This window comes from Myotis nattereri (assembly GCF_964212035.1).
Source record: "Myotis nattereri genome assembly, chromosome: 10".
Classification (NCBI taxonomy): domain Eukaryota; kingdom Metazoa; phylum Chordata; class Mammalia; order Chiroptera; family Vespertilionidae; genus Myotis; species Myotis nattereri.
The window spans coordinates 42635739-42744855 of record NC_138085.1 but is presented as its reverse complement, the minus strand read 5'-3'; the positions used below and the strand labels follow the sequence as shown (position 1 = coordinate 42744855).

At 40.9% G+C, this 109117-nt stretch overlaps 2 protein-coding genes across 4 annotated transcripts; both read left to right on the top strand.

The window, feature by feature from the left end:
* The first annotated feature begins 476 nt into the window (after positions 1-476).
* Positions 477-57375, top strand: ANXA4 (annexin A4). 3 transcript variants are annotated; one of them, XM_081100584.1, is made up of 13 exons: positions 477-911; positions 21150-21195; positions 26665-26752; positions 31237-31331; positions 34574-34687; positions 35790-35880; positions 37413-37492; positions 39988-40044; positions 45787-45880; positions 48233-48328; positions 48899-48957; positions 50048-50170; positions 56070-57375. In XM_081100584.1, the coding sequence occupies exons 2-13, from the start codon at positions 21193-21195 to the stop codon at positions 56127-56129; spliced, it is 960 nt and encodes a 319-aa protein (XP_080956710.1). In that variant the 5' UTR covers positions 477-911; positions 21150-21192; the 3' UTR covers positions 56130-57375. The 3 variants fall into 3 exon arrangements, 2 of the variants coding, with proteins under 2 accessions (XP_080956710.1, XP_080956711.1); XM_081100585.1 differs by having other exon boundaries at positions 761-911; positions 21153-21195; positions 56070-57086; XR_013996475.1 differs by lacking the exon at positions 48899-48957 and having other exon boundaries at positions 524-911; positions 56070-57081.
* Positions 57376-62104: 4729 nt separating this feature from the next.
* GMCL1 (germ cell-less 1, spermatogenesis associated) lies at positions 62105-108661 on the top strand (the record flags this gene model as incomplete). The annotated part of the gene is made up of 14 exons (XM_081101040.1): positions 62105-62364; positions 70233-70356; positions 72180-72276; positions 73875-73972; positions 76455-76567; positions 77205-77270; positions 78599-78683; positions 81385-81475; positions 89882-90019; positions 91786-91855; positions 94688-94763; positions 98207-98352; positions 100323-100410; positions 106822-108661. 14 exons carry the CDS (start codon positions 62105-62107, stop codon positions 106948-106950), a joined length of 1581 nt encoding a protein of 526 aa, XP_080957166.1. The 3' UTR covers positions 106951-108661.
* Positions 108662-109117: the final 456 nt, after the last annotated feature.

Genomic DNA, 109117 nt, shown 5'->3' with positions numbered 1-109117 from the left:
TGTTGAATAGTTAACACACTCCCCCAAAGCTACCTACTCTTGGTTAAAATCGGAATTTGCCTGTAGACTCAACGCATTCATTCTGCAAGCATTCATTCACTCAGCGCTTGCAGAGAAACGGTACTGGGCGCAGGTGCAAAGAGGACCTCGAGTCAGTGCCTCCCAAAGGCTTGTTGTGTCCAGGCGGGGCGGCGGACACGAACACACTAAACTTGTAAACAAGGAGCGAATGCTGCGCCCAGGCGCACCCGGGAGCTGCAGGCCAGTACCAAACCCGGTCATTGATCAGGCGAAGGGGGAAAGATCTGGGGCTGCTGCTAACTCCTGTCTCCAAAGGCTCCCCCCAAGGAAAGGAACTCAGTTTTCCACCAGAGAAGTGGAACTACTAGGAACTCTTGGACTGTATATTTTAACGCGCAAGAGGGCAATGATGTGACTTTCCACTTTTCCAGGCACAGGCTCAGCGTGAGCCCCGCACTGAGAAAGTGCAGTTGACTCGCGGCGTGACTCCCGGCTGCAGCGCAGAGGCCCGCGGGCACCGGAGCCGCGGAGGGTACGGGAGCTCCCACTCTTCAGGGCAGGAGCGGGGCGGGACGGTACCGGGCGGGCTAGGCGATCCGGTGCCGGGAGAGTGGGACCTGCCGATGCCTGGGGAGCAGGCACGTGTCCGGTGCAAACCCCCCCCCCCCCCCGCCTGGTGACGCCCCCCGCGGTCCCAGTCTGGGGTTCCGGTGCGCTTCGCCCCGGCCGGTTTTCCGGTCTCGTGGGCCGAGGAACAACCAGGAACTCGGGCTCAGTCTCCACCCTGAAGTGGGGCGGGTCCGCAGGAATAAGACCGGCTGCCCAGCCCCGGCGAGGGTGTGACCTCCGTAGCCACTGAGGACAGGCGAAGCCCCGTCTCGGCGCGATCGGTAAGGGGACCCCGGGCCGGGGTCCTGCGCGCGGGGAAGGGGCGCGGCGGCCCCTGAGCGCCTCGGGGGGACGCCGGGCCTGGGCCGCACCCGGGAGGGGGTTCCCGTCGCCGGCAAGTGGCGGCCGGCCCGGGCGGGCGGCGCTGGGTGGAGCGGGAGGCCCGGCCCCGACTCGCTCCCAGGGGACAAACGCGGCCTTTACCCAGAAGGACCCCAGAGCAGGTTACACAGCTCTGGACTCCAATCGTTCACGCGCCAGGCACTGTGCGGGTTTGGGCATTAAAAACGAAGGACTGAGCTCATATTCCCTGGAGCTGACTCAGTCTGACACCCAAGTTTTACTTTTCAATTCTTTCCTTGATCCTTTTAAGAAACTTTCTCCTACTTTCTTACCTTTTCTCTCCTTGTGTATCTGATACCCTCAGCACAATGCCTGGCACATAGGACTCTGTAACTAATATTATTATTATTGAATCTGTTATTATTATTAGATAATAATTGGTTAGTCTGCCAGCGGTTCAGTTTCACTCCTTCGTCGTGGCTTTGACCAGTTGGAGACTTGAGGACCAAAGATATTATTGCTTTTCAACTATCTTCCCAACATTTGTGGGAAGAATGGATAGGACCCCCTCCTCTGAATGATCCATCCCATTGTCCATCAATTCTAGAAACCCACCTCCTCCTTCCATTGCAAGTAACTCTATTGATAGCCAAGCCAGGGACTTGTCAGATGGCAGACAGGTGGAAGAGCAAGCAGGAGAGGAAGGGGACAGGATTTAGAAAATGGGTAACCATAGCCACCCAAGGCCGGCTTACTTGCCAGATCCCCTACATTCATCTTAGGCCAGATTTCTATTGCTTTGGGCACATACATACATACACACATAGATGCAGCATGCACAAACACACAACTACTGACTCAACGGTGTCAATGAATTTCCCTCCTAGGTGTTCTTGCCTTTGTTAGGGATAATTTTTCTCTGAAAGCGATTTCAAGTCAAGTGGGACCACACCAGCTCTCAGAATCTGAAGACTGAGCCTCCTGGTCACCCCCAGACTCATGTCTTGTGGCTTGTTTCTTTGCTTATGTCTGGTCACTCATTTGTTTTCCTCATCTTGCTCATCTGCTTGTAAACTAAGCCTGCTCCTCTCCAAGGGAGATGGAGGTGAATGGCAGGCCTTGGGGATGGTAGACGGTGTGCCAGGGATCACCTGAAGTTTCAGAATAAGTAAGGGGAGTGGGGGGGAATTTTCCTTGGGTGTCAATTTTACCCAAATATTTAAGGCTAAAAAACTTTTTTTAAACACCACAGATAAATTTTGGAGTAGAATTCAAAGTGTAGATACCTTTTTAATGTAAAACAAGAAACTTCAAACATTTTTGCATAGGCTTTAGGCTGTGATTTGGCCCAAATCTAGCCCTTGAGGGTTTGCTTTCACTGCAATTAGGGCTACTTATGAAGGCAGTTTGATTGGTGCTCCATTGTCTTTCCTGGAGGGACTTGGAATAACAGTTACCCAGGTTGCTCATTTGAATCTTTATTATACAGCCTGAGGTGGGTTATTAACCTGGTTTTATAGATGAGGATCCCAAGGCTCCATGTTGTGGTCCTTGGTCAGGGTCAGGCTACTGGAAACAGACTTAGTCTCTGCCCGACTATGGCTCCATCAGCGCTTGGTTCATAGTGACTTGAGGTTTGGATTTGTGGCTTCCTGGCTTAGTAACTAAATCTTGACCAAATATCTTTCTCTTCCTCTTTAACGTTCCTTTTGTCAACCATATCTTTTAATATGGTTAAAAGAACTAGAGCTGTTTCCACTAGAGTGGGTAGACTGAGGTGGGTGTGGGGACACATGTTAATAGCCCTACATGCTTGAGGGGCTTGGCATGTGGATGAGGAAATCAACTCACTCTGTGTGGCGCTGGGCAGAGCTGGGTAGGTGTTTTTTGGGTGGTAGCTTCTGGTTAAATTTAAGGAAGTGACTTTTGAAACCCGTAGGCTGGGTGGGCTTGGAGTTGGTGAGAACTCCCTCACCAGAGGTGTCTAGGCAGAGGTATTCACAGGCCCTTTCTAATGGAGCTGTGAAGGGTAGAAGGCTAACCTAAGACGACTTCTAAAGCCATGGTTTCCAAGCTGCAGGTACATCCCCCAGGACGCTTGCACAACATGCAGATTTTTGCCGCTCTCCTAAACATTCATATCTAGTATGACAGGGTAGGACCCAGAGATCTGCCTATTTAGGAGGCTCCCTAGATGATTGTAATTCAGGTGTTCCTTGGACCTTGCTTTGATAAACTAAGTTTTAGAAGCATGCTTCTAACCATTTTATGAATATGTGCATGTTTGATAAATACAGCATTAATGAAACCATAGGCCTGATATTATGCTATGAACTCTAGGTAATGTGGTAAATGCTGAAATTGGCCCCATTCTCAAGAGCAATAATCACACCTCAAATAAACCTCATTGGCTATGATATTGCCATTGCTCAAGGCTGAAATTGTCCCCATTCTCCCTTTTTATTATACCTCTTTATCATACCTATCACATCAAATTCACCCCACAGTTTTACAGTGCTTAACACCTCTAGACCAATATAGATTTCCAACAAGTTTTTTTGCTTATTTTAAAATAAACAAAGTTGCCGAAACCAGTTTGGCTCAGTGGATAGAGCGTCGGCCTGCAGACTGAAAGGTCCCAGGTTCGATTCCGGTCAAGGGCATGTACCTGGGTTGCGGGCACATCCCCAGTAGGAGATGTGCAGGAGGCAGCTGATCGATGTTTCTCTCTCATCGATGTTTCTGACTCTCTGTCTCCCTTCCTCTCTGTGGAAAATCAATAAAATATATTTTAAAAAATAAATAAATAAATAAATAAACAAAGTTGAAACTGAGATAGGTTACTATATTAACACTAATTTCCCTCAGATAAATAGGGCTAGGGATGTAATGTACAATATGATAAAGATTGTTAACACTGCTCTATGATATATAAGAAAGATGTTAAGAGAGTAAATCCTGAGTTCTCTTCCTGTGGAGAAAAGTATTTCTTCTCTTCTTTTTATTATATCTGAGATGATGGGTATTGGCAGAACCTATTGTGGTAATCATTTCACAGTATATGCAAATCAAACAAATAAAAATAAAGTTTAATTTCTCTAGGAATTTAGGATTTCTATTAAGGCCTCTTGTTGGTTTTATGAGAGTAAGTTGTTGGTGTCCAGTTGTGTTTGAACTAGACTGAAAGTGTTTGCTATGGAAACCTGAACCACCACTCTGAAGAATTCTTTTGAAAGGTTCAAGATGTCTGAGGTCAGGAAATTGCCATATCACTTCTTGGTCTGGACTGCTAGACATGAATACCACAGTGAATCTTTTATCTATGATCACCAGCAGACATAAATTGCAGCTAAATGCCAGAATGTAAATTACTCTGGAAAAGACCTTTAACTTTCTTCCTCAACACCATTAACCCTTTAAGGCCTAGACATAAGGGAGCATGAGTAGCCTTACTTGTCACAGAGCAGGGATCCCCATGAATGGCCAAAGAATCACTATGGATTCGAAACTCTGGTTTAGGCACTCACCTTTCCACTTCCAAGAGGTAATAGTAAGTTACTAGCAGAAAGTAATGTAGAGGGGCCCTGTGGTGAGTGGGAGCAAGGTTCCTTACTTACGTGTAATTGAGCCATTTTCCTTGGAGGAGGTCCATTATAGGTATAAGCCCAGTGGTAATAATCAGCCTCAAGCATCCCCCCCTCACTCCTCCAGGGAGCTCAGGAAAGCATTCCCTGGGCCCTGCTTAACTTCAGCTTCTGCTACAGTTGCTTTTTGATGCTGTACAAGGACTTGTTGACTCACTGGTTCTTATCCTTGTTAGAGTCACAGACCCGTTTGAGAATCCGATTAAAGCTATGAATACTGTCTCGAAAAAAAAACACATTTGACATTTTTCATAGTTTCAAGGGGTTTACAGACACCCTTCTAAACCCAGTCACAGACACCTAGCAGGTATATAGACATTAAGTTAAGAATTGCCCTGGGTTGCCCAGTCTGTGGGCTGCAATATTGATGGCTGCCACCCTCATGACATCATAGATGACATCAACAAATCAGCAGTAGTGCAGTGGAATGCCCAGCTAGTTAAGAACTATAAAGGAGCCCTGGCTAGTGTTTCTCAGTGGTTAGAACACCAGCCCACGCATCAAAGGGTTGTGGGTTCAATTCTCAATCAAGGGCACATACCTGGGTTGCAGGTTCAATCCCCTGCCCCGGTCAGGGCACATGCAGGAGGCAACCAAGCAATGTGTCTTACATTGATGTTTCTCTCTCTCTCTCCCCACACCTCCCTCCCTCCCTTCAATTCTCTCAAAAATCAATGGAAAAAAATATCCTTGGGTGAGGATTAACAACAACAACACAGCAACAACATCAAAACATCAACAAAAGGAACTACAAAGGAGAATATTTCAATTAAAGATCATTTGATATGGGTGTTTTGGCTAAGATCATTTGATAACCAAAAAAAAAAAAAAAAAAGCCCTGAAATTGGGCAATGTTTGTAAAAAAAAAAAAAAAAAATGCATTTACCTTTGTTCCAGCAATTTGAATTCTAGGAATTTATTCCAAAGATGTACTTGGGCATGTGTGTAAAGGCATGTGTACAAGGGTATATGCATTGCAGCCTCTTTTGTAGCAATAAAAGGTTATCAATGGCCTAAATGTCTATCAGTAAGAGGCTGATTAAATTATGGACTATCCATGCAAAGCAATATTATGCAGCTTTTAAAAAGTAATACAGATTGCCCTGGCTGGGTGGCTCAGATGGTTGGAGTGTTGTCCCGTATACCAAAGGGTTGTGGGTTTGATTCCTGGTCAGGGCACATAAGGAGATTGTGGGTTCAATTCTCGGTCAGGGCACATACAGGCGATAAATAATTGATGTTTTTCTTTCACATGGATATTTCTTTCTCTCTCCCTCTCTCTCTCTTAAAAAACATATCCTTGGGTGAGGCTTAAAAAAAAAAAAGTAACACAGACTGGTAGAAATAGATATAAGATGATATCAAAGATACTTTTTTTCTTAAAAAAGCAAAATATAGGTTTTCCTGGTAAGCTACCATTTCTGTAGATAAGAATGACAGAGGCCATCTATATTCTTATATACGTGTTAATACATGAACTACTTCTGAAAGAATACACAGGAAAAGAGTTACCAATATCACCTGCCCATTTTAACATTGTAAAGAAGAAGAATGAAACAGAGATGAAGGATGAATAATTATCAGATTTTCCACCTTCAAACCTAATGTATGATCATATACGTTCTCATTTGAATACAAAGAGCCAACATGCAATTATGCTTCAGCATCCACTCAACTACTACACTACACACTCCGTCTGCCTTAAGTTAATTTCAGTTCCTCTATCTTCTAACTTATCTCATGGCAGTCCTAGTGTTCTGGTTTTGTCCTGAGTGTCTTCCTTTGTCTTCCCATACCTTCATGAGGTTTTAAAATATATATTTTTTTATTTATTTTAAAAAGAGAGTAAGAGAGAGGGAGAGAGAGATAGAAACATTGATCTGCAGCCTTCTGCACGCTCCCACCAGAAACAGAGCCTGCAACCTGGGCTGTTGCCCTCTTGGTACAAGGAAGGATGCTCAGTCCAATGAGTCACACTGGCCAGGCCAGGCCTTCATGAGGTTTTTAATGAGAATTCGGGAGAGGCTGCATCAGAAATAGCAAGTTCCTTATGTGAATCAGAAATCCCCTGTGGAAGGTTTTTAACAGTTGTGTTTTTGTATTCTTCTGCCAGGGTCAACTTGGATTCTGGAAAGATTTGGAACTAGAACCCTGCCCTGGCCCACTGAAGGAGTGGCAGAACCAGGGCAGGGGGAGTTGCCCACAAAGCTAGAAGATTTGTAGGGCATAAGAGGCATCAGAATAAAATGGAACATTTGAGAGCAGTGTTTATTCTTAGCTCACTCCCAGATCTCTAAGGCTGCCCTGGCCCACTGAAGGAAAATCTATTCAGCTGCTTTTCCTATCCACCTGGACAGTGTTTGCATCCCTCGGGGGCAAACAGAAATGGTGTTGTAGGGAAATGACTAGACTGCATAATACCTGTTTTCTTACCTACAGGCAAATAAGACCTAGCAGGACAACAGGAAGCCTGGCTGCATGGCTGCCTTTCTCACTGACTCACTGCAAATCCCTTCCCTCCTGCACAGTATCTCCCCATATACACGCGGGATACGTTCCAAGAACCCCAGTGATGCTTAAAACTGCAGATGGTACTGAATCTGATGTACACTGGGTTTTCCTATACAGGCATACCTATAATAAGGTTTCATTTGTAAATTAGACACTGTAAGAGATTAATAGCAATGACTAATAATAAAATAGATCAATTATAACAACATACTGTAATAAAATCAATTGTAACATACTGAATGTGCTCTCTCTGTCTCTGATAACCAAGATAACAACTAAGTGACTAGCAGGCAGGTAGTGTATACAGCATGGATATTGCTGGACATAGGGGCGAGTCCCATCATGGGTGGAACAGAATGGGACAGTGCGAGATTTCACCCTGCTACTCAGAACAGCACGAAATTTAAAACTTATTAATTGTTTATTTCTGGAATTTTCCATTCAGTGTTTTTGGACTGTGGTGGACCATGGGTAATTGAAACCACAGAAAGTGAAACCGTGGATAAGGGAAGACGACTATACTTTAGTTTTATATTCGGGTCTAGTCTGTCTCTTCCCTTTCTGCATCACAAGGATTTTGTAAAGAAAGATGCAGTGGATTTTAGTTTCTTTGGGAAAGATGATAAGAGAAAAGACCAGATGTTAAATTCAAGGTTCTTTTTTTTCCTGATGAAATTATTTGAATACAAAGAGCCAACATGTAATGATGCTTCAGTATCCATTCTACCACCCTGGTATCTACCTCAACACCTCTTGGCTGGTTTGGGGGTGACTAGGGTCACTAATAGGTCCACCTCATAGTTCCTTAACTCAGGTGCTCCATCGAAGGCGCTCCTCTTGTTTTATCCCTAAGGCTTCCGGTTGCTGAGACAAGAGAAGCTATCAACCCTGGGATCTGAGCCTCGGGATAAGGTAGCCTGTAGTGTGTGACTCATAGGGACAGGCCAGAGGTGACACAAGTGCAGTTGGACCTATGAGAGTTCCTGGTAATAGCACAGACGAGAACTGGAGATCAATGCCAGTAGCTTATGATCAACTGGGTTCCCGCCATTAGATTGTGACTTGCCTAGAGTAATTTACTTATGGTATATCTGAAGAAGGAACATGGGATTTAAGTGACCCTTGATTCTAAAATAACTCTGGAAATGAATCAGGAAACAAGATGAAAGCCTAACTATGCTGGATAATTTTTTTTCTTTGAATAATTGTTATACCTGAGGACATATGATTTTACCCAGGATGCTGTGCAAAAGATATATGGGTTTTTAGATTCTCCACTGAGCTGGATTTTTACCTTAGAGTGGATATCGCTAAATGAAGGATAACAGCAGCATGCTTCCCCTGAGAGGCCTCTGTCACCCTACAAAGCTGAGACCTTGGCCTCTTTTTATTGAGGCATAGTTCACATACAATAAAATGCACATATTGTTAGTAGTTAGTTTGATGAGCATTTTTTTATTTTATTTTTTTACAAATCCTATTATTTTTTAAAAACCTATTGTTTTGTTGATGAGCATTTTTAAAAAGGAGTTCACATTTTTAAAATTACTTTTACAAATTGCAGTAAAATGCATATAAGATTTACCACATTAACTATTTTTAAGTGTACAGTTAAGTGTTAGGTGTACAGTTAATTATTTTTAAGTACATTTACATTGTTGTGCAATCATCACCAACATCCATCTTACGAAACTGAAACTCTACCTTTTTTTAAAATACATTTTTTATTGGTTTCAGAGAGGGAGGGAGGGAAGGAGGGAGAGAGAGAGAGAGAGAGAGAGAGTCATATATACTAGTAACTCCATATTAGCCCCTTCTTCCATCCCCTGCTACTGCCATTCTACTTTCTGTTTTATGAGTTTGCCTACTCTAAGCATCTCACTTAGCATCATGTCCTCAAGGTTCATCCATGTTGTAGCATGTGTCAAATTTCCTTCCTTGCCCAGCTGGTGTGGCTCGGTGGTTGAGCGTTGACCCATGAACCAGGAGGTCAGAGTTTGATTCCCTGTCAGGGCACATGCCAGGGTTTGCAGGCTTGATACCCAGTAGGGGGCATGCAGGAGGCAGCCGATCAATGATTCTCTCTCATCACTGATGTTTCTCTCTTTTCCTCTTGGTTCCTTTCTCTGAAATCAATAAAAATATTTCTTAAAAATTCCTTCCTTTTTAAGGCTGACTAGTATATCATTGTACGTATGTTCCACATTTTGTTTATCCATTAATTCGTCAATTGACACATGTGTTGCTTCCATCCTTTGGCTACTGCAAATAAGGCTGCTGTGAACATGGCTGTATAGATATTTCTGAGTCCAAGAAGTGGAATTGCTGGATCATATAGTAATTATTCTGTTTTTACATTTTTTAAAAGAATTTTTCCCCAAAAGAATTTTTATTGACTTTGAGAGAGAGAGAGAGAGAGAGAGAGAGAGGGAGAGAGAAACATCAATATGAAAGTGAAATATTGATCGGCTGCCTCCTGCATGCCCTCTACCAGGGATCAAGCCGAAACCAAGCATGTGCCCTGACTTGGAAAAGAACTGGCAACCTTTCAGTGCATGGGACGATGCCCAACCAACTGAGCCGCATTGGCCAGGCCTATTTTTAACTTTTTGGGGAGCCACCATGCTGTTTTCCACAGTGGCTGTACCATTTTACACATGGGTTCCAGTTTCTCCACATCTTTACTAACACTTATTTCTGTCTTGTTTTGTTTTATAGAAGCCATCCCAATAGGTGTGAGGTGAGTTCAGTGAGTTTTGACAAATGTATACATCTGAATACTACTACCCCAATCAAGATAAAGAACATTTCTATTACTCCTTATAGTTCCTTCTCTTACGCTCCTCTGTAGTTAGTACCCCCTCTGCCTCACCACCACCCCCAATCCCTGGCCCCAGGCAACCATTTTTGTGCTTTTTAGCAGCATAGATAAACTTTTTTAAAAATACATTTTTTATTGATTTCAGAGAGAGATGGAGATGGAGAGAGAGAGAGAGAGAGAGAGAGAGAGAGAGAGAGAGAGAGAAACATCAATGATGAGAGAGAACCATTGATCGGCTACCTCCTACATGCCCCACACTGGGGATTGAGCCCACAACCCAGGCATGTGCCCCTGACTGGGAATCAAACCTCGATCTCCTGGTTCATAGGTCGATGTTCAACCACTGAACCATGCCAGCCGGGCAGTATATATAAGCTTTGCTTGTTCTAGAATTTCATATAAAACTTTGTTTGGCTTCATTTATTCAGAATAATGTTTATTTATCAATATTGTCTTTTATGGCTAGTACTTTTTTGTGTCTTCAGAAATCCTTGCCTACCCCAAGGTAGAGAATACAATAAACCCCAGTGTGACTGGCATAATCGAAACTATGCTAATGCTTCTTTAGTGAACACCCTGGGGCTCAGACACAAGGCATGAGGAGGAGACTGTGGATATAGCTGAAAAGGCTGTGGGGAACCTTCCTGGAGACCAGATCTTCAGGAAGCCCAGACAGCCAAGGTGATTAGAACTGGTCCTGCAGCTGCAGGAGCAGCTAGTTCAGTTAGTCAGCAAGCATTTCTTGCAGGTGCACTGTGTGTAAGGTCCTGTTAAGAATTCGAAGCGGGGCCCTTGCTGGTTTGGCTCATTGGTTAGTACATCGGCCCTTGGGCTATAGCAGCCGTGGGCAAACTACGGCCTGCAGGCTGGATCCGGCCCTTTGAAATGAATAAAACTATTGAAAAAAAAGACCGTACCCTTTTATGTAATGATGTTTACTTTGAATTTATATTAGTTCACACAAACACTCCATCCATGCTTTTGTTCCGGCCCTCCGGTCCAGTTTAAGAACCCATTGTGGCCCTCGAGTCAAAAAGTTTGCCCACCCCTGGGCTATAGGGTCACAGGTTTGGGTTCAGTTGCGATCAAGAGTGCATACTTCAGTTGCAGGCTGTGTCCCCAGCCCTGGTCGGGGCATGTGTGGGAGGCAGCCAATCGGTGTGTTTGTTTCACATCAATGTTTCTCTGTCTCTCCCCCTCCCTTCTACTCTCTCTGGGAATTAATGGGGGAAAAATGTCCTTGGGTGAGGATTAACAAACAAACAAAAGAATTAGAAGCAGAAAAGTTGGGGGCCTAGGATGGGCATCTGGTGAGCAGAGTCCAGGGAAGTGTTGTCTTAGAATTCAGACAACTGTGAGGGCAATGATTTTATCAGAGGACAAACACATACTCACACAGAGTGCCTCATTGATTTGGTGGCCAAAAGGGAAATCTGGTTTGACTTGCTGGTAGATGTGAAAGCCTGAACTCTGTACACCACAGATGTTATTAATATGGGTCGAGTTGATAACCCCCACCTTAGCTCACTGAACTGCTCACTAGAATATAAAGATAATGGGAGATACCTGGAGAGCAGAGTAATAAAAAGAATAGCTAACGTTTGTTGAGTACATAATGTGTGCACCTTTCTGATATAATAATTTGATTAACCTTTGCAACAACCCTATAAAATATTGCTATTAATTCCGTGTGACCAATGAGGAAATTGAAGTACAGAGAAATAACTTGCCCCAAATCATACAGCTAGGAAGTGGGTATGGAGGTTTACAGACCCAAGTGATTGGGCTCTGGACGCCAGCCACTCTGTTAGGATGGTGTGGTCTTTGAAGGAGGAGCTCCTGCCTGAATGGCCATCATGGGAAATTAGCAGCTAGGCTGTGAAGTTGGCTCCACCCACTCAGATCAGGACCTTCGCATGGCTGTTTCTCATCCAGAGGATGGCACGGACGCTCCCATCTTAGTGAGCACTTGTGCTGTTCACGATGCCAGCACCTGCCAGACCTCGGGTCCAGTGAGTGAACCCTACACGTTGTTACCGTGCACATTACCCAGAAAGTGGTCTTGGGTCTGTTTTCTGTCTACAAAATGAAGGGGTGGGCTAGACACTCTCTCAAGTCTTCCCTACCTGATAATCCAGCACTGGCGGAAATGATCTCTTTAAGGGGGCAAGCATTCCTCCTCCCCCCCCACCCCCCATCCCAATTTCTACTCCCGCTTTCTTTGTGTACTTACATCTCAGCCTCATTGTTATTGGAAAGGGGACCTGGCCCTCAACAGGCCTGCCTAGGGCCAGCCGGTAGTGTTATACAGGACCAATTTCACAATGTGAGTCCAGGTGAATTTTATTTTATTTTTTAAAAATATATTTTTTATTGACTTCAGAGAGGAAGGGAGAGGGAGAGAGAGAAACATCAATGATGAGAGAGATTCATTGATCGACTGCCTCCTGCACAACCCCTACTGGGGATCAAGCCCGCAATCTGAGCACGTGCCCTTCACCGAAATCGAACCTGGGACCCTTCAGTCCACAGGCCAACACTCTCCCCTGAGCCAAACCAGCTAGGGCGAGGCCAGGTGAATTTTAGAGGATGTTTATTAAAGCTGGGGACAGTGAAACAAGAAAGGACCAGGGAAATGAGCCCAGGCTGGTCTACTTGGGCTCACTAGGAAGTCAGAGAAAAGGGGGGCTTGGGGACAGGTTCAGGGTTTGTCTGGGACGAACTGCTGCTGCCCATTGCTGACCTGGTTGCAAGCCTCAGAGTTTAGGAGATGCAAGTCTGTGGGGGAAGAAGGCAGGGGAGGCACGGGCAGGCGTGCTCCTGGGAAGGAGAAGGCTCGCTGAGTCCTTTGTCTGGAGGCTTTTATCTCTCTCTTGCAGGCAGGAATCTTAGGGGAGTCCTCAGGGGAGGGTTTCAACAGAATATCTATCAGTTTTCTAGGTGTGCTCCTTCGGGGTTGTGGTCTTCACTGATTGGTCAGTGTCAGGACAGGGGGTCATTAGTCATTGCTGCTGGTACTGGTGTCGCCCACTTGGTTTGCTGCTTTTCTGGATCTGGACGTGAGGTACTACTGAGGCCTCCTCTTTCTAGGCAGGTGACCTGTGTCTGCTGTAAATTGCTCTGCCAGTTTGTTCAGTTATCCGTCTCAGTTTCCCTATTCCACTTGTCTTGGCTTACTGGCCTGCCTCATTGTAAACTCTGTGATCAAAAGAACAGTTATGTTTTAAATCTAAAGGGGCACTGCCTCTAGCAGAACAAGCAACTGCCACCAAGGGCTTGAGAAAACATGTCATAGCTGTGCCAAACCCATAGCTTTGAATGAAAGTCTGTTATGTTTTTGGTTCAGAGCAAAAGCTAGAAGAGCTATTTCTGGCATTTCTTCTCTCACTTGCTACTGATGCATACTGGATAATATTATTATTGTATTAATGTGGCTAGCACTAGGATAAATATAATCAAAAGGGTAATTATTTCTAAACTCCTTTGATACTAGCTGCAGAGCACAGAATAAATAATACAAGACTGGCTTTCCTGATGCTGAGCCACTAAGCAGTGGCCGGCCTGTCCTGTGGAGGAGTGAGCCCCATGACCAGAGGGAGAATGACTAAAGGCTGGGAGGTGACCATTGAGAAAGGCTGTAGAGAGCCTTGCAGTGGGAAGGAAGTTCGACTGAGTCATCCCAACAGCCTCCAGAAAATTATTCCATATGCCTTTTTGGTTCAAGAATAGCTTCTTTAAAAAAAAAAATTATTGATTTTTTACAGAGAAGAAGAGAGCGGGATAGAGAGTTAGAAACATCGATGAGAGAGAAACATTGATCAGCTGCCTCCTGCACACCCCCCACTGGGGATATGCCCGCAACCAAGGCACATGCCCTTGACCAGGATTGAACCTGGGACCCTTCAGTCTGCAGGCTGACGCTCTGTCCACCGAGCCAAACCAGTCAGGGCAAGAATAGCTTCTTTTTAAACAATAGTCTACTCTTGAACTGAGAAGGCATATGGGATAATTTTCTATATGAAGGGAATACAGGTGGAAATTGAAGTGTGCCTTTTAGTGCTCAGAATGGTACCAGGCATGGACAGGCATTCAGATAAGAATGCTGAATGAGTGAACATGAAACATCAGTGAAACTATCATATCAGTCTCGTGACTGTGAGCAAAAATCAGCATCACCAGCACATCAGCTTCTTGTTTCAGTGGTCACTGACGTGGGAGGAGGGGAATCCAGTTTGTCTGCAGTTAAAAGGCAGAATAGTTCAAAAACACAGACACCAACTGAAAACCACCCATTAGAATTCCCGAGGTCTCCAGTTCATAGATTGTACTAGGAGTCACTCAGATAACAAAAGAAAACCAGCCCTAGCTCGTTTGGTTCAGTGGATAGAGCATCCGCCAGCAGACTGAGTTCGATTTTAGTCAAGGGCACATACCTCCGTTGCAGGCTCCATCCCTGGGCCTGGTCGGGACCAGTGCAGGAGGCAACCAATCGATGTCTCTCTAACATCGATGTTTCTCTATCTCCCCCCTTCCCTTCCACTCTTTCTAAAAATAATGAATGGAAAAATATCCTCGGGCCCTGGCTGGTTTGGCTTAGTAGATAGAACGTTGGCCTGTGGACTGAAGGATCTCAGGTTCGATTTTGGTCAAGCGCACATGCCCGGGTTGTGGGCTCGATCCCCAATGTGGAGTGTGCAGGAGGCAGCCGATCAATGACACTTATCATTGATGTTTCTATCTCTCCCTTCCTCTTTGAAATCAATAAAAATATATTTAAAAAAATAAATAGAGCCCTGATCAGTTTGGCTCAGTGGATAGAGCGTCGGCCTGCGGACTGAAGGGTCCCGGGTTCGATTCCAGTCAAGGGCATGTACCTTGGTTGTGGGCACATCCCCAGTGGGGGGTGTGCAGGAGGCAGCTGGTTGATGTTTCTCTCTCATCGATGTTTCTAACTCTGTATTCCTCTCCCTTCCTCTCTGTAAAAAATCAATAAAATATTTTTTTTTAAAATAAAATAAATAGAAAAATATTCTTGGGTGAGGATCACCTCCGTCCCCCCCACCCCCCACCCCCCCAAAAAAGAAGGAAAGAAAACCACTTGTGAAAAATTTCAAGCACTAAACTATGTAAGCTGAAATCAGTACCCAGAGAAACAAGGTAGGGTAGCTGTCTATTTATAAAGCTTATTAGAATAGGATTTGATTTATGCCCTACTAGAAGTTTCTGTCTGGGGAAACTGAGGAATTACGTGAAGTAGAAATAGAAAGACCTTTAGCAAGGCGGGCATTGAGCAAAGAATTGTACCCAGCCAACTCTCCCAACAATCGTTTAGGCCACCTCAGTGCTCTTTTTATTTTTCTAATCTTTGTGTCTCCAAAGGTTATTGAGTAGCTTAGTAAGATAATGCAGAGGAGTGTTTAATAGATGTTTCTTCCCTCTTTTCCCCTGCCTTTTAGACAAAGGAATCATTGGAGTAGAGTAGAAACTTTAACAGACTGCTGTGAATCAGTGGCTAAAACTTGGACAGAAGTCTGTCAGTAAGTTACTTGCCAGGTGCTGGGTTGGATTAGATTCTTTCCTAAGAATACTTAGGCAGGTTTCCAAATTTGTCTGCTTTGATTTAGCTCACACCCTTTGTCTTTGATTAAATGTTTGACTTTTATTTCTCCAGACTCAAACCCCAGCTCTTCAAGTTCCTTTACTTTTAGAAGGATCTTAAGGAAAAAGAGTTGTTTTCATTTTCCTATTACATAGACAGTTTTGAAAGCCTTCGTGTTTGGGTGGGGCCCAGTCACACCCTCTACAAATCCACAGACTAGAAGTATAAATTTGTCAGCCTGTGGGTTGTAAAATGAAACCATGTACCAAAGGAAAATGGTGAATGACTCACTCACATGTGATCTTCCGGGAGGGAGAGGGATTCAGCAAGAATGTGACACAAGGACAGCAAATCCCTTCAGAATGACTGTTCTGGTTCCCTGTTCTGGGATGTGGGTCAATGTTATGAATCTGAATGGAGGCCACCAAGTTCAGTTGGGATCTCAAAGATAGTATCCGCTACTGGGGTGAATTCATCCTGTTGCCACAACCAGCAGGACCAGGGAAATTGTATTCATCAGCACATCAAGAAGGGGTTCAACTCTTAGGGACAGGTTTATATTTACAGGCTTATCATACACACACACACACACACACACACACACACACACACATGCACTCATACACAAACAGACACACTGCTAATTTATTTATTTACATTGAGAAATGCAGTTGTTACTTAGATAAAAAGCCTTATGCTCCAGTACTTTGTAGACAGGTACACCTGGGAAGCCAAACTCTAGTCCAGAGGTTGCTTGGCAACCATGGAAGTAGAGCAAAGGGTTTTTGGTGGATAAAATTCATCTTCACAGTGGGGAAATATCTGACTCTGGACCATTGGATCCTGGGACTAAGCCATCTTTTCCTTTGGATTGGGCTTTGAATAATATTCCAGAGTAAGCCTCTCAGGATTTTGTGTGGAGCTTGCATAGCAATGGAAACAGTTTTTCTTTAAATATGCTGATACCTTTCAGCAAGTTAACTTCAGTTCAGGAGCCACTTTTTCTCATTGAAATCAGTTTGTATATCTTTGTTTTGGTGCTTATTTGATGATTTTACTCATCGATAGCTCAGGGAACAATATGATTTGCCTGCTTTCCAAATTTTAGGTATGTGGGGAGGAATGCACCCCACAGCCTCTCCTTGTAAAGGCCCACTGAAGTATTACTTGAAATCTGAGGTTCTTGTTCCACAGACCTGCCATCTGCCATAAGGACATAAGAAACTTTCTACTTGAGTCAGCACTCAGCTTTCAATTTCTGGCAGTGATCCCAGTGGGCAATTTGTTGGATGGTGTAATAATTATCCTTCTAGACATTCAACCTGAAAACAATATGGATGTGCTCTCCACATATTTAATTTTTTCTTTATGAATCCATCATAAATTATCTCTGCAAATTTTTGTAATCTTACCTGAAGTAGGTTGAACTTACTTACAACACGTTATTTCCTTATGTAACTGCTTTTGGAATAGGTTTCTTATGTTTAGTTCCTAGCTTTCTTTCAGTTTGCTCTAAAACAATGTCTTAAAATCTTCAGGAGCCCTGCCATGAACCCTCATGGCAGAATTCCATATTGTAAAGAAGTTACAGTTTCCCACCCGCATACTGCCTACCGCTTAGGTATTTTTAGTGGTCACAAACATATGGTCCCTTCCGTCTTCATCGATCCTTCTTGAAGAATCCCGATGTTTTTAGGGTCATTTGAACCACACTCCGTCCTGAGTGTGTCTGTGTTTTATAGGTATCAAGGCTGAGCCACAGTTGTTCAATATTTTGCTCCACCTGTGAGCAGCAAAGGAGATTTTAAAACCCCGACACAAAGTTTGAGTCATTGTGAACTTGGTCACATGGTTCAGTTTATGGAATGGCAAGCTGGCCCTCAGAGAGAGAGAGAGAGAGAGAGAGAGAGAGAGAGAGAGAGAGAGAGAGAGAGAGAACGAATGAATCAAGGAAGCGGAGGCAGAAAAGGATTCCCATAAAGAATCCTTGGCTCTGCAGGGCGATGGGAAATTTGGGAGGACTTATAAGTGAGCTTCCCAGGGAGAAGGGCCTTTCATCCTTTGGGGGCTGGTCATTGCGTCCGGTTAAGAAGAGGCCTACTGCATTCTGAATTGGGAGAGGGGTGTGTGGGGTTCCTTCCCCTCTTTCCACTCCTCCTCTATCCTTGCCAAGCATTACTGAGACCTTACTGGGTGCCAGATATTATGCTGGTAAGCACGAGTATGGATTAATCTTACACGGATTATCTGACATCTAATGAAGGAACCAAGGAGTACCTTCTCTACACTCGTCTCTCTAATCTGTTTAGAGACCGCTTTGGTACCAGTAAGCGATAAACGCACAGCAGCTGTCTTTCCATAAATGGGATTGTGCTGTGTGCTGTCCAAGTTTCAAAATAAATTGCCTGGCTAACAGTACCCTGTGTTCAAGTACGGTACGTTTTTTCCTTTAGTGAAATATTTCTAGCTCATTGGATAATACCTCTCAGTTATTTGCAGAAGGCTTTTCTCAGACAGTCTTTCCACTTCTTGATGTGGACAAAAGAACTGAAAGTATTTGTATGAAAGTCTGGCTTCTGTGGGAGGTGTCCCCCTTCCCTGCTCTTTCACTCATTGTCCTTTAGTCCAAAACCACGCGGAAGCAAAGGGAGGGCCCTTGCTCCTAAAAGCGTCTGCCAGGCTGTCAACCAATCAGCAGCAATTCAATCCAACTCACATGTTGATTATATTAATGACGAATGTGGGAGCATTTGATAATTTATATGAGATAAAACAGGGCCTCTAGATCAGGGGTGGGGAACGTCCAGCTCATGGGCCATATTAGGCCCACAAAATCATTTGGTCTGGCCCTGCCAAGGCATTAGGGGTGAGTTAATTAAATGTTTGACCAAATATAGCAGGCTAATTTTTTTAAAAATATATTTTATTGATTTTTTACAGAGAGGAAGGGAGAGGGATAGAGAGTTAGAAACATTGATCAGCCTCCTCCTGCACACCCCCTACTGGGGATGTGCCCACAACCCAGGTACATGCCCTTGACCGGAATTGAACCCGGGACCCTTCAGTCCGCAGGCCAACGCTCTATTCACTGAGCCAAACCAGTTTCGGCAGCAGGCTAATTTTTAAGGTGATAATTTTGTATGGCCCGCTAATGATGTTATAAATATCAAGGTGGCCGTTGGCAGGCACAAAATTCCCTACCCCTGCTCTAGATGAAGGAGTGGCTGAGGCCCAGGAAAGTCTCAAAAAGCCCTGCTCTTGGCTTACCCTGGCACATTCTGGGCAAATGTGAAAGAGGCACCTCTTCCTGCCTCCACAGATGGTCTTGGCCCTACTCCATCCCCCTTTCATGCCCCTCTGCCCCTTGTTCTTTTATTTTTAATACTTTATCTTATTGATTTTAGAGAGGAAGGGAGAGGGATAGGGAGATAGAAACATTGATCGGCCACCTCCTGCACGCCCCCCACCAGGGATCTAGCCAGCAACCTGGGCATGTGCCCTTACCGGGAACTGAGCAGGTGACCTCTTGTGTCAGGGGTTGATGCTCAACCACTGAGCCACACAGCAGGGCTGCCCCCTGTTCTTGAAGCTTTTTTCCATCCCTCAAACACAGTAAGTTTATTCTTGCCTCAGGGCCTTTGTGCTATAGATGTGACAGTGCTCCAATAAGTCTTCACTGATGAACATTGAACATTGAGTTTCATATAATTTTCACACCTCACGAAATATTCTTTTGATATTTTTTTATCAACTATTGAAAATGTAAAAACCCTTCTTAGCTTTTAGGCTGTACAAAAAAACAGGATTTGGCCCATGAGCTGATCCTCCATACCACGAACCTGTTGTATTTCCATCTTACTGGTATCTGAAATTATCTTATTTACTCATTCGTTTATTTGTTGTTCATCTCTCCAGGTAGACTGTGAGCTCCTGGAAGGCAGGTTCTTTGTCTTAGTCACTGTGTTATCTCTGTCAACTAGAACAGTGCCTGGACTGTGGAGGTGCTTTATGAACATTTGGTGATAGGATGAATAAGTCTATGTTTCACGAGCCACCAAATCCAACAAGGTCCTCCTTCCACATCTCTCTTATGTATATGCTCTTCCAGGTGCCACACCTACCCAGGTCTTTGCCTCTGTCTGTCTGTCCCTGTAGTAGTATCTCAAGCCTTCCTGACCCCTTGTCTCTCTCCAGGCTACCTTATAGTATAGTCCCTTGCTAAATAAAGTATGTCTTTTACTATGTCATTTCTCTGTGAAAACAAAAACCTTTTCCTAATTTTCCCATCACCTACAGTTAAAGTCCAATTCCTCAGATAGGCTCTTACTGAGAGCTAATCAGTTCCCTGCCTGCTTTTCCAGCCTTATTTCTGAGCCTTCCCTGGAATGAGCGCTCTGCTTGAGCAGCCTCATCTCCTCATTCACCCTAAAGCCACTGCTCAGGCTGTCCCCCAGAACCCATTAGCATTCCCCTCAGGTAGGCATCCCCTGTGTAATAGGAGGTAAGTGCGGTGAGTGATGGGCAACAGGAAGGATGGAGCAGAGCCTAAGGAGAGCCGGGAGATGAAAAGGGAATGTGACCAAAGGTGACCCTGTCGGTAATAAAGTGGGTTAAGGAGGATTTAGTTATTCGGGGAATCATTGAAAAGTGCTGCTTGGTAGGGTAATCTGGGCTAGTGCTTTTCAAACTACTATGCAGACAGATAATCGAGGAATCTTGTTGAAATGCAGATTCTGGCCTTAGGTCTGGGGTAGGGCCTTAGATTTTGCATTTTTAACAAGCTCCCCGGTGATACCCATGCTTCTGGCTCTGGGATGATTCTTTGAGGATCAAGAATCTAACTAAATGCTTAGGAAAGGAGCCTTTTCCATAGGACTTAGATATGGAAACAGGAATTGGCCTTCCCTCAGAGACCGGCCTGTATATCATGAGAACCCCCAAAGGTCCTAGCCGACACTGAAGACATTTCTTGCGGTCTGAATGACTGGATGAATGAGAGAGGATTTGTCTTCTTGGTGAAGCAGGGGTTGCTGAAGAGAACTAATGAGTGTGTTAGGCTGCAGCTTAAAGGAAGAAGCACCTTTAAGTCCCGAGTTGGTGGCAGTGAAAGTGGCTTTTGGGAAATGGAGAGAGGCTAATGTTGGTTGGGCTGCTGGCCTGTCATCTCTCTCTCTCTCTCTCTCTCTCTCTCTCTCTCTCTCTCTCTCTCTCACACACACACACACACACACACACACACACACACACAAGGAGACACCTCTTCTGATCCACTAGAACATACAGTTCAGAATCTAGGTTTTGCTGGAGTACAAGCAATGTACTTCACTGTAACAAAAAGGAATCATTTCTGTAATGTGTATCTCCAAACAGAAGAGCAGGCAGGAAAGTATTTTGCTGGTATAATAAACTTGCGTGTTCAAACAGTTTCTCTTTAATTATTAGCCTGGCCCTTGTATCTTTGGCTAATCGACAGCTGGCCTTTTGATGAAATCGGGTGTCATTTCCCTGTGGTTTAACTTTGTGCAAACTGTAAATTGTCCAGATTAATGATTTTAAAGGCACTACCTTAACATCAGTAATTTTCCCTCTGCTTTTATCACAGAAGAACTTCTGCCCGGGTGACTGAACTCTGATCTTGACACAGCATGGTAAGTTGTGGAGTGCCTCACCCTACCTGGTGCCAGCCGCAGACAGGTACAGGATGCTTACTCAGAGGCTATTGACTTATTCAGAGGGTTGTTTGCTCAACAGAGGGCAGGGAGGAGGAAATGAAAAGGCAGTTTCTTTCTTTGTTTTTAATATTTTTATTGATTTCAGAGAGGAAGGGAGAGGGAGAGAGAGATAGGAACATCCATGATAAGAGAGAATCATTGATTGGCTGCCTCCTGCACGCCCGCTCTTGGAGATGGAGCCCACAACCCAGGCATGTGCCCTTGACAGGAATCGAACCTGAGACCCTTCAGTCCACAGGCCAACGCTCTATCCACTGAGCCAAACCAGCTAGGGCAAGGCAGTTGTTATTTTTTGTGTGTGTGTTTTTAAAAATACATTTTATGGCTTTTTTACAGAGAGGAAGGGAAAGGGAAAAGGATAGAGAGTTAGAAAAATCGATGAGAGAGAAACATCGATTCAGCTGCCTCCTGTACACTCCTTACTGGGGATGTGCCTGCAACCAAGGTGCATGCCCTTGACCAGAATCTGGGACCTTTCAGTCCACAGGCCGATGCTCTGTCCACTGAGCCAAACCGGTTAGGGCCAGTTTTTTTTTAAAGCACCATTTTAATTTCTTTTGGGGGTGGTGAATAACTTGACCCTGAAAATTAATTCAAAGAGAATCCTTTGAATCCTTCTAACGTCCTGAAATACAGAAACAAGTTGTAGGCCATAATAGAAAATTTGGGCAAAGAAAAAAGAAAAACTGAAAACCCTGTAGATTATACCATCAGGAGATGAGTGCCGTCCGCATTTTGGTGTAACCACATGGTTGCAGACTCATCAAGAAGGCAGTATCCAGCCATATGGGCTTTTCATCTGTCTCCTGCTTTTGACTGTGACTGGACTCCTCAGAGCTTGGTTATCTGATCTTTGAGACAGGCGGGCAATTGAATCCCTTTGAGGATTCCATAAAGTTCAAGATGAGATGGAAACTGAGACTCTTAGTTGCAAACATGGCTCTACCTGAGGCTGGCCATCTGCTCTCCTTCTCCCACCCAAATACGGTTTCTGAATAGGCAGGTGATTCTGACCCCTGGTGTTTGGGAAGAGAATAATAGAAGTAGAATCTTATACCTGGGGAGAACTAGAGATCCCATCAGATCTGGACGCCTTCCTTTAGTTTGTAAACTATCCCGAACAAATAGTAATATTTAAAAAAATGTTTACGTTAGACATTTTAGAATTTTCTTCATCATCTCTGTCAGTCAAAAGCTTACTCATGTCTGTTCCAAATCATTTATGCTTCCATTTAAAATTCATTCCTTCTTGATAGATTCTCCTTGGACATGTCAAACATTTATTCAGAAGTGTTTACAGTGCCCTTACTTTGTGCCAGATATGGTATTTGGCTCTGGGGACTCAAAATTAATGGGACACTCCTCCCGTCCGTAACAAGTTCACAGCCTTCCCACAGGGGATGACTGTAATCAAGAGACCCTTCAATGTGCTTTCTACTCGAGGAAAATTACCTCAGTTGCTCTCAGCTTTTCTCCTAGCGCCTGTTTTCCCAACATGACTGTTACTTATTGAACAGATGAAGGAAATTTTTAAAAATATATTTTTATTGATCTCAGGGAATAAGGGAGAGAGAGATAGAAACATCAATGATGAGAATCATTGCTTGGCTGCCTCCTGCACGCCCCCTGCTGGGGATCAAGCCAGCAAGCTGGGCATGTGCCCTTGACCAAAGTCGAACCCAGGACCCTTCAGTCTGCAGGCCTAGGCTCTATCCACTGAGCCAAACCAGCGAGGGCCAGATGAAGGGAATTTTTAAAGGAAAGGAAAAACACACAATAGTCACAATATTGTAATTTCTAATTATTTTCATCATTTTATTTTTATACTCTACTCAGATATATCATGGTTTTTAAACAAGTAGTAGTAAGAGCATAAATAACAGTTAAGTATGTATTTACTCTAATTTTTGCAATGCTAACATGTTTTTATTACATTTTGTACCTTATTAAAATTATTTACTCTAGATGATGAAAGTATGGATGTTTTCATTTTCTTCATAAATTTTAAAAAATATTTTCCAAATCTAGACAGTGATTATATGATACATTTCTAAAGGGAAAACGTGTTTTAAAAGCTATTGTACTCAGGCATTTAAAAAAATTTATAGAAGTTTAATTTACATGCAGTGAAATGCAGAGCCCTTACAGTTACTGGTAAATGAGTTTTGACAAATATTTGTACCATGTCATGTATTTCTCTAACACGATAGGACATTTATCACTCCAGGAAGTTCACCGATGCCCCTTTCAGGTCCCCACTCTGTTTCTCACCCCACACCGGAAATGCAGCCATTTTTCTGATTGTTACCACCATAGATAGTGACTGTTTTGCCTGTTCTAGAACAGCCCATAAGTGTAAACATAGAGCATGTACTCTTTTGTGTCTGGCTTCTATTGCTGAGCGTTATACTTTTTGTAATCCATCTGTGTTGCTGTACCAGCAGTTTGTTACTCCATTGCTTTTTCTTGTTGATTAGTATTCCCTTATGTTGCATCCAGTCCTTTTTACTTTTATCACCTTTATTATCATTTCAATAACTGGATACTATCTCATTGATCGTGATATGTCACCTATTTCTAGCTATTCATTTTTGTCATTCTCCCCCACATCCTTCCTGTTTCCTTTGCCTGCTATCACGAGAAATTTTTCTGGGGTGGAATCCCCTGCCTTCCCAGAATGAATAATGGTACATTATGCCCTGGAATGTAATCAATATAAATATTTTAGAGGTGACAGGAACAAATTTCCCAAGCTTATCTTTTTCCTGGAAAAAAAAGAGTCACTAAGAATGCTAATTGATAAGCTGAACCATGTTTGCAAATCCCTCTATCGATTCATCTTGTTAGATAGTAATTTTCATCTCTTAGTCCCTTAGTAATGCATTTTGAATGTAGTGTTTGAGTACCATCCAATTTTTTTTTCAACACTGGAGTTCCAAAAGAACCTTGTGAAACATTCAACTCAGGAAGCTGTCTCATGGTAGGGTCAAGGGCTGAATTAGGCCATGTTGGAATTTTGATAGCAAATTATAAATATGCTTATTACAGACGATATATAGTAGAAGAAAAGAAGTGCCTGTGTTAATTTCCTGTAACAAATACTACGACCTGGATGACTTAAAATAATAGAAATTTGTTTCCTCACAATTCTGGAGCCCAGAAGTCCGTAATCAAGGATTGGCCCAGCCATGATCTCTCTAAAACCTATGGGGTGGTTTGCTGTCAATCTTTAGGTGTTCCCTGGCTTGCAGCTGCCTAACTCCCATCTCTGCCTTAATCGGCATGTGGTGTCCTCCCTGTGTGGATCTGTCTTCACGTGCTGGTTTCTTGTAAGGACACAGTCATATCAAATTAAAGAATCAACCTATTCCAGTATGGCCCCATCTTAATTTATTAATTGCATCTACAATGACCCTATTTCCAAATAAGATCACAGTCTGAAGTACTGGGGCTTAGGACTTAAACATATCTTTTTTGCGGGGAGGGGGATGCAATTCCAGCCATAGCAGTATCCAAGAAAGTTAAGGTCATAGATTTCTACTTCCCTCTGTCAGGTGGATGAGGATGATGACCACGTGCTGGATGCTGACCATATCTAGGAGGTGAATGCCTGATCTTTCAGCAGATGAGGCCCACACTCTGTGGTACCTGAGGCCTTTGGATGGGCTTGATGTGGTCCATGGTGGGCCTGAGAGGGCCAGGCCAAGGTGGACCAGCTCTAAGAGCTCAAGTCTGACTTGCCAGAGAACTTTCCTAGTGTATAAAACTCCTCCACGCCTTTAAATGACCCATATTGCATCATTGGGGCAAATCAAATCATTAGAAAGCTTTACATCTATTCTACGTGGTTTTTGACACCTTGTACAAATATTCTATTCCAGGTTTTGCTTTGGCATTATCCCATAGGCTTGCATTAGGGATTTTAACAGAAATATATATATATACAGTATAAGAATCTCATAATTATGTTCATTGTGGAGATGTTGCTGAAGTCATATTTAATTATGGTAATGATAGCCACTGAGGTTGGGTTTTTGTTTTAGAGTTTACTGTTTGCTGGGTTCTATGCTAAGTGCTTTCCTATATTATCCTGCTTCATTATTACAACAACCCTGTGAGTTGATGTTATTATTCTTAATATACAGGTGGGAAAAATGAAATTTCCCCTACCAGTGGTCGGCAAACTGCGGCTCGCGAGCCACATGCAGCTCTTTGGCCCCTTGAGTGTGGCTCTTCCACAAAATACCGACTTCTGCGCCTGGGTCACGAAGTTTCAATCGCACTGTACGTGCGCGCCCGCACGTGGTATTTTGTGGAAGAGCCACACTCAAGGGGCCAAAGAACCACATGTGGCTCACGAGCCGCAGTTTGCCGACCACTGCCCTAGACCATACAACTAGAAAGAATTGAAGCCAAGATTCAAACTTGGGTCTATCCCACTCCAATTTCTGTGTTCCTCCCCACTAAGCTTTACTACCTCTCACTATAGCCTATAAAAAAATAAAATAGAACCACAGTATCATCATCATACCTAAAAAAATGTTTACACTGATTACTTATTGTCATCAATATTTTCAGTATTCAAATGTCCAATTGTCTTATAAATATGTTTTTTTACTGTTTGATTCAGGGTGCAAATAAGGTTCACCCCTTTGCTTTTCAAATCTCTTTTTAGCTGTAGTTCCTTTTTCTCTCTCTTTCTTTTCTAATTTCCCTTGTAATTTATTTATCTATAACCCTGCGGTGTGGGTTAATATTTTCTTCTCTCATATTTACTGTAAGTTGGTATTTGACTCTAGAGGCTTGATCAGATTCAGATTTGATTTTCTTTTTCCCTTTGTGTATGTGTGTGTTGGGGGTGGGGGGTTGGGTGAGCAAAATTACTGCATAGGTTGCTGTATCACTTATTTGACCACTCTGCTCTTTGCCTACCCCCTTCAGCCACCCTGGCCTCTGTCCAGCTGCTCCCATAAAAGCTAATTCCAGCCCCAGGGCCTTTGTCTTAGCTGTTCCCTCTGCCTGTAACACTTTCCCCTGATCTTTGCATGGTCAGCTGCTTCATGTCATTGGGATCTCGGCCTATACGTCCCTCCACAGAGCAGCCCCTCCAGGACCTCTCTATCTGATCCATAACTTCTCATCACTGGACACTTGGTGGAATATTTGTTTGTTGGCTTGTTTACTATCTGCCCTTCCCTCCCCTCCCCCCTGAACTAGAACATCAGCTCCATGAAAGCAGGAACCTCATCCCTCATGGTCCCTATTGTATTCCTCGCACCTAGAATAGTGTCTGGTCCATGGCAGGTGCTCAGCAAATTTTGCTGAATGAGATGCCTCCATGTCGGTCAGATGCTGCCTCTCAGGCACCTCTTTCTCTGTGTTCAGGCAACCAAAGGAGGCACCATCAAAGCTGCTTCAGGATTCAATGCCACTGAAGATGCCCAGACCCTGAGGAAGGCCATGAAAGGGTTGGGTAAGTGTTGTGCGTCACAGAGTTGCACAGAGTGCTGTGTCCACTGGCCACTGTGAAGAGGTCTCACTCTAAAAAAAACACAGAGGGAACCATTTGGCTCTTCAGGACAAATTAGATGAAAGGGTCTTAATTATTAATTTGACTATAAAAATTCTAATTTAATGTTCTCATTCTATCTTTTTCCGATTATTTAAACCTGTTTTGCATCACAGCATTTTGAATCTACATATAAATATTTAGAAATGTATTTGTTCTCCAATTAATGCTAGGTGTGTGTAGTGCCATAAGGTTTATAAAGCACTCTCACAAATACTATCTCAGTGGGTATGTACAGTGACCCTGTGATTTCGTGAAAGCAGCTATTGCTACTGTTACTTTTGCCCCATTTTACAAATGTGAAACTGAGCCCCAGAGAAGTTAAGTAACATAGTAAGACACATAGTAAATAGAACTGAGCCATGACTCACACTCAGCAGACCCAGTGCCAAGCTCGGCTTGCCCACTCTAAGGTCACATTCTTTCCCCTGAGTCCTCTGCCTATTGCTGTGATAGGCACAGCTGCCCAGGACCTACGTGCAGTGTATGGGACTTTATGTGACAAGACTGTGTGTACACGACTCGGAGGGCTTGCTGTCCCGTGCACTACCCTCCACTTAGCTCCCTGAGGCCAAGGCTTCATGCCAGGTGCACTGCAGGCTACCCTGGCCCAGGTCCTTGCCTGGGTGGACATTGGGCCAGAGAAGTGCTCCCTGGTTGTAGCTGCTATTTAGAATTTCCCTGAGATTTAGGTAAAAATCTTGGCCATGAGGCCTCAGTCCTCAGTTTTTCTATCTAAGAAGAAATCATTTTACTTAGCCCCAATGCTCCTAATAGCAGCAGCAACAATAACAATTATAATGAACATTTGGTAAGCCCTACTATGTGCCAGGCACGATGGATTACATGGATTACCTGTTTTAATCCTGATAGCAGTTTTACTGATGTGAAAGTTGAGATTTAGCCTGGCCGGCATGGCTCAGTGGTTGAGCATGGACATACGAACCAGGATTCCCAGTCAGGGCACATGCCTGGGTTGTGCGCTCGATCCCCAGTGCAGGAGGCAGCCAATCGATAATTCTCTTCATTGATATTTCCATCTCTCTCTCTCCCTCTCCCTTCCTCTCTGAAATCAATTAAAAATATTTAAAAAAAGAAAAAAAGAAAAGAAAGTTGATATTTAGGGAGGTTTGCTAACTTGCCCAAGGTCTCAGAAGTAGTCAGTGTTAGAGTCAGGATTTTAAGCAATTGCGGATAGTCTGACTGCAGAGCTGGAGTTTGAGCCACTCACTATTATGCTGCCCAGCTCTGAACAGATCATTGTTCTAAGTCCATGTATTTATCTCCTCATTTTCTATTTTTCATTTTTAAAAATAGGAAAATGTACCTGGCCCACTCTTTTTCTCAGGTTTGCCCTGGTTCTTTGGTATATGTCAAGAACACCAAAATTTCAGAACTTGGACCACATGGCATTCAGAATTGTCACATCAGTGTCAGGAGACATTTGACAGAGCCACTGCTTTCAGTGCTGCTGTGTGTGGGCCGTTGGAAGTTGGGCGGTTGGAGGAGGCGAGGGTTATAAAACCTAGTCCTTGTGGTCAGCTAGTCCATGGAGACACAGTGGCTAAGGCAAATGCAGAAATAACTGTGCCCAGTTCATAATAGGGCAGCAATAGGAGGGGCACAAATAAGATCCTGTTAGGGTTCAGAGAGGAGATGGGAACCCCCACACTGCATTTGGGGACATCAGGCAAAACTTCATGGAGAATGTAGACTTTGAGGTGGGCCTTGGGAAACAGATTGAGTTTTAATAAGTAGCGCTAACAGAGAGTGCGTTTCAGGTGAATGGAATAGTGTGAACAAAGACATGGGATGAGTGTGAGGATCGTCCCATTCTCCAGTTTAGCTGAGGCCTAGGGAAGTCACAGTAAATACATGGAAAGTTCGCTCGTAGCAGGAGGCACTTGCAAAGCAGGAGTTGGCTGGCTGGGAATTGTCTGAGAAGGCAGGTAGCAAAGGGAAGTCTTTGAGTGCTACTGAAAAGGCCACCTGTGGGGTCACAGACATGGAGGGTGGATGGCCCAAAGGCATTGGCCAGGAAACAACCAATGCCAGAATCATGATGCCAAGTGGAGAGGCTTAGGGAGACAAACCAATAGCCTGGCAGTAGAGGAGGCCAGGAGCATGGAGCACAGCACAGTGGGGTCAAGTACAATCAGTCAAGAGCTTAGTCTGTGGGTTTGGCTGCCTGGTATCCTTCTATATGGATCTCTCTTCACACTAGTGAATGGGATGCTGTACAGAGTCTCAAATGCCTGTAGTAAAGCCAGCGAACAGTGGGGAGCCATTGTGTACTCCTGGTTAAGGGAGGGGACACTGTGAGAGCTTTTCTTTCTAGGAAAATGAATCTGGCGAAACTTTAGAAAGACCGATTGGTAGGTAAGCATACAGGTTAGCAGACTTTTGCAGTCGTTTAAGAAAAAAACAACCTAAAATCCTGAATGGGAGTGGTAGTGGTAGGAATTTAAAAGAGGGACCAGATGCAAAAAAGATGCCAGAGCTATATTTTGCATGACTTGACAGGAAATTTGAATGTGGGGGAAGAACTAGGGTAAAAAAAAAAAAAAGTCAAAGCTATTTTGAGGGTTCAGACTTGACTGGAAGAAGGATGGTGCCTTTCACAGAAAATGTGGTAAACAAAAGGCGATGAGCCTTTTCTCCCTACCTGAGATTTCTAAAGGAGTAAATAATGGTTGTATCTATTAGAGAGAGAGAGAGAGAGAGAGAGAGAGAGAGAGAGAGAGGAGAGAAGAGTGGTTGATGCCTAAGGCATGTAAGTTTAAAGTCTTGTAGTTTCTTCCCTACACCTCACATTTTTCTGGGTCTCTGATCTTGCAAAGAATAACCCTGGTGAATTTATAGTTTTTCATTTCTCTCTGAAATGTTTCAATAGCATCTTCTGTAGCCCGTAACAACTCCCACACAGTACAAACAATGAGGAAACAGAAAACTCACAAAACATATGTGAACATGCAGCTATTGCTAAGACGAGGGACCAATTTGAAAAATCAGAATAAATGACCCTGTCAAAAAGGTGCTGCAAAAAAGCAGGCAAACACAACTTAGGGCATTTCTAACTTGTAATTCATATTGGGAAGTTTTGGTAGGGTAGTGCGTCATGGAAATTTATGGACAATTATAAAAAAGGAACCATCAAAAAAAAAAAAAAGGGAACCATCTGAGATCAGGAAAGATGGCTTGGAAATGAAAAACACAATTACTTATATTAAAATGCAGTAGATGCAGTGAGCAGCCAAAGTGCCAAATAGTGAATTAAAAGACAAATTTAAATTGTTTTAAAACTCAGAGAAAATTATAAAGAGATTAAAAATGAGGAGAGAAAAGGTAAGAACATAGAAATAGATACAGGAGACCCAAAAGGCAGTATAACAATTCCAGAGGAAGGGAAAAAGCATGCACTCAATCAACATTTATTGACTAAGTGCTAAGTCAGTGATTTTCAACCTTTTTCATCTCATTGCACACATAAACTAATAGCTAAGATTCTGACAAAAATTTAGGTATAATTTTGATTGACTTGCAAAAAAATAATAGTAATTACGTAACCTTTTGCTCCAAAGTGACTTTTTAAAAAATCAGGTGCCTATACTTGTATATAAGGATTTCTGGTACCAAGAATTAACCAATCAGATGCAACCTTAATATGTGACATGAATAATAAGATGCAGTTGTGTTATATGACCTATATATTTATGGTTCAGATGGGGCATTCACACCCAGCAAACATTGTTGTGTTGTCTGTTGTCATTTTCTTACTTGGCAGTCTAAGGGAAAAGAGGTCAGTGCCTTTTATTTATTTTTTTTTAAAATATATTTTATTGATTTTTTACAGAGAGGAAGGGAGAGAGATAGAGAGTCAGAAACATCGATGAGAGAGAAACATCGATCAGCTGCCTCCTGCACATCTCCCACTGGGGATGTGCCCGCAACCCAGGCACATGCCCTTGAACGGAATCGAACTCGGGACCTTTCAGTCTGCAGGCCGACGCTCTATCCACTGAGCCAAACTGGTTACGGCAGTGCCTTTTAAATAGTCAAGTATTGCATGTTTTAAAAATTCTTGCATCACACGGGCAAATGGCTGTGCTAAGTAATTCACTTAATTGCTCTAGGTAACACTTGTAGTGACCTTGAGTTCACTCACATTTGTAGATAAGGAAACTAATGCTCAGAGAAGTGAACTATTTTGTTGGCTGGTATATCGTTAATTAGAGAGGCTAAGACTAGTGTCTGTGTTCCCCCAAAACAACAAACCTCTTTTCTTAGAAAGCTCTCTGCATGAGTTTGGGCGACCTCAGTTTCCACAGAGGAACTCATTTTCTCATTCCTCTCTCAAATCACACTCACTGTCTCCGCTGCACCGCCAGGCACCGACGAGGATGCCATCATCAGTGTGCTCGCCTACCGCAACACGGCCCAGCGCCAGGAAATCAGGACGGCCTACAAAACCACCATCGGCAGGGTAGGTCACAGTCGCTCTGATCTAGATGCCCGAAGTGGCCCCGTGTTTTTGAAAGGTGGATGCTTTGTCTTGTTTAAAGATGTTCTTGAAAAACACACACAAAGCGGTTTCAACATACTTCCTTACCTCTCCTTGGCAAGAAGAGATTTGAGGGAGCTCTTGATTCACAGAGCTCAGGGCCAAGCTTGGTCTCTTCCCACCCAAGTCCTTGCAGGGACCTGGTTGTTGAATGGACTCAACCATTGAGCCCCAGGCAGAGCTGAGCTTGCAGCATTGCTCCCTGACCCTGACTGGCTTCTTTTAGGCCACTGTGGATGAAGACCCTCCACACTGACTAAAATATTTCAATCCAGTTTGTTTTAAACAGGCTCTCCTAGGGTTTAGGGTCTATTCCGACGCTCCCACATAAACCCGTCTGTAGCATATGTGCATTCCTCTGATGATCCTCAATTGAGGAACCCCTCAGATTCTAGAATGGAGCTTATGTGTTTGTGTATATGTGTGCAATTCATTAACGTATGCATTCAGAGGTTCTTTATTCACCATGTTTTCCCCTTCTGGTTTGAATCCTCATACCCCTCAGGAACCCTCTCTCTGTCATTTTCAACGACTCACTTACCAGGGTCATCACATCCTGTTTTTCCACATCACTGAAAACCTACCTGTGTGATGAGTGAGAATCTTTTTATTGAGGAAACATCAATGAGTTTTCCAGGTCTCAGAGTTCAGAAACTCTGATAAGTGTTTCTATTCTTTTTTTTAAATATATTTTTATTGACTTTTTTTTTTTTTTTTACAGAGAGGAAGGGAGAGGGATAGAGAGTTAGAAACATCGATGAGAGAGAAACATCCATCAGCTGCCTCCTGCATGCCCCCTACTGGGGATCAAGCCTACAACCAAGGTACATGCCCTTGACTGGAATCGAACACAGGACCTTTCAGTCCACAGCCCGAGGCTCTACCCACTGAGACAAACCGGTCAGGGCAAGTGTTTCTATTCTTGAGATACTTTACCTCCAGTCAGATGTGGCTACTACTCAAAGATAGGCATTAAACTGCTGGGTGGGAGAGGGACAGGCCTGGCTCAGCCGCTCCCCAGGGCATCTGCATGCAAACCTTGCTGGGCACCCCAGTAGGGAATGTGATTATCCATAGCTCAGACTATCTCCATTCCCAATGAATTTTAATGACCGCAAATAGGCATGGGTGTGCATGTGATGTGGGAACTAAAGCATGTTGCCCCACACATTTGGGGTTAATTATTCCAAACTTCAGAACTAAGCTAATCTAATGGCAGTTTCTTAAGATGACCAACCTTAATGGATTAAGCACTAATGTATTTGTTCATTCATTCATTTGATATGTGGATGTAATATAAAAATAATCACAATAGATTGAAATATTGTGCTATGGAATCAGGTTTGTGAGGACCAGAGAACTTGACTTGACTAGCAGCTTGGCTCCTTACTGGTTGGTTGATCTTAAGCTGGTTCTTAAACTCTCCCAACCTGGAAATGTGAATAAATGTTTTTAGAATTTGGTACTTTGTTCAAATAATTACAGTTCTTTTTAGGAATTGAGCTGTAAGAAATAATTATGAATGACCAAAAAGATACAACTAAATGCCTGTGTCTACAACATTAGAAAGAGAGAAACAGGGGACTGGTTAAAGAAATTATATTGCATTTATATATCGACATTTCTGCAGCTATTAAAAATGTCATAGGTGAAGACTCAGATACAGAGAACAAAATGACAGTTGACAGAGGGGAGGGTGATTGGGGGACTGGGTGAAAAAAGAGAAGGGATTAAGAAGTACACATTGAGCCCTAACTGGTTTGGCTCAGTGGATAGAGCGTCGGCCTGCGGACTGAAGGATCCCGGGTTCGATTCCAGTCAAGGGCATGTACCTTGGTTGCAGGTGCATCCTCAGTAGTGGATGTGCAGGAGGCAGCTGATGGATGTTTCTCTCTCATCGATGTTTCTAACTCTCTATCCCTCTCCCTTCCTCTCTGTAAAAAATCAATAAAATATATTTTTTAAAAAAGAAGTACACATTGGTAGTCACAAAATAGTCATGAGGATGTAAAGTACAGCATAGGGCCCTGGGCAGTTTGACCCAGTGGCTAGAGGGTCAGCCTTTGGGCTGAAGGGTCCCGGGTTCAATTCTGGTCAGAGGCAGGTACCTCAGTTGCAGGCTCCTCCCTGGCCTGGGCCCTGGTCGGGGATCATGCAGGAGGCAGCCAATAGCTGTATTTCTCTCACATCAATATTTCTCTCTGTCTTTCCCTCTCTCTAAAAATCAATGGAAAAATATTCTCGGGTGAGAATTTAAAAATTTTAATTTGATTTAAAAATAAAGTACAGCATAGGGAATATAGTCAATAATATCGTAATGACTATGTATGGGGCAAGGTGGGTACTTGAAATATCAGGGGGACCACTCTGTAAAGCACATGATTTCTAACCGCTATACTTTATGTCCGAAACTAATACAGAATAATATTGAATGTAAACTGTAATTGAAAAAATGTCATAACTGAATATTGACTGGAAATACACATATTGGTTTGTGTACAAATACATTTACATTAGTGTCTATAAACTTTTTGATCTCGTGACACCTTTATACTCTTAGATTATTTAGAACATTTTGTTTTTATGGGTTATATCTATTGATACTTACCATATTAGAAATTAAAATTTAGGACATTTAAAATATGTATTTGTTGTTAATTTATTAAGAAAATAATAAAGCCATTACATGTTAATACAAATAACATTTTCATGAGAAATGGCTACATATTCCAAAAAAAGAATTTTAGTGAGAAGATTGGCATTGTTTTATAGTATTTTTCAAAGTTCTGTGTTGCCTGGCTTATTGGAAGACAGCTAGAGTCTCATATCTGCTTCTTCATTGTTTGCTATTGTGTGGTTTTGGTTGAAGTATATGAAGAAAACCTGGTTTTGCACAGATATGTAGTTGCAAAAGGGAGGAGTATCTTAATAGCCTTTAACATACTTGTAGATTTGTTGATATATCAAATAGTCTTTGGAAAACTCCACTCTACAATTGTGAGAGAATGACAGTGAGGAGGCAGATGATGTCTTAGTGTTATTATGAAGATAGCTTTGGCTTTGCAGGTCCACTGAAAGGGTTGTGAAGACCCAGGGACCACACTTGGAGAGCGACTAGTTTGAGTTCCCGTAGCGGTTAAGCAAGCTGCTTTCTTGCGTTGCAGGACCTGATAGATGACTTGAAGTCCGAACTGACTGGCAAGTTTGAGCGTGTGATCGTGGGGATGATGACGCCCACCGTGCTGTACGATGTGGAGGAGCTGCGAAGGGCCATGAAGGTCTGTGCTTTTCTCCCCCCGTCCTCCCCATGCTGCTGGTGCAAATGCTACGAGCTCTCTCCTGAAACCCTGACAAAGGCCCTCTGAGAGGGGAGGAGTGGGGCTGAGGCCTAGGAGAAAGATTTTCCTTCCTTGATGACAACTTAAAAACATGGCATTACACTATAGTGATTATAATTTAAAAGTTGTTTTCCAGCCCGGCTGATGGGGCTTCATGGTTGAGCATGGACCTATAAACCAGCAGGTCACGGTTTGATTCCTGGTCAGTGCACATGCCCGGGTTGTGGGCTGAATCCCCATTTGGGGGTGTGCAGGAGGCAGCCAATCAATGATCCTCTCTCGTCATTGATGTTTCTGTCTCTCTTTCCTCCTCCCTTTCTCTCTGAAATCAATAAAAAAAAATATATATATATATATTTAAAAGTTGTTTTCCCAAAAGGTATGGAATTATTCTCTTTCCTGTGGCTCCGTAGGGAGTGGTTACGGTGCTTTTGGTGTCGCTCCAGAAGCTTTCTTGCCGTGTTAGCTACGTTTGAGACATGAAACTTTGCAACGGACACCTTGGGGGCCTCTGGGTCTGCTGCAGGCTCAGAACTGGCAGAAAAGCGTCCTCAGCCTCCTTGGACGCCAAGCCACTGTGCTTCAGCCCAGGGCTCTGCTGATTTTTAATGACCAAGTTTAACCTTCAAATCCAAGTGCTCTCCTCAACCGCGTCAATAAATATTTAGTCTCATGGATGGTTCTTGAAAAACAAGGTTCTTGACAAACAAGGACATAACAGCCTTTGCCTGAAGACTCTGCCTTCCAAGGGGAAGCACAGCCCGATCTAGGGGAGAGTAAGCCCCTGGAGAGCGGGAACTGTGCCTACCCTGGCACAGTACCCAACACATAGAAACACCCCATACATGTTTGTTTCACTAGCAGTGATCGCTGTAAATGCGTTGGAATTTGAGCAGGACAATTAAAAAGGAGAAAATCCTGTCGCTAGAACCCTGTGGGTAGTCTTTATTCTCTGCAGATTCCTGGTTCTATTCCTTCTCTCTCTGGGCCTGGGCTTGGTGAACTGACTCACAAAGTCCTCTCCTCTGGGTTTCCCGTGCAGGGGGCTGGCACGGATGAGGGCTGCCTGATCGAGATCCTGGCCTCCCGGACACCTGAGGAGATCCGGCGCATCAACGAGACCTACCAACTGCGTATGTAGCACCCTCAGGGGCCCTGGCTGAGGCTTCATGGTGATCTGAGAACTAGCCTAGCAATGGCAGGTTCCCCACGGATCAGACTTTCTTCATAGAAACAACACTACGAGGGGTCCTCACTTCTAAGCTCCATGTCAAGGCAGGTCCCTGTCCAGACAAATGATTGTCTGTTGGCTTCCCATGACTTCTCAGGGGAATTTGTTGCTCTACGTTGGCTACCCAGTGCCGAAGGGACCTACTACCATTCATTACTCTGAAAACTGGAAAGTTGTTCCTTATCATCAGGGAATCAAAGGTGCGTGTTCAAAAGTGGTGGCACCAGTGAATCTTAGCATTCCAGGGAATGGCCTGGAGGGGCTCTCTCGCCCAACTCCTTACCTTCATTCAGACTGGACTGTATGTCCTCCAGCCATCTCAGGAAGATAGCCATTATTCCCTTCTTAAAAATCTCCAGAGGCTGGTACATATGAAGAGCCTGAAATGATGCCTGCCTTTTTGCCCTAAGGATATAATAACGAATGCACAAAGGTTTAGATCTCATAGTGTTTATTCGGTATTTGTTATATTAGCTAAAAATGTCCAACAGTTTAGCAGATTAGCTAAATAAAATATGGTACACCCACACAGCAGACTATTACGTAGTCATAAAATGTATATTGTGGGATATTATTAAGTTACATTAAATAGTATGGTATATGGATAAGTGAAAACTACAAATCGTAAAATAGTATGACATGATCCCATCTTTTTAATAGAAGGAACAATAATATGGGTATGTGGGGTAAACATAAGGAAGGATATGCACCAAAATGTGATCAATAATTATTTTTGGGTGATTAGATTATGGTGAGATGGGTTTTTTGTTTTTAATCCTCCCACCCACCCCTGCATTTTACTTACTTACTTTTTCCTAAGTTTTCTGTAATAAATATGTACTACTTTGGTAGAAAGAAAACAAAAAAAAATAATGTTTTTTTGGTAAGTGTTTAGAGAAGGCTGTTCTAAACCTTGGGAGTTTGGTTCTACACTGGATGCCACGTCTGCCGAAGGCAGGTCTCCCCCCCGCCCGTGAGAAGGGCGGCTAGAGGGCTGTAAGGGTTGGAGCTTACCTGAGTGGCATGGCCGAAAGGGCACGTGCTAGAACTGGGGCTTGACAACCCCCAGCGTGTTCCCAAACGTGGTTCTGAAACCCCACTGTATTTGTTTTTCAATGGTTACTGTTCTCTCCGTCACTGAAAACTATGTTTAGACAGCCCCCTCAAGAGTAGGAGCAGTGAGGATTCGGCCCAGCCTTCTCCACCTCCGACCGTAAGGAACAAGAACATCTTGTTTCCGCTATAGTGACAAGCTGCACGTATGGTGACCATTTTACCAGAGTTGTTTTTGAGAAACTGTGCATGAAGTGAAAAACCTCATGAGGAGCTGCCCGGGTAAACAGGCTGTTCCCGGAGGGGACAGAAGGCTCTGGAGTGTGGCACAGCGCCGAACAGGGCTCTGTCCTGATGTGGCCAATCTTACTTTCTTGCTAGAATACGGGAGGAGCCTTGAAGATGACATTCGCTCTGACACGTCCTTCATGTTCCAGCGGGTCCTGGTGTCTCTGTCCGCGGTGAGTGGCGCCCTCGGCTGGCTGCTTCTGATAGGGGTTGGGCTTATTGGCATGCTCCCTGTATTCCCGTTTCCAGGCTGTCTCATCCTTTCAGCTTCCCCAATGTGCACATTCTTGGGCCTCTGTGGTGGTTTATCTTCTCTCCTTTAGAAACTCTGACTAGACATGTACATCCATTGGTTCTAATTCGTATGTACAAGTACCTAATATCAGCCGGGTCTCCTTATGACTAAATGCATTGAGAGTTATGAGGATGATTAACAGGCAGTTCCTGGGCTTTAGGAGTATCCTATATAATAAAAGGCTAACATGCAATTGTCCTGTCGACTGGAGTTCAACCGGGAGTTCAACCAGGGGGCAGTTGGCCCCTCAGCCCGGCCAGCCTGGCCCAATCAGCCCTGATCGGGTCGGGCCGGCCAGACCCCACCTGGGCACGAATTCATGCACTGGGCCTCTAGTATTGTCATAGGGAATATATCAGGACACGGTCGCTATAAAGGCTTGAAGCATACGTTCCTAAGGAGAGACACAGAGTAAAAGGAAGGTTCAAGGAGAATTTTGGCTACAGAAGCAAACAAAAGGCTTCACAGCAGAGGTGCAGGTTCAGAGAGGACTTGGAGTCTTGCTAGGATGTCAAGAAGCAGCGGTGTGGCTGGGTACATTCCAGACAAGAAAAAAGCAAGGAGGCAAGGAGGCAAGGAGGCAGGGAACACGGGGTGTGATCTGGGAACAACAGGCTGAGCAGCCAGGCTGGTAATTCTGTTAACAAGATGGAAGGATGAACTGGGATTCTATGTTGGGAAGAGTTACACTTTCTTTGGAGAGCAGTAGGGAGCCACTGAAGGGTTGGGAGCAGTAGAATGATGCGGTTAGAACTGCATTTTTACAAGAGTAATGTAATAGTCATGGGTAAGATTAATTGTCATGGCAATGAGTTGGAGGCTGGAAGACGAGGTAGAAAGTCGCCTCAATAATCTATATGAGAAATAAAGCAGTTCAGGGCTAGTGTGGGAGCAGGGGTGCCAGAAAAGAGATGATACACAAGATATTTCACATGACTTCCCAATTATATCTTTATCCCTGACCTCCTTCCTAAGTGTGAAATTCATTTCTCGCTGCTTTTTAGAGGTTTCCTTATAGATATTCTGCCATCACCTCAAATTGGTCCTCCTAAACTAAACTCATTTTGCCTCCACATTAGTTTTTCCTGACTTGTCTTTTTTTGTTAATATTGTTGTTGTTCAAAGCAAAACCCTGGAAATCATTGCCAACTCCCATCTTGCTCTGCCTCTGATATTTACTTAGTAATGCGGCTGGCATTTCTTACTTCTTACCCATTTTCCCCCTTTTCCTCCTTATTTACCACTAGAGGCCCAGTGCACAAATTCGTGCACTGGTGGGGTCCAGCCGGCCTGGCCCCCAATTAGGGCGGATTAGGGCCGGGCCTGTCGGGGGGGAGGAGGAGATGGCAAGAGATTGGGGTGGGGGGGGCCAATTGGGGGCAGGGCCAACTGTGGGGAGGGGCTGTGGGTGGTGGGCCGGCCAGCCCCGCCCTCAAATGCGGTGAGTGGGACCAATCCGGGGTCAGTGGCCGAGGAGTGGCAGTGGGAAGTTGGCTGGTCAACCCCATCCCTGATTGGTGTGGGGGGGGGGCCAATGGGGGGTGGAGCTGGCTTGGGGGAGGGGCCACAGGCCAATCAGGGTGGGTGGGGGTCAATCGGGAGTGGGGCTGCAGGAGGTTGGGGTAGGAGGGGCTATCAGGGGCAGGGCCAGCCGGGGAAGGGGTTGCAGGAGATTGGTTGGCTGGCCCCGCCCCCAGTCGGGCAGTTTGCTGGCTGCAGTAGGCCGGCGCCATAGCGACCAGTTGTTCAGGTCGTTATGGCGTTCTGGTTGCTGGCTTTTTATATTTATAGATAGGTTCTGCTGCACCATGCCTAGACCATAGAATATTGAGACAGCATAGCAATAAATGTAGTCTGAGAAACCAGAGGAAAGTAGCCTGTTTTGCCACTTTTTAGCATTCCTCCTGCCCTGGTGCCCTGGTGATGTCAAGGGGGCATGTTTTCATGTGCTCCTTCAGCCCCCCCTGCTGGCTGGTCCCAGACATTCTTGATTCTCCTCTGTTCCAACCCATCTGGCAGAATTCATCAGTGTAGACTTGCCGGTTCCAAAGGCTTGAATCCGCTGGAAAGAGGCAGGACTGGGTCGTGGAGTGAGCAGTCAGCCGGCAGCACTCATTCCCCTTCCCTTTCTAATGTTGCAGAGATGGTGCAGCAGGGCTCTCCCTCTGGTAATGTTCTCTCGGCTCTGATCAGAGCCGTAGGAAAAGCGCAGGCACCCTCAGAGGACGTCTGTCCTTTCTCCCTAGGCTGGAAGTGTGACCCCTGGTGGCATTCTGCCTTGTTATCGTGTCATTGGGTTCCCAGACATTCTGTCTTCTCCAAATCTTTGTGACGACCCTCTCGTTCTCTTTGGTTTGTTTTTCCCATCCTCAGGGTGGCAGGGATGAAAGCAATTTCCTGGATGATGATCTCATGAGGCAGGATGCCCAGGTGAGTAGAGCTGCAGCTTCTTTCTTCTCTTTTGCCAGTAAGACAGTCCTTAATTGGTGAACCCCCTCTTATGTTTCAGTGCATATTGGTCTGGCTGGGATATGTTAAGAAAAATAATCCTCACCGATAATGTATAAGAGCACAAGTTTCTTTCAGAAAAACCTGGGGCTTGGGGGTGGCATGAGGCATCATTATATAAGCACCCCTGGATTCTAGATTTCTTGACATTGGGGCCATGGTGTGGCCACCCCAGAGAACCACGGAGTGTCTTCCGAATCACTTGGAGGTGAAAGGACCTGCCTTGCATTTTTATTTCCCCACAGAGAATTTTGATATGATCTGTGTGAAACAGCTCATGTGTGTACCCTGTTGGGTAAAATCAATATCAAACCCAAACAGGCAGTTGCTTCTTTGGTACCCAGCCCACTAGTGGCTGCCCTGGCACCAACCCTTGGTCTATTTTTTAAAAAAATACATTTCATTGAATTTTTACAAAGAGGAAGGGAGAGGGATAGAGAGTTAGAAACATCGATGAGAGAAAGACATCGATCAACTGTCCCCTGTACACTCCCCACTGGGGATGTGCCCGCAACCAAGGTACATGCCCTTGACCAGAGTCAAACCTGGGACCCTTCAGTACGCAGGCCAACGCTCTATCCACTGAGCCAAACCAGTTAGGGCAAAAGACCCACTTTTTATCAGCTATTATTATTAGTGTTACCTGGCCATAGTAAATAGACCAAGGGTTGCCCCTAACCAGTTTGGCTCAGTGGATAGAGCGTTGGCCTGCGTACTGAAGGGTCCCAGGTTTGACTCTGGTCAAGGGCATGTACCTTGGTTGCGGGCACATCCCCAGTGGGAGGTGTGCAGGAGGCAGCTGATTGATGTTTCTCTCTCATCGATGTTTCTAACTTTCTATCCCTCTCCCTTCCTCTCTGTAAAAAATCAATAAAATATATATATTTTTTAAAAATTTTTTTAAAAGTGGGTCTTTTACCGGGTACCAAACACTGTTTTAGCTCTTGATATCATGTATGTCATTGAATCCGTGTAGTATTCGTGTGAAGTAAGTGTTGTTCCCCCTATTTGGTGGAAATGGAGACTCAGAGAAGTCAAGTTCCTTGCTTGAGTTCATAGAGGTAATATATGGCAGAACTGGGACTTGAGCCTGGGCAGTTGGATATACAACCATAGAGGAGGACTAGTCCCATTCAGTATGTGAGGTATGAGCCACTGTGGATTCTGCAGGCAAGAACCTGTTGCTGTCCCTAGAGGAGAGAGAGGTATGTGTGTCATAGACAGGTAGCATTCTGAGGACTCAGGGAGGCCCAGGCCACCCAGGAGACACAGGAAATTGCCTTCAATCCAGAAGCTTTGAGGAGGGAGAAGGTATTGAAAACAGTGGAACTCTTGAATGCTTTTGTGAATGTCAGCTACCTCAAGGAGAGCATGTGGGGGCATGCTGGAAGGAACCTCCGGAGCCCAGGTGAATCCCAAATTAAATGAAGACTTAGTGAGCAATTTACTCCTGAAACATTATATTCATTATCAAATTTTTGTGGGTTTGCTAAGTGCCAAGCATTGTGTTAACTACTGTACATGTTTTCCTTACGGCAAACCTGGGCAGAGATTATTACATCTGTTTTAAAGATTAGGAAACTGTTGCGGATATTTCAATAACTAGTCCAAGATCACAAGGTTGGTAGAATTGGGCTGTTTGACAAGAAAAACCTTGTCAATCTTTGCTCTTTAATTTGCTTCAGCAGCAAGGGTATCATTGGCAGACCTTGGCTATTATAGCCGGATTTGGATGTAGCAAAGTAAATGAGTTTGAGATGAGGAGAATGATCAGGGCAGGTGGAATTTGTTAGTAATTACTTATAAAAGGTAGAAATTTTACAATGTAGAGGCTATTATCTAACCAGTTCAATCTTTTCTGTTCTTGAGATGAAACTAGCACAAAGTGGAAATAATAGGTAGTGTTCAGAATTCCTACTTTAAAAAGAAAGTCATGATATATTAAAAATGCCCTTCAAAGCTTTTGCTAGAAGATGGCCCAGATTTGATTCCCTTGTTCTGGGGGGCGGTGTGTGTGTGTGGGGGAGGACCAGGAAATATAAAAATAGGGAAAACTGCTTCAGCACTGGAAACGATGGAGGAGGGCCATTAAAATGCCAGATGGGCAGCAAACCTGGGCCAAGGGCGCAGGAGGGCCACCCTGTCCCAGAAATAGGCTAAGCTCCCTCCAGCTGGGAGCAGGCTTCATGAAAACAGGAAGAAACTCCGCAGAGAAGACTTGTGCTGTGTCTCGGCTGCCCTCAGTGGACTAGCTATACGTGCTCCTGCTTGAAATTCATCCAAATGAAAAGTGAGGAGCTCCTAGAAGAATCCACTCACCTTGTTCCGGGGCTGTGTGTTTGGGGGGTTGGTGGGGATCAGGTCTGCATAGACTGCTCATCATTTAAGGATGAAAGAGCTTGAAAATCAACAGATTCTCACCTCAAACGCCATGTGGCCTATAAACAAACTGAGGCATGAAGGGAACCAAATAGGGTCACGCTGTAAGAAAGAGAAAGATGCCAGATTGCTTTGGGCCCTAAAATAATTGAGGGAAAACATGGGTTATAATTAAATGAGAGCTTTAAATAAAGATGCAGTGAGAAAATAACAGAGATGAACAGGAGCTGGGCGAAGGGCAAGCAGAGTGCTTTGAGAAGGGGAGCTAGATGAGCTGAGGAGAACTGTTCTTAGATAAAACAGGGAAAACCAGGATTTTAAAGTTCATTAGAAGCAGGAATGATTTAAAATGATTTTGCTGAAAATGGAATTATTGTTGTGGAAAGCTATACAGAAAAAATATCTCCAGAATTCAGAAGAAAAGGATGAAGCAATTAGAGAAGAGGAGGAATGTAGAGGGAAAATGATGGCGATTAGAATCGTGACAAAAAGGATGTGGAAAACTTTGTACTGATACGTACTTAAAGGTATAATAAAGGTAAAAAATAAATTAAGGAATGTGGTCTTGGTGTAAGAATGTGAGAACCCAAGGAGTGATTAGAAAGTGTGAGAGCAGAACCAAGCCTGTGTGGGAATAGACAGGCAGCATTCTAAATCGGAGGAAACAGAGTACTTAGTGGAGTTGGGACAGCTGACTAACCATTTGGGAAAGAAAAAAGTTAGATCCCAACTTTCATATCATAATGAATTCCAAATAGATTAAGTTTTTAATGTAAATAAATGAGATCAGAAAGATACTATAACACAATGTTAAATATTTTTTAATCTGGAACTGGGAAAGGATTTTATATGCCTGACACACAAGACAAACCATAACGGAAAATGGCTGGTAGTTTGGCTACATTAAAAAACAACAATGCCCTAGCTGGTTTGGCTCAGTGGATAGAGCATTGGCCTGTGGACTAAAGGGTCCCAGGTTTGATTCTGGTCAAGGGCATATGCCCGGATTGCTAGCTCGATCCCCAGTCGGGGCATGCAGGAGGCAGCCAGTCAATAATTCTTTCTCATCATTGATGTTTCTATCTCTCTCCCCCTCTCCCTTCCTCTCTGCAATCTATATATATATATATATATATATATATATATATATATATATCACAACAACATCATACAAATTTTTCAGATAATACCAGAAATAAAATTCAAGGTCAAATGATAGAATGGGGAAAAGTTTCACCTTATGTATAATAAGCTTAACATATATTGTGATACTAGAGCATAAGAATGCTCTAGTATTTTAATAAATGAACAATAGACTTTTTATCGAACTTATTGGGGTGACTTTGGTTAATTAAAAAGATTTTAACACAAAAAATACAATTTCCACCCATTATTTAAAAGGTTACTCTTTTCGAGGTCATTTTTTGGTATTTTACAAAAGTATCATTCTGTGACAGATTGTAAATTGTTTCTTTATCCACATGTTCTAGTTACTATTGCTGCTTAGCAAACCACCTCAAACATAGTGACATAAAAACAGTCACCATTTTATTATGCCCATGGATTCTGTGGGTCAGGAATTCAGACAGAGCTGCCTGACCTTTTATGATCTCTAGCCTCAGAAATCAGTGTCACTTCCACCGTAACTTTTTTTTAGGCTTATTTTTTATTGTTGACAATATTACAGATGTTCCCTATTTACCCCCTCCATCCAGTTGATTGAAGCAGACAAGTCTGCTCAAATTAAAAGTTGGAAAACACTGAATTAGGTGAACACTTTATGTCCTCCCAGCTTTAAAAGTTCATGATTCTGTGAGTTGGCACTAAAGCAATTAGGCAATTAGAGAAAGAAGGGAAGAATTAGATGAGTATTTGGAGGTAAGCCCAATGAATGACAAAATGTGTCAAGGGCATTTTGAAAAAATTAACAAGCCAGCTGCTCATTATAAATGAACAGTAGGGTTTTAAAACATTTTTTAAATAAAATACACATAACATACTAGTAAAATTTACCGCCTTAACCATGTTAAGTGTACATTCAGTAGTGTTAACTCTATGCACACTTGCAACCAACCTCCAGAACTTTTCCTCTTCCTAAATTGAAACTGTATACCCACTAAACAATTTATTTTCCCCACTCCTCAGCCACTCACCATTCTACTTTGTGTTTCTATGAGTTTGACTACTCTAGACACTTCATATATAAGTGAAATCATACAATATTTGTCTTTTTATGACTGGCTTATTTCACTTAGCATAATATCCTCAATGTTCGTCCATGTTGTAGCACATGTCATAATTTCTTTTTAAGGATACATCGTATTCCATTGTATGCATATAGCCCATTTTATTTATCCATTCATGTGTCGATGGACATTTGGGTGGCTTCTACCTTTTGGCTATTGTGAATAACACTGCTATGAACATGAGTATACAAATATCTTCTGAAGATCCAATTCTTTTGGATATATCCTCAGAAATAGGATCGCTGGGTCATATAGTAATTCTATTTCTAATTTTTTGAAGAACGGCCATACTGTTTTCTACAGAGGCTGCCTTATTTTACATTCCCACCAACGATGCACAAGGATTCCAATTTCTCCACAACCTTGTTGATACTTTTTTTTTTAATAGCAGCCATCCTAATAGATGTGAGGTGATATGAACAGTTGTGTCGATTTACCAATAGCATAGCTAAAGCAAGTAGAATCAATTTCTTATATTCCTACCTGGTTGGAATATAAGTCATTACTGATGGGTCTTGGTTTTACTGTGAGACCTTTGTAGCCCCAAGCAAATCACAACTTCTTTTAGAGCAGTGTTGTCCGATAGAACTTTCTGCGATGTGTGGAATGTTCTACTCTGCACTATTATGAGCAGCCACTAGCCACATGTGGCCAGAGCACTTGACGTGTGACTGGAAGGCTGAGGAGTTGAATTTTTATTTTTTTATTTAATTTTAATTAATTACAATTTAAATAGCCACATGTGGCTAGTGGCTATTGTAGAGGACAACCCAAATCTAGAGCATGCCTTTTAGCTCTTAAGACAGAACCATGTTGTCTGCATGTGACAGCCCTGACTCTCGTGAGATTTTATAGGGTCCCGTTAGTTATATACCTAAGGAAAAATTCTGAGTCATTACCACTCACCACCAATACGTCTTCTACTATCACCAGCAAAATCAAACTAAGCCATCTCAGCTCTTTAAGTTCTGGAAATAATGTGGATATGTGCTGGCACCTTCTCTGTGGTGTTTTAAACTTGTGCTTTATTTGGCTTCAGGACCTGTATGAGGCTGGAGAGAAGAAATGGGGGACAGACGAGGTGAAATTTCTAACTGTTCTCTGTTCCCGGAATCGAAATCATCTGTTGCATGGTAAGGCGCTGGCTTCATCCTCCAAAGAACCTGTTTGAAAGCTAGTGAACAACTATATTGCCCATAATTAATGGATAACCTTTCCTCCTTTATTTGCTGCAAACACTGATTGTCCTGAACTGTCTTACATGTCTTACCTTGGAAATGTGTGAGTGTAATTATGTGCATGAGGGCCAATTTCTGAAAGATTAATGATGAATAATTAACAGATGTATTCATAGAAGTTTGGCATTCCTGTTTATAGTAAATCGATCTTCATAGTCAACCCTTTTTCTAGAGCAGCTCTATTTAAATTGAGTTACATAAGAAAAAACCTTCAGTACATCAGCGAGCAAGAAGATAGAAATAAATGTTGGTTGGCATTTATTCCTATTTAACATCCCGGTTGTAAAACTAACAGACGTGATCTCTTTGGGGGGTGTGTTCCATCAGATGAACAGTGGATAATTTAAATCCTAAGTGAAATGTGTCTAATTTGCTTCTGACAATGCTAGTCTACAGCATGTGCTTTTAACTTCTTTGGGGAAAAGATACCAAACAATTGTAGAATATTTGTTGTCAGGTTTATTTTCTTCTTGTAAACAGCAATGAGAGTTTAATAAGATATTTCATTTTTTTATAAGCTCTTTACGTCTTTATGCTAATGTCATAATTTTATAAACCCACCGTGGCCTTATAATCACAATTTGCAAAACTTGTGGGAAATTTGAGAATGAGTTTGCAAAACTGAAAACGAAGTAATTGAAAATTACAACACATTTGGAAGTTGGAATTATTTCAGATGTTCCACAGTGACGAGAAATAGGTGATTACTCTGTTAATAAGTGTCATGGACTATGTCACACACCAGATGCACCACCTTCTGACAGACAGCTCCCTGTTCCTTTGCCTTGCCTTGCCTGATTACTGTGCTAATAACACAAATCTCCCCCTGGTGGTACTTTCCAAAAACTGCAGGTCCTCAGAAGTCGATTTCATGCAAATACATTTGTAACAAATTTCACTTCCAAGCACAAGTCAATAGTTGGGCAGTTATAAAATAATCTGTTTGTAAGCCACTGGAAGAAAATACTTTAAGCATTATTTTAATAAAGAAAACTTTATAAGTTTCTTACCCACCAACAATAATAATAAGAATTCATAACTAAGGTTTTGTTAATTCTCCAACTTCTAGGTGTTAGTGCTAAGCATATTATAAGCGTTGTTTGTTCAACATCCCAATGGAACAGCTATTATTTTCCCCATTTTACAGTGAAAAAGACTGAGGTTTAGAAAATGTGTCAATTAGATTTTTTTATTCCAAGCAATATACACTGATTCCAATTTAAGATTTTTTAAAAAAGGAAATAATATAGAATGGGACAAGAGGGAAAATGGAGACTATTGGTGGCTCATTGAATTGAAGGGAGAGCTGAACGACTCCAGGAAGAACAGAAATAAAAGCAGATCTGGGGGGTCTCGCTAGGAGGGAATCATGGATTTTATTTCTAAGGCAGTTTCCCAAAGTCTGGTCTCCATGGAAAATGCTGATTCTTGAACCCCTACTTGAGTCTAGCTGACTTAGAACAACCTCTGAGAGTGACCCTCCGGAAGTTTAACAGGTCCCCCAGGTGATTCTCTTGTTCTCTGAACGTGCTTTTGGCCATCCCCAAGATCTCTGTACTCAATTTTAACATTCCCAGGAGCCTGAGACTGATTGGTGCTAGCTGGGTGAACTGCTCACTGATTCGGTAGAGCTTATGGTATATGTTGAGGGACAGGGATGTTCTTGAATTGACAGCCCTGTGAGAATCACACTATTGGGAGGCCAGCATCCCAAAGAAGGTGATGCTAAGATGATAAACAAAACAGGTATCCACTCTAAGAAGGCAGCAAGAGAGGAAGATACATTTATCACGTCCAAAAACTTGACAAAAAAAGTGAAAAATGTCAGTATGTTAAAATCGATTAAAAGATGCAACCAATTTTGAAGAGGTTGGATTGCTCTAGTTTTGATGAGCCAAAAGGAGGATAATGGGTGATTGCCAAGGCCAAAATTATAAAAAGACACATTCATCTGATTACGGAAACAATGAGAACAGAAAGCAGATCTCTCCGAAGGTTATCCCCATTTGATGCGTGAGAAAACGGGGTCTCAGAGAAGGGAACAGACTTGCCTGACATCCTCCTCTCCTCAGGCTCATTCCACTTACCACAGGCCTCCTGGGTTCCACCCCATTGCTAATTAGCTCCTTCCAGAAATATGCCAAAGAATAGTGTGATCTTGTTAAAGGTGCTCATTCTCTCCATAAATGTTAATGTCCTCTGTTCTTTTTTTTATTCTTTGTAATTCCATTTTGTTATTGTTTGTAGTATTTGATGAATACAAAAGGATATCACAGAAGGATATCGAACAGAGTATTAAATCTGAAACATCTGGTAGCTTCGAAGATGCCCTGCTGGCCATAGGTAAGCTTGGCAGGGGTTGGGGTGGAGAAACAAATGTTTATAGACTTTGCTATCAGTTTGTAGTCATGGGATGTAGTAATTTTTTTCAGGGATAAAAAAAAAATTGTTTAAATCACTCATGCTGTGACCCACAATTTTAAACAAGAACTATTATATTCAAACCTGATTTTCATTGTGCCATGTGGCTTTATATATTTTATATCCTCTGTGCCTTTGTACTTAAGGGTATGAGAAACGTAATCCTTTACTAGCTGCAACTTATAAGTCTGTGAATGGTTAAAACGAATAACTTCATATGGTAGAGATGGTAATCAATTTTAAACTATATGCTGCCTTTTGCTTTAATGGCCTTTATTAATTACTTCTCCGGGAACTTGACAATAAATGAGTGCTTCCCATCTGTGAAAGTGCTTTCAGCATAGCCTGTCTTCATAAGACATTGCTTGGCTACAATTTTTCTGACAAAGAGATACTACTTCGTAGTTTATAGAAACAGAAGGAACAACTGTCATGTTTTCTCATAGATTTTATCAGTAATATTTTCATTTCTTTTTTTTAATCTCTTAACAGTAAAGTGCATGAGGAACAAATCTGCATATTTTGCTGAAAGGCTTTATAAATCTATGAAGGTAAAGGCTTCTTTTTAAGCATCTGAATGGCTCTGACTTGTCTTGTGTCCAAATAAGACAAAATCAGTCTAATATATTCAGTTTAATTGATCAATACTTCACTGAGTGCCTGCTAATAATACTACTAGGTAATATTTATTGAGTACTTATAATGTGTGATCATTCTAATACTCTATACATATATGGGGTGTCCTCAAAAATGTATATGCATACTTTGAATAATCATAAAGACTGTGCTTATTAAAATACATTTCATTCCCAAAATTGAGCTACCAGCTGTTAAAGTATGTATACATTTTGGTGAGGAAACCATGTAGATTAGTTTTATTCCCAAAACAACCTTATGAGGTAGGTACTATTATCAACCCCCATTTTACAGATGAGTAAACTGAGGGATAGAGAGGATATGCAATTTGCCCAGGGTCCTCATTGAAGAAATAATGGAGCTGGGATGCACACACTGGCAGTTTGGCTTTAGAACTCAAGCTCCTAACCATGCATTGTACTCTATGCCGGTACCTTTGCTGGGAACCAGGGCAGTGCAGGAAAGATGAAAATGTAGTCCTTGCTCTCAAAGAACTTCTAGCCTTGAGGGGAAGGCAGGTATGTGCAAAACACCAATAGGAACAAAATAGAATGCAATACTGTAATTGAGGATCAAAACGTTACAGGAACAGAGAGGATAGGGTATTTTTTTTCCCCCAAACATTTGGTGTTTTTAGAAGGTGTAGATCAGAAAAGAATATATAAAGAAATTGTTATGTTTAAGCAGGACTTTAAAGGAAGTTTGACATTGGAAGATATTACATGGGAGAAAGGGTGGGGAGGAAAGGATACCGTGGGTTGGACGGGTGGGAAGGAATCATTGCAAGCAAAGCTTGTAGCTGGAGAACACAGGGTATGTCTAGAGTGTGAGAACAGAGGATTGGGAAGGTAAGTTGGTGAGGAGAGGTATTCCACATGCCCCTTAGGTCGTGGCATAAAGGACATCATCAGGAGAGTCATGCACAGTCTTGCCCTGACAGACTAAAGAGCGCTGAATGGAAACCATCTAGACCTTAATAGGGTGGGATCTTGTTCTCTTCCCTAGGGCTTGGGCACCGATGATGACACCCTTATCAGAGTGATGGTTTCTCGAGCGGAGATTGATATGTTGGACATCCGGGCACACTTCAAGAGGCTCTATGGAAAGTCTCTGTACTCCTTCATCAAGGTAGGGAGTCTTGCCCTGGCCCCAGGGGAAGCTCTGATGAAAGGACGGGGTTCTGACCTAGGTATTTAGACACTTCTTATCCTCTCCTTGGCAGATATCATTCCCTTTAAAGGTGCTACTCTAATTCAGAAATTTCCAGTCTCTCTCCTTTCACACAGATGTTTCAATTTCTGCCAGGTTAGAAGCTGGAAATGTTTGCATTGTAAATATACTAATTATTTCACGTTGATCCCAGACACAGAAAGATTATATTTTAATGAATACTTTAAGAGCCACAATTTCTCTGTCAAGATAAGCAACTAAACCAATTCTCCAGAATCCGATCCAGGGCCGAGTGAGGTCTGCTGAGAATATAGGAAAGCATACACCATCATAGTATTGCACCATCATCTTTTCCTGGCACTAGACTTTAGGGCGGGCTAACATGGGAAGGGAGTGATGAGAAATGAGTCACATCCCTAAAAACCCCTCATTATTTGGGTTTTGCTTCTGGAGGAAAATTATGAGGCCATGAATATGAAGCCAAGACCCATTTCCCTAGAAGCTAGTGTTGCCTGCACAACAAATTCAAATCAGGATGTGATCTGTGAATTAAATATTCTGAATCCTACTGAGAGCTTGGAGAGGTACAACTATTAGGTGATTTGAGCTACAGATTTTCATGGTAGTATTATTTATTCAGGAACTTGCTTCTATTTCTATCTGGCCTATGAGGCAACTTTATTTTGCAGAGCCGATATGTAGCTAGTTGTAAATAAAATACTTTAAAGATTCATAGATGGCCATAAACAAAGTTATGGGAAAAAATATAACATATAAAATAGGGTTGGTATCTCTGTATTAAGAGCTTCTATAAATCACTAAGGGGAAAAAAAGAGAAAACCCAAAAAAACAAACCTGGGAAAGGATATTAAATATGCACTCATGAAAGACAAAACACAAATGGCCAATTTATAAAAAATACTTAATCTCATGAATATTCAATGAGTTGAAAATAAAAACAAATCATTTTTCACAATATCTTCACAAAATTTGGAGAGTTCATAACCAGCATTGGGAGGGGTTGGGGGAAACTCACCATCTCTTATGGAAGGACAATAACACGGGTCTAACCTTTCTGGATGCAATTTGGCAATTATCTGTTTGAGAGATGAACTCTACCTCTTGCTTAGCCATTACATGTTTAGGAATTTCTTTAGAAAAAAATAAAATAAAAGCCCATTAGTCCACAGAATGGGAGAAAATATTTGCAAATCGTAGCTGATAAATTAGGTTTATTATCCAGAATATATAAAGAACTACAACTCAATAACAAAAAGATAAACAACCCATTTTAGACATTTCTCCAAGGAAGTTATACAAATGACAAATAAGCACATGAAAAGAGAGTCAACAATATTAATCATTAGGAAATGCAAGTCAAAACCATAATGAAATACCACTTCATACTTAGTAGGATGACTATAATTTTTTTTATAAAAGGAAAATAATAAATGTTGGTGAGAATATGGAGAAACTGGAACCTCGTGCATTGCGAGTGGCACTGTAGAATGGTGCAGCCACTGTGGGAGAGAGTTTGGTGCTTCCTCAAAAAGTTAGACATATAATTACCATATGACCCAGCAATTCCATGCCAGGTATATACTCAAAAGAAATGAAAACGGGGATTCAAACAGATATTTGTATGCCAACGCAAACATTATTCACAATAGCCAAAAGGTGGAAACAAGCTAAGTGTCCATCAACAGGTGAATGGATAATCGAAATGTAATATATAGACACAGACATAGACATAGACATAGACATAGACATAGACATAGACATAGACATAGACATAGACATAGACATTGACATTGACATTGACATAAAGAATGAGGTTTCTGAAACATGGATGAACCTTGAAAACATGCTAAGTGAAATAAACCAGACACAAAAGGGCAAATACTGTATGATATCACTTACATGATGTATATAGAATAGGTAAATTTATACAGACAGAAGTGGATTAGAAGCTACCAGGGACTTAGGGAAGGGGGGAAATGGTGAGCTCCTGCTTCTTGGTGGCAATTTCTGTTTGGGGTGATGCAAGGGTTTTGGAAATAGCAATAAGGGTTGCACAACATTGTGAATGTAAATAGTGCCACTGAATATATACACTTAAAAAGGGCCAAAATGGGAAATTTTGTTATATATCTATTTTTAGAAATCTGACAGAATCTGAATAAAATTGTTTCGTGAAATGTTAAAAAATATACTAAATATTATATTTTCATTGTAGCATTACTTACATTATATTATTTCATATTATTTATGTTTAAATAAATAATATGGCATACATTTTTGGGTTTTTTTATTTTTTTTATTTTTGGTTAATCGTCACCCAAGGATTTTTTTCCATTGATTTTTAAAGAGAGTAGAAGGGAGGGGGAGAGACAGAGATAGAGAAACACTGATGTGAGAGAAACACATCAGCTGGTTGCCTCCTGCACACACCCTGACCAGGGCTGGGGATTGAGCCTGAAACCAAGATACATGCCCTTGACTGGAATCGAACCTGGGACCCTTCAATCTGTGAGCTGATGCTCTACCTACTGAATCAAACCAGCCAGGATGGCATACTTTTATAGTGTATAATGTATTATATATTCTCATTTTTTATTAACCAATGGGGGTGACTTAAATAACTTATGGAACATCCATACAATGTAATACTATACAGACACTAAAATGATGGGGTACAAAAATATAGGGTGGGGCAAAAGTAGGAGTGGGGCAACAGTTGTGAGTAGGCGAAACAGAGTTTAATCTTGTTTTATTATTTATTATACTAGAGGCCCGGTGCACAAAAATTTGTGCACTCGGTGGGGAGGGGGGTCCCTCAGCCCGGCCTGTGCCCTCTCGCAGTCTGGGACCCCTCGGGAGATAATGACCTGCTGGCTTAGGCCTGCTCCCAGGTGGCAGAGGGCAGGCCCAATCCCTAGGTGCAGCCCCTGGTCGGGCTCAGAGCAGGGCCGATTGGGGAGTTGGGGCACCGCCCCCTGTCATGCACAGAGCAGGGCGATCAGGAGGTTGTGATGCCACCCTCAGTCACGCTTGGGGTAGGGCCATTTGGGGGGTTGGGGCACCATCCCCTGTCACACTCAAGGCAGGGTCGATGGGGAGCTTGCAGCGCCACCTCCTGTCACGCACAGAGCAGGGCCAATCAGGGGGCTGGGGCACTGCCCCCTGTCACCCACAGAGCAGGGCCCATCAGGGGGGTTGGGGCTCTGTACCCTGTCACGCACAGAGCAGGGCCAATCGGGGTTGGGGCGCTGCCCCCTGTCACCCACAGAGCAGGGCCGATCAGGGGGTTGGGGTGCCGCCACTCTCACACTCAGGGCAGGGCCGATGGGGAGGTTATGGCTCTACCCCGTCACACACAGAGCAAGGCCCGTGGCAGGGGCGGGGGGTGGGGGGGGGTGTTGGGGCGCCGCACCCTGTCACACACAGAGCAGGGCTGATCAGGGGGTTGGGGCGCCACACCCTGTCACACACAGAGCCTCAGGGCGATCAGGGGGTTGGGGAGCTCCCCCCTATCAGGCACAGAGCAGGGCTGATCAGGGGGTTGGGGCGCCTTCCCCTGTCACGAACAGAGCAGGGCGGATAGGGAGGTTGTGGCCCCGCTCCCTGTCACCCACAGAGCCGCAGGGCGATCAGGGGGTTTGGGTGCTGCCCACTGTCACGCTGATCCCGGTGCCAGGAGGCCTCTCGGCTCCACTGATCCCAGTGCTGGGAGGCATATTACCCTTTTACTATATAGGATAGATGCCTGGTGCACGGGTGGGGGCCGGCTGGTTTGCCCTGAAGGGTGTCCTGGATCAGGGTGTGGGTCCCCACTGGGGTGCCTGGCCAGCCTGGGTGAGGGGATGGTGGCTGTTTGCAGCTGGTCATACACCCTTCAGGGTGGGGGTCCCCACTGGGGTGCCTGGCCAGTCTGGGTGAGGGGCTGAGGGCTGTTTTCAGCCTGGGGGTGACTGAAGCTCCCAACCGTTCCTTTTTTTATTTTTTTATTCTGGGCCAGCTTTAGCTTTGAGGCTTGGCTCCAGCTCTTAGGCCTCCGCTGCTGAAAGTAGGTTTCTGGCTTTTGCTTACAATGTTATGATCCTGCTGGCTGAAGCCCGGTGGACTAAAGCAGGTTTCTGGGGTTTTGTTTAGCTTCTATATTTGTTACATAGTTGCTTAGAGTTGCAGCTCAGAGGCCTGCAGTGGCAGGTGGGGAACGTTGGAGTCCTCCGTCACTGAAGCAAGCAAGCCTCATGTTAGTTGCAAGCTGCCTGGCTGCCGGCCACCATCTTGGCTGGCAGTTAATTTGCATATTGCCCTGATTAGCCAATGGGAAGGGTAGCGGTCGTACGCCAATTACCATGTTTCTCTTTTATTAGATAGGATTATTTTCCATATAAACAACTGTAAACCTACTTTTGCCCCATCCTGTATTGATTAGCCTGGGGAAACATCACTATAAATAAATTTATATTACATGTTTATATATATATGTATATATATATGTAAATATATATGTGTATACATACACACAGCACTGTAAAAGACTAAAAATAAAATTATTGCCCATTCAATAACAATTTTCAGAAAGGGCATAATAGAAATATAAAATATGTAAATAATAAAAAATGACAAATAAGGTAAAAATGTAAGTTATAATAAAAATAAGTAAACTCTCAGGTAAGGTAAAAATATAAAATCCAACTCCACGGTATTTATAAGAAACAACTATAATACAGTGACATGTAAAGAAGCTTATAAAAAGACCAGGGAAAAGAACATTTGACAAACACGAAAAAGAAAGTAGGGTTATACTCTAAGTAAAAAAAGAATTTAAGAAGAAAAAGCATTAATAGGAAAAAGTGGATCACTTTATATTGATAAAGGCAGTGATTCACAACAAAGATTACATTCTTATGAAACTTTAGGTTCCAAATAGAATCGCATTCAAGTGTACAAATAAGACATTCGAGGCTCCAAAATAAGACATTGATGAAAATACTATGTGAGGGAGACTTTAACATACCCTTATTCTTTGGCAGATCAATGAGGCAAAGTATAAACAAAAATATATTACATGTATTTTAACAGATGTAAATTAAACTTTGAACCCTATAAATACAGATTCCATTTTTTTAGTGCCCATGAAGCACCAGCAAAAACTGATCTATTAATTAGCCCATAAAAATTTCTATGTAGAAATTATAGCACCTTCATGTAGGCTATTTTGCAACCCTTATCAAAAGGCGTAAGAAAACACATGATCATTAATCCTGTAATTCCCATGTTATGAAAATTTATGCTGAGTAAATCAAGGAAATGCAAAAAAATTGAACTATGATATATTTATTGCAGCAGTGTTTGTAATAGTGCAAACTTAGAAACAATATACATATCCAACAATGGGGGGAGATCAAATAAATTATTTTACCTATGTACAGTGGAATTCTCTGTAGTCATTAACTAATGATGCTGTAGAAGAATATTTAATGCATTAAAATAGGGAAATATTCAGGCTATATTAAGTAAAATATCAGAATATAAAATACTACAGTCCCATCATATAGGAACCTATATGCATAGAAAAAAGTCTGGAAGGATAGGCACAAACCAAAATGTTAAGAGTAGTAATCTCTAGATGGTGGAATTATGGATGATTTTTATGTTCTTTTGTGTCTTCACTTTCTTCATCGAACAGTAATATTACAACTATTGCTTTTGTAATAAGCAATAACAAATGTTATTTTTAAAACTCTGCGAAAAATCCAGACAAGCTTTACAAAGCTAGAGACTTCGAGCTGTGTATTCCATTTTAGAACTCATTTATCTGACTGTAACTTTGCTTTCCTCCCCTCAGGGTGACACATCTGGAGACTACAGGAAGGTTCTGCTAATTCTCTGTGGAGGAGATGATTAAACTGAAATCCTGGGAAGATAAGAGGATTCCCAAAACCTTGATATTTTTTAACTTCGTTTTTCTACACTGCTATTAGCATTATCTCAGAACACTTATTTCCAAATTAAAACGCCTACGTTTGCCTCCTAGGCTATAGACTGTGTTATTATTCATCTATAATTATAACCCATGATGCTTGAAAGCTGAACTTGTATTTCAAAGCTTATAAAACTTAAAAGGAGATTTAAAATTAGAAATAATAATGTGCTCCATGTTTTTAACAGATCTCTTCCTCATCTGTGTTTCACAGAAATTGGGATATATGAAATTATTTCATGGGGTTTTTTTTTTTTGGTGAAAATCTATAAAAGTGGAAGACTGGAAGGCTATTCTAAAATCTCTTTTCTTTCCTAATTCTATTTTTAAAGTGGCTAGTCATTTCTTAATTTGAAATTGTGAGCTTCTAGTTAGTAAGAATATCTGTCCAATTTCCTATTTCACATAGTCATAGTATGAAAGCACCCTTTGTTTAGGTTTTGTTGATAGCATTAGTTGATCTTTACTATGTTTGATGTGAAATACTTCCTCCATCACATCTTATGTTAAGATCACTTACTCTCTCCAATTTGAAGTATACCAAAATCACCAAGTTGTCTGAACAAATTAAATTCTAACTGTGGTATACAGATTATATATGTCTGGTTACCAAACATAAATGCTGGACATTCCACAATATTTTTGTTAATGTCTTAAGTCAATTTGAAGATGAATGTAATGCTCTGAATTTTACTTCAATATTTTTGTGCTAAAAATAATTTTTTAAGTCATTTTGGATTTTGTCAATTTGTATTCATTTACATTTGCACTGTGTCTTTCAACTTTATAATTATTTTGATTAAAAAGTTCTGTTTGTATACATCATGGAAAAATAATTTGAATAAAACATGGTGTCTTTAAGATGAGGTATACTCTTTATCCGACTTTACCACTTGTGAATTTTTTCATCCTGAAACCTGAAAGGTATTTTTGAAGGACTTGTGTTACTCAGTTTCTATTAAGAACTACAACATTGAGGGGGAAAAAACAACATAATTAGTCTTATATACTGGTACACGTACTGCTGTAAAACTAATGTTCACATATACCAAACGGTATTCTTACTTAATGACATAAAAATAATGTATTTAATTTATTCTCTGAAAATGAGTGATGCTCTCCATTCTAAGTGGAACACTTATCTATAATAATAAAAGCATAATATGCTAATTAAACCAGATGACCTTCCAGACGAAGCAGGGGCTGCAGCCGCGGGATCGAGGCAGCTGCCAAGGCTGCGAGGGAGGGATCCAGGCAGCCACCAAGGCTGTGAAGGCCTACTCTTGCATGAATTTCGTGCATCGGGCCTCTAGTATTAAATAAGAATATTTTTCTTCTTTGTTCATTCTATACTATTTGTATTTTGACAGGTGAAATATCAGGGTTTGTTTTTCAATTTGTGTCTACTTGCTTATTATACTAGTAAGTGCTCAAGCAATTGGTAAAAGCTATTTACATGAATACTTAGTAATTCTAGTTAAATATAGGAAATGGTACTTCTGCTTTGATACCTACTCAGAAGAGCATGAAATTTCCAAATAATTTTATTTGATTTTAGAAGCATTACACTTTTTTTTTTGGTAGTTTTACCTTTAAATTGTGTACGACTTAGCCAGAATTTTAAAACAAATTGCGTTTGTTGACTAGAAGTTTTCTAGAGGGCATGATAAAGCCACCCTAGAGGAATGTTTGTTTTCCTATATAATAAAAGAATAGTATGCAAATTGTCCCCTCCACTGGGAGTTGTCCAGGAGTTTGACCAGGGGGTGGGGCTGGCCTGGGGAAGGGAAGGAGTACCCAGCCAGCAGCCGGCAGCCACTAGGGACCCTACCAGTGCACAGATTTTGTGCACTGGGCCTCTAGTATTCAATAAGTCTGATGTAATACTATAATTATGAAGTTACTTTGGTTTTCTCTCCCACCATTTATATTTACTTATTGGGCCCAATTCTTCTGTCTTTAGATGAAAATTCCAATAGAGGATAGAATTATAACTTTTTTAGTTACTCTTAGATTATAAAAAGTCCTACTGTGCAGTCCCTTAAGGTCATAAAACAATGATTTCAGTAATTAATATGCCCAGTCAAAATTCCAAACTTGATTTATAATTGAAGCTTCTTCCCTCATTCAGCTCTGGCCTATTGATGGCATTGGGGGAAGGGTCATGGTAGGCCTCTCTTTGTCTACCTAGGCTTCCTTCCATACTCTATCCCTCAGCCCCCAACCTAGCCAGGGTTGTAGTAGTGTTGCCAGTGGAAATTTGGCGCCCTCTGAATCTGTTGTGGGCCCCAGTTGGCTACTAGCTGAGAAAGAGAGAGAGAGAAAGAAAGAGAGAAGAGAAGAGAAGAGAAGAGAAGAGAAGAGAAGAGAAGAGAAGAGAAGAGAGAAGAGGGAATGAATTTGTTCCCCTGGGATTATGAGGTTATAATATCTCAGGCTTGTAAAAGACTAGGACCACCTTTTTCAAAATAACTAGCCAATTTCCTAAGCTTTCCAGATTGCGCTGGGCCCACCTTCCAACCAATCTAGTATGGTATTTTCCCAGGCTATGGTCAAGCACCTCCCTCCGTGCCATTCTGACTTCTCTTGTGCATGTGCTTAAGTTTCTCTTCATTGTGCTCTCCCTTCTCCCAGTGTTCTGTGGGGAACAGAAAGGTGGTTTCCTGGGGAGTGTGTGAAGCTGTGACTTCCTGGCAAAGCAAGCAAGCTCATGCTCCCCAGTTGATTATACTTAATAATCTCTGACTCCATTTGCCTCCTGCCTTTATGAATAACTAGCTAACTGCCTCCACTAACATTACCTGACTGTGCTCTGGTGTTTATGGTCATGCTGTGTGCTGTTGGCAGATGTTTAAAGCTGATTCTTGTGGGCATTCCCTTGGGTTCTTCTATCAACCCCATCATCAGGGAATTACTCATCTTTGGTTCCTTTGGTAAGGCAAATGAAATTCTTGTTTTTCAGCCTTTAAGAATTTGATGATAACTTCAGGTTCTCTGTGCTGCACTGTTTGTCCTTCCATCCAGGCTTCTTGCACAGGCTCTACGATGACCCCATGCTGGATGTCTTATGGTGGCCCACACCTGTTTCATGGCAAACACTGGCATATCCTTTGTGTTGACAGATTCTGGGCTGATCCCCTTGCAGCCATCATTCTCCTTTCCTAGCCCTTACCGCCAAACTGCCCCAGCCAACCTTTCTCAATTCAGATTTCTCAGGGTAAGACACCAGTCCGCTTGCGCCCCCAAACTACATATACTGCTGACGGGAGTATAAATTGGTGAGATCACTCAGAAGCAATTTAACAATTAAAGTTTAAAGTTTCTAGTAAATTCACTTCTGGGAATTTACCTGGTGAATCTCTTGCACAGGGTGTTCATTACTGCTCTATTAACAGCATTAAAGTAGAAAAACCTAACTCCTTCAGTAAGGGAAAAAAATAAATTATGGGTTAGTCACACAATGAGCACTGAAAATTAACTAGAGATTTGTCAGTTGGATAAGTCTCAAAAGTATAATTTTGAGAGAGGAGAAAGGTGTAGAATGATAGGTATAGTATAATTCCACTTAATTACATGCCTAAATGTGCAAAAGAAAGTATATTGCTAATGTGTGTGTGTGTATAAATATGTGTGTGCATATGTGAACATGCATGGGAATAATGATATACACCATCATCAAGATAGTGGTCACTGTGAGGGAGAGAGACAGACTGAGATGGAGAGGGAGTGTCTTCCTTTCTGTATCCCATTCTATCTAATAAAAGAGTGATATGCAAATTGACCATCACTCCAACACACAAGATGGCTGCCCCATGTGGACACAAGATGGCCACCACAAAAGATGGCTGCCACAAAGATGGCCACCGCAAGATGGCCTCCACAAAAGATGGCTGCCACAAAGATGGCCGCCACAAGATGGCCGCCACAAAAGATGGCTGCCACAAAGATGGCCACCGCAAGATGGCCGCCACAAGATGGCGCCACAAAGATGGCCAGCACAAAATGGCCGCCACAAAGATGGCCAGCACAAAATGGCCACCACAAAGATGGCCACCACAAGATGGCCGCCACAAAGATGGCCAGCACAAAATGGCCGCCACAAAGATGGCCACCACAAGATGGCGCCACAAAGATGGCCAGCACAAAATGGCCGCCACAAAGATGGCCAGCACAAGATGGCCGCCACAAAGATGGCCACCACAAGATGGCGCCACAAAGATGGCCAGCACAAAATGGCCGCCACAAAGATGGCCAGCACAAAATGGCCGCCACAAAGATGGCCACCACAAGATGGCGCCACAAAGATGGCCAGCACAAAATGGCCGCCACAAAGATGGCGCCACAAAGATGGCTGTCACAAAGATGGCTGCTGCAAGATGGCCACCACAAGATGGCCAGCAGGGGAGGGCAGTTGTAGGGAACCAGGCCTGCAGGGGAGGGCAGTTGGGGGGAACCAGACCTGCAGGGGAGGGCAGTTGGGGGGGACCTGGCCTGCAGGGGAGGGCAGTTGGGGGGGCCAGGCTGACAAGGGAGGGCAGTTAGGGGTGACCGGACTAGCAGGAAAGGGCAGTTAGGGGGGACCAGGCCTGTAGGGGAGGACAGTTAGGGGAAATCAGGCTGGCAGGGGAGTGGTTAGGGGGTGCAGGCTGGCAGGCATAAGCAGTTAGGGGCAATCCAGCGGTTGGGAGCCAGCAGTCCTGGATTGTGAGAGGGATGTCTGACTGCCCATCTGGGATTGGGCCTAAACAGGCTGTCGGACATCCCTCAAGGGGTCCCAGATTGGAGAGGGTGCAGGCTGGGCTGGGACACACACACACACACACACACACACACAAATTTCGTGCACTGGGCTTCTAGTTCTATATAAAAGAATGAATCAAAGCAAGTATAATAAATTTGAGTTTTTATTAAAATTTGTTATTATAGTTATGGTGGGTCCATAACTTATTACTAATTATTTATCTTATTACTCTGAGTAATTCATTATAAATATTTTATTTAAAAAGTAGCCAGGGGGAGTCAAGGCGTGAGAGTTGTCCAGAGTCCAGAGCAAGGGCTGCACACGCTGAGCAGACACCTGTAGCTTTTACGCAGACACCTGTACATTTCGCTCCGGCCTCCAGAAGGCACTGGAAGCCCTGACCATCCCAGCGCAGACCCCACTGCCCCTGGGTGGAAAGGAAGGGAGTGCAGGGAACGTTTACCATAATCCGTAGGGGAAGCCAAGAATCGATGCTTAAGGAACCCAAGGGCCTAGCGTTCCAAGCCGCACATTCTAGGTCCTCCCTCGGAAAGCCAGGCCCGCCGGCGGCAGGGCGCGACCCCAGCACGTGGTGACTCCTCCACGGAAGCGCTCGAACAACACTCTTTGTGGCCCCTAGAGTAGCACAGGGCCCAGTAGACCTCTAGAGCTCAAAGAGCTTTTGCAGAAACAATGAGCTGCAATTCCCGGTCCAGTTAACACAAAGGGTGTGTGCGAAATGATGCTGAAAGCTAAGTCGGCCCCCAAATTCAGGCCGGTGGGAGATACAGGCTCATCAGTGCGCAAGCATCACAAGCTCCGGAGAGCGCACGGCCCCCTTCGCCCTCGTCCGGTTCCGCGCAGGCTCCGCCCCTTCCGGAGGCTCGCCGCGAGCATGCGCCGTCCGGCCGCGCTTATTTGCAAGAGCGAGGGGTTAAGGTCCTGCAGCCCGGAGACGCCGCGAGCAGAGACGCGGCGGGCGGGGCGGTGGATGGAAGCGGCGGCGGCGTTCCCTGCAACGGTTGAGGCTGCGCGTGAGAAAGGGGTCGTGTAGGCACCCGGGCCTGGTGGAGACCGGCGGCGGCCGGGCCATGGCGGGAGACCGGGTCCGCCGGGCTCCCTGAAGTGCGCCCCGTGACATCCCGGGGAGCCGTGGCCCATGGGCTCGCTGAGCAGCCGAGTGCTGCGCCCCCCGGGGCGAACCCGGGCCCAGCCGGAACCGGGTTCCGGGGCGGGGGGCTCGGCGCGGAGGTCGGAGGCTGGCGGCGACGCGGCCGGCCACGGCTTCTGTTACTGCCCCAGCAGCCGCAAGCGTAAGCGGAGCAGCGGGGCCCTCTGCTACTGTCACCCCGAATCCGAGACCGAGGAGGAGGAGGAGGAAGGGGACGAGCAGCAGCGGCTCCTCAACACCCCGCGAAGGTACGTGGAGGGACGCGCCCGCACCTGTTGGGCGGCTCCCGCGGCCGGGCCGGGGGACTAGCCGGGCGGCGCTGGCGGGGTGCGGCGTGTCCTGGACCAGGCACAGGTGGGAGCCGGCCGGATGCCGCGCAGGTGGGGAGCGCCTTGGGGGGGGACGCTGGGGGTCCTGGACGACAAGCCACAGACGCCGCCCGGATGCTGTGACGGCCCCGAGAGGAGACCCGGCAACGCCAAGCCGAAGCTGGCGCCTCGTTAAACCGTGGACGCGACCTGCCGGCTGCCCGACGCGATACACCTTTGTCTCCTCCGAGTGGGTGTCGGTAAAGTTCGCTGCTTGGCATCCGGCGGCCTTAAATAGTACAGACTAGTAAGCTTAGTGTCGGCGATGGGCACTCCCATGGTGGTGCACTCAGGGTAGCGGAAATGACTGCGGCTCTTAGCTGTAAAGGTGGCGTTTACCGATGGTTACCGATGGTGCGCGGACGTTCCTTCCTCGGAACCGTCTTTCAAAGCCTGGAGCGCTTGGCCGCTCACCGTGCGTGTGCATGAGGCTGTGCAGCAGCTGGCTCAACCTTTTTTTTTTTTTTTTCTTTTTTCCGAAGAGTTGCAAACCAGGATGTTGACTTGTGAACTACAATGTTGTTTCTAAGTAGGAAATGTTTTCACACACAGTCTGGTTGCTCGGTTTGTTTTTAAAGGTCACCAGTGGGGTCACCTCAATTTAACTTTTGTAATGAAATTTTTTTTTTTAATGATTCAAAATTTTTTTGCTGACACAACCACTGGGTATTGTAAAATAAAAGCGTTACAGATAACTTATGTTGATAGTTTGGTTTATAACATCTTTCATACAGTTTTAGGTAAGAATGCTTGTCCAGAAATGGACACTCCCCCCCTCCCCCCCCCACTGTCAAATTGCTACCTTTGGGGAGAGTCAGCGTAATGTAGTTTTAACAGCTCAGATTCCGTGTTCTAGTCTGTATTTTGCACATAATAGTCTTATTTCCTCACTAGTAAAATGGAGATACTAATAATTGCCGTAAAGGGTTTATTAAAATGCATACAATGAGCAGTGCTTGGTATAGAAGAACTCAGTAAGTCTTGTCTCCTTGATGAATTGACTCCCTTTATCGTTACAAAATGTCTCTCTTTATCCCTGATAATATAGCCACTGCCACTTTATTTTAATAAGTGTTTGAAAGGTATATATTTTTCTACTTTCTATAACACTTTACCTGTGTTATATTTAAAGAGGCATCTACAGCATACAGATGGTGTGTGTGTGTGTATGTTTTCAATGGGATAGTTTCTGCCTTTTAATAAGTATTTAGGTCATTTATATTTAATATGTCATTATTGAAATATATGTTAGGGTCTATTTGAAAGAGAAATCACACAGTAATTTGAACAGGGAAAATTTAATATAACCAAGTAACTGGAAATTAACTACTGAAGGTAAACTACTAAGGTAAAGAGATCTATAAAAAAAATAGAGCAGTCACTACTTTTAGGGCTGAGGCAGAATACCCAAGGAAGGAACAAATTTGGACTAGAGCTGCCTTTTCCAAGCTGAGATTCTGATGTTGAAGGAGGTGTAGCTATAGCCCAGAAATGAAGTTTGCTGAGATGTGGAAGGGTGAGGCTGGCAAGCAGGAAACTGCCCACTAAGATGCTGGCAAAATTTTCTTGGAGGCCATCTGGCTTAGACAACTGAGAATATTTACTGTCTAGACCTTTACAGAAACAGTTTGCCAACCCCTGGACATGAGTGAACTGAAATGAAGACTTTAAAAAAAAAATGTATTTGTATTGATTTCAGAGAGGAAGGGAGAGACAGACAAAACCATCCTATATAATAAAGAGGTAATGTGCAAATTGACCATCACTCCAACACACAAGATGGCCAGCACAAGGTGGTCAGCAGGGGAGGGCAATTGGGAGGGACCAAGCTTGCAAGAGAGGGCAGTTGGGGGGGCCAGGCCTTCAGGTGAGGGCAGTTGGGGGTGTCCAGCAGGGGAGGGCAGTTGTGAGTGACCAGGCCAGGAGGGGAGGGCAGTTAGGGGTGACCACGCCAGCAGGGGAGGGCAGTTAGGGGCAATTGGGCCAGCAGGGGAGCAGTTAGGCGTTGATCAGCCTGGCAAGGGAGTTGTTAGAGGATGATCAGGCAGGTAGGCAGAAGCAGTTAGGGGCAATCAGGCAGGCACACAGGCGAGTGGTTGGGAGCCAGCAGTCCCGGATTGTGAGACGGATGTCCGACTGCAAGTTTAGGCCTGATCCCACCAGGCAGACATCCCTGGAGGGGTCCCAGATTAGAGAGGGTGCAGGCTGGGCTGAGAAACACACACACCCGTGCACAAATTTCATGCACTGGGCCTCTAGTCAATGATAAGAGAATCATTGATAGGCTACCTCCTTCATACCCCCTCCTGGGGATTGAGCCCCCAACCTGGGCCTGTGCCCTGAACTGGGGATCAAACCATGACCATCTAGTTCATAGGGGGATTCTCATCCACTGAGCCACACTCACCCGGGCTGGAATGGAGACTCTTTAAAGCAAACTTTTAGTAGAAAATGCACATCAGAGTTTCATAAGTGTATATTGGTGGTAGGTGCTTGGTTTATTTAGTGCAGTATGGATGAAGGTATAAGAAAAAAGACCCAGACTTTCGGCACTCATATGCTTCCTGAGGTTGCTTATCCCACTTCAACCAACTACTGCATGAAAAGTTTGGCTACCAGGCCCACCTTAGACCTCATACCTTTTGTCAACTGCATGTTTTACTTTATATTAACAAGATTGTTAAAAACTCAGCTGTTCTGCAACCAGATCATGAGTGTTTTGTCCCTATACTGTCTCTAAATATTGAAGTCTATCATTAGTATTTGTTGTTATAACTATGTAAATACTGTTCACTGTAGTCAAGCAGAGTGTTAGGACTGTAAATAATACTTCATGGGCCCAATGTCACATCCCTCTGTTTTACTCATAGAGAAATTTTCTAACCTTACAGTTAAATGGAATATTTTTCTTACATTCCATCAAATGCATTGTCAGGCCCTGTTTTCATGTGTATGTTATGGAGATAGTGCCTTTTTTTATTGCTTTATTTTTCTAGTTTCTAACTACCTCTCCCCCTCCTCCCCCCGCACCCTCCTTGTTGACAAAAGAATATTCCTTCATCATATCTTCAGGTTTTTCTGTCTTTCCAAATACACCTGCATGGACTCCTTCTGTACCCAAGGCCTTCCTCCTGGGTCCTGTCATACTGCGTTCCCAGTCTGGATCCATTACTCTCTAGGTCTGCACTTATCCTGGGACTTACTTTCACATCATTTCTAGGATTGGATCCACTGTTTTCTGTAGCCTATATCTTCTTTCTCACTCATTTTAGGGAACTACATCCTGAAGTATTTTCTTAAGAAAGGATGCAAAAGGAGGTAATTTTTGTTTCCTCAGTGCTTCCTCAGAAGCCCACAGTTTTGATGAGAAATATGATGCTGGTGACCTTTTTATTTTCCTTTCTGGAACTTTTGGAGTTTTTTCTTTGGTATTTTGGTATTTAACTAGAATATGCTAAGTGTGGGTCTTATCATGGCCTTGGTACTTGTTGTATTGTTACAATCTAGAGACTACTTTAGTTGGAAAAAACTTTCTTCCATTCATTTTCTTTCTTCTGTTGTCTTTGTTTTCTCTTTCTTGGACCCTTTTTAATTGGATTTCTTGGATTATATCTCTTTTCTTTTTTCTTTTTCTTTTTTGTAATCCTTTCTAGGTCTTATTTGCTTTTGTTTTGAGAAATTTCCTTAACTTTGCCATTCAGCCTTGCTTAGGGCTTTTTAATTCCAGCAACCATGTTTTTAGTGTCTAAGACAGGGGTGGGCAAACTTTTTGACTCGAGGGCCACAATGGGTTCTTAAACTGGCCGGAGGGCCGGAACAAAAGCATGGATGGAGTGTTTGTGTGAACTAATATAAATTCAAAGTAAAGATCATTACATAAAAGGGTACGGTCTTTTTTTTTTTTAGTTTTATTCATTTCAAACGGACCAGATCTGGCCTGCGGGCCGTAGTTTGCCCACGGCTGGTCTAAGATCTCTTTTATTTTATTGTTCTGAGTAATCCTTTATCATAACATTCTGTTATTTTATTATTGTAATATTCTAAGATCTCTAGATGTATTAATTAGACTATTTTTGTTTTGTTTTGAAGTTCTTTTTTCCCTGAATTATGTTTCTCTGGGGTCAGTTTCTCTCTTTTTAATAATACTCCATATTTTCCTCAGGTTGGATGATTCTTGGTTGTCTGCTTTTATTTAAGAACCAGAGGCCTGGTGCACAAAAATTTGTGCACTCAGGGGGGGAGGGGGGGTCCCTCAGCCTGGCCTGTGCCCTCTCGCAGTCTGGGACCCCTCGGGAAATAACGCCCTGCTGGCTTAGGCCTGCTCCCGGGTGGCAGAGGGCAGGCCCAATCCCTAGGTGCAGCCCCTGGTCAGGCTCAGAGCAGGGCCGATTGGGGAGTTGGGGCGCCGCCCCCTGTCATGCACAGAGCAGGGCGGATTGGGAGGTTGCGATGCCACCCTCAGTCACGCTTAGGGTAGGGCCAATTGGGAGGTTGGGGCACCGCCCCCTGTCACACTCAAGGCAGGGTCGATGGGGAGGTTGCGGCGCCACCCCCTGTCACGCACAGAGCAGGGCCAATCCGGGGGTTGGGGCACCGCACCCTGTCACACACAGCCGCAGGGCGATCATGGGGTTTGGGAGCTCCCCCTATCAGGCACAGAGCAGGGCTGATCAGGGGGTTGGGGCGCCTTCCCCTGTCACGAACAGAGCAGGGCAGATAGGGAGGTTGTGGCCCTGCCCCCTGTCACACACAGAGCCGCAGGGCGATCAGGGGGTTTGGGTGCTGCCCCGTCACGCTGATCCCAGTGCCGGGAGGCCTCGTGGCTCAGCTGATCCCAGTGCTGGGAGGCCTCGCGGCTCTGCTGATCCCGGTGCTGGGAGGCATATTACCCTTTTACTATATAGGATAGAGGCCTGGTGCATGGGTGGGGCTGGCTGGTTTGCCCTGAAGGGTGTCCTGGATCAGGGTGGGGGTCCCCACTGGGGTGCCTGGCCAGCCTGGGTGAGGGGATGATGGCTGTTTGCAGCTGGTCACACACCCTTCAGGGTGGGGGTCCCCACTGGGGTTCCTAGCCAGTCTGGGTGAGGGGCTGAGGGCTGAAGCTCCCAACTGCTCCTTTTTTTCTTTTTTTCTTTTTTTATTCTGGGCCAGCTTTAGCTCTGGCTCCAGCTCTGAGGCCTCTGCTGCTGAAAGCAGGTATCTGGTTTGTTTGGCTTCTGTAATCGAAACAATGTATAACTCCAGCTCTGAGATCCGGCTCGCTGAAAGCAGGTTTCTGGGTTTTTGTTTAGCTTCTGTATTTGTTACAATGTTTCAAACTGCAGGCTCAGAGGCCGGCAAGGCAGGCGGGGAACGTTGGTTTCCTCCGTCACTGAAGCAAGCAAGCCTCATGTTAGTTTCAACCTGCCTGGCTGCCCGCCGCCATTTTGGCTGGCAGTTAATTTGCATATCGCCCTGATTAGCCAATGGGAAGGGTAGCGGTCGTATGCTAATTACCATGTTTCTCTTTTATTAGATAGGATGAGGAACTGGTTGTGTGTGTGTGTGTGTGTGTGTGTTAAGTAAATAGATCTAGTTCTACTAATCTCCTTTGCATAGGGACATTGATTACTACATTGGATATGGGTGGGGCTTGCTTTGTTTTAGAGTAGAGCTTCCCAAACTTTGTTTAAAACACCCTTTGTATCTCAGCTATTTTCTTGTTGGCACCTTGGGTCCTAAAGAAATACATGATAATTAGGTCCAACTAACTTAATGGTAGTAGACTGCATGGTATCCGAAAGATGTTGACGAATTTCCTTCAAATTTAGAATAGTCCACATACTTACCTGAGTTTGCTGTGGTGCTCCAGGTGTTTTGACTCACAGTTTGGGAACCATGTTTGGGTGTTGGGAGCTATCAGGCTATAGATTCTTCATATGCTAGAATGAAGATTGCTTTGTCTGGGGCACTGACACCGGCACTAAAGTCTTAGATCTTTCTGATAGATCTGCTTTAATTTTTTTCTAGAAGATCCTTGGAATCTTTATACCTGATTTATCCGTACTCTGTGTTCGTAGAGAGTGGAGAAGGCCTTTAGAGGAACAAGTTTCCCCATTTTCTGCCTCAGTTTCTATTTCTGTCTTTTGTTTATCCTGAGACCTCATCTTCCCAAGTCACACACACACAGGTTCTGAAGGGCAAATGGGCTTCAGCCTCCATCCTAGACCCTCATGATATATTTTGGACTGTGGCTTTTGAGGCTCTTTTCCATTCCAGTTTATTTTCTAACTTCCAGATTGTAGAATTCTGTCATCAGTTGATAAGCCCTTTTTGTTGTTTGAGCTTATTCCTTTCTGTACTTTTTTATGTAAGTTGGGGAGGATGCTATAAGGAACTGGAATTTACATTGTCTCATTTATTTCTCCCAGTAACGCAACGAAGTGGGCGCTATTGACACCCTTTTTACATCTGGGGTAACCGAGCTGTGGTAAAGCTGGGACTCAAACCCAAGTCTGTCTACCACCAAAGAATGTGCTACTATTTCTTCTGCCTGTTGGGAAGAGATGTTAAATACTCTGGTTCAAAACACCATCTGAAACAATTCATTATTAAAAATATTAAAATTTGTTAACTACTAGGAAAGCTGTCAGGCTTGGCCAGGAATATAAAGATATTGATAAGCCTCTACCTAGGGCTTTTCATATGTACTAGACCAGCGGTTCTCAACCTGTGGGTCACAACCCCTTAGGGGGGTCGAACAACCCTTTCACAGGGGTTGCCTAAGACCATCGGAAAACACATATATAATTACATTGTTTTTGTGATTAATCATTATGCTTTAATTATGTTCAATTTGTAACAATGAAAATACATCCTGCATATCAGATATTTATATTACGATTCATAACAGTAGCAAAATTACAGTTATGAAGTAGCAATGAAAATAATTTTATTGTTGGGGATCACCACAACATGAGGAACTGTATTAAAGGGTCGCGGCATTAGGAAGGTTGAGAACCACTGTACTAGACCATCTTGAGCAATAACTATCAAACTTAAAAAAATTCTTTGTTTAAATTGCATCTTATGAAGAAATCCAAGATGCTTACAAATATAATATGTGATGCCCCTCTGAAGTTAGGTGGGATGCTCTGCATTCACTTCTCGGTTCTTCCTGGTGGCCACTTTTCCATTGAGCGTAATTTTGAGAACCTTTGGTCTAAGGCTGCAGACTAATTGTCCACTTGGGGGTGAGGTGACATTTTAACTAGTTTTTAAAATAGTTTGATACCAAAGTAAATTAAATGTAAATTATTTTTAAAATTACTTAGATGGATGAAATTTTTACACATGTTCTCCATTCTGTAATTGTATAGTAGTATTATTATAGTTGTATTGAGATGCTCCGTAGTGCTGATTTCTAAATAAGGGAATAAGTAAAAATAACTCTGACTTATCTTAATTTACTGAACAGGTAATCAAACATTGCAAAAACATGTATAGTGAAAGATCTCACTCCCGTGCTTCCCCCATTTATCCACTATTACCCCTCTTGGGAATAGAATACCTCAGAGAGAACCACTACTGTTAGTTTCTTAATGTACTCTTCTGTACATGAGCAAATTTAAATATATAATAGACCTCTGTCCTTTTACTCATTGGTTCTATTTAATAAAAATTGAATAAAAGGAGTATTTTGAGTTATTTGCAAAATCAGTAAAACATTCAGTTTTACACATATGTAACAGTTGCATTTCTTTTAACAGGAAGAAATTAAGGAGTACATCTAAATATATTTATCAAACATTATTTTTGAATGGTGAAAATAGTGACATTAAAATTTGTGCTCTGGGAGAAGAGTGGAGCTTACACAAAATATATTTATGTCAAGTAAGTATTTTATTTTTCTGTTTGAATGACTACATGTAAAAAACTCAAACTCTTTTAAGTCATGTTCTTTATATTTGCATTTCATAGTAATCTTTTGCATGGACAGTGGTTAACTCCTATTTTCTAATATAAAAAGTATTGTTTTATTAAGAACTGTGGCGAACATTGTTAGTGAAAGCTTAGTTTGGTCTAGAAACAGATTTTGAATTTTCATTGTAATAAGGGCCTAGCAATAAATACGTTTTGTCATTACTTCAGTAGGGTGCTTATTTTGGTGCCTTCTGTTGACAAAAGGGAAAAAAAAATGTTTAACATTAAGGCGAAGATTGCTGCATTTGTTTAATATGTGTATGATTATTTAAATGGATGAACTCAGAATGTTGCTTTGTAGTTAACATTAAATGTGAATGGAAAGTTCTTGACACAATCTTCCTTTTCTTCTGGAAAATTCAGTTAAAGAAAACATCAAAAAAGTATATAGACTAACTCATTTAGCTAATACATTTTTTGATTTCTGTGCTAAAAAATATTGCTGTCACCACATTTTAAGATTCAAAAATTTCAAAATAAAAGAAAAGATTGCTTTAATGGCTCAAATATTTTATTTATTTTCTTATCAAATCTGTCTTTTCTTCAAATCATTGTTCTAGGCACTTGGGATAGAGCAGTGAACAATTCAGTTCTTATCCTGTGGAGCTTATATTTTTCCCTCTCTTTTTCACCATTTGACAATAATTACTGGTAAGATAGTATAGTTTAAGATTTTTTAGTTTAACATTTGAAAGAAATTTTTCTCTAACATTTTAATCATAGTTTTTATTTAATTTTTTGGACAGTTTTATTTTGCCTTAAAGTATATAGCCTAGAGAATACATCAGAACATTGGTCTCAGCTTAAGGATATGGTTCATATCTTTCTTTTTAATCTCTCAAAGCAGTTTTGTGATTTTAAGGATGAAAATGCCTCTTTCCATCTCAAGAAAAACTGGATTGATTATAGTGCAAGCCACATGCTAAATTATAAGGCCCCTGAGGACAGAGGCAGTGTGTTTTCTTTACTGCTGTATTCATAGTGCCTTGTATGTACTAAGTACTCAGAAAAGTTTTTTAAATAATTGGTTAATATTTGATCCATTCCAAAGTAATTCTGATTATGAGAGGTGCTATCTAGTAAGTAACTAAATACTTCACCCATTCTGGAATCTTTCCAAGAATTCAGGTTCATTCTGGAATTTTCTGATTAGATAAAATTAAACTTTGGATTTACCCTAATTTCTTGGGAATCATCCTATTAGTATTGACTTGGGACTGGTCTGGATCCTTTACAGCCACTGAGGTACAGAACAGTAGGGAATTCACAGTTTGAGGGCTTTATTCTATTCTCCTTCCTTGATACATTTTTATTTATCCACCTTGTGTATTGTCATATGTTTGAGATACTTAAATATGTAACATAATTTCTAAGTTTCAATTTAGAATATCATTGACAAGGAAAATATATACATGTAATATTCTCAAAAATTGTTAAAAGCTAATGAAGTTCATATATTACTATATAGGAATTCAGTTCAGATAACAATAGGAGAATTTGATTTAGTTTTCATTAAATTAGTACTAAATTGAAACTATTTTTGTATATCTAACAGTGTCCTTATATCAATTTCTTTCTCCTATAGACACATTTGGCAATTATTTTTCTCTTGAAATAATATGATAGGTTTGTTTCAGTAGAATAGTTGGCTTAAAGTTAGAAATGGGGAAATAATTTGGAAGACACAGAAAGTACTGGGTAATCATTTATTTTTTTTATTTTTTATTTTTAAGTCTGGCTACTTTTCTAGTATGTTCAGTGGTTCTTGGAAAGAATCCAGCATGAATATTATTGAACTGGAGATTCCTGACCAGAATATTGATGTAGAAGGTAACCACCACCACAGTTATTACTGTTATGCAAAATAATGAAAACAACTTGTTATTATACTTTTAATGGAAAATAAATATTTTCTAACTTTGGAAGCTAGGAAAAAGTTCCATTTAATACCAGAAGGCAACAACATTATATTGATTTAGTCTATAGTTTATCAGTTCTGACCTACTTATCTCTAATATTTTTAGTCATCTGGGCCATATCAATATATTTACTTAGGTTTGTACATAAATCTGCCTGGGATTTGGAAGCTGTAGGGTAAAGGAAGGAAAAGTATGACCACTTATTTATTTATTTATTTTTTTAAAATATATTTTATTGATATTTTTACAGAGAGGAAGGGAGAGAGATAGAGAGTTAGAAACATCGATGAGAGAGAAATATCGATCAGCCACCTCCTGCACATCTCCCACTGGGGATGTGCCCGCAACCCAGGTACATGCCCTTGACCGGAATCGAACCTGGGACCCTTCAGTCCACAGACCGACGCTCTATCCACTGAGCCAAACCGGTTTCGGCTGACCACTTATTTTAATTACATAGAAAAGCTGGTGAATAATTCATTGATTATTCCCTATATATGAAGATCTTTTCTGGGAACAATAAAGGGACAAAGTATATAATCAATGTTGATTTATTTATTTAGTTTAAAAATATTTAATACATTTTGTTTATTGATTTCAGAGAGGAAGGAAGAGGGAGAGAGAGAAAAACATCAATGATGAAAGAGAATTATCACTTGGCTGCCTCCTGCAAGCCCCCTATTGGGTATCAAGCCCACAACCCAGGCATGTGCCCTGACTGGGAATTGAACCATGACCTCCTGGTTCATAGGTTGCTACTCAACCACTGAGCCGTGCCAGCCAGACTAATCAGTGTTGATTTAGAGCTATAAGGATTCTTAGATGAGGAAGCTAAGACCCGGAGGATTTAAGGTGCTTATGTTAGGTCTCAAAGCAGTTTAATGAGCCTACATCAGACTCTAGTTCTCGTAATTGCTATTCCAAAGCTGCTTCTACTTTCTTCTTTTTTACCCCTTTTTACTGAATTTATTGAACTGATACTGGTTAACAAAATTATACAAGTTTCAGGTGCAAAAATATAAAGTAAACCATGTGAGACATAGGTGCGAATACAGCAGAGAAAAGGATGGACAGGCTTATTAGATAGCTGTGGTGGCTGGGTAAGAGTATAGCCTGGATAAGACCATCAGCTATTCCACACCAGTGGTGAAGCCCTGAAAGCATTAGGGTTAATATTATCATTATGCCTATACTTGTACTTAATTGGTCTACTCAGGGGTATCTTTATAAAACTTTTTGAAGGGTGTCTAAATTCTGACCACTAATTAATGTCAAGATTACATCTAGAATAATCCAACTCGATTTGTTAAAATAAGTGGAAATTTATAACATTATTAATTTAGTATCATTAATCAGTAACCATTACTAGCATTTTTAATTAGTGATAATTTTCTTATCCTTTTAAGTACATATTAGATTTAGACGTATGTCTTAATGTGTAAAGATAGTTGTTATTTTTGTAATACTCTCATAGATATAATTGTTATTTCATTCTAATTTTGCTTCCAGCACTGCAGGTTGCATTTGGTTCACTGTATCGAGATGATGTCTTAATAAAACCCAGTCGAGTTATTGCCATTTTGGCAGCAGCTTGTATGCTACAGTTGGTAAGTATGCACGTTATTCAAATAAAGGATTACAGTTGTATTTTTGTTTCAAAGTATTCCAAAACAAAAATAAAGTTTAGCTTTTTATAATTTTTAAAATAAAAATAAATTGTATAAATATGCTATTTGTGGTGTCATGTAAAATGCTTAACCAAAAGCAATTTATTGCAACCAGAAAGGTCATGATGTCTATGTAAGATGAGTGCAAGCTGTTTCTGTGTAGACATCTTAGAATGACTAATGTGGAAAAAATTTATTTGTCTAAGCCCATTTACAGATTTCTATTCATTAATGGCTTATTTTGACTGTTATGAAGCAGATGGCTTATAATTATGTACTGATTAGTTCATGGGTTCAAAAAACATCGAGTACTTACTATGTAAACTTTTTCTTTATTATGGAATAACTGTGTGTAGATATGTGTAATCGATTGTAGAAGGACAGATTGATTCATTCAGCAGAAGTGTACTGAGCATTGTACTAAAGTGGGCATAAAGATCCAAAGGTAAATTCAGATATTGTCCCCACCTTTAAGAAGCTCACAATATAATGAATGTCGAATGGGAGAGGGAGGGTTGATATGCAGACCCAAAGGTAAATAAGAGCTGTCCAGTGTTATAGGTACGATGATAAACATCCTGTAGGGTTTAGTGGATGCACAAAGTAGTCAGTTCAACGTGTTTGTGTCAAAGAAGGAAGTTGTGTTTGAGGTGAGTCTTGAAAACCAAAAAATGTACTTCCTTTGCAAAGTAAGAAGAGGAGAGGGGGAGAGCATTTCAGACAATAAACTAAGACCTAGTGGTGAAACTGGAGAATCAGAGAATCTGAATGGAACATGGCTCTAGCATAGAATATAAGAAGGGTTGGAGAGAGGGAGACAGAGGCCAACTCATGAAAGCCCTCTATACCTTTTAAAAAGTTTAGGTTTTACATATAGTTCATTTGGAAGATTTTTTTTTTTTTTTTTTTAAATATATTTTATTGATTTTTTACAGAGAGGAAGGGAGAGAGATAGAGAGCTAGAAACATCGATGAGAGAGAAACATCGATCAGCTGCCTCCTGCACATCTCCCACTGGGGATATGCCCGCAACCCAGGCACATGCCCTTGACCGGAACCGAACCCGGGACCCTTCAGTCCGCAGGCCGACGCTCCATCCACTGAGCCAAACCGGTTTCGGCGCATTTGGAAGATTTTAATCAGGGGAAAGACAAAGTTATGTTTTAGAAAAAAAGCTTCAGGAACAATGTGAAGGATGGATTGAAGAAAAGATGAGTATAAAAAACTATCGTAATCAAATGAGGGTCTAAATTAGGGTCTAAACATTAAGAATGGAGAGGAAAAACTGAATACCACAGAGGTTAAACAGGGATAATCCAGTGGATTTGGTGACAACGATGTTAAGAGGAAAGGGGAGGAGTCTAGAATGACTTTTTCAGGTAACTAAGTCAATGATTTATTTTGATCTTTAAAAAGGTTAAGTTTCTTTTTATGTGGCACAGGGGTCCTCAGACTTTTTAAACAGGGGGCCAGTTCACTGTCCTCGTTGGAGGGCCGGACTATAGTTTAAAAAAAAAAAACTATGAACAAATTCCTATGCACACTGCGCATATCTTATTTTGCAGTAAAAAAACAAAACGGGAACAAATACAATATTTGTATTTGCATGTGACCCGTGGGCCGTAGTTTGAGGACCCCTGGCCATTTGTATACCAATTTATTTGAAGTTTAGTTAATAGCTTGTTAAATATACTTGCTTGGGGTTATTTGATTTTTTTAAATGTTTTGATCCTTACAATTATTATTTCTGTGTCATATACTTTATTTTCTAACTTTAGTCCTGTGTGGTTTTGTCCTAAATCCACTTTCTGCATTATCTTTATGGCTTAACTGTTTAACCTAATAATATACTTGCATGCATATATTTTAGAAATTTGAGTAAACAGTGACAGTCTTCTTCACATATATTGAATAAAGTTTGTTTGAAATCTGTGTAAACATTTTAGATTAAAGTTTCAATGTAAACTTAAAACAATAATATATTTGATTTAGGTACATCTCTTAGATATTGATAAGTGTTTTAAACTTTAATAAACACTTTCTGATGATTCATAGTTTACTTGCCTAGCCCATCACATGGTCTGTGTAAAGAGGTCTTAATTTAAAAAGAACTGATAAAACAGACAGAATATTGCTTAAATTTGCAAAGGTCCCCAAAAGGGAAGAATTGAAAGGGAATAATAATATTCATCTCTGCCTTACTCTTTTTACCCCCCGCTCTTCTCCATTTAATTCCGAGTATTTAGTTGAATACTTGCTGGATTTTTTTTTCAATATTTTTACTGGACTTAACTGCTGCACTTAATGAGTTTCTTTCTTTCTTCCTTTTTTTAAAAAAACTTTTTAATATGTAAAAGCACATGTTCAGAGCTAATTTTTCCCACATGAAATGGGCCTTTCCACTGCTTATTTATATTTACAGGATGGTTTAATACAGCAGTGTGGTGAGACAATGAAGGAAACAATTAATGTGAAAACTGTATGTGGCTATTACACATCAGCAGGGACCTATGGATTAGATTCTGTAAAGAAAAAGTGAGTTACCCTTTTTGTTTTTCCTTCCATCCCACTTTTGGGAATTTGGCTGCTTTGGTTTCCTAAGAGAATGTGTAGTGTGACAAAGAAAGAAAGAAAGGAAAAAAAAGATAAGAGAATAGAATTTTATTTAAAAAGTTCCTTTTTACATTTGGACAGATTAGTAAATTTCTCAAAAGTGTTGTCTTTGTAAGTGACCATGAGTGGGTTACTAGTATACCTGCTTATAAAAACTGTGGTCACTCTTTACAGTAGATCGTCTATAAAATCTTTCAAGTAGTAGACATACTAGACATCATATCAGTGCAACTACTGACAATGTTTTTAACTCTTGAGAATTTCAGTACCCATTTTCAAATTATAAAGAAGGTAATGGAAGTATGTAAACCCTTTCATAAACCATTTAACACAAATTTGAAATGAGGTTTTCCTTAAATTGAAATGCTCTTATTAATATAAAGGGAATATTCCCATAATAACTGCTGACAAAAATAATACTAGATTTTCAATTGTTAAATTAAAAATTTTGAGCTTGTCCTAGCAAGACTAATATTGTGTTTTCATATTAACTGTAAGTCATACTTAGTAAATAATCAATCCATGATATACAATGTAATAATTCCTTGTTTAATTTCAGGTGTCTCGAATGGCTTCTAAACAATTTGATGACTCATCAGAATGTTGAACTTTTTAAAGAACTGAGGTATTTGAATTTTAAATAACTTTGTAATCATTCTAAATATTGTTTTACATTTTCCAAAGTATGCAAAGATATTTTTGTATAAGACAAAAATATGTTACTTATGAAAAAATAATTTTAAAAATATATATCTATTTTTTTATTTCAGAGAGGAAGGGAGGGAGAGAGAGAGAGAGAGAGAGAGAGAGAGAGAGAGATCAAAACATCAAAGATACGGGAGAATCATTGGGCTGCCTCCTGCATGACTGCTACCATGGGGTCAAGCCCACAACCAGGGCATGTGCCCTGACCAGGAATTGAACCATGATCTGATTAATAGGTCAGTGCTTAATCACTGATCGATGCTATCTAGGTAAAAAAGTAAACAATTTAACTAAAGGTATTTTGACTGCATCCATGAACTGATGAAATGCGACACAAATTATAAATCATACTAGAGGTCCGGTACACAAAATTTGTGCACTGTTGAGGGGGGTCCCCTCAGCCCAGCCTGTACCCTCTCATAGTCCAGGACCCAGTGGGTGATGTCTGCCTGCCGGCTTAGGCCCGATTCCCTAAGCCAGCAGTCAGACATTCCTCTTGGAGTCCGGGACCCCTTGCACCTTACCGCCTTCCTGCAGCAGAGGTGGGAGAGGCTCCTTCCACTGCGCTCGCCAGCCTTGAGCCTGGCTTCTGGCTCAGTGGTGCTCCCCTATGGAAGTGCACTGACCACCAGGGGGCTGAGGGTACTGGGCGCCGCCATCTTTGAGGGCGTGGCAGTCTATTAGCATATTCCCTCCTTATTGGCTGTGGGCGACACCATCTTTGAGGGCGTGGCAGTCTATTAGCATATTCCCTCCTTATTGGCTGTGGGTGCCGCCATCTTGTGACAGCATGAGGGACAATTAGCATATTCCCTCTTTATTAGATAGGATAAAAGCATGTTTTATGACCAAGCAGTTCTCTTAAGCCTAGTTTAAAGGTTACTTTGAAGATCTAACTGTTTCATTATATTTTGACAAATGTTTTTGTTTTTTTTAAACATTGAATGGGGAGGACAGGAAAAAGAGGAAGGCTGGCACTTTATCAGAGCATACGAAAAGTTATCTTATTGGGACCTTGCTTTAACTGGATTAATTAGCAGATCAGAACTCTTTTTGTTTTCCTATCAGTATCATCCCTGAGTTCAAATGGATTGTTTTCTGCCAAAGATTCTTTGTCTTGGGCTAGAAGACTGATTTAATTTTTAATTGCACATTTTCTTTTGCTAAAAAGACAAAGTTTTTAGTTCCACCAGCCTCTTTTAGCCTGTGCATGAAGATAACGCACTACCTCTATTTTATCTTTTCTAGTATAAATGTCATGAAACTGCTTATTGGTTCATCTAACTTATTTGTGATGCAAGTGGAGATGGATGTATACACAGCTCTTAAAAAGGTATTGATGTAATATAATGTGTGTAGGCTATCACCTCAGCATTGATTATAATAGTGAAAAATTAGTAACAGCTAGTGTCCAGTGATAGGGAATAAATAAAAGAAAATATGGGAAAATGTTAAGAAGTCTTTGTGTGTATTTGGTGCCATGATGAGTGATTTTAATTTGGTCTTCATACTTTCTATCCTAGAAATACATTTCTGTTTTTTCCCCCAACAACAAATAGGTTATTGTTATGCTATTTACATAATCAGAAATGTTAAATGTTTTACAGTTGACTCTTAAACATCTTAGGGGTTAAGGGAACTAATATCAAACCCCCCTCCTTTAAGTTCTTGACTCCCCAAGAACTTAGCTACTCATAACTACTAATAACCTATTGTTGGTCTCACCAATTAGCACATATTTGGTATGTTATATGTATTGTGTATTCTTACAATAAAGTAAGCTAGAAAAAAAATGTTATGAAGAAAATCATAAGGAAAAGAAAATACATTTATAGTATTTATTGAAAAAACAAACACACACACACACAAGTGGACCTGAACAGTTCAAACCTTGTGTTGTATATGGTTTTCAGAAATGTTTTCAAGTTGAGGTTTAAGTGAAGTAATAACTATAATGATATTTTCACACATGCTTTTCTAGAAAATGTTGAAATTATTCTCTTAAAGACCTTATTTGCATTCAGGCATATGTTTCATCCCATCTTTTTCAAAGATTTCAACATTTTAAATGTAATTTTATTTTCACCACTCTCTTAAGAGACAAATTGGCTATTCTTTTTTTGTAATTAAAAAAAAAAATTATTATCGCCCTAACCCCGTGGTCGGCAAACCATGGCTCGCAAGCCACATGCGGCTCTTTGGCCCCTTGAGTGTGGCTCTTCCACAAAATACCACGTGCAGGCGCACACATACAGTGCGATTGAAACTTCGTGGCCCATGCACAGAAGTCGGTTTTCGGAAAGGAGATGGAAGGGGTCGACCTCAGCGAACGTACCTCAATCAGATTGAGGACGTTTTTAGCAAAGGCCAGCTTAGGAGTACCCTAATTAAGTTAATAACAATGTACCTACCTATATAGTTTGTTTAAAAAATTTGGCTCTCAAAAGAAATTTCAATCGTTGCACTGTTGATATTTGGCTCTGTTGACTAATGAGTTTGCCGACCACTGCCCTAACCGGTTTGGCTCAGTGAACAGAGCGTCGACCTGCGGACTGAAGGGTCCCAGGTTCGATTCCAGTCAAGGGCATGTACCTCAGTTGCGGGCATATCCTTAGTAGGGGGTGTGTAGGAGGCAGCTGATCTATGTTTCTCTCTCATACATGTTTCTAACTCTATCCCTCACCCTTCCTCTCTGTAAAAATTCAATAAAATACATATTTTTAAAAATCATTATCATTTCTATTATTCTTGTTCTATACATACTAAGACTTAGAATACTTACAATTACTAAGTGGCAGCCTTGAGGCAGAACCCAGGTATTATGAGTCCCAACCCATTGCTTTTCTCACTGCATAATTTTGCCATTAGCCTTTTGTCCCCAGCATGGCATCTACATTTAACACAGTTTTGGAATCTAGGAATGCAACACCTTCTAGTTATATCATTGTGGTGGTTTGTTTTTATGGTAGGATGTGATTCCTATTTTTCTTCAAGAAAGTTTAGTAATGGGGTTATCTAATCATTAAAGGAGTGGTAGCTCATTTCTAAGGGTAGTAACTCATTTCTATCTCTGAGCCACTGGTAGCATTCATACTTTGCTGTTTTAACTGCTGTTATGCCAGTAATGATAAATGCTTACTGTGTGCCAAGCAGTATTCAAAGTGTGTTACACATACTAATTTTTTTAATGTTCTATGAGGTAGACATATTATACTCATTAAACAAATGAAGAAATTAAGGCCTGGAGAAATTAAGTAATTTGCCCAGCTATTAATTAGTAGGGTCAGGATTTAAAAGTCCATGCTCTTTACTATTCTGTGTACTGTCTCAACAGCAATAAGGTAATAAGAAACTCCTTTTTCCCTTGTTTAATTTCTCACATTTATAATTTCACATAGTATGTAGTGAAATTGAGTTAATAATTAGTATAAATTAGTATAAAATTGGTATCAAGTTAGTAATTAGGATAAATTAATATAAAATTCGTATAAATTTCCTAATGTAATATATATTAAGCCTTTACCTTTTTAATAGTAAAACTACAATGTATTTGAGATCATAAATACTTTCAAGGATTAGTTTATTCTCTTTTTAAAAATATATTTTTATTGATTTCAGAGAGGGAGAGGGAGAGATAGAAACATCAATGATGAGAGAGAATCATCGATTGGTTACCTCCTGCATGCCCCACACTGGAGTTCCAGCCCGCAACCCAGGCATGTGCCCTGCCCAGGAATCGAACCATGACCTGGTTCATAGTTGGATGGTCAACCACTGAGCCATGCTGACTGGGCAAGGATTAGTTTATTCTTTATTGCACACTCACCTAGTTTTTATTATTAGACAATGATTAATGCCATGATTAATTTAAAGCTTGTAAGCATGTCATGTAATAGTTCTACTTCTTTCAATTGCTTGCAATGAAAATTAAAATGTTTAGGTATTATGTTTTAAGGAGGAGGCAGTTTGAAAATTGTAAAATCATAATAGGCTGAAGTTTTGACATTTTTCTCTTATTTACTTTTTTAACCTAGTGGATGTTCCTTCAACTTGTGCCTTCTTGGAATGGATCTTTAAAACAGCTTTTGACTGAAACAGATGTCTGGTTTTCTAAGAGAAAAAAAGGTATACCTGAAATTTTTATTGAAAACTTGGGTTTTTTTTATTGAAATTTATTAAAATCATTATAGACCTAGAAAATTTTAGTGCTGGAGAGCACCTTAGCAATTGCCTAATTCAGCCCCTCATTTCCACTGAGAAAATTGAGGCTGGATAAGGAAAATGCCTTGGTTAGCAGTAACTGAATTATTACTCTTTAAACCATGTTTTGATCCTCAAAACTACTGTTTTTTAAATTTATCTTTTGTTTGACCATATTGAATTTTCCCTACAAATTAAACCTTGTATATTAGACAACAATTCTTAACATGGGGGCCCATGGACAGGCTTCTGTGTGTCACTAACCTCTGAAAGTGGATGCAAAATTGTGTGTGTATGTGTGTGTGTGTGTTGTAATTTTGGGGCTAAGAGTTTCCATAACTTTCATCAGATTCCCAGGGAAAGTTGACCTAAAATTGGTTAAGATCAACTGCCATGCCGAAACTGGTTTGGCTCAGTGGATAGAGCGTTGGCCTGCGGACTGGGGGGTCCCGGGTTCGATTCCAGTCAAGGGCATGTACCTGGGTTGCGGGCACATCCCCAGTGGGAGATGTGCAGGAGGCAGCTGATCGATGTTTCTCACTCATCGATGTTTCTAACTTTCTATCTCTCTCCCTTCCTCTCTGTGAAAAATCAATAAAATATATATTTTAAAAAAAAAAGAAAAAGAAAAAAAAGATCAACTGCCATAAGGTCTTCCTTATCTGGACAGAGGTAGAACGTGCAATATATTTATTTTATTCTACTAAAACAGATACAGGGAAAACATTTAATGGCCCTCAGGTAAGGAATTAGATAACTCATAATCCTTAACTTCATGATTTTTTTAGTTTACTGTCATTTTTGGTCTGTGCCTGGCCCCATTTTTGGTTTATTTTTAACTAGAGGCCCGGTGCACGAATTCGTGCATGGGTGGGGTCCCTTGGGCCGGCCAGGGGGAGGGACCATGTGAAGTTGGCTGGCTGGGGGGAGGGACCGCGGGAGGTTGGCTGGCCGCAGGAACTGGCCGCAAGAGATTGACTGTGGTAGTGCACTGACCACCAGGGGGCATCTCCTGTGTTGAGCGTCTGCCCCCTGGTGATCAGTGCACATCATAGCAACCAGTCAACCAATTGTTCGGTCTCTTAGGCTTTTATATATATAGATAATATATCAAACCTCCAGAAATTAATCTTCCATTACTAGAACATTAATAACGGCAGTCTGTTCATGTGCTTCTTTCCTTTTGTGTCCCCTTGACTTTCCCCAACTACTGTCTTGAATTTTGGCTTGTTTATTCCCATGCTTTAAAAAAAAGTTATCACATATGTATGTATGTCTTAATGTACATAATACACTGGTGTGCTGGTAAACTGGCTCTTTGAAAAAATAATGCCTGATTTCTAGCACTTTTAAAATTTTCATTTTACAAATTCCCCAACATGGCTGATTTTAAGCTACCAACATGACATCATTGCATGTGGAGTTGGGAAGAAATGCATACCATCAGCACCTGTGAGCCAGTACAAGCCAGTCCCAGCACACCCCTGACAGTATGTCATTTTGTTTTAGTTGTTACTGAACTATTTCATATTGTGGATTTGATTTTCATTTCCTTAAAATAAAGAGATTGAACAGCTCCTTAAGTGTTTGTTGGCCGCATGTTTTCTCTTCTGTGAAATACCTCTTCAAGATGTTTTCCTATTTTATTACTGTATGTTTTCTTAATGATTTGTAGACATTCTTTTTTTCTTTAATTTTTTACTAATTTTTAGAGAAGAAGGGAGAAGGATAGAGAGATAGAAACATCATTTGGCTGCTTCCTGCACACCCTGTACTGGGGATCAGGTCTGCAACCCAGGCATGTGCCCTGATCTGGAATCGAACCTATGACATTTTGGTTCCTAGGCCAAAGCTCTACCGCTGAGCACACCATCTCAGTTCTTTCTTACTTTCTTAAAGGTGTCTTTTAATGAACAGAAGTCTTTTAAAGTTTAGTGCTTTTTGTGTCTTGTTTAAATAAATGTTGTATAATTATTTTACATAGTGAGATTTCCTAGCTTAGAGCCAAATAAATTGTTTTTCTGTCAAGTTCATGAACATCTAAAGAACCATACCAGCCCTAACTGGTTTGGCTCAGTGGATAGAGCATCATCCTGCGGACTCAAGGGCCCCAGGTTCGATTCCGGCCAAGGGCATGTACCTTGGTTGCGGGCACATCCCCAGTAGGAGGTATGCAGGAGGCAGCTGATCAATGTTTCTCTCTCATTGATGTTTCTAACTCTCTATCCCCTCTCCCTTCCTCTCTGTAAAAAATCAATAAAGTATATTTTTTAAAAAACAATAAAATATATTTTTTAAAAATAAAAATAAAAATCATCATTCTCCCCTTTAAAAAAAAAAAAGAACCATACCAATAAAATCTAACTTGATTTACTTGAACAAAATACTAAACTTATACCTTAAATTATGCTTTAGTACTCCATTATGGTAATTAAAGAGGAATCAGACAAATTATAGATGAGAATATTTAAACAGGGAGAGATAGAAAACTGAAAGAGGTAAGTTGCGCAGAGAAACTAAAAAGACAAAGGGACTCAATAGAAACAGTAGATGTTGGGTAAATGTTGACATAACTTATCCTCTTTTGAGCTCTGATGGATTAACCACAGTAGTTCATCAAGAGTGAAATTTACCTGTAGCTGTAGTAGCAGAAACCAGAAGAAACTGTGGTCCACTTCTGACTTTCGCACTCTAGGGTCTTCAACTTAGACTTCATAGTGTAAAAGTACACAGTTTAAGATAACGTTCAGCCCTAGCTGGTTTGGCTCAGTGGATAGAACATTGGCCTGCAGACTGAAGGGTCCCAGGTTTGATACCATCAAGGGCACATGCCTGGGTTTCGGCTCAATCCCCAATAGGGGGCATGCAGGAGGCAGCCAATCAAATGATTCTCATCATTGATGTTTCTATCTCTGTCTCTCTCTCTCTCTCCATCTCTAAAATCAATAAAAATACATATTTTTTTAAAAAGATAACTTTCAGGGGGACATTTATTGCACAAAGCAAAATATATGTCTAATGCTCTTGCTTTTCAGAGAGGATTTTGAGACTATTTCTTACAGTTTTAAAATTATAAAAGATTAATAAAGAGGAAGTAAAACAGAAAAAACACCCATTATATTTTGGTATATTTTTCTTAGGTTTTCTTAATTATTTCACTTTTTAGATATATGTGGGTCAAGACTACAAGAAACAATAGAAATACAGAAAAAATTTTTACACAATTATATGTAGAGATTGATACTAAATTTGGTAGATGCAATTAATATAGCTACATGTTGTTTTTGTTTGTTTTGTATAGCTACATTTTCAAACGTTAGAATCTTTAAAACATTTTTTTAACTCCATGAATTTTTACAAAAGTAAATGAGGCAATCTCTTCTGTGCCCTTGAAGAAAAGTCTTCATGGCATAATTTCCAGATTTCTATGAGAATCTAGAATTAGATTTTTATAACTTGTTTATGCAATGGAGCATCCATAAAAACATAATGGCATTTTTAGTATACCCCATTAAATTGGCACATATAATTCATCACAAGAACTAGAGCTAATACTATTTTTTTTTTTTAAAAAAAGAGGCTGGCCCGTGTTGCTCTTTTAGTGTCAACCCATGAACCAGGAGGTCACAGTTTGATTTCTAGTCAGGGCACATGCCTGGGTTTTCAGACTCTATCCCCAGTAGGGGGCATGCAGGAGGCAGCTGATCGATGATTCTTTCTCATCATTGATGTTTCTGTCTCTCCCTCTCCCTTCCTCTCTCTGAAATCGATAAACATATACTTTTAAAAGTAATAAAAAGTAAATTAAAAATATATATACAACATGCAAATTCACAGTTACATTGCCTGTTGCATAAGTAAGCAAAGCTTATTAATTTTTTAAATGAGCTTACTGCTCTCTCTTGTTTGCTTTGTTTGACTCTAGACAGGTACCAAAGAAATACAGAAATGGGACAAAAATTTGAAAATTGTAGAAATTCTTTTCATTAACTTGACTGTTATTTTGCAATTTTCAGGGGGGAAAAATATATTAGTGGGCAACACCTCCTTCACCGCAAACCTGTGTTCCATGTGAAGCATATATAGTTTGAGTCATAATAATCTACAATAGCAACTCTTAACTTTTTCTCCCTATCCTTATTAGCAATAGGATTGAGTATACTCCCATGGGTAGGCCTTGTTTAATAGATAACAGACTAGGGCTTTTGCCATAGTTTGATAGTAGTAACTCTGTTTGATAGCAGTAACTCTAGACCTTTCCTTCCCACTATGAAAGTACATTGGAATGCAACTGAAAATAACTATTTTTAGAAATAACCTTAAATTCTCCCCAAAAGAAAAAAATTAAAATACTTTTTTTACTTTAAATAATTTTGTACTTTTCAATTACAGTTGACATACTATATTATATTAGTTTCATGTGCACAACACAATGATTAGACATTATATAACTTAACTAAGTGATCACCCTAATAAATCTTATACCATCTAAAACCATACATAGTTACTATAATATTATTAACTATATTCCCTATGCTGTACTTTATATCCCTGTGACTATTCTGTAACTACCAATTTGTGCTTCTTAATCCCGTCACCTTTTTCACCTATCCCCCAACCTTCCTCCCATCTGGCAACTGTCAGAATGTTCTCTGTATCTATGAGTCTGTTTCTGTTTTGCTTGTTCATTTATTTTGTTTTTTATATGTATTTTGTGTGGTGTAAGTATTGCTACCCTGACTTTTTTTGGTTTGTTTCCATTTTCATGAAATATCTTTTTCCATCCCTTTACCTTCAGTCTGAGTGTATCTTTCAATCTGAAGTGAGTCTCTTGTAGATAGCATATATAAGGGTCTTGTTTTGTTATTCATTCAGCCTCTGTCTCTGTTAGGATTGGAGCATTTGATCCATTTGCATTTAAAGTAATAAATGATAGATATATATTTATTGCTATTACTCCTATTTTTTATCTTTTTTCTTCTTCTTAAAGAAGGCCCTTTAACATTTTTTGTAATACTGGTTTGGTGGTGGTGAACTCCTCTAGCTTGTTCTTGTCTGGGAAGCTCTTTACCTGTACTATAATTCTAAATGATAGCTTTGCTGGGTAGAATGATCTTTGTTGTAGGTCCTTGCTTTTTATCACTTTGAATATTTCTTGCCAGTACCTTCTGGCCTGCAAAGTTTCTGTTGAGAAATCAGCTGATAATCTTATGGGAGCTCCCTTGTAGATAACCGCTTTTCTCTTTTTGTCTTTTTTTCCTCTCTAATATGTTTTTATTGATTTTAGAGAAAGAGGAATGGATAGAGAGAGAAATATCAATTGACTGCCTTCTACATGCCTCTACTGGGGATCGAGCCCACAACCTGGGCATGTGCCCTGACTGAGAATCAAACTGGCAATATCTTGGTGCATGGGACAACGCTCAACCAACTAAGCCACATTGGCCAGGGCTAATATTCTCTTTGCCTTTAACCTTTTTCATTTTATTATGCTGTATCTTGGTGTGGGCCTCTTTGGGTGCATCCCTTGTTTGGGACTCTGCGCTTCCTAGACTTGTATGTCTATTTCCTTCACCAAGTTAGGGAAGTTTTCCGTCATTATTTTTTCACACAGGTTTTCAATTGTTTGCTCTCTCTCTCCTTTTTCTGGCACCCCCATGTTACAAATATTGATATACTTGAAGTTGTCTTAGAGACTGCTTATACTATTTTTATTTTTCTGGATTCTGTTTGGCTGTTTTCTGCTTCCTATCTTACAAAATCTCTGATTTGATCCACTGCCTCATCTACTCCAGTATTGATTCCCTGTAATGTATTCTTCGTTTTAGTTAGCATATTCTTCATTTCTGACTGGTTCTTTTTTATGTTTTCTGTCTTTGTTTTTATGTTTCCTATCTCTCTGTTGAAGATCTCACTAAGTTCATCTACTCTTCCCCTAAGTTCATTGAGCATTTTTATAACCAGTGTTTTGAGCTCTGTATCTAGGAGATTGCTATTCTCCATTTTGTTTAGTTCTTTTTCTGGAGTTTTCTTCTGCTCTTTCATTTTGGACATGTTTCTTTGTCTCCTCATTTTGGCTGCCTCCCTGTATTAGGTAGAGCTGTTAAATCTTCTGGACTTGGTAGAATGGCCTTATGCACTATCCTGTAGGGTCCAGTGGCACAGCTTCCCTGATCACCCAAATTTGGTACCCCAGGTGCACACTCGCCTTGATTGCTGTTGGCCTCTCAATGGAGGGATTTATCCCCAGGCCAATTGGCTGTGAGGACTGACTGTGACCACCTGGGGAATCAGCTGTGCAGGGGCTAACCCCGTAGCGCAGGACTTATTTCAGTGGGGTTCTGGAGCCCACTGAGTCTGTACCTTGAGTGTGTTGCTTGTGGAGGTGGTTGGGTGGTGCTTTGACATGGTCTGAAGCTGTTCACCAGGTATGCTGGCTCTGGGCCCTCATGGGAGATTCAGGCCAAGTTCAGCCACCACCTGTGTCCTGCTCGGGGCCACCCAGCATAAGCTACAAAGCAATCTGCAGATGGCTGCTATTTGTGCTGGGCTTGGAAGTGCCCAGGAGAGGCCAAGCTGTGAACCAAGGCTGGCTGCCACTAGTGCCAGGCCTGAGGCCACTTAGCAAGAGCTACGTGGCACACTAAGGCCAGATGCTGCTTGTTTTAGAGATTTTTAGGAAGTTCAAAGCATGAGTCAAGACAGGCCTTTTGTATGGAAAAGCCACTGAAACAACTTAGTTGGGCCTGCAAGTTAGATGCAGTGGGGTCTCAGGGAATCAGCAGGGTGAGGCTAACAGAATTAGCCAGGTTGATGGAGACTCAGTTATGACATCTGCCTACTGGCTCTATGGAGGGGAGAGGGCCCGAAAAAGGAACAATGGCCTGTGCTAGTACTTCTGTCTGGGAGAAAGCCACTCCTCCAGCTCTCACCCTGATGCCAGACAACTCGATTTCTCCCTGTATGTCCCTGATTTCCCAGTGCTGGAACTCAGAGCAAGTGAGACCAATTAAGTCCTCACTCGGGCCTTTTAAGAGAAACACCTGAGACTCCAGCAGCCCTCTGTCTCACTAAACCACAACCCAAGCTGGTTTGCACAATCAGAAATTACAGGGACTTCTCTTGCTGGCATTGGAACCCTGGCCAGGGGGTCTGGTATAGGGCTGGGACTACTCACTCTTCAGGGAGCACCTCTGCATCCAAGATATCTCTCCTGATTTTTATTCGCCACTCATGGGTGTGGGACCAGCCCATTCCACATCTCCGACCCTCCTACCAGTCTCGATGTGGTTTCTTCTTTATATCCTTAGTTGTAGGACTTCATTTCAGCTGGATTTCAGGTGATTCTGAATGATGGTTGTTCTGTAGTTTAGTCGTAAATTTAATGTGGTTGTGGGAGGATTTGAGTACAGCATTTACCTACTCCACCATCTTGACCAGTTGAGCCATATACTTCTTAAACTTGAATTATTTTAACATAAATACTATCCATGTGTACAGTGGCTATAGTGTTTTTGTATCTTAGTTTATATTTGAATAAAAAATTAATAAATTGATTAGTGTTTATCGCATGTAGCTAAAGCATAAGTTAGAAGAATCCTAATAGACATTCCATGACCTGTGTATCTTTTGAAGACCCTAAGTGAGGCATCTGGGCTCTAGAGTTCCACTGAAGTTGTCAGTGCCTTGGAGAGGGTATCCTGGAGAGATACCATTATCCCAACTATCATTTTTTTTTTTTTAAATATATTTTATTGATTTTTTACAGAGAGGAAGGGAGAGAGACAGAGAGTCAGAAACATCGATGAGAGAGAAACATCGATCAGCTGCCTCCTGCACACCTCCTACCGGGGATGTGCCCGCAACCCAGGTACATGCCCTTGACCGGAATCGAACCTGGGACCTTTCAGTCCGCAGGCCGACGCTCTATCCACTGAGCCAAACCGGTTTCGGCCCAACTATCATTCTTAAGCATTCCTTTCCCACCTTGCTGCACTGGAAGCTCCAGACCCCAGAATGGTGTACAACTGAATTGTAGCAAGGTTCCACGTAGGACCAAAGTTAATTTCCTGTGGCTTTTTTCTAAATCTCCCCAAGTTTTTATTCACACATCTGCGATTTATAAAATCCTTTTATAAAAGGATTGCAACTAGCTTATTTGTAAATTTGCAAATTTTGCAAAATTTGAAAATTTTGCAACTAGCTTATTTGTATTCTAATAGATGTACATGTGTGTGTGTCCCCAGACCCATGACAACATTTAATAAAAAAGTAAATTAATAGATTTGAAAAGAATGGCTATTTAATTTGAACTATTTTTTTTTTTTATAGATTTTGAAGGTATGACTTTCCTTGAAACTGAGCAAGGAAAACCTTTTGTGTCAGTATTCAGACATTTAAGGTTACAGTATATTATCAGTGATTTGGCCTCTGCACGAATTATTGAACAAGATTCTCTAATACCATCAGGTAAGAGAATACAATGAAATTATGATTTTAAGTAATATCTTTCTGATTATAATAGTAATATATATCATAGAAAAGCATACTTAAGAGATATTATCCTTAATCCCAAGAAGGTACACAGTTTTATACCAAAGCTGAATCATACCATGCAGGTAATTTTCTGTGTTCACATCATATATTTTGAGTATTTTTCCATATCATTAAATACTCTCCAGAATATTTAAGTGGCTGTATAGTTTTCTGTAATATGGGTGTTCTTTCATTTTATTAACTAGTACGCTACTTTGCACCAGACTTTTAAAAATGGTTTTTGTAGTATTCCTTAAAGTTTACAACTGCTTTCTTCTATTAATACTCCATAAATTTGCTTATTTTCTTTTTTCCTTATTCTAGTCTTAAAGCTCATATCAAAGCAAATGTAAAGCTCATATCTTTGCTAATTATTTAAATTTACGACAATTACTAATTTAATATTCTCAGTTAAATCTCTAGTGCTTGTATAAGATTCAGTTTAGTACTATATATGCATATAAGTTAGAACAAAATTTACAAATCTGAATGCATTGCAAATAAGATACAGTCTGTGTGTATGTATACTGGGTCACATAAACTTTGCTTTTCAGTAGTATTTACCTACTGGAGACAAATTGTGGCCTGAATATTTAGCAGATATTCTTTAAATAGCAAGAATAGTATTTTGGCGTTGGAAGAATTCAAGAGTTTTGAGGAATGATACCAATAAATCAGTACAAGTCATCTGGATACCTTTATTAGAGACTTATGAAGTGAAAATCCAGATTTTAATCACTCTAGGGTTTCCCCCTTCCTTTATTTTAGGTAGAGATTAAGAACGTAAAATATAGTAAAAATGCCCTGGCCAGGTAGCTCAGTTGGTTAGAGAGTCACCCTGATTAGCCAAGGTTGTGGGTTTGATCCCCCAGTCAGGGTGCATACAAGAAACAATGCATAAATAAGTGGGACAACAAAGCAATGTTTATGTGTTTTCTCTCTCTCTCAAATCAATAGAAAAATTTTTAAGAAAAAGTAAAAAAATTTACATCATAAAAGAAAATCCTTTTCTTTGGGAATAAATAAAAGCAGAAAAATATGGTGCTAAGCTAATTCTACTTATATTTTTAATATAGCTATTTTTTATCTAAAATAATTTCAGCTTACACATACTGATTTGGTGGGGGAAATTATGTTTATTAAAGGAAAATATCTGCAATTTTTATTCCATTTATAATATATAAATTAGAATTTTTATTTTTAATAATAGTTATCTAAGTTTAATATGCTAGAATTATTTCTCCAGTGTGCATACTTCATCTGGTAATTTAAAGATGGTTTATTTTCTATTAATTAGTTATTTTTAGATAATAAAGGAACAATCCATTAGTTTCCTGTTAAAACTTTTGTAAAAACTGAAAATATTGCTTTAGGGTATGTTTCTCACAAATGAAAGTTATGAGTTATGAAAAGGAAACTATTAAATACAAGAATATACTTTTAGCTAACTATTTAAATTCTAATTTAAATGTATATAATGTAAGTCGACTCTAATCTAAGGCAAAGCAAAATAGCACTTACCACTTTAAAAATCATTAAGCCATATTGTTATAGCATATTTATAAAATATAAGTTACCAGCTTTATTTATTGCTATTCTAAACTTGAATTTAGAAAAAGTAACAATTTTATCAAATTCTTAAAAATTGTAAATCCTTTATATTCTTCCATGTTTCTAATATATTCATTTTTACATTTTAGGATGGCTGTCTTCTGTGTATAAACAGCAGTGGCTTGCTATGCTCCGGGCAGAACAAGACAGTGAGGTGGGGTAAGTATGTTACATTATATAATTTCTCATTAGAAAAAAAACTTTGGCTATATAAATTTAAGGGCATTCATTATATTGAAAAATCAAGCGCTGTTAAAGTAGAGCAAAGATCATGTAATCAGCTTTATTTCTTTCTTTTTTTTTTTAATATATTTTATTGATTTTTCACAGAGAGGAAGGGAGAGAGATAGAAAGTTAGAAACATCGATGAGAGAGAAACATCGATCAGCTGCCTCCTGCACGTCTCCCACTGGGGATGTGCCCGCAACCCAGGTACATGCCCTTGACCAGAATCGAACCTGGGACCTTTCAGTCCGCAGGCCGACGCTCTATCCACTGAGCCAAACCGGTTTCGGCCAGTTTTATTTCTTAAATAAATTCATGCACTTGGGGTGGTGGGGGTCCCCTCAGCCCAGCCTGCGCCCTCTTGCAGTTCAGGAGCCCTCAGGGGATGTCTGACTGACAGCTTAGGCCCACTCCCCACAGAGGCTCCCGCCACCGTCACTGCTCGCCAGCCGCAAACCCGGCTTCCAGCTGAGCGGCACTCCCGCCGTGGGAGCTCACTGACCACCAGGGGGCAACTCCTGCGTTGAGTGTCTGTCCCCTGGTGGTCAGTGAGCATCATAGTGACCGGTTGTTCCACCATCAGGCTGAAACCGGCTCTTCGACATCCCCTGAGGGGTCCCAGATTGCAAAAGGGCGCAGGCCAGGCCAAGGGACTCCACCAGTGCACAATCAGGGCCAGGGAGGGACTGTAGGAGGGCTCCAGGGCATGTCCAGCCTGTCTGGCTCAGTCCCAATCAGCCAGACCCCAGCAGCAAGCTAATCTACTGGTTGGAGCGTCTGACCCCTGGTGGTCAGTGCACATCATAGCGACTGGTTGACCAGTCGACTGTCAGTCCCCTGGGTGGTTGAGCGGCCTTAGCATATCATTAGCCTATTACACTTTGATTGGTTGAATGACCAACTGGACAACTGGACACTTAGCATGTTAGGCTTTTATTATATAGGCTAACATTATCAATCTTGTAAATATTTATTTTTCTGGTCAATTATAATAATGGAATGTTTGAATTGTCATTTGCTATATTAGTGAAATTGAGTAATTCATATACTTTGTTTTACCTAGTGTTATATTACAATTTTCTTTTAACATATTGAAATATTACTTGGAATAATCCTATATAATAAAAGCCTCATATGCTAAGTATCCAGTCAGCCGTTCAACCAATCAAAGCGTAATATGCTAATGATATGCAAAGGCCACTCAACCGCTTGCTATGACATGCACTGATACCAGGGGGCAGACAGTCGACCAATCGCTATGATGTGCACTGACCACCAGGGGAAAGATGCTTCGACTGGTAGGTGAGCTTCCTGCTGGGGTCTGGCTGATTGGGATTGAGTGAGACGGGCCAAACATGCCCTGGAGCCCTCCTGTGGTCCCTCCCCAGCTGACCAACCTCCCACATCCCTCCCTGGCCCTGATCATGCACCGGTGGGGTCCCTTGGCCTGGTCTTCACCCTCTTGCAATCTGGGACTCCTTGGGATGTCAGAGAGCTGGTTTTGGCCTGACCCCACAGGCCAGGCTGAGGGACCCCACTGGTGCACAAATCCGTGCACCGAGCCTCTAGTGCTTTCATAAAGCATGATTTTTATGAAGAATTTTGAGTCTAAAATTAATTAACATCCTCTGGTTACTTATTGCCTTACCCAAAAACATATGACCTTCTACATAAATATTTATGGGGAAGAAAATTATCTCTTTTTTCAATTCATAGTCTTTTGTGGTTTACAAAAGTATTTCCACATATATTATTTGATCTTTATACTAGTTCCTTGGTATGAGCAGAGTGATGAGACAATCCATGTGTGAGTATATAAAAGAGGTCTTAAGAACTTTAATATTTTTGCCCCTGATCTCTTTTAACCATTTTTTTAAAGATTTTTTTAATTGATTTTTAAAGAGAGGAAGGGAAAGGGAGAGAAACATCAATATGCGAGTGAGACATCAATGGGCTGCCTCCTGCATGCCCCCTACCAAGGATCGAGCCCAAAACCCAAGCCTGTGCCCTGATGGGGAATCAAACTAGCAACCTTTCAGTGCACAGGTTTCTGCCTTACCAACTGAGCCACACCTGCCGGGGCTCACCCATTTTTATATACCAAAGAACTTTCTAAAATAATGGCCTAGTTATGTTTAGATCCAAACAATGAGTGTATGAAAGTTTTATACGAATTTATTATAATGATTGTGAGATTACCCAGAGTTCTTATTTCTACTTTATATCCCATCTTTTTCCAAATATATTCACATAATATTTATCTTATACAAACATAAGGTTGTTGAAAACAAAAGTTAATTCTCTAGAGGAATTCAGATTTTAAGCATTTTGGTAATGGAGGAAATACTTTATAAATCATTCTACTTTTGTATATTCAGTTTTTAACTGTTGGATGTTCTTCATTTTTTAAAGACTTTTCTCATCTATATACTTATTGAATTTAAAATAGAGTCTCACCGAAGGGATTGAGCTAGAATAGTGGTTTTCTTGCTCTCAGAAGTATATAATTAATTATATTGGCCCTAATGAAGCACTCTATCCACAGATACTGAACATCTGCTCATTCTACAGAACTATTAAAATGAGGACTAGATTTAATCAATGAATGCTTATTTTTATCTGCGCCAAAAAACATTTTTAACAAGTTTTAAAACATTTATTTTTTTAACTAGTAACAAGTTTTTCTGTTCTTTTAAACACACAATTCTTTTTCAATTATTAGTTGCCTATTTCCTATGAGATTTCATGATTTATGTATATTTCTAGGCCTCAAGAAATCAATAAAGAAGAACTAGAAGGAAACAGCATGAGGTGTGGTAGAAAGCTTGCCAAAGATGGTGAAGTAAGTGTCGGTTGTGACTCTTAATAATTCTCAGACAAATTGCTCTACTTTCAGTGCAAAATTCATTTTTTAGTTACAATCATACACCAGAAGAGCTTTTTTGATACAGTCTCTATAGCACGATCTCCTGGACAAGAAGTTACATGCTCAGTGGTGATTGATTATTTGGCCTTGTATCAGTGTTGAAATTTTTGGGTCCAGAAAATAGATATGAGAAGAGGATCCCTGAGCAATAACAGAAATTAAAATAAATAAGCAAATATATGGGAGCTGTTACATAGTCGAAAAAGTAATTCTATTTTATAATTACCATCAAAGACATTCAAACCATTTAATTGCTAGAATGAAGAATTACATTTTTCATTACCACCCAATATAAATGTATAAAAGTGAAACAAAAGTGTTATGAATCAATACTACTGCTGTGTCCAAAGATCCTATTTGCTATTTTATTTTTTTGTTTTGTTAATCCTTACCTGAGGATATTTTCCCCATTGATTTTTAGAGAGAGAGGAAGGGAAAGGGGAGAGAAAGAGATGTCGATGTGAGAGAGACACATCTATTGGTTGCCTTTCTCACACATCCTGACCCAGGACCAGGGATGGAGCCTACAACTGATGTACATACCCTTGACCAGAATCGAATCCTCAACCCTTCAGTCAGCTAGGGCTCTATTTAATTTTTTTAAAAAGTGGATTGTCCTTCATTAAATTTATTTTATAATGCACTAAAGGGACATGAACTACATTTTTAAAAACTCCACCCCCTTCAAAATCTCCATTTCAAGCATATCATTTTTAGACTTTATCTCCTATTATCTTTCTAGCACTTTCCCTTCTAGCACCTGACTCCAACAGCTTTTTTTTTTTTTTTTTTAACTCCATCGATTTTTAGAGAGATTGGAAGGGAGGGAGTGGTGGGGGGAAAGAGTGAAACATACATCTATGTGAGAGAGGCACATTTATTGGTTGCCGCCCTCATGCACCCCGACAGGGCCTGGAAATTGAACCTGCAACCCAGGTACATGCCCTTGACCGGGAATCAAACCCAGGACCCTTGAGTGTGCAGGCCAGTGCTCTACCGCTGAGCACACAGGCCAGGGCCCTTGGCTTGTATGCATAATATCCCTCTGTCAAACTCACCTGGCAAAACCCAATTCTTATTAAATACCAACTTTCCATAAACTCCATGCCTGCTCCCAAACAGATGAATGTGACTAAAGAAAAACACCATACCCCACCCAGCAGGGGTTTGTAACTACATTTTAAGCAGGTCTTGAGTGTTGCATGGTGATCCTTCTAAAGTTCCCTGAGTGAATGTATCCTCCCACTCTGATAACTCTACCTTCTCAAAGGGGCAGTGCTGCTACCCTCATTCTTATTGATGGCCTTGCTTCTTTCTTCATTTGGAAAATAAGAGTAAGAGAATTTGTACATCCTCCTACCAATAATCCTACCACACTAGCTGCATCTGTAGCTATGTGCTGCACTTTTCCTCTTATTAGAATAGATGAACCATTTGCTTCTATCCTAGTCCATCCCCTCCTGGACTCCGTCTCTTCTCACCTGTTCAGAAGTTTTGTTCCTGCAGTTATCACCTCCCTCTCCTGCATCATCAGTTTTTCTCTTCTACTGGATCGGTCTCATTTAGCATATAACATGCTGCAGCATTACCCAGCTTAAACCATATCCTGACCCTACATTCCCCTCTAACTACCACTTTGTTTCTCTGCAGCCCTTGGAAGCAAAACTCAATGAAAAAAGTTGATTGTGTTTGTTGTCTATAATTCCTGTTTTCTAATGTTCTTTTGAATCCACTCCAATTCATTTACTTCCGTAAACTCCAGTGAAGAGCTATTGTGACATCGCTACCAGTGATTTCCACATTGCTAAGTCAAGTAGTTTAGTTTTTAGTTTCAGAAAGCTATTGGCAATGTGACACATCTGTTTACTTCTTCTTGGGGATATTCTTCATTTGACTTCCAGGACTGCATACTTTGCTGGTTTTCTTCCTACTTCATTGGCTGCTCGTTCTGCGTCTTTGCTAGATTCTTTTCCTCAACAAGTGTTGGTGTGACTAACAACTCAGTACTTGGACTTCTTCCCTATCTATGCTCACCCCTAAGTGATCTCACCTTGTCCCATGACTTTACTCTGATGACTTCTAACTCGATTCATATAGCTACTTGCTTGACATCTTTCTTAGAATCCTAGTAGCATCTCAAATATCCCAAGAGTCCCAAGCTGAATTCTTTGACTTCATCCCCAAGCTCCCTCCTTCCCAAATAGCCTCCAACCCGTAACTGGCTCCTCTGTTCATATTGCATAAGCTCCAAACTTTGGATTCTTCCTTCTTTCACACCGCACCTGTTATTCATCAGAAATTCCTCTAGGCTCTACCTTCAAAATATATTTTTCACATGTTTACTACTATCACCCAAGTCCAAGCCACCATTATCTCTTGCCTGGGCTGTATGGTAGCCTCATAACTGCTCTCCTTGTGTTTTACTCTTGTTCTTCTACATTCTATACTCCATACAACAGTGAAAGTCATCTTTATAAAGTCCAAGTTAGATCATGTCACTTCCTTCCATAAACTTTTCCATTAGCTCCATACCACACTTAGAAGAAATCCAAACTCTTCCTTATCATGATCTACTAGGCCCTACATTTTCTGGCCCCTGGCTGACTCTCGTCTCCAGCTTTTGTCCCCCTCAGTTATTGCCCTAGCCACATCGCCATTCTTACCATTCCTCAGATAAGCCAAGCATGTTTTTCCCTACAGAGCGCTGTACTTACTATTCTCTTTGACACTCTTTCCCCAGATAGCTATCCAGTCCATTTCTTAGTTGACTGAGGACTCCACTTACCTAACATCTCCTTAGAGAGACTTTCCTTGACAACTTGTCTGAACCAGCAGGCTCCCCAACTGCAAGCCCCCCTCCTCTACCTTGTAAACAAACTTGTGAACCTAATATGGTATTTAAAATTATTCAGTTGTGTATCTGTTGGTTACTTACGGTACTTCAGAGCACTTTTAAAGCAAGGTAGATTTTACTGGGCTCTTACTACCTCCATTTAGACTCCTAGACCCTTAATATATACCTACTTAGAGTTGCAGTGAAAAGCCACATTATGTTTGATAGCATTACATCATGGAGTTATATAAAACAGATCATGAAGAGGTGATATTAGGAAGGTACTTTAAGGAACATTGATCATAAAGGCTGCTTTGGGGCTTTTGAGGTATACTCTGTCTGTATGGTACACCTTTATATATATTCACAGATATAAGGAAAGCCTTAAGGGAAAGGCACTGACAAAAAGTATGGACCCATGAGAGAAATATTTGGAATGAGTTAGAGAGAAAAAACAAACACATTTTGAACTTTGATTTGCTAGTATGACAAACTGAAGTAAATCTTTCTCTTTTGTGTTTCTTAGTACTGCTGGCGGTGGACAGGTTTTAACTTCGGCTTTGACCTGCTTGTAACTTACACCAATCGATTCATCATTTTCAAACGCAATACACTGAATCAGCCCTGTAGTGGATCTGTCAGTTTACAACCTCGAAGGAGCGTAGCATTTAGGTAGGTTGAGATCTCCCCACCCTATTTCAACTCACTCCCAAAGAAATATAAAAAATGAAATAAAACCTTGGTAATTTACACCAACAGTAGTAGAACTTTGATAAGACCCAAATATATTAATGTGTAAGGAAATGATAAGGCTCCGTTCCTGTAATATATTAATAATCTAAGTCATAAGATCTGGATCTAGTATGTCATGGAGAAAGATAGGCTGTAATACGAATAATAAAGGATTAATACTGAGCTTGATGCTGAAGCTGTTACTTGCTGCTATTCCTAGCAAGTAGAAGGTCCAAACTGGAAATACAGCAAGGTATTTTTCCACGAAAACATGCTTGGTATTATCCTTCACTTTCCATAAGATTTAATATGTCCAACTTTGCCTGATAGTTGAGCTGGCAATATTTTTCTGAAGAGGATGCTGACAAATTAGAAAATAGCTTAATGAACATTTTTTTAAGTCACTTATTTATACTTACCTTAAACTATACACAAAAATTAACTCAAAATGGAGCAAAGACCTAAACATAAAAGCTAAAACTATAAAATAACTCCTGAAAGAAAACACTAGGGAAAAGCTTCTTAGTATTGGAGCTGGCAGTAATTTCTACAATATAACACCAGAGCATAGGCAGCAAAGGAGAAAGAGAAATCGGACTTCAGCAAAATTAAAAATCATGCATAAAGAGCATTATCAACAGAGTGAACAGGCAACTCACAGAATGAGAGAAAATATTTGATAACCATATATTTAATAAGGAATTAATATCCAGAATATACAGAAATCTCCTAAAATTCCACACAAAACAAACTACCAGATTCAAAAATGAGCAAAGAACTTAAATAAGCATTTCTCCATAGAAGATATAAAGATGGCTTCGAGGCCCATGAAAAGATGCTCCACACCATTAATCATCAAGGAAATGTAAATCAAAACCACAATGAGATACCACCTCACACCCATTAGAATGGCTATTGCCAAAAACAAAACAGTATTGGTGAGGACATAGAGAAGTTGGACCCTTGTACATTGCTGGTGGGAATGTAAAATGATACATCTTTTGTGGAAAATGCTGTGGCATTTCCACAAAAATTAAACAATTACCATAAGATCCAGCAATTCTTATTCTGCATATATACCCCCAAAAAATTGAAAGCAGGGACGTGAACAGATTTGTACATTCATTTTATAATAGCACTAGAGGCCCCCGGCCCCACCCCCTGGTCGAACTCCTGGTTGAGGGGACAATTTGCATACTGTGCTTTTATTATATAGGATTATTCACAATAGCTAAAAGGTAGAAGAAACCCAGTTTCCATTGAGAGATGAACAGATAAACAAAATGTGCCATGGAATATTACAAAGGAATATTACTCAACCTTAAAATGGAAGGATATCCTGACATGCTACAACATTAACCTCAAAGACATTATGCTAAGTGAAATAAAGCAGTCACAAAAGAGCAAATACTGTATTTATTCCACTCACACAAGGCATCTGGAGTAGACAAGTTCATAGAGACAGAAAGTAGGATAGTGGTTGTCTGGAGCTGGGGTTACGGGAAATGGGGAATTTGTGCTTACTGAGTACAGAGTTTCTATGGGGCAAATGAAAAAGTTCGGGAGATAGATGGTGGTGTGAGTGCAGAACAATGTGAATGTATTTATTGCCAAGAACTGTACACTTAAAAATGGTTAAATGGTAAATTTTATGTATATACTACCACCATAAAAACAGCACTTATTTTTTCAGATATGTATAATAGTACAAGCTTGTAAATCTAAATGTAATCATTTATAGTTTGAAAGACTTTTTAAAGTTTTTTTTTTATCAAATAAAGACTTTTAGAGAATATGGAAGACAAAAATAAATATGAAAGTGAAGGGGGGCTTATTTAAATTAATCTGTGGTTTTAAATAATTGTGTATGTATTTTTTTATTTGTGGTGTTTGTTTTTTTTAAATCCTAGATTACGTTTGGCCTCTTTCGATAGTAGTGGAAAACTAATATGTAGTAGAACAACTGGCTATCAAATACTTACACTTGAAAAGGATCAGGTATGTTTGATTACTTTTTTATTTCATTATAGTATTTGTCTTTTGAATCCTTTTAATTAGAATTTAAATTCTTTGTATTGATTTCAGAGTGAAAGGGAGAGAGAGATAGAAACCTCAAGGATGAGAGAGAATCATCGATCGGCTGCCTCCTGCATGCCCCCTACGCAGGATTGAGCCTGCAACCCAGGCATGTGCCCTGACTGGAATTGAACCGTGACCTCTTGATTAATAGGTCAACACTCAACCATTGAGCTACACCAGCCAGACAGAATGAAAATTCTTAAGTAGAAATAGCATGTGATTTAAAGGTTGGTTTGACAGTGTTTTTGAAGGTAAAGATGTAAGTATCATGTTCACTTCTGTATAATTTACCCCATTCTAGAATACAACTAAGATAAAAAAAAGAAAACACAATTTGATTTTGAGGAGCAGGGAAAAGCTTTAATAGGGAAATAATTATTTATCCTCAAAGAGTTATGAATCTTATCTGCTTCATTCATTTATTTATGCAATAGCAAATACTTTGAAGACAATCCAGTTTGTCTCTATATAGTTCTTAAATATTGAGAGAACATTATCCTCTAGCACAGCGGTTCTCAGCCTGTGGGTCGTGACCCCTTTGGTGGTCGAACGACCCTTTCACAGGGATCGCCTAAGACCATCCTGCATATAAGATGTTTACATTACGATTCATAACAGTAACAACATTACAGTTATGAAGTACCAACAAAAATAATTTTATTGTTGGGTCACAACATGAGGAACTGTATTTAAAGGGCCAGAAGGTTGAGAACCACTGCTCTAGCACAATAGGTTTCTAAAATAACAGACATCTGTAATGTTCCCAGATTCTCTAAAGCCATTTGTTTCTTCATTTTTCACATTCATGTTGAAGTTTCAAAATGTCATGATGAGAAAGTAAAATGAGAGCCGTTAAAATATTGCTGAAATTTATTTCTATTAAAACTAACCACCATTCCAAAGGACATGGTGTTTTATTAAAGGGTTCAGAGCCTATAGTTCATATAAATTATTAGCAATTTTCCTCAAACTGAAGAGCCTCTCATGGAACATCAGAGTTCAGCATTTCAGGGAACCCTGGAAGTGATAGTTCTAGCCTCATGTACTCTGCCCAGCCTTTTTACAGAGGGTCCTCCAATCATTGCAGGAGCTCTGGCAACAGAGCTGACTCTCATGTGGTAGATAATATTTGAGTAGGTAAGAAAGTTCAAATCTGCCTCTATTGGAATTCTCTATCAATGTGCCCCCTGGAACTGCATGAAAAATGACTATCTTTACCTTCTACCTGGAACTTCATAAAAAAATATTGGCTCAAAGCAGCCAGAGACCTAAAAAGGACTAGACCAAGATAATAATTGTATTCCAGGTGTTCCTTTATTTGTTCATTCAGCAAACATTGGTATTTCTGCCACATGCTAGTTTCTGTGCTGGAAGTGGAGAAAGTAAAGAGGAGCTTATGTTATACTAGAGGCCTAGTGCATGAAGTTCATGAACTGGGGGCGGGAGAGTGGGGTCCTTCAGCCCAGTCTGTGCCCTCTTGCAGTCCGGGACCTCTCACTCCTTACCACCCACCTGCTCACTGCTCCTTAGTGCTGCCGCAGAGGTGGGAGACACTCCTGCCACCACCACTGCGCTTGCCAGCCGTGAGCCTGGTTCTGGCTGAGCGGCTCTCCCCTGTAGGAGCGCACTTACCACCAGGGGGTAGTTTCTGCATTGAGCGTCTGCCCCATGGTGGTAAGTGCGCATCATAGCGACCGGTGGTTCTGGTTGTTCCCTCGTAACAGTCGCTTAGGCTTTTATTTATTAATTTTTTAATATTTTTATTAATTCAGAGAGGAAGGGAGAGGGAGAGAGAGATGGAAACATCAGTGATGGGAGAGAATCATTGATTGGCTGCCTCCTGCACACCCTACACTGGGGATTGAGCCCACAACCAGACATATGCCCTTGACCAGAATTGAACCCAGGACCCTTCAGTCTGCATGCCGTTGCTTTATCCACTGAGCCAAACCAGCTAGGGCTTAGCCTTTTATTATATAGATAGCTTAGTTTAAGTAGCATGGTAGAGATGAGCACAGAGTAATGTGTAACATTGAGGGAGAAGTCTCTAACCCTTACTATGGGGTTAGGGGCAGGTGTATTTATTGGGGGAGTTTGGAGAAGGGAAGACAGCTCAGGGAAAACCACCTCTCCTGGAAAAGTTGACAAGTGAATGGATACCTGAACCAAACTTCAAATGATGAATAAGATGGAGGCAAGGGAGCACATGGGTCATTCAAGGATCTGAAAGAGGTTTGGAAGAGTTCAGTAGACTAAAGCCAGGGCTGTAGATGGAATTTGGACTTTTCTCTGAGATCTCTAGAGAATTATGGAAGGATTTTATTTGGAGAGTTTTATATGTGTTTCACATAGGTTGTATATGTTTGCTATGGAAAAATTAGAAAATATAAATAAGTGAAAAGAAAATAAAAATAAAAAAAGAAAAGAAAATCATACTTATCCTACTTAGAGATGACACCAAAATTAAATTTTACTGTTAACTATTTGCAACCTGCTTTTCCCCCACTTTGTTGTGCATAGCTTTTCTTATCAATAAATACAGGGTGTCCAAAAATATGTATACACACCTTGAATCATTATTAATTTCAGTGTGTTAAATCTGAAAAAAAAAATCAATTGAGTTATCAGCTGTTAAAGTACGTAAACATTTTCTTGGGACACCCTGTATTTAGCCACACATTTTTATTTCTGTATAATATTAGTTATTTTGTATATACCATAATTTAAATAATTCTTCCCCTTTTTTGGGGGGGGGGGGCTCACTATTATTGAAAATGTACATATATCTTTGTACATTTTTCTCCTTTTTTTAAGTGATAAATTCCAAGAGGTAGAATTCTTGTCAGATAGTATATACATTTCCTTATAGCCAAATTGCCCTCCAGGAATACTATCCAAATTACATTCCCGTCTAGCAGGAGAGTATAACCAAGATTAGTGTATTATCATTCTTTCTAATCTTTTCCCAATATAAAAAGTGGAAACAAATTGTATTTAATTTTCATTTCCTTGGTTACTGGTATAGTTGGGGTTTTTGTTTGCTTCTTGGTCATATTATTTTGTGTAAATTGACAGTTTATATTCTTTATTTTTAAATTTTTATTAAGGTGTTTGTTTTCTTGTTAATTTTTAACAGCTTTTATTAAGAGTAATAATGGCATTCTCCCTCCAGAGCGCACCCTTATGCCATTCTCTCTTCCTTCTCCTCCCCTCCTAGGCTCTCCTGTTGCTTCTTCTATGCCCTTCCTTGTTTCACTGCCCTAAGTATGTTTTTCTGCAGTCAATGAATTCTTGCTTTTCTTTAAAAAAAAAAAAAAAAAAGTAATACAATTTGTGATATGCTATAGTTTTCCCATTGTGTCATTTGTTTCTCAAACTTCATGAAGTATGCCCTGACTGGTTTGGCTCAGTGGACAGAGCGTTGGCCTGTGGACTGAAGAGTCCCGGGTTCGATTCCAGTCAAGGGCATGTACCTTGGTTGCGGGCACATCCTCAGTGGGGGGTGTGCAGGAGGTAGCTGGTCGATGTTTCTAACTCTCTATCCCTCTCCCTTCCTCTCTGTAAAAAATCAATAAAATATATTTTAATAAATAAACAAACAAATAAAAGGATTGCAAAGAGGTTTAGCATAAAAAAAAACTTCATGAAGTAATCTATCAATCTAATCACTTCATGATTTCTTCTTTTGGTGTGGTACTTAGTCTTAATAATTAGGATTATATAAATAGTTGTCCCTACTTCTTTTCTATTCCTTTTATTTTTTTACATTTGAGTATTTTGTGATATATCTGAAATGTATCAGATTTACCGATGTATTTGAAATGCCATTTTTATCATATACTAAATCCTTAGGTACTTGGTTTCATTTCTAAACTTTCTGTTATGTTTTGTTGATTTCTTTGTTGCAGAGACAACAATACATTGTTTTAACTAGACTAACTTTAAAATTAATACCTAGTAATACAAACTACCTTCATTCTTTTCAAAAATCTCTGGATTCTTTATGAATGATTATTCTATATCAGATATAGAATCATTTTGTCAAGTTTCCCCTCAAGACTTCTTATGAGGACTTTGATTTATATTTGTTAGTATATGTGCTGTTGAAGCAAGCACTGATTTATATTTGTTAAATATATACAATAATTTGTGGAAAATTGATATCTTCCTTTCTGGAAAATAATATTTTCCACATTTATTTAGGTCTTCTCTTATGTCCCTAAAATATATAGTTTGTCCCCCATGTTATTCCTGTATATTTCTTGAAAGTATAATGCTAAGTATTTTACATTTTATTTATTTATTTTTTTAATATATTTTATTGATTTTTCACAGAGAGGAAGGGAGAGAGATAGAGAGCCAGAAACATCGATGAGAGAGAAACATCGATCAGCTGCCTCCTGCACATCTCCCACTGGGGATGTGCCCACAACCCAGGCACATGCCCCTGACCGGAATCGAACCCGGGACCTTCCAGTCCGCAGGCCGACGCTCTATCCACTGAGCCAAACCGGTTTTGGCAGTATTTTACATTTTAATGCTAATATGAAATGATTCTTTTTTTCTAATAGTTTTTGATAACATATAGGAAATCTAGTGATTTTTGCATATTTTATAACTACTCATCTTATAGGACTAAGCTAACTAGATTTGCATTATAGAAGGCTCTCTGAGCAGTGGTAAGAAAAATTAGAGACATTATAATAGCAGGAAGATGACTTAGGTAAGAAATGGGTGTGGTTCAGTGGTTGAACGTTGGCCTATGAACCAGACAGTCATGGTTCAATTCCCGGTCTGGGCACATGCCTGGATTGTGGGCTCCAGCCCCACTGTGGGGCATGTGGGAGGCAGCTGATCAATGATTCTCTCTCATCATTGATGTTTCTATCTCTCTCTCCCTCTCCCTCTCTAAAATCAATTTTTTAAAAATATTTTTTTAAAGAAATTATGAGAACCTTAACTTAAGATAGCAGTGGGGATGAAGAAATGTTAGTGGAATCTAGAAATAAAGCAGTGCAGTTGAAAGAATTTGGTTCCTAATTGTGTGTGAAGGTGTGAGAAAGAAAGTAATCAAAGGCAATTTCTGGTTTTCTGAGTTGGGCAACTTGGTTTATAGTAGTAGTTTTTTCCTGAGATTTGAATTATAAAAGGGAAAATGACATCCTGGCTGGGTAGCTCAGTTGGTTAGTGCATCATCCCAATATGCCAAGGTTGCAGGTTCAATCCTTGGTCAGAGCACATACAGGTGTGTGTGTGTATGTGTGTGTGTGACATTTTTGTTCCCTACTTTTTTGTTGTTGTTAATCCTCACCCAAGGATATTTTTCCATTGATTTTTAAAGAGAGTGGAAGGCCCTGACCGGTTTGGTTCAGTGGATAGAGCGTCGGCCTGTGGACTGAAGGGTCCCAGGTGCGATTCCAGTCAAGGGCATGTACCTTGGTTGTGGGCACATCCCCAGTAGGGGGTGTGCAGGAGGCAGCTGATCGATGTTTCTCTTTCATCGATGTTTCTAACTCTCTATTCCCTCTCTCTTCCTCTCTGTAAAAAATCAATAAAATATATTTTAAAAAAATAAAGAGTGGAAGGGAGAGGGAGAGATGAGAGAAACATCGATGTGAGAGAGACACATCAATTGTTTCCTCATACACACACCCTGACCAGGGCCAGTGAATCTGCAACCAACCAGAATCTAACTGGCACCCTTTAGTCCATCGGCCAACATTCCATCCACTGAGTCAAACCAACTAGGACTCCCTACCTTCTTTATCCAAATTTATCTCACTGTTCCCCAACACAGGAGACTATATTGAGCCAATGTCAGTCATGCAGATGTTCCAGTTTCAGTCCCTCTTTATTCCAGGAATATATTCCAGAAGCATCTGGCTTAGTAAAAAATTAAAAACTCTAGTTTAATTGAAACCAAATGAGAAATCTACATATATCTGGACTATGTCCATTGATAAAATATGTAGGTACTTGACAGAAATTTTTCAACAATGAAAATAACTACTATAATTGAGCACTTCATATATGGCTGCTTTGCTGAGCCCTCTGTGTGTATTGTCTCATGGAATCCTATGAAGTGGGCACTCTTATTGTCCCCATATTACAGTGAGGACACTGCAGTTGACAAGGTCAGTGACTTGCTCCAAGTCACACAGGAAGTGGGTGGGAGTTTTGAGATTCGAGTGTTGACTCTCAGACTGTAGATGCAAGTTCTTAACTACCGTACTGTCTCCTTCAGTTCATTCAATTCAGCAATTTGGTTTTCTGTTTGTTTTTTGAATATTACTATCTACTTGTCATTAAAGCAACAAATTTGTTTTATAGGAACAAGTAGTGATGAACTTGGACAGCAGGCTTCTGATCTTCCCTTTATATATCTGCTGTAACTTCCTGTATATATCACCAGAAAAAAGAACTGAAAGTAATCATCATCCAGAAAATACAGAAAATTGAGGACCTTTTCAGTTGGAAACAGTAGCACTTTGAAAACTTTTTCGGCCAGCTTTAATTTAATGGCCCTATGTTGTTCACATCTAAGGTGACTAACAATAACAAAGGCCTTATGAACTGTACAGATAAAACAGAAGACTATTCTCATTCTCGTTACATTTCTATGACTATATTAAAACATTTTAAAGACAAGAATATATCTGTCAACCCATTTCTGATATAAAGATGTCAGCTCATGCTTTTAGCATCAGTAGAAAATCATTTAGGTAAATTTCACATTTCTCTGCAACCAAATATAGATTTAATTTTTAGCTTAAACTTTGATCTTACTTAATGTTAACGTACCTCAGTTATCCATCTGTAAATTTTGTCTATAAGAATGCTAAAGGAATAATTTGAAAGGCTAACTGTAAATTCTCTTTCAGTTGACGCATTTAAGGCTGTTCTTTAATTTTTTCAAATGCTCTTTATGATTCCTCCTATTATCCTTCCAATATGTAGTTGTTTTTAATCATTAAATACTTTTTTTCATGGCTTTGGAGACTAAATTGAAGAAACTTTTTATTTACCTTAAACATTTTTTTATGCTATTTTATTTTGCTTTTAATTTAGTTTTTCTAGGGTTTCAACAACAAAAGAATCAGCTTCAGACTTGCAAATGACTGGAATGGGGGAGAAAAATCAGTGTGATTCTGAGGATATTCTTTTGCCTTACATGGTCATTTTTCTTTTTTTTACATTTTTGTACAAGTTTATTAGCTCATAAGATTATTTATGTTCCAAATATTACACTCTAAATATTTTCATATTCTCTGCTCTTAAGAATTATTTATGTTCAAATTTTAGTTGGGAATCCTGTTTCCTACTTACTCAGGACTTTATAACCTCTGAATTGAGTGCCTTTGAGTTACACATGTTAATAGTTTCCTAGTAAATATAAATAAGGTTGGAGGATGTCATATAGAAGCTGGTAATAAAGCATTAATGTAAAAATAGATCTTATTTTTGTCAAAAATGAGATGTACACTTGTCATGATTTATATATGTTGGTTTCTTGTATTTACTGCTGTTTTGAAAATAGCCATGCTCATCGTCTTTCCAGCGTGAATTCTTTTTGTGGTTAAAGTAGATTTTTAGTATGTTTAAAAAATGGGAATCACTTTTATGTATCTGTACAAATGGTAAATACCCATTTGGAAAATGAATAAATAAGTTCTTATATGAGATGGACAAAAAAGCCTTAATTGAAACCAGAATTTTTTAAAGTTAGATATTTTCCAATTAGATTTAACTTTTGGAATTTATGGATAGTTTTTCTTCCTCAGTAATATGTCCATAGATTTATAAATTGCTTTTGGCTTTCCAGAATTCATCCTCCAGGTTAATTTAAAGGAGGCTTGAAATGCCTCCCCTTCCTCTGCCCCCAGAACTGCAGTTTAAATGTTTCTAATACAATAATTTGGCTGCATCAAGAGACTACATTTCTTATTCTTATATTTGCTATAATTATATTTCATAAGGTGCTTTTGGATTTTTTTCAATATTATAACATCAGAGCTTCTTTACCCTTTATATTTTAAAAAATGTAAATACCAATCTTGAAGTTTTTTAATAATTGAATTTTTACAAATCTTGGGAGTAAAGATAATTAAGGTTTTGAGTATCTTAGTAAAATTAACTGTTTTGTTTCACTTATATAAATCAAATTGAAATTATATATGGTTCGCTCTCTTTTTTTAATTATATATGGTTCTTGTGTGTTGGTTCATTCCTGGCCAAGTTGTGTCATCCACAAACAAAATAATTACTTCTTTAGTCACAGTAGGGTGTGTTCTCATTTGAGAAACCAGCAATTGTCAGTTAGTACTTCACATTGATAGTAAAGACCTGCTTTTGTTTTCTGACCGAATACTTTAATTTTTGCATACTTTTTACTATTTTCAATAGGAATATTTTCAATAAAATGTTAATATGAGCTGACATCATGTAAACTATATATGAAAGCAATTATACCCTTTGCAAAGTCTTTTTCTTAACATGCTCTGAGTAGAAAAAAATACCCAGTAATAATTATTTTCATTTGACTATCAGTAAAGAAAAGGTATTTAAGAGAAAATGTTCCAGAGTCACATGCTAAAGTATTAAAGAGGGATATGAATGTACCTTTCCT

Bases quoted from the DNA above. Each gene is read 5' to 3' on its own strand.
- ANXA4 (XM_081100584.1), top strand. The intron at 34,688-35,789 runs GTCTGTGCTTTT...TTTCCCGTGCAG, and splicing joins AGCTGCGAAGGGCCATGAAG to GGGGCTGGCACGGATGAGGG. The intron at 35,881-37,412 runs GTATGTAGCACC...CTTTCTTGCTAG, and splicing joins CAACGAGACCTACCAACTGC to AATACGGGAGGAGCCTTGAA.